The following is a 109,777-nucleotide window of genomic DNA, read 5'->3' as shown; positions in this document are numbered from 1 at the left end:
TTTTTGTACATTTGGAGTGCTGTCAATACAGAGAACAACGACAAAAATCGGTGTTGCCTACATCGTGTTATCCTCTTTTTAAAATTTGCACCCTGTTGACTTCAATGGGGCAATGTTTAAACCTGCTTTTAGCCTCTTAATATCCTTGATGTGTCATTACAAGTGCACAGCCAATGTGAGTGATTCCTTCAGAGTGAACACGAGTGTATCTGACTGCAGTAGATGTGAAAGATAAGAATAAAAATGATGTTATTTAAGCCAGCGCAAATACCTGTATTTACATCCTGTTTTCGGTCGAAGTCCAAAGTAGTCGATTGTCGAGGTCACGCGCGTGATCATAGGTAACTAAAACGAGGATAACACGGTGTAGGCAACACCGATTTTTGTCGTTGTTCTCTGTATTGACAGCACTCCAAATGTACAAAAAAATTAGCTCAATGTTAAAATTGACCGGAGTTCTCCTTTAATGAATGCATTACTTATGATGAACTAGCAATTATTACAACTTTTTTTTTACAAATTTTACAACATTTATTTACAACTTCTAGGTTAATGCATTTATGCATATGCTAATGCATTTTTGACATTTCAAGTTGTATAAATTACTATTAGTTATCATATAACATTATTAGTGATTAGAACATATTGATAATGAACAATAGTATATTAATGCAGCAACATTAACCCAAATCAGTGGTTCTCAAACGTTGTGACTCAAAGGCTTTCTATTGTTGGAATAAATCAATAAACCACAACTCCATATCTTTCAAGAACTGTACGTTCTTCAATAAAAAAAAAGCTTTGGTTTTAATGACTGTTTGTATGTAAGGGCAGCAAATCAGCAAACTTGATTACCAGCCCTCAAAAATTTGTTCTTCGTTAAAACTTTTACATTTACATTTACATTTACATTTACTGCGGGCATAGAGGGTTCAGGCAAACAAACCTGAACCTGTATTATATATATTATATATTATATATATATATATGCATGTGTGTCTTTAAAGTGAGCCTTTGTCTAGACAGTATGATGACAGGAGAGTTAGTGTTAACTGACCCCACACAGAATCACGCACAGGTCATTCATCATGCTTCTGACAGCCGATTAGCGACTGACCCTTGAAGAATGGATGAGTTCTAACATGAATGCTGCACTTTTGCATTCCTTAATGTCTTTGACTCTCATCATTTCTGTGATCGGATCCCCTGAAATAAATGTACCATTTTTTTATCATGTCAAGTCACTTACATCCATTTATGTTAAAGTTATCATTACCATGAAAAGAATAGGTGCAGTGACATGCTGTGCACACACATTGTCTAATGGCTGTGTGCGAGTGTGTGTTTAACACTTTCAGCTACTGATAGAAATACATTTGCACAGGAATGCTCAGCTTTTATCTCTCTTATCCCACTTATCTTGTCAGTCTCTGTTTTCTCTCACAGCTTAAAATTCTTTCTTTCTTAAAGGAATATTTCACCCATGAATGAAAATTCTATTATTATGTAGCGTGTTGCTCCAAAACTCTACAAAAAGCAAAAATCAAGGTTATGGTGAGGCACTTATGATGGAAGTGAAGGGGGCCAATTTATGGAGGATTTTATAAAAGCACCAACACCAACTCTTCTTTTAAAACTTCTTTTTGCTTCAAAGTTGTTTAATTCTCATCATTCAGAGTTATTTAAGGGTTTTAGACATTATTTTGTCATGACAACCAAGCTTTAAAACTTAATGTAAACCAATGGATTAAAAAACATACTAAACATTTTTTTTTTTTTTTTTTGTGGAAATTCAAAAAATGGCATAAGTTTTCTGTGATGGTTAGGGTTAGGAGATAAAATATTTGATTAGATCAGTAAAAAACATTACGCCTATGGAAAATACCCGTAAACCACAAATGCCAGTGTGTGTAGGCTATGTATATTTGTGGTCCTGGTAAACCCTACGTTATGGGGACAAAATGTCCCCACAATAATGGCAATATCTGAAATTCTTATCCTTTTGGGGACATTTTTGGACCCCATGAGGAAAACAGCTTATAAATCATACTAAGTGATGTTTTTTGTTATGGGTAGGTTAGCGATATAATATACAGTTTGTACTGTATACAAATCATTATGTCTATGGAATGTCTCTGTAAAACATGGTGTATGTGTATATGTGTGTGTTATATATGATTTATGATGACACAAATGTGTAATGACATGGGTATTACAACATTATGAGGACACTTCCTGTGTCCTCGCAAACCAAATGGCTTAAAAATCATACAAAATCATGTATTTTTTTTTATTTTTTATTTAAAAAACCCCAAAGGTTTTCTGTGATGGGTAGGTTTAGGGCTATGGTTAGTGTAGGGGATATAATGTACAGTTTGTACAGTATAAAAACCATTATTCCTATGGAAAGTCCCCGTAAAGTGTGTGTGTGTGTGTGTATGTGTGATGGGCTATCAGTGATTGGACTGATGAAGGGAAGGGAAGGGAAGGGGGTGGCTGAGATTGGTTTGCATCTCTGGTCTTTGATGCATGCTTTTCGGCCCCGTTAGATAAGATTAGCCACTTAGAGATAACAACACTCAGCCCTCTTATCGATCTGAATCTCACCAGACACAACATAGTGTGTGAATGTGTGTGTGTTTTCTGAAATCGGTCTCCATAACATAAACATGCAAGCTATCTCTCTTATTATAGTAAGTTCAGTGAGTGTCTCATCTTTAAAGTGCTGCACCTGACCCTGACCACAATCTCTAGTTTGCTGTCTATCTGTCTGATGTCTGTAATCTTAAACATCAGAGAACTCGTTTAAAAATACCTGAGAAAGACAAGTGATCAAGATTTCACACAAGATAAAACAATACAGTCAATTCAGTGCCTTGTCAATTATCCGTTTTTTTTATTTTTTTATTTTTTTATTCAGAAAAGCTATACTGTAAATACCTTTATAAAATATGTAGGCTACACGTGGTGGTATCGCGTACAGTTGTAATATCAGATAGAAATACAATTGACTGATTACCATTATGTACCATGATATAACATAGTTCTTAAAGGAATAGTTCACCCAAAAATGGAGATTCTGTCATAGTATTTTTTTTCCTACTATGGAAGTCAATGGCTACTGTCAGCTGTCTGGTTACCAACATTCTTTAAAATATGTGTTCAACAGAAGAAAGAAATACTTGTTTGGGACTACATAAGGGTGAGTAAATGATGACAGAATTTGCATTATGGGTGAACTATCCTTTTGAGGCACTTTAAATAATATTATATTAAGTCCCAAAACAATCATGGTACATGTACAGAGAACATGATATTACCATGGTGCCATGTCCAAAAACATGGTAACCCCACTGTACTGCACTGTTTGGTGCTGTTGTTTTCGTCAGTAACTTGCTGTAATTTTCTGTGTCGTTAGGGGTCACGCTTCGGCCATAAAATGGCTCGATTTACATTGCGCAAGTTATAAGATTTTGTAGTAAGATTTATAGAAAGAAACTAACTGTTACTATAAAAAAAAATAATTACTTGGATAATTACATTAAGCCTCATTTGATTTATGGCATCCTCTCACACAATATAACAAGCGAAATGAGTTTAGGCAGCATCAGCACTGTCTATTCTTCAAGCGCGCAAAGCGCGACGCAACACAACTAGAACGCTTCTAGGACTAGAACGTTATCCAATACTTGGTCAAACTGTTAACAGTATAATCAATGCAGGACAATAGGGACAGTTATTCTCATAGGAGGCGTTGTACACATGCGTGATGCGCACTGCGTATCTCGCTGGTTTTAGATGTCACTAAAATAGTTTGACTTTTTTTTCCGAGAGTTGCGCGTTCGGTTCCATTATTTGCGACAAAACTAAAACACGAACACGAAACGCAACTGCTGGTCTTATAATGAACGGAGTTTTCTACATGACGTTATAATCTTGCACTGTTGAGTAGAACTGGAGCGTTACGGCCGCGTCGCGTCGCTCGTATGCAGACTATAGACACCTGACATGAGAGCTGATATTGTCATTTATATGCAAAAGAAGACACGTAGACGTGTACGTAAAGACGAGTTTGAGGATGTTAAAACTGTCTTGTAAAGCTCCACCTCTGGACGCGCGCACTGGGGCGGGCTCGAGACGCGTCTACCTGCTTCAGCCCCGTTATTTAAAAGCTTCTGAGACTGACGCGCTGTCCACTCTACAAACATAGGCTACTCTGTGGGGATTAGCCCGTGGTTAAATCAAAGAACTCAACGGAAAATATATAGTAATATATAATAAGAAAAACTGTCTTGGAAGTGACGGATAACTTTTTCTTTATTCCTCGTTTTGAATTATAGCCTACACAAAGTAACTTTGAGGGGGCATACAGAACTTTCCAGCTGTCTTCTGTCCGGAACGAAGTATAACGCCGAAGAATTGATGGAGATTTTGCGAATTGAAAAATTACCTGGACAACTGCATCTGCTTTGCACAGGATAATACAGTTTTACAGAGACAGGTTACAGTTGCGACCTGGTTTACAGCCTGATGCCATTGGAAAACCTATAGTCAATAACTTTTTTATTCTGTAGTTCTTCAGAAAACCATCTATGTACTGGTGATTTAAAGAACCCAGCACACTGATCTGAAGATCCTATAATGTAACATAAATAAACTTTTAATCTCAAGGGGATCATACAGGCAAAATGGTTCTTAATAAGAAAAAGGTTATTTTCTGAACAATTGAAGAACCTAAGATCCTATGGCGTGAAGCAGAGGAGAAGAGGACAGAACATTGTTTTCCAAGTGATTTTATATTTAGTAGTGATTACACCCTTATCATCATCATCATCATCATCATCACAGACTGGATGTAAAGATGACAAGCGTCTGGTTTGCTCTGCTGGGCTTCTTGTGGAGCTCATATTTGGCATGTAGTTCTGTACTGGACGGCTCTGAGCTTCAGCCCAACTTTATACATCGGAGGTTACGGAATCAGGAGAAAAGAGAGATGCAGAAAGAGATTCTGTCCATACTGGGACTGAACCACAGACCCAGGCCTCATCTGAACAGCGGCAAATATAATTCAGCACCCCTCTTCATGCTGGATCTGTACAACAGCATGTCCACTGAAGAGAAGAGCGACGTGGATCAGTACAGATCACTGTTTACCACCACACGACCCGCTTTAGCTTCACATCATGACACCGAGTTCCTGCACGACGCGGACATGGTCATGAGTTTTGTCAATTTGGGTAAGATGAACTTTTACATTTCCTATTTCACGCTTGTAGGCTATCTATTTTGCTAGAGATGATGCGCAAGGATACGGGTCGCACTACAAACCCAATCCGATTCTGTGCAGCTAATGACATATTTACAGATGAATTTCCTCCACAAAGTAATTCAAAAATGTATTTAAATAATAATGTTGTTTCAGTTCGTTCATGTAATATTTTAAGATAGCACAAGCACTTCTCGGGCAATCATTTCTAAAAGAGGTTTGTAAAGTTTCAAATGATAGGCTGAAACTATATATATATATATATATATATATATATATATATATATATATATATATATATATATATATATATATTGATTATTAAATTAGCTACACCTATGGTTATTCTGCTTGGACACCTGTGTAGCCTATTTCAAGTGTAATGGCATTCAGATTTCAGGCATGTGTGGGACTAAGTGAACCAATATCTTTGTCTTTATTTTAAGCAGGGTATCTACTTTTTTAAACATTTAAAGGCGGACAAACTTATTTTTGTGAAACATTTTGCTTGAATGTTCTTCTGCTGTTGTATTTGATACGTTGTTACCTGTGACATTTAGGCTACACATTTTTTAAGTGTGAAGTATGCACTTTTTGTCTCCACTGCATTTGTAAATATTTTGCTGGCAAATACATTTTATAAAATAAACCTTTTAATGAATCGTATCCAAAAATTATAGAATTCCCCCTATTAGCGTACTTAACGCGTCTGTCTGTTTTCTGATAGACTGTATTGCCTAAGATTTAAAACTACTTTAAACTTCAAACTACTTTCTAGTCAGGCTTTCTCAAGTCAATTTCAAAGTTTGTCTTGACAAACATTTTTTTTAATCTAGTTTATTTTATTATGCCGCCTGGAGTGAAAATTTCGATTTTGTTAAGGTTGCTCTGTGGCATTGTTTACTGTAGCTTGCAGGATTAAGGCAGTTGAATTTGTTTATCTATTATAACTACACAGAACATTAATTAAAGTGCACATTGTATTGTCAAGCACTTTGATATTTTGCTTATATACCACGGTAAGTGAAGTACCTTGGAGTATCATCATATGTCCATCTGTACCAGATGAATCATGTTGCAGCCTCAGTAGTTTTTTTGTAAGGTTTTTGAGGGATATCGCCCTTCAACACTTTTTAACTGACATCTATCAAGCTCATAGTGACCCTGAGCACAGTGTCAGACCACAAGTCTGTTTATGCTCAGGGATTCTGTGTGGTTTGCTTCAGTAAACACAGACCTCATTAATGGAGGGAGTATTCGCATCCAAGATTCACTTGTTTATGTGAACTTCCCTCTACAGGGGCCAGGAGTTGCCCAATTAAGTTAATTATAACAATAAAAAAACTCTTCTGGCTGTACTCACTGCAGCTATGGGCCAATTGTTGGGTCAGTTGCCAGAGATGCTTTTGTGTGAGTTGCGCCATTCTAGTTGTTGGTTGGGTTCATTCCAGAGCTCATTTCTGTCTGTTTTATAAGACAATAAATGTGTCCCGCCGTCTTCTGCAGTCAGTTGAACACTTGATGGACACATGTCATTGACTGACATGTTGGCCACATTTTCTGAAATAAGCAGAATACCACATTATCTAACCACAGTGTGTTACCCGAGACAGGCTTGAAGTGGCTTTTCATATTTGCAGTGTGTCAGTGACGCGGTCAGTTATTGGATATTTTGCATTAGTATTTTAATATGGTTTTGTTCTGGACTCTTGCAATGTAAGTCATATTATTTGTTTTGGATGACTTGCCTATGACTCAAGTGTTATTTCTTCTCTGGTCAATTACGGCAGTCATCTGTCTAGAACACCTATGACTAGTCTCCAAATATAGCTGAAAAAGGAAGCATTGGTTTATATTGGAATACAGAAACTGACCAGTATTGCAACTCATCCAGAAATAGCCAGGCTTGTCAAAAACATTTGGAAAGTCAATGCATGCTATGTGAGTCATCTTATGACTCTAGAAACAGTAGTGAAAATTTCCTTTTTATTGTGTGGCTTTATGAGTAGTCAGGACTTCTGCCTCAAAGAGAAACTGTATGTTGTATACCATTATTACATAGCCTATAATATTCAACCCAAAAAATATTACTGTCATTCTGACCCAAACATGTCAGTTCTGTCACAATTTACTCACCTTCATTCACTCACATTATTCTAAACCCAAATGACTGTTTTCTGTGGAGCTCAATGTTAGGCAGGATGTTCACACTCTTTTTTTATATACACTGAAAGCATATGACCTTTTCTAAATAATTTAAGCATCATAAACGTAGTCCATAAGACTCATGCGCTATATTGCTTTATGGTGGTTTTCTGATGCTTTACAATAACTTTGTGTAAGGAACAGACTGAAAATGAAATCGTTATTCACTATATAAGCTATCCCTCCAATGTAGCTTAAATCTCAGACAAAACTCTAAAACTTGATTTATTATAATAAATGCAAGTATGCGATTTGAGAGCAGATGTTCACTGAAGTCAAACTTTGAGTTTGACAGTGATCGTTGTGACAGATTCAGGAGCATCCAATGCTCTTGATGTCAATCCCAATTTTTCCAGACCAGTCTTGCTGTGTTGACAGAAGGGTAGAGGATACCCTAAGCTTTTCTTGGCACAGGGAATTTTGAGGAAACTCCCATCTCTTGTTTGCACTGGTAATATTGTGTGTTTGTCTTTTTTTTTTTTTTTTTTTTTTTTTGGATAAGAGGGATCTTCCAGTAATCCAGGGAAAATCCATGGGGGGAAAAAGCATTTCTGTTTTCTCTCCTTTGGTCCATCATTGCTTTTTTCCACCTGGATCTTTTGTGTTCTCTCACATTTCCTCCTATAACTCTCTCATACGCATTTCAAACTCATTCTTTTCCACGGCACACATCTTAACTATAGAGACAAGCTGTCATTTCCCCACTTAGCAAAGTCAACAGCCACCCAGGAGAGCACAGGAGAGCTTCTCTTTAGGCCTGTAAAGTAATAAAAGTGACCCACACATAGAGTTTTAGGGGGTTTCTTGGGAGCTTAACAAGGTCTAGACAATCCTGGCTTCTTATAACTTTATGAATCCTGTATTTCACAATGCACTTTCATTTCACTCTTCCGCTCTTAATAACGTCTTTCAGTGTGCTGAGCTCCAAATCTGGGCTTAGCTGTTTGTTTTGCACCACAATGTTTCTAAACCCACATTTTATCACATAATTAGTTTGCCGGAATCAATCAATTAATTGTTTGATCTTGGCAGGTTATGCACTACATAGATGACCTTCTGAAAGACCGCCTGTGGCTCACGGACACAGGAGGGCTGTATCACTTCTAGTCTGCATGCGGGCGTTAACATGGAAATTAAGGAAGGAATTTGAGTTATGCTTTAGCTAAAAGAAGGAAAGGGATTTTCTCATGGGTGACTCAGCAGACTGATAAGAACTGTTGAAAACACACAGCAAATGAGACTACTGGCCAGACACAAATCAGCACGCTTGTTTGCACTGACTTTGAAGGAAAATTGGCTACTCTGTGGGATGGATTTAGTGTGGCAAAATGTGTTAAATGGAACTGCACTTTCATTAGCAAATTTACATGTAGTAATTTATCTAAAACTTTCATCCAAAGTGACTCAAATATGGTAGCTGAGAACATTATCAAATTACCAAGTAATCGTGAAATTGACAATGATCTGTTTACTTTTTCAGTGCATGTACCTGGTCTTTATGTGCACAATTCATTGGTGAATGTTATTCTACCCATCAAAATATGATAACTTGTTTTGCCATTGAAAAACATTCTTAGCCTTCTAATATTTCTCTGTCATATAGAGACCACCATCATCCAATCAAATCCCTCTCAATAGTTTTTCTTTTTGAATATTGTGATTCACTGCCATATATCTATATATTATATTATATCATATATATTACAGAAGTAAAATGGGTTGTGAGCAGAGTTTCAGCGTTATATTGTGGACTTTAAAGCTGCAGTATGGAAGATTAAATTATTGTATTTTTTTAAATGAACAAACATCAATTAAGCAATTGCGTAAAAACAATTAGTGTCTCCTTGAATTACCCCGATTGTAAGTTTATGATAATGACTTTATAATAATTTGAGTTGTCAGGTTGGATTTTGAGGGCAGTATTGGAGAAAGTTACTTTTAAAAGTATTGCATTACAATATTGTGTTACTCCCTAAAAAAGTAACTTATTGCGTCACTATAGTTAAATTTTGCATTACGTTACTTGAAATGAATAGGCCTCAGGCTCAGGCTGAAGGAAAGGCAAATTCACACCTGAACAATAGAGGGCGCAGCTAAAAACAAACCTTTCAGCTGTGCTGCCATTTGAATGCAGGAGTAGAAAGTTCAAAACTCTGTCCACTTTTACACTTTCCTAAGCACTTGCCCTCGGGGAATCCCTACTGCCATTTTGAAGTGCTTTCAACTTCGTAATGTGGGCGAGGGAAGTTTATTTGAGCAGACCCTCGACCCCTCGATTTTGACAGAGGGAGCGAGTCTACTCAACATGTAGACTTCAGCCAGATCCATAGACCACAATGCAACACGGTACTCACACTTATCCTACAAGCTCATCATCATCATCATCAACTCAATCATCACTTTCCTTCTGACTGCTCTCCTCACTTTCTACTTTTCTCTCGAACATGGTAGATGATGATGATGTTTTATTTTATTTTATTAACATTAATGACTTAGACAACAGCAGTAATATTAGGCTGCTGTCACTTTGACAGAATGAACGAACCAAATATACTGATACACATCCGGTTTCTTTCTCAACTTATGACATAACCGAGAGAATACTTGCAGAGACGGGTATTTTGACATCATTTTGTGTGTATGTGTCTGTTCAAGCGCAAGTAAACGCAAAAGAGGAATCAATTCGTTTTTTGAGCGCTGTTGGCCTCTCTCTCAGAGAAACAGGGACACGTTTAGTTCCTGGAGTAGGATTTTTCTCCATCTCTGGTAAGATAGCAATCATGATGATAAGTGTGTTCATTAATTATTAGGGGTGCAACGGATCGCAGTTGAACCGTGATCCATAGCCCCGTGGTTCGGCACGCATGTGATTTTCGAATTAAATGCTAAGTTTAACCAGAGAATGTCTAATATGGCGAGAAGTTTCACTCTCACTACACTTCCGGCTTCTGAACTGGTTGCAGTTCCACTCTGATTCCATATGAGGGCGCTCACAGGACGAGTGCAGAATGAATGGAGGTCAATGGCGGTATACCCCTCAAAATCCACTTTTCTCAGGATATAATTTTTTGTCTAGTAATTTGAATGTTGTATTCGAAAGGAGATGCAAAGAAATTACACATTGTTGGGTGTTAGATTTTTTAGAGTCACTTATTTGATTTAAAAAAGTCTTTCAAAATGTCAATGACGTCAGAATGCTGACGTCATTAGCAGAATGCTAGCGTGTTATGGGCAACAACAACTCAACCTGTAAGAAATCAAAACGACATAAGTACTCGTTCATTCAACTTTCGACCTAAAACCCATGTTGAACTTGCAAAATCTACAATCACATCTGAGATTTCTCAACGGCAATCGGGTGAAAGAGACAAATTTAGCCGTCTAGCCCCATTGACTCCCATTCATTTTGCACTCATGGCGAGCGCCCCCAGTGGAACTCTGGTGGTACTACAACCAAAATTCGGTACAATAGGGCTTAATAGGGAGTGGACAGGCTCTCCGTAGACGGGCTCTGGTTTAACCATCATAGAGTCAAAGGTTATCATTTGGATGTGTTTTGTCTTGCCAATTTACACATTCAAACGATTCTAAACACGGAAGAAGAGGCCAGATTCGTCACAAATTATTCCTACTCCAGGAACTAAACGTGTCCCTGTCCCCAAAAATGTTGGTACTATAAAGCGCTTCCGTCCACGTTTTCTGCTGTGCATCGTTTATATTTTTGACCATTTATGCACACCAGTTATGTGCACCTCTGACTATAGGGCAACATTATTAACACAATGGATTGTTAAAAAAAAAAGAAAAGAAAAAAAGGACAAACTCCGTAATACAACTCGTATCAATATCAGACTGCTTTTCAGAGATAGCAACAGCTCCTAGACAAATGGTTTAAAATGTACCCAAAGATGGCCTTTTTTTTCTCGACTGGTAGATATCTAGCAATCGTTATATATAATGTCAGTGTTGTCTAACTTTTTTTAATGTTCTTTAGTTTAAATCATTTTCAATGAATCAAATGAACAGACATGTACCTGCTGTTGTTAGTGACTCTGATAAAATGATACCATCATTGTTCCTCCTTGAGTAACTTGCAGTTTTATGCCTCAGAATTCATATAATTATTTTTTAACATTATTATTTTAACATTATTTTTAAAAGGGCCAAATCTGCCGTACTGCAGCTTTAATAAACAAACATACAAGAGGCGGGATTTTGTATATAACTTGTGAGGCTACTAAAAACGAATACGCCAATTAGTAATAAAAACTTCAAAAATGATTATATAACACGGCCTAATGATTTTCTTGCTCAGTATTTTTTTTCTTGCTTTTCCAGTAAAATATCTAAGCATTCTTAAATCAAGATTGATTATCAGATTTTTTTTGCAGATTGACAAAAATTTTGCAGTCAGAAATACAGAGTAATTATTTTTTTTTTATTTTTTTTTTTGCAGTGTGTATAAAAAGTTGCCCACACCATACAGCATTTTGCAGAGACTATGTCACATGGACCTTTCTTACATCAAAAACACTGGTTTCTTAGTTTTGTTGCATTTAATATATATATATATATATTTTTTTTTTAATGAACAAAATGGCTTTTGCTTTTCTTCACTTAGCCTGGGGCCAGATCCCCTCGTTCTCTGAACTAAACATTTTTGGACCGTGATTATCTGACAAAGAATGTGAGTTTTAATCTCGGTTAAACAGACGCGCTGAAGTTGATGATCGTGAGGTCAGGAGATAAGCTTCTTTCAGGGAACGTCCTCTTTGCTTCAGTCTTAGCTGTGAAGTCCCGATGCTATCTCTGCGTCTCACGCCATAGCCGTCAGACATGCCTTCACGGCCACCGGTTCCTGCGATCAGTCCTGAGGAATGTGCCGTTCTCTGCAGGTAGCTGCTGTCTTTGACTGAAGCATCTCATGTTATCAGGGATCATAGTGAATGAGGAATGAATAAGGATCTCAGAACAATAAAACTTGCCGTGCCGTTGCCTCTGGCTGTGAATCTGTCAGATAACAGGGTGTTTGTTAAACCGATGGATAGGGATGTGAGAAGATACCACAGAACCAACATCTGATTACGTGATAAATCTCTTGATCACATCCATGTAGCCATTTAAAGGTGTCACGCCAACATCTGAGATAACCACAGAAGAAATAAAGGGTCACCCCTTGCTCATTCCTCCTAACCAAATGTGTGGTATTTTTCACTATAGCGTGCCGATGGCCTGACGTCAAACACTTTTAAAGCCGAGGCTTGAACCAAGTCTGTGCTTGAAAGCGAAAATCTTATGTACAAAGTTAGAGATGTGTGGACAGCTGAGTGTGACCTCCCTGCCAATCCTCCTGGGTTAACCTTTGACCCCCAGATGAGGTCACAGCTGAGCCGTCACCACTGGGTTCAGACCTACAGGTATGCAACATTTGTTACCATAATATATGTAATAGAATTATATTAGTATATTAGTAGATGTGATATTTAATTTCAGCAAATGAAAACTAAACTGAAACTAAGACAGATGTTGACGGATGTTTTGTACCTGTGGGTGTCAGTTGGTAAAAAAAAAAGATTGATTGTATTTAAGCCTTGTTTCTTTCAGGGTTTTTTTTTCAATTCTCGTGATATTATGGTTGTTCTGTTCCTGTTTCTGAGTATTTCTGTTCTTATTTCACAGTACATCATATAAAACTAGAAAACATAATTTATGTGTAACTATAGCAAATATTGATATTCAGCATAATTTAATTAATTATATAATTATATTATTCACATAAATGTAATGTTATTTTTTATTTAATTAAATGTTATTTTTTATTCATTAAATATTATTATTTATTATTTAAATGAAGCATTTAAAATGATTTAAGCGAATGAAGAAAAATAAAGAACAATAGTAATTTCTAGAATTTATTATAAACAAATCCATTTGAACTATTTACAAATAACACTTTGTTAATTTAAAATATGTACATATTCACTTGTATGCCTAATATGCTGAAAATGGTTCTGACTGTTAAATAACTAATATGTAAAGAACTTAATGTAAATAAAGTTCCCCAATTATGTTTTTGTTTTTTTCTTCAAATTGTACCTTTCATTCAGTGTGTAATATAGCTGTTTGTGAATGTAAAAGGTCTGCAAAGTTTTAAAGATCAAAGTGCATGACAAATAAAGCTATTGTTTCCTAAAAGAAAGAATCGATTCTGCTGCTGAAATGAGTCGTCAGCAATTCACTTCCTGTTACATGTACCTACATAACAATACAACAAATTTGCATATTGCCAGTTTATGGCTGCCCGCAAACAACGTCTACTTTGACCCGCTCATAACCCTATTCGGATGGGACTAGTTTTCAAAAACGACTTTTGAGTTACAATTCTTATTACTTGACGTCTGTGATTTCATATACCGATTCGGACAGGACTAACATCTCTGTGTTTATAACAGAAGTGAGAGTGTGCGTTTTCTAGACGTGGCCATTACAGAAGGTCATGTGCTGTCCGTGCGTCACGTATATGTCTTTTAATTGATTATTTGTTGATATGATTTTAATTTATTATAAAAAAATAAAGTAAAATTCACGAGTGTATAGCAGTGGCTGTTTATAATAAATAAGTGAGCAGAGAAATCTTGAAAGGTATCTTACTCTTACCTGACACTGATATTAAAATGGGCCGTCTTTGCAGTTTCCGGGATTTGGCTATTTTTTAATTGATTGTATATGTTATTTTTTCGTCGGATACCATCCATATTGAAACTAAATGAAATCATGCCGAAGATTGGTGTGCAAACGGTAGCTCAAGTAGGTCAAAAACACACGAGGAGAAGCGTTAGGATAATACAAAATCATGTAATTTGCATTCGGATGGGATTAGATTGCTCTGAGGACCGTTGAGTTTGTCGAAAAACAGTTGGTAATTTGCCCCTGGAATTTTTGCAGAGGTTGTGTGAGGAAAACACAGACTTGGCAGATTCGGATGGGATTAAAATCGCAAAGTGAGTCTGTGAAACATGAATTTCTATAATGACACCCTGGAAAACTAGTCCTGTCCGAATACGGCTATAACCACTGGTTGTAGCTAAAGCCTGGAAGAGTTTGATTCGTGTTGTCGAGAATACAGTTTTCAGTGCTGCAAATCCACTTTGCATGCACTTTAACAAGGTTAAAGACTTGTGCTGAAACGGAATATTTTGAATTACCGACGGCATCATTACTGTTCCTATCACTGTGTATCAAGCACTGAGGAAGTCTCTGGAGCTGAAATTTAAACATCGTAATGGCTGTTTCGTCTCTGACACGCGCTGTAAGCGGTAGACCAATCATAACAGACTGGGCCGTCTGACCAATCTGTTGGCTCACGGAAAGGAGGGGTTTAGAGAAACTGAATCTTCGAACAAACTGTTTTCAGACTCTGAGAGAAATAAGGTGAACCTTTAAAATAGCATAATAGGGGCCCTTTAAAACAATTTAGTTCCTGTATTTTTGAACAAATTGACCCAATTCTGGAAGAAACCGATCCCTCACTGACAATATAAACACACTCTCTCCACCCGTGGCGGAATGTCACCCAGTGCCCTCCTCAAGTGAATAGGAAATGCGTGAGCGCTCTAGATTTATGGTTCCACTGCTTTCTTCAGGCAGCAATGAATGTGTGTTCATTTAATGGTCAGTAGCACAATGAAGTGTCTCGTGGTGTGCTGAATCAGTCATCTAAAAAGGTTACATTGTCAAAACATGCAAAAAAAGAAACATGAAAAGCATGTTAAAGGATTAGTTTAGATAAGGCCCTTATTCCTTGGCTGGGATCGTGTAGAACCCTTTGAAGCTGCATTGAAACTGCAATTTGGACCTTCAACCCGTTGATTACTGTTGAAGTCCAATATATGGAGAAAAATCCTGGAATGTTTTCCTCAAAAACCTTCATTTATTTTCGACTGAAGAAAGAAAGACAATAATATCCCAATACCTCTTTTGGAATGTCTCTCATACATCTCTCTTTCAAAAGTCTTTCTTCAAATCTCATTCTTGTCTTGCTCACTCTCTCTCCTATCACATCATGAGTGTATTCACCCCGTACTGCTGATTGGCTACAAGCCTGTTGTGGTACTCGGTCCGAATCACTTTCAACAGCGTTTTTTAGAAATTGCTTACTGCACTTTTAATAAGACAGAAATGTGTGCAAACTACAACAACAATGGATGGCTACCCGGATAAGAGATTGTATGAGGAGGTTATTAAGTATCCACATTTGTACAACTAAAAGATTATAAATATGTGTATATGGGTTATAACTAATAGTGAGAGATATATAAATACACTAAAATATATTTGAAATACATTTATTTTATGCTAAGTATACTACAAATACATTTACATATTTATGTACTTAATATAAATACCATACAATTGTGCTTTTGGTATACTAAATTGGTATACTTAAAGTCTGCTAAATTGGAACAACTAATTTTGTACTTAATGCACTAAAATAGTGCATAAAGGAATAAAATAAAGGAATAAGGACAATTAATTCTACCGAACTACACGCAAGTGCTGAATTAGCCTACTACTCAGGTCAGTTTATTAGACGAATTAAACTGGTGAGGTAACGCAGTGCTGTTTCACTTGGTCTAACAATTACACTATCACACTAAACTGCATTTGAGTGTGTTGAATGTTAGTCTATGTGTTAGTTTGTGGCCTGTATGAGACTAGCAGTAAGCTAGATCAACATTAGAATAACATACAGACCATATTCTAACATTTCATCATGTTGAACTATATAACATTGATTAGTTTTATGTACATTTGCTCACCTGTCTAATAAAGTACATGCAACGCCACTTGACTCTGTCAAGTCGAAGTTAGTCGCAGTCATGGAGCTCTCGACATGGAGCTCTCGATATTGATCCTCGTTTTAGTCCACTTTTTGTCTCAAAGTCTGCTTGCCATGGTCCAAAATGTTTGAACAAAATAACAACAGAATGAGCGTGCCGCTAGGCGTAACCCAGTTGTCCACGTCAGTCATCATGGTTACTATGGCAGTACGAGCGGAAACCGAGGGTCACACGGATATGACGCCATTAACTGGCGACTCCCTCACACCTGCTCACACGTTCCTTGGTTAAAATCGCAATTTTCTCACGATTTACAAATAGCTGGAAACATTTGGGATGTTCTAAGTAATCAACTAAACAAAATATATAACACTGGCCTTTTGGATATTTTACTGCAAAATTCTTACATAGTGCACCTTTAATGGATTTGTAGTTTACTTAGTATGAAATATATGTATTTTAAATACATTTTGGCATATGTTTTATATCACTAGGGTATGCAAATATGCAAAAAAACGTCAAATATATTGTTTATATATATATATATACCAATGCGGAACCAATGCTGCTGAAAAAGTGGGCGGGCACTGTTGTTCTCTATTGTGGCCGCTGTGTGTCACATGACAAGTTTGATGCGTTGCCATGGAAAAAATAAATAAGGTGAGACATTCTAAAATAATGGTCACCTTAAAAAACCAAGGGGGTAATCCATCAACCGGAAACCGAAGCTTCCCCGGGGGCCGCCATTGATTAGCAGACTGTTAGCATTCCATTGACTCCCATTCATTTTGGCGTCACTTTGACAGTGAATAACTTTACATCTGAGGCGTTTAAAGACTTTTAATTTTTAGATTATTTATTTCTAAAGAAACACGAAAATGTATAAAAGGCTCCATTACCTTGTATCTTGCGTTATGGCCCCGTAGAAGCAGTTTTTGTAAAAATAGGCTAACGATTGCGTCATAACCATGCGACTTTCTGTCGCACAGTAGAGAAATTACCGTATAGACAGGAGGAGAAGCTTGCAGGCAATCGGGGGGACGTGGAGGCAAAATGACAAAATAATTAATCAGAATACTTAGCAAAAGTTGCTCCTGCTCCTAGCTCATGGACAGCTTCACGTTCTCCGTCTCTGCAAGTTTCGGAAGGGAATGATTCAGATTTCTCTTGGCACAGCTACTAGAAGACAGACAGGTTGTTCACGTCACATATACGTCGTCAAGCTCAGTTTGAGTCTGCGCAGTACGCTCAGCCATCAGGAAGTGAGAGCTTCTAATTGACTTCACTTTTCTCTGTTGAAGTCTATGGGGTCGCTGTGTCCATTTCTTTTACTGTCTATGAAAAAAACCCATGCTGGGGGGCTCAGCATATTTTAAACTTAGTTGTGATGTGTGAAAGAGTTAACTGATAATGAGATCAATTATCGGGTTAGACTTGGAATATGTCAGAGTTTCCAGGAGGAAGAAATCTATGGAGGTGGATGTCAGAGGATACACACAGTGACAAAGAGAGAGAGAGAGAGAAAGAAAGAGAGACTTTGACTGTTGTACTTTCTGCTCTGGAATGCAAGCCACCAATATTTTGACTTCTCCTTTGGAAACAGCTGCGTTTCCTTTTTCAAAGATATTTTTTCCTTATTTATCAGATCCCTTAGGGGAGATCCATCTCTACTGTCTGACACAGACTTCCTCCTCTAAATCTGTGTCTCTGGCCAGCCCTGAGCTCACACACACCTGCTGCAGCACACACAGATGGCTCTAACAGGTCTCCCTGCTTGGCATGCTCACACAGACACAGACACACAGGTAGCCACAGTTGCAGGAGACACCGCACATAATACCTCAATATGCACCATATCTCATCTGTACCAAATATGTACCAAATTAGGCATTCCGACCCCATAACTGACCCCCTAACTGAAAAGAAAATCACCACCTAGGGTGCCAAAATGACTAGAAATGGCCCTGCTGTTCTGGGGTTACTGTAGGTTGCCTAACCCTAACCTCTCGATTTAGGGTGGGCGGTATAATTATGTTAAATTAAAACCGGTACAAAATATTCAATTGGTTGAATTTTCTTAATATACCAATCTTTGTAAGTTAAATTGGCCGTCATAAAATGCGGTCTAATCTTGCTAAACTGCAGGATGTGCTTTATATTCACTCTTTCCCCGCCATTGATGGAAATTTCCATCATATGTGAGACAACACTTTCCGTGTTTTCACTGTTATATGGTAGGGGGTGCTATTACACATCGTCTGAAAGAGTACCGAATCTCCTGATCAAAATGCAAAGAAGATGCAGAAACAAGCGATATGTAATCATATGCATATGTAAAATATCGCTATCAACAACATTAAACAGCATATAAATAAAAACTACCTAATGTTACTGAATGAAATGTCGATCCAGGACGAGGTATAGATCCACTCCATCTTTGTTTTGATCATTGTTTTGAATCTGATCTGGATGTAGGCTTTAACAAAAAAGGGATTTTCTTTTTGCAATTTTTTTTGCTTTTTATGAACTTAGTGAAGAGAAGTGTTGATAAAAAAAAAAAAGAATGCATAAAGCTAGAATAAAATGTTTTATTTTGTATTTATTTATTTTTAAAGCAGAGGGTCTGTTCTTTATTTTGATATATTGCATGTTCAGATATTCATACAAGAAAATATTCTGGGGGCCATGAAATGTTTGTTTTTGAAAAAACGTTGGCGGCGGCTGGCAACTTAAAAAAAAAAAACGCTGGCGGGGAAAGAGTCAAACGAGCTATATGTCGAATTCAGAAACCCTTGTTATGAGTGACACCGATGGCTGTTAAATGTTAAAACTGCTGCCAGCAACTTATTGTTCGTGCTCGCACTCGTGCACACGTAACGTGGAAGAGACTGAACGTGATTCAGTGCCCCAATATACTCTCTGCAAAGTTATTTTTCATTCTTCACATAGAAGTTAACTTGAAATTGGTTCCAAGAATTGTGAAATGTCACTGGAACTCTGAAAAAAATGATTCGTTGAAATTAATAAAAAAAATTATCGTAAGTGGTTGCATTCAATTGATTTTATCTACATTTAAACAAATGCATTAAGTTGAACTTAATCAATTTTAGTTCAACTTAATGTATTTGTTTAAATGTAGATACAATCTATTGAATGCAACCACTTGCGATAATTAAAAAATAATAATATTTTCAGCAAATCATTTTTTTTTCAGTGTATCTAAAATGTTGGTATTCTAACAACCGTATATTTTATCAAAGAATAGTTTTAATTACTCATATCGTCATATAATATTTTGGTCATATTGACCACACCTGCTCTCAGTAAATAAATGAAATGTCAGATCATGTTGATTGTTAAGAAAAGGTGTGCTATTACTTGTACAACTAATTAGACTTATTAATTTATTCCTGCCAGAATGATAAAACCAGTGCTGCAGTTAAAAAAATATTTTGATATTCAATAAATCCGTCAAATATTATAGTTACATCTTTAAAAAAAAAAGATGATTACTTGTATTACATTTATTTCCCCATTTTCTGCAACTGGATATCTAAAACTAAAATAAAATGGACAGATTTGTGTTTATGTTTTGATAACATTATTTATCTCCAAGAAAATAAGTCCAAGCATCTTTGTTGTGTCATTCTTAGACTGCATGTGAGAGTGTTGAGGCCTGCGCTCTAGTAACGCACAGAGTACCATTAGTCTATCCAAAATGTTTTGTCAGCTGTTCTCATGGATTATGCCTTTATTAATGTTTCTATATGCCGAAAAGAAGGAAAGAATGGGACTGTTTATTTTCCAGACCATTTCCTCCATTTTATGGAATTTCCTCCTTATACAAAAAAGACATTATAATATTTGTTGACAGGTCGTTGGCTTGTGTCGGCACTCAAGTGAAAATGGATTTGTTTTTCGCCTGTTAAAGACAGAACAGCTGACTCTTGTAATGTCTGTTAGCCTGTTGCCTAGGGTATTCCCTACGCCACATATTGCAGAACATAAAGTAAACAATTCTCCTTAAAGCAAGTTAACCTGACTGTGCCTGAACTGTTGAACGAACACACACACATTCTTGTTCATCTATCTTTATGAGGACATTCATTGACACAATGCAATCTCTAGCCGCTTACCCTAACCTTACCCATCACAACTAAGTGCCTACCTTAACCTAATTATAACCTTATCCCTAAAACCAAGTCTTGACCCTCAAACAGGCCTTTAAATGGGTCTCAGAAAGTGAGGACCGGCCAAAATGTCCTCACTTTACTCTCTTTGTCCTCACTCCAATGGTCTAAAACTCAAACTGGTCCTCACAAAGATAGTTGTACAAGTACACACACACACACACACACACACACACACACACACACACACACACACACAATTCCTCTCTATTCTGTATAATTCTCCTACTGACATGCAGGTATGGCCATCTGACTGCTGCCATTCACTGTGGAGACGATCCGCTTGTCTGATGTCCTACAATGTCTTCAGACATCTTTTAACAGTCATAATTATCACAAATTACTGCTGTTCTCTAAATACCCTGCAACTACAGAGCCATGCTGACAGATTTCATTTCTTCCTGCATGAAACTTCGGAGCAGTCAAATGAAGATTTGGTCCAGCACACTATAAAAATATATTTTCCTAAAGGTCGCTACCACAAAATAAAACTGACAGGGTGATTTAATGCAAAATAAACCTGACAGTCCCTGACGCGAAGCAGAGAAAATATTATAAGGCAACTTGCCAAATAAATTAAATGAAACATTGATTTAAGTGTAAATTATTTTATTATGTGAGAATAAAGAGAGTGTGAAGTGATTCGAGAGACATGAAACTAGTGCAGTTATACAGGAAATGACTTGTTTGGGACAGCAGTCATTGACCAATCAAGTATTCCTGAGAGACGTTTTATGATCTTAATTAACTATGATCAGTTAGTGGAGGCCAATTTGCAATACATGTAATATCATTTTACATTCCTTTATGTTCTTCATATCTAAAGTAAGACCGAAATACACGTTGCTGTAATTCATCATGAGGTTTTTCGGTCTTACTTTAGATTAGGGTTCAATTCTAACTTTTAACTAACTATTAACTATGACTTTTGTCTCAATAAACTCCTAATTACTGCTTATTAATAGTTGGTAAGGTAGTTGTTACATTTATGTATTGGGTAAGATTAAGGGATGTAGAATATGGTCATGCAGAATAAGGCATTAAATGTGCTTTATAAGTACTAATAAACAGCCAAAATCCTAGTAATATGCCTGCTAATAAGCAACTAGTTAATCATGAGAATTGGACCCCAAACTAAAGTGTTACCGGTTTTTCTTAATGAAAGAACATAATTACTTAAGTTTTAACATAAAATACTGTACATTTTTAACATTGTACTGTATACAGTGTAATTCAATATATACAAACTACAATGTGTGAGTGAGTGTGATAATTTTCCTAAAGATCTTTATGACCTTCTCATCTGTGGTTTGCCATAAACTACTGCACCTCTTGCTGACCTTTGCTCAGAGCTCTGACTCCTGTAGTGGCGCCTTTGATGCTTTGTGTGGGTCAGAGACCTAGATCAGAGTTGTAGGAAATGCCCAGGGAATGCTGTGTCAAACCCCTGCCATCTCCCAGCTGCCCGAATAAAACCCCATGACCAGCAAGACTATTGGGAGGCCGTAAGTTACCTACATGCAGTTACTGTATTTCAAAACTACACACTATTGGAACTTTATTAACCAAGCATTAGTCCCTGGGTTAGTAAATAATCTCGGGGTACGTTTCTCTAAAGCATAATTTGCAAACTATGGTTGCAAATGCCATCATTAGCATAGTAGTTCAACGCTTTGTGTCTCTCAAAACCATAGTTTCAGTTGTTACTAGCAAGTAAATTTTTCCAACAATGCATTTTACTATGGGGAGAAATTTAACATTTGAGATTTAACACTGTAAACCCAGGGTTAACATTTGGACAAGACATTGAACAAGTAGTTTTAATTGTTTAATTAGCCACTTTCACACATTAAACCCAGTAAATTGCTGTACAATTGCTGGATTGCCTTTTCTGGTAAATGTGCACATCTGCTGTTCACACAAGAAGGGACTTTCAATCTTTTATCGTTAAGATACGACTCAAATGAGGAGAAACACTTTAGTTGCATCTAAATTATTAACTAAAATGCACTATTTTTTTAGCTTTCTGAGTGACTGATATATCTGTAAGCAGTGCTGAGTAACATCAAGGTTATTAATGTAACCCCCAATCTCTGAAGGAGGGAACTGAGAGATTACGTCAGAATGACTGATGAATTGGGATCTCGCCTGATCCCTGAAGAGGTTGGTCTCAGGATTAAGGAGTTGGCTGGCCCAAATTCCAGGCACACTTCATTGACTGAAAATGTGCGTCGGTAAAGTTAGATCAATAATATTGTTAAAATGTTAGTGTCCCCAACTAAGCAAGCCAAAGGTGACAGTGGCAAGGAACCAAAACTCCACCAGTAAAAAAAAAAAAACAGTACAAAAAACCTTTGGAGAACCCAGGCTCAGTCGGGGGGCCATGTTCTCATCTGGCCAATGAAAGATAAATGGTTCATTAAGATTTAGCGCTGAAAAGAAAACACGACTCACGGCATTTACGGAGGTCTTCTTGGTGAGAAGCACACCAATCAACGAATAGGCTCCACTTTAAAGCATAAGCGCACCTCTAGAGGGGGCTCTAGCTGAAGTGATCGTGTCTACCACTCCCAGGGGTAGATGACTTCAGGATGGTTCCATCAAAGACCACATGTGGAGGTTACAGAGGTCTGAACGCGGGTGCCATATGGTGCCCCGTTCCAGACAAAACAGGTACTTCCCCATCGTGAGGTCGCTTAATGTCGTGAGGGTTAAGCGACCTTAGATGCTTCTGACTCCAGAGGAGGAGATGCCGGGCAAGTTGCAACATGCAACGGGAGCATAGACCACCCTAGCGGTTGATGTACACAATGATCGATGTTTTGTCCGTCCGGACCAGTACATGTTTGTCCTGCAGTAACGGTCGGAATCGGCGCAGGGCAAGGAATATTGCTAGCAACTTGAGGTGATTGATATGCCACTGCAGTCAAGGTCCTGTCCAGGAACCCAAGGCTGCATGCCCGTTGCACACAAGCACCCCAGCCAGTGGTGGAGGTATCTGTTGAGACAACAACATGCCTTGACACTTGTTCTAGGGGAACTCTTGCCCATAGAAAAGCGAGGTCTGACCACGACTGAAAGTTTGGCAACAGGCCGGTGTGATTACCTCCCGGTATGTGCCACGGTGCCATGCCCATCTCAGGATCCGGCCGTGTAACCAGTGCTGAAGCGGTGTGAAGCATGGCTGCAGTTGCCATATGCCCTAGGAGCCTCTGAAACAGTTTGCTCTTTTCCCGGTTGACCCAGAGCCCCAGATGGCTGAGGTGCTTGAGCACCAAGTCCCTGTGTCCGCACAACTGCTGGTCCACTGAGTGGTCCAGGATGAGCCAGTCATTAAGGTAGTTGAGAATGCGAACACCGTGCTTCCTCAGGGGTGCAAGGGCCACCTCCGCAACCTTCATGAAGATGCGAGGTGACAGGGACAGACCAAAGAGTAGGACCTTGTACTGATATGCCCGTCCCTGGAACGCAAAGCGTAGGAACAATCTGTGTCGAGGGAGGATCGAGACATGAAAGTATGCATCCTACAGGTCAATGAACCTAGGGGGATGCTGGGTAGCGCTAACGAATCGTATAGTCGACTCTGATAGTCCAAATGAGCCAGTGAGACGGGCTGGGAAGCTCTAGCCAGGATTCCAGATGCCATACAAGTTTGGTCAGAGGGACTACTTATGTACCCTCAGTGGGGCAGCGTGGTGGAGCACAGGGGCCCAACCCAGAAGGCAGAGCATCCCGGAATGGGGACAGAGTGTGCAGTGCAACACTTACCTGGCTCCACGATTTGGCAGGGGGATGAGAGTGGCAAGGCATAGCGTCGCACACTGCACACGCACACCCTTTGAGGACCTAGAGATTGAGGAAACTGCTCTCTGAAATTTTGGGTACCACTGACTGTGAGGCCAGCGGCAGAACAGAAATTTGACAAATGACAGAATGACAAAATTCTCTGCCCAGCCCTCATCTGAGGGAAGAGCAGCTCTGTCCATCTCCAGGTCACCTGTCTCGATCGCTTGGAGGATTTAGCCCCGGCTGAGACGGGCATTGTCGTCTTCCTGCGAGAACATGAACCACCCACGAACGCCGTCTCAGCATGCTTGTGCCCAGGCATGTGAGACCGCGATCGAGGCAGTCAGATGAGGAGAGGAAACGACCGCATCCAGAAAAGCATGGACAGAGAGACGTCTTTAAAAAGATACTCGCCTTCCACTTGCTCGTTTAGGGAAAAGCTTTTTAAGTGCTGAAGCACACAGGGACGGTCGCTGCACAGCGTGCGAGACCCACTTCGGGCAGTCTGCACTGCAGTGTGTGAAATACTCTTTTAGGAGAACTGCAATGAAAGCAGGGAAAGCGATCACCCCTGACGTGCCGTCACACCAACACTCTCTGAGGAGCTTCTTCCTGGTTCATTCTACACACTCGAACGATGATTGCAGAGCAGAATCGTGAGAAACGCTTGGCTCCGAAGTGAAAGCTTGAATGAGTGAGTTCAGCACACTTCCTTACCTGCTCCGTGTGGTGTGGTCCGCCCTGCAAATCTCACTCGCCAATGTCCATTGGCTTGTTTTGTGTACACTCAAAGGTGATTGGGCTCTCAGGGGAGATTCCAATTCGTCAGTCATTCTGACGTAACGTTGAACGTGACTGACTGATAGGGAACTGTGTTGTCACTGTCAGAACTTTAATTAGGCCAAATATGTCAGCGTGTCCTGACTTTATACATGCTAATAAAATGTTCAATCCAGGATCCACATTTTTCAGAATTTTCAAAGTGGCATGTCCAGTAAATGGTGCTAAAAGCACTTTCGGTTTTTCCTGAAACAGATTAATTTAATTCTGGCAACATTTTATTTGCTGAACGGCATTTCGGAAATAAAATGTCCGGTGAGTGGCGCTAAAAGGGTAATGCTAAAAGTGTTTATTAATCAATAATCAATAAAAGACAAACCCAGAAAAATGAAAGAAAAACAAAAAAAGAACATTTAACATCACTGAGATTTTTTAACTTAATTTCAATTCCCTTCAGAAGATCTTATGAATATTTAATTCATGAGACAAGCAATGAGCCAATTTGTGATTGGTTTTCTGTTGCTAAACAACTCAAATTGCAGCACAGCATTTCATACTGTATTCCTGTGACACCACAATGCAGTGTTAACTCTGTTATGGAGTAGGCTTTATATGCAGGGTTATATGCAGTTTGGTTAAAAGAGTTTTGGTTGGTTTGGTTGAGTGTTATAAAGTGTCATGCACTTTTTTAAGAGTGTCAAAAACAAGTACAGTCGTACAGATGACAAGCAAGTCACGGTAGTTTTTCATTACAGAAGTTGAAACAATTAGATTGTGGGGGAAGAGAATGAGAACGGGGATTCTGAAGATAATTACATAAACACAGATGGATTCTTCACATGCCTGGCTTCACAGCACATTTTATTGGTTAAACTGAAGGAGACAGCTTTCAAATCATCTGCATCTGAATGTTTCATGTGCTGCAAAGACGCAGGAAATAATTGCAGGCCTTGTGTACACTCAACTTTTTTTCATTTTTTTTTCACAAATTTGTGGTGACTGATTTTGGATTGGACAGAGTAATTAAAAAGCTTTAGATATAAATTATGCCTTTAATCCTTAACAGAAATGTGTTGGTAGTGACTTGTTTTGCACCAAAGTACTGCATGTATGAAGTGGATGTTGTTTATATACATTGAAAGTGTACATTATACAGTTTATTGTATACACTGAAAACCATCACATTTGTTAAGATCAGCATGATTAGTTTAAGCGATCATGTTTATAGTCATAAATAGACTTTAATGGGTCATTTTACAACAATTACAACTCATTTCCATTTTCCCCTCTCCACATTCACTCAAGTTGTATAGACTATTAGCTTTATATAATTTAAAAACATGGAACTGCCAAATATACCGTCACTGTCCTGTAATGTTTGTAACATTGTTACATCTGGCCATCTGAGATACCGGTTTGAGAAATGTATTCAAATCGTTCAACCAGCTTACAGTCAAACTTACACAGTTTCTATAGCATCTCCTGGATACTTCATAGAGCAAAGATTCTGGAATATAGGTCAGTATGATGTGTAGAATTGACATCAGTAGCGCCCCCTTTGGTCTTGGAGGAAGTGATTTTTTGTTGTTTATCTTAGTGGTTGTGGGCAGGGATGAAAAAGTCAAGATGTGGTGAGTAAATCAAATGCAAATGACCACCGGACTACTTCAGAGGATGAGATGGAAAACATTTAAAGTGTGACTCGCATGTGACCACGGACCACACTGAAGCCTCATTGCCCAGTCTATATAGCCGTATGCCATATGCCACTGTGATTGCCAATTTTTTTTTTGTGTCTGTCTCTCTCTCCTCAGGTATCTGTTTCTCTGTCTCACTTCTGCATGTTTTGAAGTTTTTCCATATCTTCTCTGTAGGTCACAGCCCACTCCTTGTTGTCCTGTGTGGGCTAATGACAATAGCACAGAAGGAAAGAAACAGATGTTATACAGGTGGAAATGGAGAATCAGCCCTAATTAAAATGACACAGAGCTTTATCCCAGACCCCTTTACCAACTTAACCATTTTACACTGTAACAAATGTCAGTACTTTTAACAAAATACAGTAAAAAAAAACAAAAAAAAACTGTTGTTAATGACTCCATGCGCAGGTGGAGGAGTAATAACTTTAGCTTATTATTCATTTTGAGACTGAAATAAATTTCAGATTATTCAACCCGATCTCATGAAATGCGTCTCTATAGTACGCATTATGTTTATCGTGCAATTTAATTTTATCGCGAAAATTACCTTGGGTAGGGTTAGTGGTGTGGGGTACGTGTGTATTGTACGTTTGGGTAGGATTAGTGGTGTGGGGTCATGTGAAAACTGTGTATCATATGCACATTCATTTTCGCATATAATTTGCACATTAAATAATATGCATGCTATAGAGACGCATTTCATGAGATCAGGCTGGATTATTATAGGTAATTTACTCAAACAACAGAAAGCCGTTCATTTTTTTAAATCAGGTTAACATGCAGTATGTAAATGGAGTAACTTTACTCCCTTATATGTGGTTCATTCAGTCAGCAGCTTTCTCCACAATGTAATTTCTCTGAGATGTTGCAGTATCGAACATAGCATCTGAGGACAACTTCCCTGTTTTTGTTTCCTATGCTGGTAATGACAGTCTTAGTTGGCTAACAATGCTTGTGGAAAATGCACCCCTGGTTAGTTAAGGGTTATTGTATTATTTTAGCATGTTGTGTTACCCTGATAGTGTTTTGTGTTGGTGTGGGTTTCCAACTTCAAGCCCTTCTATTTTACCATGTGTATTGTGGTCTGTTATTAGGATACAATGGTGTGAGCAAGTTTGTGCTTTTTTTTTTTTTGCATTCTATCTGGTCAGATATTATTGTAGATTAGTATACATTCATTCCTTTGGTTTTTCGAGGTTTCAGTTATTTAATATTCAGGTGTCTTACTTTTGCCCGTTTTGAATTTGACAGCACAGCAATTTTAAAGTCAGGTGCATTATGCCACAAAGGAATGAGATTTCTAAAGACCTTTCGGAAAAAAAAAAGCTGTTGAAGCTTATCAGGGTGGACAAGGTTACAAAGCAATTCCTAAGCCTTTATGGCTCCAATGAACTGGCCATCCTACCAGAATTACTCCAAGATTAAGGTATATTATCCAGAAGATGACAAAGAACTGCAGAGCAACATTCAGAGATTTTTGGGCCTCTCTCACCTTGACTAATGTCAAAATAGGATCAATGGCAGACTAGCAAGGCAGAAACCAATATTGACCAAGAAAACATAAGCGTGCCTCACATTTACTAAGAAGCACCTCAATGATTCTCAAGAACTCTGGCTCAATGCCCTACGGATGAATTAATCAAAAGTAAAACTTCTTCTATGTTCCACCATTATGTTTGGTGGAAATCAGACATTGCATTTCATGAGAAGAACCTTGTAGCAATAGTCAGTCATGGTGGTGTGGTGGTAGTGTGATGGTTTGTGGACGTTTTGCTGCATCAGGACTTGGACATTTTGGCTATAAAATATTTAGGCATAACATTTCAGGCATTATGGGGTGGCAATGCCTGAAATTGCATGCCTATATATTTTTTTTGTGAGATTCTATTTCCTTTTTTTACATTAAACTTAACAGAATTCACACAGCATTCATATAATTTTGCTTTGCATTTTGTATAAACCATTTCTCAGTGTATGTCCCTCTCCCTGGATCTTTCATCACCTCCTTGTCCTCTTTTCCTGTTAATGTGTGGGAGAAGAGTATCTGTGAAGATGATGAAAAACGCCAACACAATGATAGTCACACAAGACTTTCCACTTTGTTGCTCTTAAATGTTTCTTGCTCAAACAACCTTTTGCACTTTCACATTTTTGTTTAGTATGTGGCCACACAGTTATTGTTGTGGGTCCTTACTGGGTCTGTCCTCTGAAAAACCACATCAGTTATATCAAACCATATGGGCTCTGTGGTTTTGGTTGTGTTTCTTACTGTCAATGCCAAGTCCTTGATATAAGTATAATCTATCATTTTGTGAGCCTCATTTTTTCCATTATCCTTTTAAAAAGGCAACGGCGTTTGCAGAGGACACATTTAGAACTCCTGAACAGTTGCAAATATCTACTTTCATAATTGTAATACAGGCAATGAAAACTTATAAAAAGAATGCCATTGACAGAATATATATTCTGCCAAATCTCATGGGTAGTCTTCAGCCACCCTATCGTTTTTAGGCAAAAGTAACAGTGTAATTTCCAGATCAGTGGCCCTCGATACTGCATGTGCGGTTGACCTATAATATATCTGTCATCTCGGATGTTTTTGTTGCAGAGAGACTGGCTTCTGTTGTTGGATCCACCTGTGAAAATTGTTAATGAAGAAGTCTCAGCAGCATGTGAAATGGCCACATTCAAACCTTGATGCGCTGATGTTAAAAACATCACAAATGCGATCTCTGGAAATTGCTTTCAGTATGAATTACTCAGTCATATTGTGAGTGAGAAAACGCCTGATGTTAAGCAATCACCATGTGAACCTGAAGCTGGAACTGCACTAAAGAAAATTCTCTCTCTACTCTGCTCTCTCTCTTCTTTTTTTTCTTCTTCTTTTTTTGTAGTAGACCCTCACTAGAGGTCAAAAGATTCTACCAGTACTCTATTTCATACTTTGCAGGTGGGTTTTCCAAGGTTAGTCAGTCAATTAGAGCATAGTATGTAGCACAAGGACAGGGTATCCCTCAGGGATCTGTCTTAAGCCCTTTGAGGTTTTCTCAAGAGGTTCAGTTTTAATTTGTAACACATGTGTAAGGACAGCAGAAGAGTATAACTCCCTGTTGGAAGACGACAGATCAGAGAAGTTGCTCCCATGTGATGTTGGAGAACTTTAAACAGCTTCTGTAATTCACCAAACAGAGAAAAAGGGGTAGTCTTCACAAAACCCAAAACCCTTGGTGATCTCTAATTCATTCCTCTGCTCCACGATTTAGTCAACTCCATGACTTTCTCTTCCTCTTCACAAGGAGGGAGGGCTTAGATGGAAGTGTGTGTTCCTCACCTAGGGAAGCATGGAAATACAATCAGAGCAGGACACCTCACCCTGGGCCCACAAGCGGGGCATCCGGCTGGACTTGTACTTATGGCTAGAAATACAGCCCATGGGTCATCCATAGGAACAAGAGGAAGGGTTGTCTGTGACGTGAGGGGAAGAGTATCACGGCAGAATGACAAAGCTGTCATCTGATGAGAAAACACACTCTGGTCGCAATTTCCCCTTTTTCCTTTTTCTGCATGAGTGAACTCATGCAGAAAAACTTAAATCTGCGGATAAATGAATTTCTGTGATGTCCTTTGCTGTGGGAACAGCTTGAATAAATAAAGAATTAGTATTCTACCAGAAATAGTGAATCATTATTACAGCACATGCCCTGCACATCTGGACGCTCTGTGAAGTGGTGCTGTAATATAAATGCGTATGTATAGACCATATGGGTGAATTAGGTCAGTCAATTATAGGCTATTATTGAGCATACATAGCTTACCACATCTTTATAATGTTTAGGTATGTGAAAAGAAAAACCCTGGTGAAAAAGTTAATGTTAAGGGTTACATGTTGGTCTTTCTCTGATATTGTGCATGAATATTATATTGAATAGTATATTATTATATCATGTCATTGTATTGTAAAGAAACAATCTATTTTTTGCTCTCTCTGAAACAGTGAATCTTGGCTTGATTTTTTTTGTTCCAAATCCAAGTTTGTTTACACAGACATGCCCCTGGAGGTCTCTTTTCACATTGTAAATTTGCTGTTTAGCTGTTTTCCACTGTAGCTAGGCATCGACTCAAGATGTGAAGACAGTTTTATTGAAATATTTGTCCTTCTAGATTTACCTCCAAATCTTCACACACATAGAACAAGACTTGAGTTTGTCTGCGATGGATGCACTGCAAGAGATGTGAATAATGAAAGTTGCTTTCCGAAAGCAAGTTATTCCGAGACAAGGAGCTATAATAAATGCAATGCACTACAATAGCAAGACTATGTTTTTGAATTTCTGCATTAATTACTCATAATATGTGGTCTGATCTTACAATTATAAACAAACACAATCTAACATTAACAATTGTACTTTTTTACATTCACATTGCATGGTGGAGAAAGTAAGTAAACCATTGAACCCTCCACCAAACATTTACATTTTCTGTAGATGCTAATAAGACTTTTAGTCACTGTTTTAGTCAGACTTTTAATGCTGTTTTCCCTCTAAACAAAGCTTTGTGCATTTTTGCCAAAAAGTTTAACTTTTGTCTCAACTGTCCAAATAACATTTTCCCAGAACCATTGTGGAACATCCAGGTGATTCAGGTATAACATGAGACATGTCTCAATGTCATAAATATCATGTCGTTTAGTTTATTCCTGATAGTGAACACATGAATAGACTTCTGCAGAGGTTAAATAATTTTCTGCTGTTTTTGCTGTTATCTTTGGGTTCTTTCTGACCTCTTTCAGGATTGCCTGTTGTGTTATTAAAGTGATATTGATAGGATATCCGCCCTGAGTAAAAAAACAATCCAGAATTTTCTACATTTGAAGAAAAGGTATCTAACAAGGTCAAGTCAAGTCAATTCAAGTCAGCTTTATTTATACTTTACAGTGATAACAGGAAAATAATGCAACAAAGCTGTTTCGGCTGTACAGCAGATTTAGAAGAAAATAGTGTCATAGTCCAACTATGAATTTTCCATTTTCCACTAAGTAGCCTAAGTTAAGTGATGGTTCATTTCTGTTGTAAAAAAAGTTATTGTGGACTGACAAATACTCATGTCTTTAGCAATGCTTTTGTAGCCTTTCCCAGCTTTGTGCATCTCTACAATGTGTTTTTAAAGTAATTTGAAAGCTTTTGGGATCTAGGCATTGGTTAACATTAACCAGTTATTCTTGATAAGAACATATTTGTCAAGTGTGTGCCTTTATTTAAAGGTGGACACTTCCACACTTCCAATCTCATGTCCTTGATTGACACCAATTTTGGAGAAGTCATAACATAGAGATTCAGCCTACCTTGTCAATGAAGAAAATTCTGAATTTGAAGATCAGACCACATTTGTTGGGTCATCAGTGCAGAAATCCAGAGACTACAAACTTATTCTTGCCCCTGTATAGTAAATGTGTGACCCAGAGTATGCAAACATGCAAATTATATATGTCAATTGCAGTTCGTCAAGCACACCAAAATATCTCATTGTACTTCTATGTGTCTTAACAGTGGAAAATGACAGGGAGCTGTCTCCACAGAGACGACACCATAAAGAGTTCAAATTCAACCTGTCCCAGATCCCAGAGGGAGAGGCCATCACAGCTGCAGAATTCAGGATCTACAAGGAATGTGTCACCAGGGCCTTTCGCAATGAGACATTCCTACTCAGTGTGTTTCAGGTGGTTGGGGAACACCCAGACAGGTAAAGAAGTTACATTTCAAAATGCTATTCTATAAAATTCCATATTCTTCATTTGTTGTCGAGTCTATCCAGTTGGGTATAGTCAAAGAACTTAAAAAATCATGACCTCATAGCAATTATGATCTCTTTCAAAAGCACACATAGAAAACTAAGTTCACTTAGTTGGCTCTTCTAATGCCATTAAAACTCAGCAATGACTCTTAAATAGTAAAAAATGGTGCACCAGTATATAGTTGTGATACGTATTGCATTGTGGAACCTTGATTTAGAACTAAATGTAAATATGATTAAATTTAAGTATTAAACTGCTATTTTGAAAATATTTATTTGTTGCACGGTTTTCAAGCTGAGTAATTGACTGTATTTTAAATCAAGCCCTGGCATCCCTCACTGAACACAGCAGAGGTTGTCTACCATGTACTTTATGTAGACTACGGCCATGACCACAACGCACTACTGAAATAGCTTTAGTTTGGCGTCTAAAAAAGAACCCACCAACACACGTCAAACATTGACTTTGTGGGTGGTGGGAGGGATATCTCCTTGAGAAAGGCAGATGGCGTGACCGGTAAAGTGTCCAAAACACACCAATAAGGTGTGACTATGAGACTACCCATCCTTTTTATTTATTTTTTAACCAAAAAAGGCACCAAACAAGAAACAAAGGCTAAAATCTCTGGCTAAATGAACCACATGTTTCTCTCCCAAATAGTTTTCTAATGTTTATCACGAAGTGTTCATTTGGTGTACATCCTGAGTTGAACAATGGGCACACTGTTTTTCCACAAACCTGCAGTGGGATTCTTTTATTTTTAGTCATATCTTGAGATTATGTATTGCCAGTCATTGTATCACTGTACAACAGGGTTTACCTTGATGCAAATTATAACGTGCTTTGTGGTATTTCCCTACATGCCACTTTCTGCCTGTAAATCCCAAATACTGTGTGGCTTGCAAAATGTATTTGCTTACAAACAGATTAATTTGCAAACTTGTCAAGTTCTAACAGCATAATTACTGTGTTTATGGTTTGTGATCTTTAAAAAACACATTGGTTGGGGAAATGCGGTATAGCTGAGCTAAGCAGATGCACAATATGGCTGAGAGAAACTTCTGAAGTGTGTAAGCCTTTAATCCAATGTGCAAAAAATAACTTGGTTATGGAGGTGGTGCAGAGGGGATGTATATCTGGCTGAATTTAGCCCATGTGGCAAGACGATTTGACCTAAAACAGAAGTATAGTTAACCTCGAGTCAACAAGCTTCACAAGGTCTTAAATGTAAAGAAACAATGGCTTGTAAGAGCATATTTCAATTGATTCCCAACAATGCACACATTAGTTGTTTATCTAGATTCTAGACCATATTTAATATGTTAAAGGGGTTTCGTTTTTTCACCACTAGAAAGAAGGACTATTTTCAAACACTCCCCCATCTTGCATTATTTGGATATGTCTGAAATGGATTGCTTGCATACTGTTGTAGTCTATCTACAATTATTTTAATTGTAAGAAACAGTATACTTCAGTACATGGCATGTTTAATGTAGTAATTGGGTCTAGATTGGAAACAAAAACAATTATTTCATTGTTTGTGTCAAAAAGTGTCTTCTAGCAGTCAGGTAATAAAAAGTCATTCTCAGGCTTTACTTACTGCATTGTTGGAAACTGTATTCTTTATAATGTTCTCTGTTTTACACTGCATTCTTTGGCAAATGTAGTAGGTCATCATAGGTATACTTTGCATAGCCTACATAAATCAGCCTGATATGTTATTTTAATATGTTGTAATTTGACCCTTCGCTGAGCCTGGCTTAAAAATGTCAGTTACTAACCAATCCTATTTTTCTAATAAAGTCTATGGAGTATAATTGTAAACACAATGTTATGGAATTTATCCAGAAATTCAATAAATCATGTGACTAGATAGCCAAAGATGATGCAAACAGTATATATATATATTATTTAATTTTTTTCAAAACTTTAAATAAATATTAAGAGATTAATGCTGTAGATTAAGGGGCCGTTTACACAATACCATTTTCAACATAAAAACGGAAAACTTTTTATGCGTTTTGGCCGTTCATTTACATCACAACAGTGTTTTGGGGGCCTGAAAAAACAAACTTTTGAAAATAGGTTTCAAAGTGCACGTTTTTGAAACCGATACCATTATTTTCTTCGTGTAAACTACAAAAACACGAATTTGTGAAAACGGTGACGTCGTGCGCATTACATGTTCAGTCTATAGGGTCGTAGTGTTCTTTAGAAAGTGACTGGCAACTGGCAACTACTGGCCTGGGATGCATAATACAATCCGTGTGAATGGGGAACTTTTTGACAACGTTAACTAAAAATGTTTCTGTTTTTAGTACATCATTGATGGGTAAACATACCCTCAACTATTTGTCGTCCCTCATTTCAAAATAGACAAAATAGACAAAAAATTACAATTGAATGTAACTAAATGCTGTTTAATTACAAAAAATTGTTCAGGTCGTGTTGGCTGTAAATAAAGAGTTCACAGTACCATAGTGAATGTGTTGTAGAAAAGTTTAGTTCACTTTACACTACTCTTTTCACTTTTCTAATTTCAGTTGACTGTGAGATTCACAGTAATCACATTACTGCATTTCTGTAGAGACAAGGGGCAGATTAAAATGTCTTCTAGCCAATTTCTTCCAGCCAATGTCAGTAATGACTGAAAAAATATTTGTTGTATTACAAAAAAACTTGGATGTTGTATTAGAGCTTAGACATTTACATTTATGCATTTGGCTGGCACTTTTATCCAAAGCGACTTACAGTGAATATACATTTTATCAGTGAATGCATTCCTATGTCATTATATTGGGATAGAACTGTTTTGGAGAAATCTGAGATGCATTTTAAAACACTGCCGGTTGTATTTATTTTGAAATCAGGTTCTGTTTTCATGACGATCCATCAATACCTCATGAAAAATTCAGCTTGCCATGACTGTGGAGTTATTACTTTTCTGTTTGTATATATTCTAATCCCTGGTTGTTTTCATGTACATCTGGCCTCCTTGGTAAACCCTCCCAAACCATATGTGAAGACAGTCCTATTTGCATGCAATGGCAGCGTGAAGCTATTAAACTATAGGCCTATTTTAACGGCAGCCAATGACAGAGGCAATAAATGCGATTTATGAAAGCAAAAAAAAAAAAAAAAACTAACACTTCTGACTTTATTATTCCAGTTAATTTAATGTGTCTATAAGAGGCTTTACAGTGGTTTTTTTTAGAGTCGGCAGCTCCCCTATGGTCCCGTTCGGACCCCATCCCAGGTGAAGCTGTGTGACTGGTGGCACTAAACAGAATGAGTCAGCATAAGCACGATGTGTTCATGTCGAATGTGACGTGTGAACCACCAGAGGGAAGAACCTCATATGGAGCTCCTTAGAGTGCGGCTCTAATTAATGAGCAATAAAGAGGGGCTACAGGGACATTCCCAGAACACCTGTGTGACCGACAGCTTTGAAGTGACCCCGCCAATGCTTATTACCATGCATAGTGTGTAATTATTATAATGGGACAGGCCTCCCTGTAAGGCTACTATACCTCTGTTCTCAACTCTGTGACTTGAAGCTCCACTGAGTTTGACAAACTGTTATTTTTTAATGCCTTAAATTGATTGTAAAAAAATGGGATGAGGTTTGGAACAGTGAGATAGTATAGTTTTTATTCATATTTTTAATATTTTTACTTTTATGGTTTCCATTTTCATTTTTCGTTTAGTTAAAGTTTTAGTAATTTTGTAAGGTCTATATAGTTTTATACATTTTAATTTCAGTTTTAGTTTTAGTTATTTTAGTACATCAAGTTGAACTAAATTAAAATTAGAAATGTTACCTTGGCAACTAGCTGAAGTTTTTATATATATATATTTCATTTTATTTTATTTCAGTTAACGTTTATTTTATATCAAGCAACATAAATGTTTTTTTTATGGTCTTATTTTTAAATTTCGGTTAACATAATAACCCTGATGGAAACAACCTAATGTTATTTAAAATGGAAATATTATTAAAGTTATAAATTATACTACAACATTTCTCTTTAAAACCAATGTGTTTGCAAAATACAGTTGTAATTTCATTACATATCTAAAGAATGCTGTATTTGCTTTGAAAGTTACCATTTCATTCTTTCTACCATTTACTTACATATTATCATTACCATTTATTCCATATACTTTTACAGTATTATTTGTAATAAAGAATATAAAACACTATTAGACAGGGTCATTGATTCATGTATATAGTGTTTATAACATTTAATGATCTCCAAACTTTCTCATTTGCAGGGATGCCGATCTGTTTCTGTTGGAATCTCGCAGGTTGTGGGCGACTGAAGAAGGTTGGCTGGAGTTTGACTTTACAGCAACTAGCAATCTCTGGGTGATGAGTCCACAACATAACCTGGGTCTACAGATCAGTGTGGAGACCAGCAGTGGTAAGATAAGTTTAAGATGAGTTCAACCAATATATATATATATATATATATGTGTGTGTGTGTGTGTGTGTGTGTGTGTGGGTGATTGGCAGTAAACTGGGCGCCTATGAGCCACCATGAGCAATGATGGCGTTCCAAATAGATTATTTCTAGGGAGTCCATTGCCAGTGAGGTGACTGGGAATGTTAACAGATGTTTTTTGGTTGGGTATTATATAGTCCTCATTGGCTAGTTCAACCTATTAATTTTAATTTCCTTTGGTAACTTTGAGTTCAGTTCTGTTCAGTTTGATTCAGTTTGATTTGCGAGTCAACCAGTTCAAATAAGTCTTTCAAAAGAAACCATCTTTGGAACTATGAGTCCTGATGTGACCGCAAACAAACAGCACTTATCAAAGAGATGCCCTACTTATTGATATCTTTGCATCTAAAACAGATACCTATAGTACTTTCTTTTTCTTTCTTTTTTTTAAAGGATGGAGCATCAGTCCCATGGAAGCAGGGTTAGTGGGTCGTGATGGCGCTCTGGAGAGGCAGCCTTTCATGGTGGCCTTTTTCAAAGTAAGCGAAGTCCGTATTCGCACTGCCCGGTCAACGGGCAGACGTCGTCAACAGAACCGCAATCGCTCCAACAGTCCACAGGAGGCGACAAAGGGAACCGCTCATACAGGTTAGCCATTTGTATTTCCCATATTGTGAAATAAGCCCCTTCCTATATTTTTTGTTTCTAAACAACACAAGTTTAATATGCACTTTAAGGCAGAAATCAGCCGTCCAGTCTGTTATAATATTTCAGAAGATGTTGACCTGAATAGTCTGAATCTGATAAGTTTTATTGAGTCCAGATATACCCCTTCAAAATGAAAATCTGGACTCAATAAATGTCTTTAAGATCCTTTTGAGAATTCATTTAGGAAGCAGCACATATGTAGGCCTGACATCATTTGTACTGATTTGAAGTCCTTTGCCAGGTCCTCATCAATGTAAACCTGTAAGCGATAAGTAGACAAAAAATATTTTTTAATATAGGACCTAAGCTTTTAGGCATAAATTATACCGTACGTGAACATAAACTCTTCTAGCTGTTCAATTCATTCATTGTTGCATCACAAAATGCATTTAAAAACACAATACAAGTACACAATGCATTATCAATAGGGGCACTATAGTGAGCATTAGCCTAAACTGTCTTCTTTTATGGTTATTTTTTTTATGACAACTAACCTAAGTTAGCTAAACTGTTGCTGGCATGTCTATAGCTGATTATTCTTAGCATTTTGCATTCTTAGTATGTAATCATTTTAACAGACCTAATGACATTATAACTGAACATATTCCCAAATAATTCCATACTGAATCAAACTCAAAATCCCATCCCATATTCAATTGAGGATAATTAGCTGAATACCTTAAAGTACCACAATTATGCTATTTTAAAGGTTCATAATATTGTTTTGGAGGTCTCCTACAAGAGGTAAAAAAAAAAAAAAAAAACACCTTTTCAAAAAACACTTTAATTTTCTCATAATATACATTGCACATCACATCATTCCTCAAGGAGTTGGAAACCGGATCTTTTGGTCTCTCTAAACCCCTCCTTGCTGTCAGCCTACTCTTCTCTGATTGGTCAGACGCCCCAGTCTGTTGTGATTGGTCTGCCGCTTACAGCGCATGTCGGAAACAAAACTCCTATTAACATATCTGAATTTCAGCTCTGGAGGTTTTCCTTAGCGTTTGACTGACAGTGATATGAATGTTGGCTTTGTTTTTTCTGTATCAATGCCAGTATAAGTCTTTATCCTTTTGAAGTGCAAAAAAAGTGGATTTGCAGCTCCAAAAACAGCTTTTTCTTGACACGTGGACAACACGAACCAAACTCTTCCATGCCTCTGAAGCAACTACAGTTTTTGAGGGCGGGTCAAAGTAAACGTTGTTCTCAGGCAGCCATTTTTTACATTGTTACATAGGTATGTAACAGAAAGTAAGATTGGAATTGCTGATGACTCGTGTCAGCAGTTCAGAATACATTTTTAGAGACAATAACTTTTTTTTTTTTTTCGTGCACTTTGCACAACAACTTTGCAGACATTTTACATTCACAAACAGCTATATTACACACTACATGAAAGGTAATATTCGAAAAAGCATAATAGGGACACTTTAAATGTGTACCTTTCTAGTTTAAATAAGAACAGTAGAGGACAGCAGGGTCTTAATCCAGTTTCTGCTTCTCATTATTGCCCTGGTTTTGGGGTGGTCTGAAAGCCTAGTGCTAACACCCCACATAATCCAGAGCTAATTGTGAATGTGAGGCCTCCAAACATAAAGGACCTTAGGGCTAAAAACTGTATATTTATCATCATTTATCAAAGTTTATGAGTTTAATTCACATAGCTGGATACATTTGAATTGGAACTGTTTTTTGATGTGCTTTAACATGCTTATATTTTCATTTCTTTTGTCGGGAACAGTGATTTCTATCTACTTTTATTTAATCATTATTTGTGTTTGGCAAAACATTCAGTGTATGTTCACGACTACAATACATTTAATTGACGTAAACGCATGCAATGCATCCTGAAAAATTTACACCAGTGCCATATGAAAGTCAGACACCACACTGTTTCACCCATTTATACAGTAGTGATTAAACTCAAAGCTTCTAAACCTCACAAACTATGTGTCTTGTCTAATGAGGAAAATCTGCTTAATTTGTCCTGAAGGATTGGACTTTATGTAACCCAAAACATCAACCCCTCTCCTCGGCTCGACTTGGGATGTCTGGAGTGTAAATATTTATATTTGGAGCAGGAAGTTTCGAGGCCGTTGTGACAGCCGTCCCCTCGTGGCAGTGTTGAGAAGGCATATGGTTCCAATATGAAATCACTCTTATCCAGAGCCGATCAGCCCTATACGCACACTACGCAAGTTGTGTAGGGCCCCGAAAATTACTCAGGGCCCCTCCTCCCCCTCGTGTCAAAGCGCGTCAGTCAAAGTTTAAAGGGGTGGTTGATTATGATTTCACTTTTCTAACTTTAGTTAGTGTGTAATGTTGCTGTTTGAGCATAAACAACATCTGCAAAGTTACAACACTCAAAGTTCAAAGCAAAAGAAGATATTTGCTTTTAAAGAAATCGTTTTTTAAGGACTACAACAGACGGCTGGTGAGGACTACACGACATTCATCCCGGGTTAGTGACATCACAAACCCTAGAATTTACATAAACCCCGCCCCCAGGAACGCGATTTATAGATTATCATGACAGAATATGCTAATCAATGACTAGAAGATAACTCCACATCAGCAATATAAATTCATCAACTAAGCATTCAGAAATGTCCTGTTGCATTCTACATGTTGTCACTTCTTCTTGAGTCTCTCCATCATTGTCTGACTCTGGTTTGAACATAAAAGGCTAAAAGTTTTAGAAATTTTCCGTGTGTGTCTGTGTGAGGTAATCGGAGCTGCTAACACACAAACACACATGCTCTTGCTCTTGAAGCTCCGCCCGGAGCAGCAGCTCATTTGCATTTAAAGGGGCAGACACAAAAACGGTGCGTTTTGCTCACCCTCAAAAAGTGAGAATTTTAACATGCTATATAAAAATATCTGTGGGGTATTTTGAGCTAAAACTTCACATACACACTCTAGGGACATCAGAAACTTATTTTACATCTTGTGAAAAGGGCATTATACCACCCCTTTAAAACATTAATGAGAAAATTAAGTGGAACTATCCTTCTGGTCATGAAAAGAGAGAAAAACAACAACATGAGAGTGAATTGCGGGAACAGTTATCAGGTATACTTGTGTTCCAGTTTTGATGTCAGCAAAGACCAGTAAAGTTAAAGGGATATTTCACCGCTGGAAAGATGAATATGTATTTAAATTGGGTCATTTATGTAGTAGAAATGTGAAATTATTTTAGAAGTTGGTGCCTTCTAGACTGAGAAAAGCCAGAAAATGTATTTTTGGCTCATGTGGATGAAAGACAACAACTCCCAGAATGCACTTGCTTCGCTGCCCTACGAGGCCACTCCCAAGCCACGCCTACCGTTACAGAATGCATGTATCGGAAGAAATGATACAACTAGGCTACCAGTTGACTCGAAACTGAAAAGACGCCATTTTTCATGAGATCCCACCCCCTATGGGCGGGTTGAAAACATGCAGAACTAGCTCCTACTACTGGCTGTAGTCTCTCGCCTCTGGCCAAAAAAAGCCTCCGATGATGCAAAATGACGATTTTTGCATCATCAGAGTTTTTTTTCCAGACACACAATACAGAAATCTCTCATCTCAGGGGGACATGAGGGAGGGAAGCATGTCTTGCCTGCTAATGCCGGCCACTTCCAGGGCTGTGTTCTGTGACTGTGTGCCTGACAAAAAAAGTGAGAGTGAAATACAACTATTTATTACGTTTGATAAATGACAAAGGGCAACAGCGTTTGTTTATAAATTCCAGCTCGGAAAAAATAATCGCGCCGCGCGTTAAGATGTGTTCATATGCGCGTGCACAAAATGAAATGTGCACTTTCCAGCAAAACATCTGTGGGGACCAGTACAATATGTTCGTGATGGCACTCCTCATTACAGGCACACATACTTTTAAAACAAGACAATGATTATCTAGTCTCCGAGTCAGTTTAGTTACAACACTGCAGTAAAGCAAGATGGAAAGCAATGTATTGACACTGACTATTGATTTATAGGCTATATTGCATTTAAAATGTTGATTGGCTGGACATACTGGTCAATATGGATGCACATCCCTCAGTAAATAATAACCATCAAGTATCAAGTATTGCTTTTATCATTTAAAACACAGCTATGGCAAGCCATTTTAGCTTTTATTCATTCACAGGATGCATTTTTTATATCAATAATTAAACTTGTACTATTTAAAATGTGAATTATTGATATTAAGAATGTACTTTTTCTAGTAACAATGTCTATTTCTGATATCAGGAATTACATTTTTATTAGTAGTTAAAGGAGGGAGGGTTGTAGTGGGAGCACTGGGGTGTCAGGTGTATGTGGCAATGGCAAATGGTTTACATGGCTTACATGGGTCAGGTAGGAGGGCCCCTTAACAGAATTTTGCTTAGGGCCCCAGGGAGGTCAGGATCGGCTCTGCTCTTATCAAAGCATTCATAGACTGCCTGTGAGCGCTGCATCTTGACCCATATTGAGAGATACAAGTGCACTATAGTTATAGTCTCTCTAATTGCTAAATCCAATGTTAGGAAATAACTTTTGGGGTGGAAATGTGTTTCAGAGTCAAGATAAAAGAAAACAACAAATAATATTTAATATATAAAATATAACAACCTTTTTTAATATAACAACTTATGATGATGATAATTCCGATAACAGTTATGATAAATTATTTAAAAACTAAACATTTAATAAATATTATGTAATATAGTTGTATTTGAGGAAAAAAAGTGTGCACTGATGCAGTCACTTGATTGTGTAATAAATGAACCATCCCTGTTGACATTACAACTGATTTCTTTGTTTAATATAAATCAGTGCTGAATAGAAATCTGTTTGAAGATTGCGAATCAGAATAAAATCACATCCGGAATATGATGCAGTGTTGTTATTATTAAGTAGAACTAAAACTGTCAAAAATCTGAAATAAAATAAAATATAAGGTAATACTTTGATTGTCCACTTTAGACATTGAAAGTAATTTTGCACCTAGCCTACATGTCAACTACCAGTAGTGATGTAGTACTCGAGTCCGGTCTCGAGACCGATTTCTGCTTTCTCGGACTCGACTCAGACTTGTTCCTTCAAAGACTCGGTCTTGACTCGGACTCGACCCTTCAAAGACTCGGTCTTGACTCGGACTCGGCATAGGCGGTCTCGTCCCCATCACTAGTCCACTAGAATACATACCACTAGAAAATTTTTATTTGCTCTGCATGTCCTAACTATGATTAAAAAAGTCAGGGTGGGCTTAACATGTTGATGACAGAGCAGCACTGTTGAAGTTTAGAAAAATAGGCAGAAGATGATGCATGTGGTAGGGATTTTTTTAATGATAGTAAAAGCATAGTCCATATTAAGACGTTAAGACTGCTCCTCTAAACAATTCCCAATCTAGCTTAGTCTGTAGGCCTAACTGTTGATTATAAACTGGGGTGATATTTATTTATTTATTTATTTTACCTTTATTTAACCAGGTGAGCACGTAGAGAACACGTTCTCAATTGAAACGGCGACCTGGCCAAGATAAAGCGAAGGTGCAAGATAACATAAAGTTACACAAAGTACACAAGGGGATAAAAATTATGAATAAAATACAAGTTTTCTAGGCAGTAATAAAAAGGAGCCTTGGTATGTAAACAATTAGTGCATCATAATCTACAATAAAGAATCGAAATGATAAAAAATATCAAGGCAACTACATAAGTAGTAATAATACTGGGCATAATTGTGCAAGGAGAAATTGTGCAAATAACATACAACACACAAACAGAGTGCATGAGACTCTCAGCAGGGCACCAACGGACAAAAAGGCACCAGAGCAGAGGTAAATTGAGTGCGATATTATAATAAGGGAAATCAACATGTGCAACGAAGAGGAAAAAGCTCTGATAGTCGTGCTTTAAAAGACGTGAGAGAGATGGTGTTCTCAAGTTTCATAGTCTTTTGTAACTCATTCCAGTCGTGTGCAGCTGCAAATTGGAAGGAGCTACGGCCGAAGGAAGTATTTGCTTTATGGGTTACTAGGGAAATGTACCTACTAGAGCGCAGTTTACGGACCGGTAAGGCAATGGTGAGTAAAGAGTTCAAATACAGAGGGGTTTTGCGTAGAATTGACTTATATATCAGATGGTACCAGTGGGTCAAGCGCCGAGTATGTAAAGAGGGCCAACCTACTAATGCATATAGATCGCAATGATGAGTATTAAAAGGTGCATTGGTGACAAAACGGATGGCACTGTTGTAGACCACATCTAACCTTTTCAGAAGAGAGGTAGAGGCAGTCCTATAAATGACATCACCAAAATCTAATATCGGAAGAACAGTCATTTTTACCAGCGTATGTTTGGCAGAATAAGTGAAAGAGGTTTTGTTTCTGAATAAAAAGCCAATTCTAGATTTAATTTTGGATTGAAGCTCGTTAATGTGGAACTGAAAAGAAAGTGTATTATCTAACCAGATACCTAGATATTTGTAGGTGCTAACATAATCTAGACTTGATCCATCCAGAGTCAAGATGCTAGTCAGGTTGGCAGGTACGGGCAGTGTGCGATTGAACAGCATGCATTTAGTTTTGCTGGAGTTTAGGAGCAGTTTAAGTCCGCAGAATGCATGCTGAATGGCCTCGAAGCTCTTTTGAAGATTAGTTAGCACAGTATCCAATGCAGGGCCAGATGTATATAAAATGGTGTCATCTGCATAGAGGTGGATCTGCGAGATACCAGCGGCAAGAGCAACATCATTGATATAAACAGAAAAAAGAGTTGGTCCAAGAATCGAACCTTGTGGCACCCCAGTTGAGACAGCAATAGGTTCAGACAGACCCTCAGATTTAACATGTTGAACCCTGTCCGAGAAGTAGTTGGTGAACCAGTCAAGACAGTTTTTCGAAAAACCAAGGCTACCAAGTCTGCCAATGAGGATCTGATGATCGACCGAGTCAAAAGCCTTGGCCAGGTCAATAAATACGGCTGCACAGTAATGTCTTTTATCAATGGCAGTTGTAATATCATTTAAGACCTTGAGTGTAGCAGAGGTGCAGCCATGACCAGCTCGGAAACCTGATTGCATCGCAGAAAGCGTATTGTTTGATTCAAAATGTTTGATCATCTGTTTGTTGATTTGGCTTTCGAAAACTTTACTGAGACAGGGCAGGATAGATATGGGTCTGTAACAATTGGGGTCCAGCGTGTCACCCCCTTTAAAGAGGGGAATGACTGCTGCTGTTTTCCAGTCTTTAGGTATCTCTGAGGATACGATGGAAAGGTTGAACAGACTGGTAATAGGGGTTGCAATGATTGCTGCTGAGAGTTTCAGGAAGGACGGATCCAGATGATCTAATCCAGCTGATTTATAAGGGTCAAGCATTTGCAAATCTTTCATGACATCTGCTGATTGAATTTGCATGAATGAGAAATTAGGGGGACTAAGGCAAGGTGATGCGGGGGGTGAAGAGCTTATGGCTGCATGGGTAGCCAAGTTGAACACTTGGCCAGCCCTAGCAAAATGCTTATTGAAATGTTCAACTATAGCAGTTTTAACAGTAGTGATAGTGTTATCTAGCCGCAGCGCAGTAGGCAGTTGGGAGGAGGTGTTCTTATTCTCCATGGTCTTCACAGTGTCCCAGAACTTTTTTGAGTTGGTACTACAGGCCACAAATTTCTGTTTAAAGAAACTACTCTTGGCATTCCTGACTGCCTGTGTGTACCGGTTCCTTACTTCTCTGAAGAGTTGCATGTCGTGTGGATTTTTTGAGACTATAGCAGTACGCCACAAGGTGTTTTTGTGCTGGGCTAGAGCGGTCAGATCTTGAGTGAACCAAGGGCTGTATCTATTTTTGGTTCTAAACTTTTTGAGAGGAGCGTGTTTATTTAAGACAGACAGGAAAGCATTTTTAAAAAATGACCATGCATCCTCCACTGTCGGTATAAGGTCAACGTTCTTCCAAGGTACCCGGGCTAAGTCGATTAGGAAGGCTTGTTCACTAAAGTGCTTCATTGAACGTTTCACTCTGATGAGTGGAGGTGGTTTGATTACTGACCCATTACGGATACATGCAATAAGGCAATGGTCACTGAGATCCTGACTGAAAACAGCCGAGGTATATTTTGAGGGCATATTTGTTAAGATAATGTCAATAAGGGTTCCCTTGGTCACATTTTTCAGATTGTACCGGGTTGGTTCATTAACGATTTGTGTAAGATTTAGGTCGTCTAATTTCGATTGTACATTTGCAGGAATGTTGAACATGTCCCAGTTTAGATCACCTAATAATATGAACTCAGAGGATAGGTGGGGAGCTAACAGTTCACATATGGTGTCAAGGGCACAACTAGGGGCTGAGGGTGGTCTATAACAAACAGCAACAATAATAGACTTATTTCTGGAAAGATTGATTTTCAAGACAAGTAACTCAAATTGTTTAGCCACGGACTTGGATAGAACAATAGAACTCTGAAAACTATCCCTACAAAATACAGCGACCCCCCCTCCTTTAGTAGCTCTATCTTGACGAAAGATGTTATAGTTGGGAATGATTATATCAGAGTTTTTTGTTGTTTTTCTGAGCCAAGTTTCCGAAACTGCTAAAATGCCAGGGTTAGCAGAATGTACTAGAGTAGTGAGTAGATCAAGTTTGGGCAGTAAGCTTCTAATATTCACGTGCATAAAACCCAAACTAGTATGGTCGCAAAAGTCTTTAAATGATAATACCTGAGGGGTTGAGGTATTAGTATGGGCTATTGGGCCAGGATTTGTCTCTATATCTCCAGAGGATATGAGAAGGGCTAAAATGAGTGATCGAGTAATGGCTTTAAGAACTGGTCGTTTAATACCTTTATGAAAGTAAAAGAGGGGGAATGATTTCGGGACAAATTGAGTTAGATTTATAGCATTAAAAGCAGAGAGTGATGATACATACGTATTGACCTGAGATGGTAAACCAAGGTATTTAGTGATGAAGAAAGAGGCAGCCTCTCTGGAAAAACCAAATGAGCCCGAAGAAGTCACCAAGAAGTTTGGAGGGGGGATCATAAATTTAACTCGTGTTTGATGAAAAGGACATCTATAATAAGAATAAGCTAAAAAAGTTAACAGAAGCAACCAAAAACGGGCCATAATGTCCGGATGTAAAAATTGTCCAAAACTATCACAAAAAAAAAAAAAAAAAAAAAAAAAAAGGTTCTCCCTTTCTCCTCCCCAGAGAGTATACTGCGCATGCACTCTCAGAGCGGGGAAATCAAAACAATGCTTCCGCGGAAAGTTAGATCGCAACAGTTAGTATTGTCTTTAGCCTACGAAATCCAGGCAATGGTCAGACCAACAGAGCATAGGCATCACCCCGACGAAGAGGGACCGCGGTAATCGGCTGCACCAGAAATCCTTCCATCCCGTGGAGCCGACCGAAGAATGAAGACAGAGAGCCGCCGAATCGGGCCCAGGCAGGGGCGGCCAACCGAAAAAAACGGCGCCGCCACAGCAGTCAGCAATCGAGCGGGCAACGGATGAACTAGCCGCAGCACCGAAGATCACAGCACCGGAACGTCAGCAGGGGAAATCTCCCGGGACAAATCGCCTCGTTGGTCAGGTGGAAGGTACGTTGAGCTTAATGCCGTGTTGTTAGCCAGTGATGTTATTGTCAGCTCTGTTGACAACGGGGCTAGTCAATAATAGTAGCTGGTTAGCCGTGAATATTTCTGATGATGAAAAGTATGAGTCCAAAGGCACTAGAAGTAATGATACATCACGCAGGCTGGCTGGAAGTTGTATGAGATCGTATGTCGGCTAGGCATAAATAGCAAGTATATTTTGAATAGGTTCCCGATCTGGTAAATTGAATCCAGGGGAGATCCGTTGTGATTTAGGAAGGATCGTATAAAGAAATAAGTGCAGAAAATAAATAAAAATGACAGACAGGGACTATACACTGGACAGAAAATAGCGTGACTTGCACCTTACGCCATCTTGGGCCATTGTCATATTAAATCATGAATATGAAAACTGACACGTTTTTATGGTCTTGGTCTCGACTCCTAAAGACTCGGTGTCGACTCGGACTTGCTTCCTCAAAGACTCGGTCTTGACTCGGACTCGACTGAATTTGAAAACTAACGGACTCGGTCTCGACTCGGACTCGACCCTTCAAAGACTCGGTCTTGACTCGGACTCGGCATAGGCGGTCTCGTCCCCATCACTAGCTACCAGTCATGATAGTATTAGTAGACTGTCTGCTTAATATCTGCTAAAACTTTTTTTTTATGCTCCCCCAACAGACATTCTACTGACTATAAGTAACTTTGTCATGTCAAGTACATCAACTTATTCTACTAACCCTAACCTAACCTAACCTAACCTAACAGTCTACTAATACTCTAATAAGAGTTAGTTGACATATTTGCAAACTTACTTAGTAGAATGTCAAAGTAAAGTATATAAAAAGAAAAATAGATAAAAAAATGTAGTAATAAAAACTGTAATAAAATAAATTAAAGCCGAATAGAAATATAAAAAATGACAAAAGCACATAATAAAATTACAAACCTATAAAATTAAAATGAAAAAAGAAACTATAAAAGTAAAAGCTAATTCAAAACCTTAGCAAAATAGTAATACTAAAATAACACTGACATGGTTGATAGAAAATTATTAATTAAAAAGATTACTTTTTACAGTACACTGCAAAAACTTAATAATTAAAATGGCATGTCATTATTTTCAGATTACAGTAATGACAAGCATATTTTTGCGCTATAGTAATGTGCTTGATTGTCATGAAAATAATGTCACAATGCAAAAAAAATTGTAATGATCCTAAAAACAGGCTTCATTTATCTTTTTGGGCAGAAAAATGACCCTAACAATCTTCTTGACAGGTTTCACCCTTTGAAAATTCTTTCTGTCTCTATGAGCTTCCAATTCAGACGAAGCACTTAACGCGTGATTAGAGCTTTGACACTGTTTCTAAAGCTTTGACTATTTGTGAAAACAAAAAAAGCACATTAAGCGCTAATGCTTGGCTAGAGGTGTGCGGGGGAGCTCGCCGGCCTTTGGCCCGAGGGAAGTTAACAAGCGTCTAGCTCAGCTCAGTATGTGCCGCCCCAGCGCTAGACCTGTAATTACCTCTGTGCTGTTATTAGGTGCTGGGCTAAAATGCCTGACCACGTTAACAGTATCGCTTAAAGAATTATAATAACACGGCACTGTCCAGCTGCGGTTTTTCATCTCCCCCTCCCTCAGCCCTCCTTTTGTTTACCGTTGGTGTAATTAGACATCGGCAAGCTCTGGGGATGGAGGTTTAATAACCACAGTGATGAAAGACAGGAAGAGAGATAAACTTCACATGGACGCAGACAGCACTCACATTCTCTTTCAAGTCATCAAGGGAGCGGGGTGAGACAGCCTCCCTGCCTCAGCTCTTTCCAGGATGGATGTTATTCCATGCGGAACGCCGTGTCCATTACTCCAGAATGCCGTCACCACCAGGAATGTCATTGTGTAATTGCTCCAAAGAGAAGCTTTTCGTGAGAGGCATCTGTGAGATTTCATTGCAGTCACCCATGTTTTTGTCTTTTGGTCAAGAATCCACGTGTGTATCTTGGCATGTGCTTTTGACAGCTTTTGGCTGTAAATGTCAAACCAAAAAGGCCATATAAAAGCTAATATAACTTTTCTATTAACAGTTCTTGAACATCTGCGTTCTTCCACCAATACTCTGAAAGTGATTCATGTGCTGCAACAGAGCTGCACTCATGACTGTATCACAGTCATAAGAAATTAATTTATCATCTTCTTCATTTGTTAATTAATAAATCTTATTCAGTATGTAGTTAGGTCGAATTATGATTTTATTTATTGTTTAGTAGAAATACTAAAAAAGAATTATTCCTAATACTAAAAGAAAAAATTATTGATCTGTTAAAGTGCCCCAATTATTCTATTTTATTCATAATATGCATTGCAGCCTCACCGCTTTTCTCAGTGTCTGAAACGGTTCAATAAAGGATTATCTCTTAACCCATCCTTCCCGATAGCCTACTCTGCTCTGATTGGTCATATGGCCAAGTCTGTTGTGATTGGTCAGCCGCTTACGGAAACAAAACGCCCATTACCATATCTGAATTTCAGCTCAGGAAGCTTCCTCTGCACTTGATACACAGTCAAACAAACGGTAACAACAGTTTTTACCATATCAATTCAAGTCCGAGTCCTCAGCCTTTTAATGTCGACAACATAACCCAAACTCAGCTACAACGACAGTGTTTTAGGACGGGTCTAAGTAGACGTTGTTTGTGGGCAGCCAGTGAAGACCATAGGCTGGCATCATGCAAATTTGTTACAAACCTACGTAGGTTCATGCAGGAAGTTAGACTGGAATTACCAACGCTATCTCACAACCAATTGTACGAATTTGTACAAGTGAGCAAAAGGTGGCTAATTCGTAATTTGTCTAAACCCCAGTGATTACAAATGGTTTATGGACGGTTGTCAGGGGTAGGTCATTCGTACAAATTCATATAAATTGGGCAACTCGTAAAATATATACGATTTAGCAAAAATCGTACGAATTCGTACAAGTGAGGTCGTATGAATTCGTACGAATTCGCCACCTCGTAAAATTCGTACGAATTGCTGTGAGATCGGGTTGGAATTAATGACGACTCTTTTCAGGCAGTTCAGAATCGGTTCTTTCTTTTGGGAGACAATAACTTCATTTATCTGCACTTTGCAGACCACATTCACAAACAGATAGATTACATACTACATGAAATGTGATATCTGAAAAAACATAGTGGGGGCACTAGAATCAGAACTGTTTAGTAGAATCAAATCAGAAGCAGAATCATTAAATTCCTTGTGATAGTCATCCCTACATATGATAAGCAGGCAGCGGTCTTCATTCGAGGGCCAGCAGAGGCCCACAGGACCCATACACAGCAGTAACAGTGTGGCATTAAATTTTACAGGCAGGAAGAGAAGCGCTTTATGGGGTACTACAAATCTGGCCTTTACACTCAATGAAACTCCACACTAAATATCTGCTTTACTCCTAAAGAGCCCTTGACAGTAAATACTGGCAGTAAATAAAGGAAATGTAGAGGTAAACAAAACTGGAGTGTGTGAATACAGTCTGAATTCATTGTGTTAAGGCTGGTCCACACTTAAAAGATTTTTGAAATCTTATCAGATTTTCAAAATGTGAGAGACAACAAACATGACGATAAAAAAAGTGACTTCAGAGCGGACGACGAGCAAGAAGAAATGGTGATAATATGTTTGGACTGAAAAATCGCTTTCACATGACAATCTACAGTGTGTGCATGTTTGTCTTCGGCGTTCCCTACACACAACAACATTTCTGATCGTAACTATTTAACATTTAACATTTGCGATCGGTGCTGTCCTGACGTTCTTCTGACCAGATTCAATCACTCTTACACACATCACACCACAGGAAAATCTGATAAGATAATCTTAGAACCATCAAGATAATCTGGACTTTACCTAGAATTGTCGTAAGGATTTGGCCCAAAATCGGCCCAATTATCTTGTAACTTATGGGGGCCTTTAGTGGTGCCTGTTTTGGTTCATGGTTCATGGTTCATGTTCATGTTGAATACATGTAGATGCATCATATTTTGGTGACTAACAAATACAGTTCCAGGTTAAGAAATTATATTCTGCATGAAGATGGTTTTAGGACCATTACGACTTCTGTTTTCTTGACATTTCTCATGACTGTAATATGAAAAACACTATCATTAGCATTATACAGCCAGAGTTTCCCTTTTGTGTTTGGTTATAATTTTCATAATTCTCAATGATGAATACAGCCCAGACAAGATATAAACAATGACATATTAACATTACTGGTAGTAAGTATTGGTCATAAAAATGCCTTTGTTTTTAATGCATATTAAAATACCTTTAGATTCTTTGGGGGAAATATGACCCTTCAGGAAATGTACCCATTTAAAAATACTTTAAAAGTGGACCAAAAGAAGAAAATGGCCAATATTCAGCTTAAGCAATAGCAAAATGCTGTTTAAAATAGTATAAAAGGGAGAATAGCATGTCACACCACAGGACATGTCAACTTACCATATGTATGAGTTGTGTGTAACTAGTGTGTCAAAATCTGCCATTCTTTGGTTGTAGTTTGGCCTTATTCTCAGGCCTGTGGTTAGGTGTAGAACATTCTTGACTATAAATGTCACAGTTGGGGATCTGTGTAAGACAGGTTCACTGCTCGGGATCAGAGAGGAAGGGGACCCCTGGGGGACCGACTAAAAGGCCACTCGGGAGAGCTCGGGGGCCACTCCTGCTGGCGGATTTATCTCAGTAAATATTTACCCTAGTCCTGCCAGACAGAGTGAGAGAAATAAAAGAAGGGGTCTTACTTTGGGGGCTAAAGAAGGCCAGAGATTTCACACTGCAACTCAAGCTGTAAACCCAGTACCTATAGTTTAAACAGAAATTATTTTGAAATAATCAATTTCAGTTAGTCATTACTGAATATATTAATGTTCTCTTTTAACTGAAAATGACAGCAAACTACAACAATGATTTGTCAATACTACAGGGTATACAGTGGGAATTGGATTGGGCAAATCAGCATTTGATTTTATTCTCCTCTAAACCACTAGATGACACTTATCGCAGTACTTTCCTAAATATCCGCGTGTTACTATTCACATGGAAATTTGTCCGATTCATGACTCAATTGGGGGCAGCAATGCAAAGTTGATTCTGATTCTGTTGATTTTAATGTTAGAGATTTTTGTAGCAATTGACAATCTATAAAATTACCAAATATATTTTGAAACAAAAGTCTTGATAATGATTTTCAGGTTTGATCAAGGTAATTAAATAATTACCTAGTTCTGGCATGAAACTCTAGATGGAGCAGGCTGATAGGTCTAACTCATTTGGGAGCATTCATGTCATTATCTACATAGCACAGCTGACTGGTTGTTGTTTCAGCGGCCAATGAGCTGCCATGAGAATCCTCCACCTTCCCCAGCTCCACCTGTATAGATCTGCTACGGGGGTTAATTTATGTATGTTACATACTGTAAGCAGCAGTAGCATGCAGCCCACAGCAATGTCTGTGTATTAGCAAGTCTCGGTACTTTGGCCAAGACCAAATACATTAACATTGTCATTGCCATATCCATTACCATGCCAGTCTCTGTTACCATGCCAGTCTCCTGAGATCTGTCATTACAGAACTGAAGAATATGTAAAAGTACGGTATTTGGGATAAAAATCGCCCCTGCTGTTGGGGCTAAAGGCACAATAATCGACATGATAATAAATAGCTGGTTGACTTTTTACATTTATTGACATGACATTGGTAGATTCAGATGGTTAATAAAATGTATTAGTTGGGTGCCCAATGAACATTTTAATGACAGTATTTTATTAAATACAATCACAGCTTTAAGACCAAGAAGCTTTTGCCAACCAGTTGCATCAACAGTGGATTTTCAACGAACTTTCTCTTAAAGGAGAAAGTGGGAAACACCTTAGCCCTGGATGATTGTTGATTTCTTAGGATGACCTCAGATTTGTCTACACACTCCACATGTGGTTTCAGTTACAGCCTTAATTTCTTCTCTACATTACTCAGAGACAATCATGTTGTTAATAAAGGTAGTTTTTTTAGATGAATAATGTGAACTGTCCAAAACATTCTTAATTTGAAAGATTTTTGCTATTATCTTAAGAAAAGCACACTTGTTATTTCAGAGATAATCACAATTTATTTAAACAGGAAATATGCAATGCAAATTTGGTCAGTTCTATCTAAATGTTGAGAGCTGTGCTTTAGTTGAATAATTTATTTGTAAGTCAATCTACATTATCAAGTATCATTTGACAAAAAATTAAAAAAAATCAGTTTGTAAATGTTTTCATTTATTTGTGTTTTTGTAGAATGTCTAGTTTAATTCTGAGCAAACATTAGAGAGAAACACCTTTTCTATCTTCATGGCTAAGCACTTTATCTGCATGTCTAGGCATAGCGATGTTATAGGGTGAAGTTAAAGAGGACATATTATGCCCTTATTTAGTTTTAGGTTTTCATGCTTGAATGTTCAAAAACACATAATTTTCCACATATTTTACATTATTGTAGCACCTCTCTTCCCAGTCTGTCAGTAATGCTCTGTTTAGTTTCTGTTTCTATAAATCCCTATCCTTCCAAAAAGCGCAATGTGCTCTGATTAGTCTGCTGGAACAGTGTGTTGCGATTGTTCAACTGCTTTGCGTGTTTTTTCGGAAATATCACTCTTCTTATCATAACCGTGAGTTTCAACAAACTACTAACTCAGCTCAGCTCAACTTGACCTCGCCCCTTTTTAGGATATGCCCTGGGCGGGAATTATTTAAATGAGGAATTTTGGGACGTAAGTTCCTGGAAAGAAACCCAAGACTACAAATGAGGCATTTCAGGGAGTTCAAAAACTGTGCTTACTGATAGAGAAAAACTCCCTTTGTAGTCGACTTTGTGCTTTGTAAATTTAAAGACCTATTTCATAATAGGTCCTCTTTAAGCTCATCATTAAACCAACATAGGAAAACTCATTGGAAAACTGTGCCTCTTCCTACATTTTTGCAGAACTCCAAACACGTACCAAAACATTTAAAGCACTGCACTTTCCAGCCGAAATAAACACTTGAGGCAGTAAAACACCAACAACTTTTGTTCTTTTTCATACAAAATTTTGATTACAGGACAGATTATAAATTAATAATGACTTATTTTTGTGTGGTTCCTTTCACCATAGTCCATAGTAAACTAATAAATTGTAATGTAAATTGCATCACATTAACAGCTCCATATGTGTGGCTTTTCTGAAGTCGCAGACTTGCTGAGTAGCTCAACTGGTACAACATTGCACTTGTGATGCGGATCGCTCGAGTAAATGGCATGTTTGCTTCAGCAAATGTGTTTTTATCTCACCTTTGCTTGTTAACACTAGCGGGTATGTTTAGAGTTTAGTCTAGGTGGTACGTTATTTTTAAATGCGATCGAGCATAAAGCATCACTTACTGGACTTATAATTTCTAAACTGTCATGATACCTGCAACAACCAACATAACAAAACAGTGCCAGATTCAAGTTCAGCTGTTTCGGATAAAAATGAACACTTACTGGACAGTTCACTTTGAAAGTGGAATGAAACATGCAATAGGCAATGTAACATCATTTTGCAGAAATGTGGCCACAGGCATGTTTTTCCAATGAGCCTGGGTTGCATTATACATTACCACCAGGTTCATGACTGACTTGGATGTTGTTAGTGTTGTTGAGCCCAGCTGGACTGTGATGTTGTGTGGAATTGCCAGGCTGGCTGAGTAGTAAATATTGTGTATATTGACAAGAAAAGGGGCCCAAGCATCGAACCCTGAGGTACCCCAGTCATTAGCTAGTGTGTTTTAGACACCTCCCCAGGGTGGTTTCCATCTAATGTCCTACAAAGTGTTTCCTGCAAATGTGAAACCAGTGTACAAACTTAGGAGAACACATTTTGTGTGCTGTAAGCGAAATAAAGATTTGTTGTGTTGATCATATGTACATTATTATTATTATCAAACCATTAAACATTTATTTCGACAGTTGTATGTATTAGTTGTTTTTCTCAGCTGTATAATGGGTTTTCATTGTCAAGTTGAATCAACATATAATGTTTTGTCTTACGAGAGCAGTAAATTAAATTTACTTACATCATAATGTCATTACAGTAATGAATTACAGTATGGTATAATAAGGGAGGCTTCAGCAGCCAGTTTGAAAAGAAAACAAACAGTATAACAGCCAGTATGCTCTCAGACATGGCAAAACTGTGGTGTATGGGATTGTGGGGGGTTAGTTTGATCAAATGTGGTGGTACTTATTCTAACTACCAGTCTTGCATGGCATGTCTTGACACTGTTTTGGTTAGCAAGATCTCTGGATGGCCAAAGTTTTGCTCTTTGGGGGCAAAAAAAAAAAGAAAAAACAGGAAGGGATTGCAGCTGGACTGAACTGATATCATAGTTTTCTCTCTCCTCTCCCACTCCACTGCACTTAGCAAAAATTACCAAAAAAAAAAAAAAAAAATGTGTATGAGAACACCAGTGGAAAGATTGTGTCAGAGTTTGAATTCAGAGCTGGAGTCAGTGCCAGAGATGACCTTCCCCTTCAGAAAACCCAAACCTACCTGCTGCTGACATGTGGCTAGTTCACGGGGTGGAGCCGTACAGATAATTGAAATAAACTGTAAATGTTGCTGACAGCTGGTAAAGTGAAGGACACATTGTTGCAAAGCAAATGTTTTGTGATGTTGACAGGATTAGCAGTCTCACTTTAAATATGGTCTTTATTCTTGTTTTGAGACTAATTTTAAATTGAGGAATTTTAAAGGCACCGTACTGGTTAGAAGTGCACCAAATATATTTCATGTGATTGACAAGAAATGCCTTAGACGCCCTCCTGGTCCAAAACTGTATGACGTTCTTCCTTACATGGAGCATGAAAGGAAATGTAAGGCTAAAATTAAAGCCTCAGTCACCATTTATTTTCACTGTATGGAATAAAGATGGAAAAAAGGTTTAAAAATGACTCCCATTCACCAATTTGGATTCCAAATTCAGTTATACTCAACTCTGAGTAAAGGATGACAGAATTTCATGTGCATTTTGTGTTAGTAAGCACAAAATTAGTGTCTTTAAAGCACAACAAAATATTTTTAAAACATGATTTAAAATGTACTTTTAATTTGACTATTACAAAGTTCTGTACTTAATTTTAAGAAACAGGAAAGTGTACTCTCTTTAAGTACACTGAAAATATACATTTGAAAATGTAACATCTGAGGTAGGCTACACTATAACTGCACATTCAATACAATTGAGCACTTTTTCAAAAGGGATCCATTTAAGAAAAAATCACCATTAGCATAAAGCTAAATGTGTAGTATGTTATACTGTAACCTAGCACGTGTTAATGTCTCTCTTCTCTGTGAATGGCAGATTACAACAGCAGTGATCAGAAGACCGCCTGCAAAAAGCATGAACTGTATGTCAGCTTCAGAGAGCTGGGATGGCAGGTAAAGATGAAGGACATGCATATTCATCATTACAGATATCAGACTGGTGCAGGCTTCAGTAGCCATTTGCATATAATATAACTGATGATTATAAATGTGTGTTGATTCTATTTTAAGATTATTTTAGTGTGGGCAGCCATTTTAATTTTAAATGTCTTTTATCAGGACTGGATTATTGCACCTGAGGGCTACGCAGCAAACTACTGTGATGGAGAATGCTCTTTTCCCCTAAACGCCCATATGAATGCTACTAATCATGCTATAGTACAGACACTGGTGAGTTCTTCTTCATAAAATAAACACCAGCCCTAACAGAACACATTCTAAGTTAAAAAAATTAAATAATTCTTGCTCCACTTTTCAGGTCCATCTGATGAATCCAGAGAACGTCCCAAAGCCATGTTGCGCTCCCACCAAACTGCACGCGATCTCCGTGCTCTACTATGACGACAACTCCAACGTCATTCTGAAAAAATACAAGAACATGGTGGTGCGCTCATGTGGCTGCCACTGACACGGGACACGTACCCTCCTGCCCGACCGCTGCATCGCAGACACTGACAAATGTGTGTAAGGACTGACAAAACGAAATGACAAGCGTTATGAACAAATGTGCGAGAATGTCTCGACAGTGGATCCAGGTTTGCTGCTTCTCCTTATCTTCACACACATGACCATTTCTCATGCGACATTTCAGATCCTACAAACTGCCAAGAGGATGTACATCTGAATCTACAGAACAGAAAATGAACCCAAAGAAAATGTAAATTATGAGCAAAAATGCAATACGTTTTTACTTACCAAACTCTTTAAAGGGGTCACGTCATACATAATTTAATTTCTGAGTTCCACTTATACTGTTATTCGGAAAGAGCCAAAATAGTTTTTATAATACTATTTTAAACTCTTTCTCTGACCCTTGGAATTACACAGGATGTTTTTTTGATTTTTGTTTTTGCTGCTGCTGCTATGCCTTTAGACATCTTGTTCTACAGTCTTTATCTGTCTGATAGTTCCAGAACAAGTTGTTTTTGCAACTTTCAGGAACTTCCTCCCCAATATAAATAGACAATTTAAGTTACAGTAGCTCTTTTATTTCAAAAGAAACTTTGGTTCCTCATGATATGACCCCTTTAACATCTAAAACGGTCCTGAAGCACAGAAATCAGAACAGGAAAGTTTCTACTGTTTTGTCTATTTTTGATGAAGTCACTTGAACCCACAGGACTCTATTTTAGGTCTAAAAAAAATCTAATTATTTTAAGTTTCTCAATATTTGCTCTGCACTACCTGTGGTTTGCATCAGTGAGTCAGAGCGAGTGGTTACACACTTCAACAGAACTCGGAGAACGGAACCATTATGTTGCTGTTCCAAGGATGGAACTCTTTCTTTTTTTGATGCCGTCAAACACCGCAGATCTATAATTTTCCTGCAACACCTGCGCCTCGGATGGCTTACATCCAAAACCTCCCACAAAACACAAGGACCTACGGATAATTTAAGTTTTTCAGCAACAAAACAATATTCTATGCCAACATCCTCATATGGGCTGTAGATTTTCCACCATCTCATGTCAATATTTATTGTCAAACCTTTACTACGCAGCTATCCCTCTTTTTTTTTTTCACTGTGAGCCGTTGAATGGTACAAAGCGCCTTCTGGACAGGCTACATGTGTGTATTTTCATCATTGTAGCAATATCAATAACAATTTTCCAAATATTGTCATTTTTATGATCCTAATTATATCACATACCTCCCATAAACTGCTGTTTACATGTCTTAACCATATTTGGATGTTTGTGTGTAAATACTTGTACATTTTACAGTTTATTTATTGCTCCTTTTATGAATCATACACCACAGAGATCATATAACAGGAGTAAAGGAAAAAATTAAAACAGCTATTTTTGGAAAAAGACATTTTATTATGAAATTTGTCAATGTGCCTTTTTTGTACAAAAACCCCCAGGCAGTGTGTGTACCTCTCTCACACAGGACAAAAATACTGCGTTTTTCACCGAGGTCGGCCTTGACCATGTGCCTCCCATAAAGACTGAATATATGTGGTTTCTCTGATTGCTTTTCCCTTCCTTCTCTTTCAGATCCAGTAAAAGAGAAAAATAAACATCTCAGTGTGGGAACATTTAAAAGGAAAAATGTAAATTACATTTGTATAAATCAATGAAACCACTTGAGAGCATCAGAGAACACATACAACTACAAGTACTATCAGCATTCTTCAAGCAATGATACCAGGCAACGCTAGTGCCTTAATGAAGTGGTTGACTGCATGTGAAAGCCATCAAGACTGCATTCCAGAGACAAAAATGAGAAAAGAATGAGACTCAAACGGTCTAAAAAAGACAAATCTAATCAAAAAGGATGAGCAAAAAGAGTCACATCTGCAGAACAAACTTTAAAGAATAAAAATATTACTGTACCGTAACTGCTTTTACCGTTCACAACCTGTACTGTAATACAAAATAAACCATTTTTCCATAAACTGTCACTATACAACAAATATGAACTATTCTGCATGGTTTCAATTTTCTGATCATTGAGAAAATGACCAAAAATGCTTAATATAAATGGCAGTATGTGTCTGCCCCACTCATGTGCCTCTAAGAGCACTAAGAAGCTTTAGAAGACAAAACTAACCATTCAAAGTAGTTAAGCAAATGTCCACCTGTTGCTTAAACAAGTCTAATGTGGGTTGCTGGCCATTAAGCTGGTTAGACTGGCCAGGTTTGATGATTATGGCCAACCATCCAAACCAGCTTGATCTTGGCCGATTTTCGTCTCCCAACCTGGCTAACAAACTACATTAGTCTGGTTTATTTCATTTAATTTTAACCTCTGAACAGTAAAACCAATTCAAAACCTAATATCACAACAGAAACGCATTTAAATTCTAACTGAAAGCGCTTTTTATAGTATTCTACACTGAATTGAGAAAAAGGGAAAAGACAATCTTTAGATGGTCTCCCTGAGGTCATTTATAGTCTTAGTTGATATAATGAACTAAGCTGAATGAATTTCCTCATAATTGACATGTACAAACTATGCACCTTAAACGATGTAATGATCTGAAGAGGTGTCTTTTTCATACCCACAACTGATTCTTTTCAAGGAGGAAGGGCAAAATCAAACGTGTATGGTTGTATTTGCTAGTAATCTCATCGACTGCTCGAGATTTAATCATGTACATTCACATTTTACCATGTGGAAGAGATTGTCCTCACTTCAGCAGGTGTGGGACAGAAATGAAGAAAAGGCAGTCCTTCTAACAGTATAATAAATGAAGATAGTGTTGTTTTGTAGAGGAAGCGTGGGAGATGGAAAATGAGGGAGGAGTTACAGCTCATCTCTTGCTTGCTTCATGACAAAACTGTGCAAGCTCTCTAAGTCCCGCCCTCCATTATGCTCCTCCCCCTGTTCCCCGGCCCGGAACATCAGGAGTGTTGGGTATCCACGCACCTACAGAGAACAATGATCAAATTTACATACATTTAGATATCCATTTAAAAAAAATCTAAATGGAGCAAAGACAACTGCTCTTCACAAAAATGTGGTGAGCGGCCCACCAAGACAGCATTTGAAGGAACAAAATATTATAGACTGTTTTTAACAAGATTCTACGAGCCTTCAAGCTTAGGGTTGCCAGATGTCAAGAGTTTAAACCCTCCAATCAGAGCTCTTCTCTTAAATGGATACATTCCCTGCCCTTGAAAATGTAACCCTGGATTTACTTAATCTTCACAATCTGGCAACCATGCACAAGCGCTCTGTACATTGCAGAAAAAGCTCAGGTTATCTGATTTTAGTTATCTCCACTGAGATATTCTGAACATGTGTTCCTTCACGTTTGCAGCAACTTTTAGTAGAAATAGATGAACAATTTAGGAATTTTACAGTTTTAGCTTGTAAGAGAAGACTGAGTTACTCTCCACATAATGTAGAGTGTGTTAATTTATATGATATTATAATAAATCAGGAAACTAGATGAGTAGATGAGTAAAATAAACCATGGCAGACATGCAAAGTTGCAAATAAGTTGACATTCTTCTAAATTATAGGTGAAACTGCAATAATTCTAATGAAATGAAGAAAGAAATTGTGATATCAGATTAACCATTACACACCGTGGCTAAAAATATAACTTTTCATTAACTAAAACTAGACTTAAATTCTCTGCCTTTTAGTCAACTAACAAAAAAAACAAAACAAATTTTTTTTTTAAATAAATGGCTGACAAAATCAACACTAAATGGTATGGAACTGAAACCTGTATCATTTGTTAAAATCTCCATTCCTGGTAGACAACACACTAGCTTCTGAAACTGGCTAAAGAATGTCCTCGTTCAAAAAATGACTTTCTGCCACTAATATGAAGTTATGTCGACCCCATCCCTCAAACATCCACAATCCCTCCCCCGGCAGGCCAGAATTTGTGCTCCAGACTATATGAGCGGCACTCACAGAGAATCTGTTGCAGAGTGTTCTCTCCACTGTGCAGTCCACTTTAGCAATCTTCACATCAGTCAGACCAGGAAACTCCTTTTTAGATAGATCCTCCCAGGTAGGGGCCAGGTTCTTGCAGTGACCGCACCTTAAACACACGGACACATTGCGTGAGTCGCTGAACGACAGAGGAAAAGCCAATCAGGGACAGGCGGATCTTTTGATCAGTTACTAAGGAAGTGTCAAGATGATCAGAGGAACAGATAGGGGAGGGAAGCACACTGTGTTCATATGTGCGTGCAAGGAAATATATACACACACACACACACACACACGTGTCTGTCTGCGTAGGGCTTGGCAATAGGGCTTAAAAATAATCTCAATGTTTAGTCTTTTGATAACATTTGATCCATCTCTAAAAAAATAAAATTAATAAATCAGAGGAACCTCCATTTGAAACAAACAGCAATTGTGAAGTTTTAAAATATAAAATGTTTAACCTAAAAAAAAAAAAAGGGTTGTTTAATTAAGTAAAAAATTGGTTAAACAACATTTAATTCAAATGTTCACTTTAATATTTGACAACCTGATAGAAACGCTACAGCCACTGGAATTTCTTGAACAAGCATGTGTGGACATCAAAACATGCAAACTCATTTTAGAAAGATATTGATGTATTCTCCTGTGTTGGCATAGGTTTATGAATGATTTACCTTACAAATCTGATGAAATGGTGCACATTGCGCTTCCAGATGAACGTTATAAGCAACCCAAATTCACAGCATATGCAAAGATGGAGTTTGAGACATGCTTCACGCATGGAAATAATAACAGTTCATGTGCAGCAGCATCCGCTCTGAGTTACCTACACGCATTAAATAATTAAAGTGCATATATTAAACCCGCAGGGCATACATTGATTTAATTGAATCACAGTCTTTGTGAATTCACAACATAATATATCGAGCAGCCTTAGAAAACGGTCTAATAATGCGGTTCATGGATTCTTATCTGTGGAATGTGCCACTGCGACGGGTAAAGTGCAATACATTTTTATTTTATTTTTAAATAGAATACTCGAATTTAATCGAGGAATCATGACAGCCCTAAATATTATTTAGATATTTTGACTGTAAGAGAAACACTTACTAAGAATCCATTTATGACAATGTACCCATTCATCCATACATAGAACAGTTCTGGTCCTCTAATCTAATTTGACAAATGGCATTCCATAAAAGCTGTTATTTCTATTACAGTACCAAATGTTTTGCTGTTAGCATCAACCCACTTGATACTGCTTTGGCCTTTTTCAGAACTATTTTCATTGGCCAAAAAAAAAAAGCTTTTTCTTTATAAAAAAAACAAGGAATTTATTCACTTCTAGAGCTGTGCGATTCAGGATAAATTAGGAATCACTTTTTTTTTTTTTTTTTTAAAATAGGAATCACGATTCTGAATAAACAATTAAACAATACAATTTAACTGAATAAATGTTCTAACAAAATTGGTTTGAATGAATGATTCAGCAGCTGGGATTCTATCCAAACGTGAAGCAAATCTTTTCGCAAATTTGCAAAAAAACTAAAACAAATGCAAATTAGGTGCGTTTCCATCAAGTTGTTTGAGCGGATGGCGGTGGTGTTGGTAACCTACACCAACAGTAAATACAACACCATCAGGGGAAACAGCCGATTAACATCTCCCATTATTCGCATTAACTCTTTTTCATCAGTCAAATTCCATCTCAAGCGAGCGTAAAAATCTTTTTGCGAATTAAAATACTTATTAGATGAAAAACATATTTTAGTTAGTTGCCAAGGCAACATTTCTAATTTATGTTTAGCTTAAGCACTTTGAAATTACTATTTGGGTATAATTTATTTTATTTGAGTTTTTGTATTTAAAAAAAAAAAAAAAAAAAAATCAAAATCTTTCATAAATGATTACATTTTAATAAAAACTATAATAGAATATTAATACTGATGCTGCTTAGGTTTTATATCACAAACAACAGTATGAATGAACTATGAATTAAGTATTTTTCATATCAGCCAGCCCCACCTGCCACTAAACCAGACCACTGATAAATGACCAGTCGAAATGTCAAACCCTACTAACACTCACCATGGGGCATAGAACTTGATGAAGGAGAGTCCTTTGGCAACCGTCTCATCAAAGTTGCTCTCAGTCAAGACCAGAACATTAGACTGAGAGAAACAAAATGAAAATGTTTCAGTGGCAGCATATTTTGTACGCATTTAACACTAATATTGTATTCCTTGTTAACTAATTTGTTAATTACATAATAGCACAGAATTTGTGTCACGGGGCAGAACAGCTCATAGCATAAACCCTAGAGAATCTCCACAGGTTATCATATCCTGCTGAAGTTTAAATACCTCTCTGGGAAACTCTCTGGCTAGTTTCCTTAATTACAACACCAGTTCTGAACACTGTTTAAGAGCAAGGTCTCATCTCAAAGGCATCAGCAAGTCTAACGTTTTACAATCTTTAAAAATTATCCTCAATCTGAAAAGAATCCAGATCTATGATACAGCTCTTGAGGGACGTTCTTTAGCCATCCAACAATTCCAGCCAGCCGGAATCCCTTTATAAAAGACAAGCTTAGACAGGAAAGCCAATTAACAAAACCAAATAACAGCTCTTTTAAAGTTCCCCGCCCACCCCTTCCAGTCCAGCCCACCAACCCAAGCGCACGCACACATGCACATTTGCATCAGCAAGAGGAAATAGCTGCTCTGCCCATAATTACTACCTCGGTTTCAAGATGCAGATTTGTGTCTACGGGCCAAAGTCTGCAGCTTGCTGTTCAAACATCTGCCCGCACACAAACGGATGAAATCTCTATGGTGCCAAGCAGGAAATTTGCAAACAAAACCTGTATTGTGTGAAAACTAAAACAGACACCCACCTCTTGTTCTTCAGGTTCAGCGCTGGGTGGGATTTCGTGAGCCTGCTCCTCCTCAATCACAGGTTCATCTTTAGATTCAGCAGCTTTCACTTGATTATCCACAAACTCTTTAAACGAGTCCAGATCGCGCTTCCCTCTGTACTGATCGATCTGAAAACATACATGTGCACAGCTTACCATTATTGTTTGGTCTAAACAGTACATTGCATTTTTGATCATGATTTTTGCGGGCATTGCTAAGTGATACGTGACATTCTGGTCTCTAAATATGGATTAGGTGACCCCAACACAATTGTTTAATTGTCACCAGGTGAAAACCATAGAAATCGTAGAAAGATAAATGAATATTTGAAAAACAAAAAAAAGGAACTGTTTGAGATCAGTACGATTTTTTATGGGGTTTTTTATATGCATTAAATTGATCAAAAGAGAATAATACTTTAAAAGTGATGCAAGTTAAAATACATTCCCTTAACCCATTTTGTTGTACATTATTAGAATGCCAACAATCAAAACATTAAGAGCGCTCTGCATAGATCTGTCAATCTCTTTACAGTTCAACCTATAGGCTAAGGGAAAGTGAAAAAGTGAAAGTGACATATGAAGGGCAAGTATGGTAACCCATACTCAGAATTTGTCCTCTGCATTTAATCCATCCAAGTTAGTGCACACACATTAGGAGTAGTGAGTAGTGAACACACACATCCTGCAAGCCGTGGACAAACACACCGGAGCAGTGGGCAGCCATTTTGCTGTAGCTCCCGGGGAGTGTTTGGGGATTAGGTGCCTTGCTCAAGGGCACCCCAGTCATTTCCTGCAGGTTTTTATAATCGAACCCGCAACCTTTGGGTTACCAGTCTGACTCTCGACCCATTAGGCCTATAGAGCGAGTTTGGGAAATGGCTACACTAGCAAGCAGAGCCACATGATGTTTAGCCGCTGTGGGACCATGACTGACGACGTATTACCTGGGGAGATATTCAGCTTCGGGTACAGGAGACGAAGCCAAGTTCCTTCAAAGATTAAACAGGTCATGAATACATCAAGGCGAACGGGGCTTTGCGACACTACATGCTACAATGGACGCTTCAATACAACATCATAATGCACCAGTTCAGAAAGAAAAAATTACCTATTAAAGTTACTGTGATGTGTCCAGTGTAGACCGCCTCAAACCATTGGTAAAACCATTTAAAAAAATACGCTCGTGGTCAAGACAGTGTTAGCCTGCTCAATTCCTTATGACAGATGGCAAAACAGCTAAAAGTACTCCTAATATGTTGGTCCTTTTATTGAAAGTAGCCAACTTTTACCTGTACGAGGATATGCTTTTACAAGCACCCGTAAGAGCTGTGATTGTGATGTTTGAGTTGGGGGCACGATGCGCACAAGTGGTTTTTATTTTTGTAATTCCTCTAGGCGCCACTAGCAGAAACGCAGAATACTTCATACTACATACTTCACCTTTAAATACATGCTGTTCTTTTGAACTTTCTATTCAAAGAATCCTGGAGTCATCAGTTTCCACAAAAATACTAGGCAGCACCACTGTTTTCAACATTAATAATAAGAAATGTTTTTTGAGCATCATATCAGCATATTAGAATGATTACTAAAGGATAATGTGGCTGAAGACTGGAGTAATGGCTGTCGAAAACTGAGCTTTGTTTTAAGTTTTACCATTTTACTGTTTTCATGTATTCTTGAACAAATAAATGCAGCCTTGGTAAGCATAATATGATTATTTCAAAAACATAAAAAACGTATCAACCCCAATCTTTTGAACAGTAATATTCATAAACCTTAATATCCATCTTAAAAAAAATGAAGCTACGCTAGAGGTCCTTACCTTCTCTCCATCACTGAAGAAGAGCAGCGTGGGATAACCACGAACCTGATTTTCTGAACACACTTCATAATGCTGTGTGCAATCCACCTTTAGCAAGCAAAAAAAAAAAAAAAAAAGTTTAATAAATAATCAGAACATTTACGATGTAGAAAATGAAAAGAGAAACCATGATGGCCTCTCACCTTGCTGATCTTGACGCTGTCTGAATGCTCAAAGCTGGTGGCGAGCTGTTCCCATGTTGGAGCCATGGCTTTGCAGTGCCCACACCATGGTGCATAAAACTTCACAAAGTGAGAACCTGAGGAGGACAACGGCAGGGTTACAAACTCAAAATGATCCATGTCTCAAGTAGGATAGCAACAAAATGTTTTGCAAAAAGACTAATGATGGATTTTTTTTTTTTTTACCTAATTGGATTCTAAACTGGGCTCGATAAGCAGAATCAGAATCACTAAAATTCCAATGATACCCACCCTATTCAACAGTCATTCCCACCCAGCACCATATGATGTTACAGAGCTATTTTTCAACTGAAATGCATAACGTGCTTTCAGCGTTTTTCTGTTAAAAAACAGTACAGTTCTGAATCTGGAAGTATACTGATTTAAGCATTACATGACTTCACAATAAATAAAGATGTAAAGGAAAAACTTGGTGAGCACCACATTAGGTTTATGCAACATCTTTTACATGTGCTTCCAACATCTGAAAGTGGGAAACATAAACAGCTCTGTCAAAGCTACAGCATCATTTCCTGCCTCTCCTCAAAACAGGAATCAGTTATTTGGCTAACGGACGGAACATGTAGCATAAAAGGGGTGAGAAAAGGGCTGAAACTGTACCAAAGCCAAGAACACAATTCACCTTTACTGCCAAAGTAATTGTCATAAAGAGAAAATTATGGGAACAACAGAAGGGCTATTGAAATCCTGATCATTTTTCAATTAAACTATGGAAAACCATGTGCTGTTTCCTGCTAAACCCATACATAATGTTTGAAAATATATTAAGTTAATTAGTTAACTTAATATAACTTAACATAGGCTATATTTTAAATGCTAAAAAAGAGAGTGCTTTCGCCAGTTGTTTGGAATTACTGGATAACCAATTTTTTTTATACATATACAGTAGTCAACATTTGAAGTAGATAAAAAAAAAAAGTTATTCAAATTTGTCCTAAGACAAGAACGGGTTTTGTTCAAAAGTCATGTATAACTTTGATGAAAGGTTGAGATCCACTTCAAATGCTGACTACTGTATATACATACATACACACACATATAGTCATTATGTTGGTTATCTAGAGAATATTGACAGGGAAGTAGAGACGAAATGCAAAAATCCCTTCTACATAATTTTAATATTATGACAATTCAACCAAAAATGAAAATTATATAATAATTTTCTCACCCTCATGTCATTCCAAACCCATAAAACGTAATTTTAGTTCATCTTTGAAACACACATTAAGATGATATTTAATGCAACCTAAGAGGTTTCTGCCCCTCAGTGGAAAGTCCAGGCTACCAAAACTTCAAAAAGGTTATAAAAGCATGGTAAACCGAATACATATGAATCAAGCAGTTTATTCCTAGTCTTGTGAAGAGATACACATTGCTTTCTAATGGATTTAAATTTAACTTAAATTCACATATAAACATTAATCAAATTACACACATAGCAACATCAAATATGGCCAAATGAAGCTCAAACATGCATGCGTGTTGTTACGTTCCACGTGTGTTTTTGCATTTTGTATTGTTTTTCTCTTTTGTGTTTTTGCTTTTATTTGGTTTCCACAAATTATTCTTAGGTTATGATCATTGGAAAATACGGCTGTGTGTGCATCATCATATACATGACGTCACGACGTTCGACCAATCCCCTGTCCGGCAGGTTAAAAGGCCCCACTGACGAGGAGTGAGGAGACCAGCGCCAGATCTCATTCAACATTAAACATCAAAATGTCAATTGAGCCATGATCACGTTAATGTTTGTTTATGCGGTGGTTTCGAAATCAACACACCTTCGGGTTTGTTTATTGTTGTTGCTGATGTAATATTGCACTGTTCTGAGAGAATGCACTAGATCACTCAAAACTAGTATTAAAGGGATACTCCACTTTAAAATGAAAATTCTGTCATCATATACTCACCCTCATGGTGTTTCAATCCTTTATTAATTTCTTTCTTCTGCTGAACAGAAAGGAAGATATTTAGAAGAATGTCAGTAACCAGACAGTTTCTGGTCTATTTTTTTTCCTACTATGGAAGTCAATGAGACCAGAAACTGTCTGGTTACTGACATTCTTCTAAATATCTTCCTTTCTGTTCAGCAGAAGAAAGAAATTCATTAAGGATTGAAACACCATGAGGGTGAGTATATGATGACAGAATTTTCATTTTAAAGTGGAGTATCCCTTTAAAGTGCAGGTGTGTGCGTGTGACTGATCCCTGTGTTATACGTTGATAATCTGATTCAAACGCGGTGTGTTCTAGGTAGTAGCTAACCACTTTGCATTTAGACTTGATTTTCGTTTGTTTCTTGATTTCGTATTCTACTGATTGTTGGCTTTTAGAAATCCATCTTCAAAAACAACGGTAGATAGTATTGTTTTTTGTTAGTTAGATTAAAGAGTTATTTTCTGTTTTAGTCAGCGTAGTTAATTTAAAGCGTTGTATACGTTGAAGATTTCGGGTTTTCTTTTGGTACTGTAAGTAGTTTTAGAGGTTTGGGTTTAATAGGTATGGGAATTATGTTTTGATTATTTCATTGATTTGGCGACACTTGTTTTCTTGGTTCTCTGATTATTTGTCTTTCATTTACATTTATAATGTGTTTTGTAATGTCATTTGCACCTCTTCAATTAAAACTTATTTAACACTGCTTCTTGGTTGTTTCTGCTACCTGCACTCATGGCAACAGTTGTATCTCACTTAAATGTTGTGCAATCATCCCGTTAACATCTTTCAAGCACGTAACACTGTCACGTGCAAAAACAAACCTTTTTTTTTTTTTTTTTTTACATCAAGAACACACATTTGAGCTTCCGAAACAGCCTGAATTTTTTTCAGCCTGAGTTATTTTTATGTCTGTCAATTAATTAATTAATTGGAATATTAAAAATATCTTTATTTGTGCTATGAACAAAATTATAACTTAATTTTTTTGGGTGAACTATCCAATGTTAATGTAATACTGTAAAATATATCACTTTGTAATTCAACTGCAAGGATATATTCTTAATATATAATCTTTTCTTAAAGGGTGTATATAAAGACTGATAGTGGGCTACTACCTTTAGCGATGTGTGATTTGAAGTTATTGGCTGTGAGTTCATACAGGCCCTGTTTGGGTTCAGGGACTTTGGGTGGCTCGGGTTCACTCTGGGGCTCCTGGGGTGAAATGGGTGAAAGACAAAATAAGAACAAGTGTTGTAATATTGAGACATTTTAGAATTAAAGCCCGTTCACAACAAAAACAATAACTATAAAGATAACTACAACAATAACTATTAGCGTCCACACCAGCAGACGATATTGTTCTGTTTATTCTAAGCGCGTGTAACCCCTCTGATTCTACTCGCACCTCTCTGAGCGGGATTCAAACCAGCGTTTCCAGCATGTGAGATGGGCACGCTAACAAGGTGTGTAAACAGCCTCTAGAGTCAGTCACTAGTGCGCCTCTTTAGGCCAGGGGAGTGAGGTTTACTCGAACAGCTCTTACTAGTTGGCCTCTGTTACACTCGTTCTGCAGTTATGTCATCTGCGGCTTTAAATGCTCAAGCTCCTTAAAGCAGGATGGATTCTTATTGGCTGTCAATTGTTCTTATCGAAAAAAAATCATTATGAAAGGGATCCCAAAAATATTGTTTCTCTGTGCCATTGTCATTATAGCTGTGGTGTGGACTCTGCTATTCTTTTATATTTAGAAAGATTTTAGCCCTTAAGGTCTTATATAATGCATGATACAGTCTTGTGTAGGTGTTCATGAAGATCTGTTTGTCTCTCTCGTGTCTATCTACTTGCAGTAATCCGAGTTATGGTCATGTTCAACATAGATGTCTGTCTGTCATATGTATACAGATCAATTTGCAGATCTGTTCATTTAAATCCTGTGTGTTGTATTCTACAGTCGCTCTGTAATAAAAAATATATATATTAAGATTTCTAGAAATATATCTTTATATAGTTATCATCCTTGGTGTGAACAGGCCTTTTCACCTTGACCAAGAACTACACAAAGTGCTTTTGAAGTCGGCATTAAACTGAAGTGGCAATAGTTATTTCCTATTGTGATGAATATCCAAGTGAAACGGCTTCTTCAAACAAGAAAAAAAAAGAAGGGCGGGACTTGATTTCATCCATTGGGAATTAATTGGATTGTCATAATTTGCTATTGCAGCGATCTTGTGAGTGACAGGTTGCTGTAGGGGAGAGGTTATTGTCTCAAAAATCTGTTACAAATTGAATCAGTTTTGTAATCTTACTTCAGGTTCCTCCTGCAGGGTTTTCAGCATCCAGCTCTCCAGGGCCTGCAGGTCTCTTGCACCCTGATACTTCACAGCCTCCTGCTCAGGTTTAAACAGCTTCAGGCTGTAACAACAAAGTTAGTCAGTCAATGATTAATCAAACCATATTTAACTTTTACCTGAAGCACATGACAGTCAAGTCAGGTGATTATAAATCATGCATATAAACTTCTTACACACACACTAGTCAAGTCATGTCACCTTTATTTATATAGCGCTTTTTTCAATGTAGATCGTTTTTTAAAGCTATAGATGACAAACATTGATCAGTGAACATGAACAGAAGCTCAATCGTACTTGCTTGACACGTGAGAACAAACGTCATTGGTTCTTGAGGAAGCTCAAACATGCCGTGTAACACACATGAACCTCATTGGTTCTCGCAGGTCAAGCGAACATGCTTGAGCTTACGTTTACCATAACCGATGTATGAGTTGATGAATGTTTATATGTGATTAAAGCCTAAATTCAATCTGTTCATCATGTAAAGCGATTGTGTCTCTTCAGAAAATGTGGACTCAACCACTCGATTCATATGGATTCGTTTTCCAATCTCTTTATGAACTTTTGAAGCGTCACTCCATTTAATCGCTGTTAATGTAGGGACAGAAAGCTCTCAGATTTTATCAAAAAGATATTGATGACAACTTTTTTTGGGGCTGAACTTAACCCTTTAACAGTGATAAACAGGGAATGATGATCAATGCAAACAGAATTCAATTCTGCTGTAAAGCAGCTCTAAAAAAGTCAATAGTGTCATAATTCGGCTGTTCAGTGTAAAGTCCAAAGGACACTACACAACATCTGAGTAATTTTTACTCTCATTCTGTGCATGTAACATCTCAAAGTGTGTCTTTTTTTGTTTGAGGACCATGATGTGTAATAACATACAGTACTAAAAGGAGCAATAATGCTTACGTTGGGTATCCACGGATTCCATGTTCACTGGAGCAAAACTTAGTGTCTTTTGTGCAGTCGACTTTCACAACATACACTGGAGGATCCTCCATACTGTTATACTTCTCTGCCAACTCATTCCACGTTCCCTGCAGTCTCTGACAGTGACCACACCTGCACACCACAAACACATTAAACACTTATAGCATGCTACATTACATATTATTCCGTCACATATTACAAAAGTTGCACAGCATAAGAGAGCAATGGGCCATAACTAACTAAAGTAACTTTTTAAATTTGCTAAAGTTAAGTTCATTGGTCAGGTAAAAGGAAATTGCCTTGGGTGTGAATCATTCTCAAGTTAAAAAAACAAATATATTTATAATTTAAAAGTACAGAACACAGACAGAACACCAAGAGAAAATAATGTTAGTAAAATCAAGGAATATTGTTTAGAAGTACCTTCCAATAGGAGCCCTAATAATAAATTTAGTTCATGAAAGCATTTTAAAGTTATGCAACATCCAAGCTTGTGGGTAATACGTAAACATTAATGCATTTTGTATTACTGTATGGTATTAACATGATTAATGCTGTGGTGGTACCATGGTAAGTGTATAATATGGTAAAACAATGATACTATACATTTACAATGGTATCAAAAATAAAATTTACATAGTACTCCCAAGTACTTCAAATAATTCAATTGGACTACCATACATGATCCAAAAAAATGCAAAAATAAATGTTTTGGTGTTTTTGTTAGTGAAACTTAAATCATGGTAAAGTCCCAAAAATACCTAAAAACAACAACATGATATCATAATAGTACAATACAAAATTGAACCCTAGTATTACCAATGCACATTTTTAAAACACCATGGTACTTTTTTTTTGTTCTTGTTCTTTTTTTCTTTTTTTTTGTAAGAGGATGGGGAGGAAGTGATGTACTGTATGTCACGGCTGTTCTTGATCTGCCACGTAGGCCTAACGTTACACTAAAACTTTATGACTGCAGGAATTTCAACTTTTCACCAAAGTCCATTATCATCAACATCACTCTAATATAAAAAGATGTGCTTTGAGTATTTATATGAACGTGCATTCGAAACTTTACATCCACTTCATTCAATTTTATTTAAAGGAGACCAGATTAAAGTGGCTAATGAATTTAGCCACTTCAAACATCGCAGCAATTCAACCCATAACTAACACAATGACACTGCTATCAATATATTTATCACTTTATGTATATCTGAATATAATGAAAATGTTTGATGAAGCTGTACAGTTTTACCAGGGCGCGTAGAACATGACGAAGTGTGGAGCAGTAGAGACGGCATCATTGAACATCTCCACCGTGTATGTGTGTTTAGCGTGCTCGTCCTCTTCTGTGTCATTATCACAGCTTATCCAACTGCATAACAACGCCAAATAAATAAAACTCGTTAAAAACGGAGTCATGTTCATAACTGAGCAGGCCTGTGAAGGAAGCGAAGCCGGGAGTTTAAATGAGTGAGTCTGTGAGTGAGTGTACTGCTAGCAGACAGAGCTAATCTGTATAACATCTTAGGAGAACTCAGCAGCTGTGTGTTGACGAGCCGTATGATGTGTAGATTTGAGGAATTCGCAGGCGCTCTCATCGACGCTGCTCATCCGGGGCATGGACGGAGGCTCATAAGAGCCATGCATTTCTTTTTACTGTTATTTCGAGATCAAGAAACTTTTTTTTTTTTACATAAGAAAACGTTTTTTTTTTAAATGCATATATCTATACTATTATGTTTCTATTAGCATACTATTTATTCAAATTAAACTGCATTAAATTAGCTTTTCTCCATTCTGTCAACTGATAGAGTTTAGGTTCCTTGCCACTGTTGCCTCTGGCTTGCTTAGTTGGGGACACATAATATTCAATAATATTTTGGATTTTACTGCATTAGCACTAACAAAACACGAACCAAATTTAGCTGAATAATGAGAAGTCATCGGCAGAGCTGATTTATAACCTATTTAAATCTGTTTCATAATGATGAACTTTGCAACACTGACAGTTATTGAACTGAACTGAATCAACACTGAACTAAATTGACCTGCAATAATGACCCTATTGACTTCGGTAGACATGCTTTATAGCTGAAATTAAGAGTGTTTTATAATCGTTGGACTACTAGAACTGAACTGAATCAACACTGAACTGACCTGACTGAGCTGAATAATGATTATCCTCTATAGAGCTGCTTTATAGTTGAATTAAGATTGTTTCACTGATGAACTTTTGCAAGTCACATTATTGAACTAAACTGAATCAACGAAATTAAGCTGAATAATGACAATATTGTCTTTCTAGCTGCTTTAGTGTTGAAATTGTATTAATTTAATAATTGAAGGACTTTTTGTCCAAAGAATTGTGCACCTTTAAAGGTACACTGTGTAGAAATTTCTCCCATCTAGCGGTGAAATTGTATTTTGCATTCAAACGAATAGTGCTCTCTAGCGCCTCGCTTTTTCAAATGTGTGTTGCAGCTACGGTAGCCGTAATGTACCAAGAAACTATGACAACATGTCTTCCAATAGCATTCATCGAGTTTTCTCTCGGGTGATGAGGTTCGTTATTTCGCTTTTTTGGCGTCGAGGATTCCTTCTCCTGTGGCTCGGCTTAAGTATGATCCTGCATTATGAAGTACCGTGCAGAGCAGCCTTTCAAATTTGCCGGGGCAGTGACAAGCGCCTCTTACTGACCTACTTGTCCGTTTCAGCTGGTTTCAGTCACGTGACGCTGACTCTGAACAAAAAAGTGTTGTGGAAACGCATTGAGGTAGGCTAGTGCTTTTTGTCCCTCTCTGCTATTATATTTTTTTTCAAAATGGCGGAACGACATGGAAGCCTCCTTGGACTTACCTGTCCAATGTAAAAAAAGATAAGAAATTCTTCGCTTACGAGGATAAGTCAGATCATTGGCAGAGGCAATTTTACACCAATTAGGACATATTTATGAATAAAGATATTGATTTTAGCTAATAAAATATTTAAAAAATTACACAGTGTACCTTTAAATTAACTGAACTGCTTCAAGTGAACCCAACCCAAGTACGTTTACACGGCAACTATGTACTAAAAACAGAAACGTTTTTCATTCGCATTTTTCACGCACAGATGACAACGTTGCTACAACGTTGCTGTCAAAGCATTAGGTTACTGACGTAACCCCGGTTCTCTGATAACATGAAGTGAGGTATCTCACCTATGGGAACGCCTCTGGCGTGACCAATCGCGGAAGCACTAATGACACCATGTCTGCCAAACGTGGCAGACCAATCGCTGCAGCAATCAGGGAGTCCCGCCTCCCTGGATATAAACCGCAGCCACCTGCCGTTTCGTCATTCTTCGTGCGGGACAGGCAAGGAGGGCAATATTGTGAGATACCTCACTTTATGTTATCAGAGAACCGGGTTACGTCAGTAACCTAACGTTCTCTTTCTAACATTTGTTCGGTATCTCGCCTATGGGATATAGACAACTCCCGTATTGCCGATATGCTGACGAAGCAGACAAATGAAAGAGTGGGTAATATTATCTGAATCACCACTCCAGACAGAGGTGAAAACAGAATAATATGAGGAATACGCCCCTAACAAAAACTGCATTATACCACCTGACTTCACACTCCTAGGATGAGTGGGCCAGAGAGGGTTCTGTCACATCCAGTCTATAGAAACAAATAAATGTGTGCGGAGAAAACCAGCTGGCTGCCGCACAAATTTCTTGAATGGAAATGCCTTTAAACAGAGCCCAGGAAGTAGCCATACCTCTAGTAGAATGTGCTCGTAGTCTTACTGGGGGCCCTATATTCGTGTTATTGTAACATAAAACAATAGCCTCCACTAACCAATGGGAAAGGTGTTGACGGGAGATAGATTTTCCCTTGTAAGAGTCATCCCACGAGGCAAATAGCTGGTTGCTCTTACGAAGTGTGCGTGTTCTCAGTACATACGTATACAGAGTACGAACCGGACATAAACAGTGTAATCCCTCCTCCTCTGGAGATGAAAAGGGTGGTGGGTGAAAAGCTAGCAGGTCCACAGATTTAACTGCACCCGCGTGATCACACACTTTAGACACAAACGGCGGGTTAGTTCTAAAAGTCACTTTCTGACCACCTGGAGCGAACGTCATACATGACGGGTGAACTGATAAAGAATGTGGCTCACTCACCCTTTTTGCTGAAGTGAGAGCACGTAACAAAGCCGTCTTTAAAGCAAGCAGCTTCAAGGCAATGTTATCAATGGGCTCGAAAGGGGCTTTAGAAAGCGCGTTCAGAACCACGGACAAGTCCCAGGGCTTGACCAGCGGCTTCAACACTGGGTATAGCCTTCGTGCTCCTCTTATAAATCTACAGACGAGAGGGTGTTGGCCAATAGTACCCGAGTCAAGACCAATATGACATGCCGAGATAGTGGACAGGTAAACCTTAACCATAGAAAAGGCTCTGCCCTTATCTAGAAGGTCCTGTAGGAAGCACAGCAAGTCCGAAACTGAACACAAGAAAGGAACGATCCTCCTTTCTGCGCACTATCCTTCAAACACCATTTGAGATTATATAAAGAATGTGTTGAAGGAGCCCTCGCGTTCTGAATTGCCTCAATCCCTTTTGGAGGTAACCCGACTGCATTCAGATTCAGCCTCTCACGGGCCAGACCCAAAGAGCTATCTTCTGAGGGGAGGGGTGGAAAATTTTCCCACGTGCTTGTGAAAGGAGGTCCCTGCGCACTGGTAATGGCCACGGCTAGTCGTAAAGCAGTTGTGCAATCTCCGCCACCCATAGTCTCCCCGGCCAGTATGGCGTGATCAGAATGACATGTCTGAATTGGCGAACCCTCAGTCAAGTCAAGTCAGGTCACCTTTATTTATATAGCGCTTTTTACAATACAGATTGTATCAAAGCAGCTTCACATTGATAACATAAAAATAATACAACAAAGTTTGTTTCTAGAAGAAAATTGCATCATCGTCCACCCATAATAAGGCAGATCAATAATGTTGTTGAATATTAAATGTCCCCAACTAAGCAAGCCAAAAGCCAAGGCAACAGTGGCAAGGAACCAAAACTCCATCAGGTGACAGAATGGAGAAAAAAACCTTGGGAGAACCCAGGCTCAGTCGGGGGCCAGTTCTCCGCTGGCCAACCAGCGAACAGTGTATGATTATGATCCAGGCAGCATTACAGGTCAGAAGTCAGATTGGTCGTGTCGATGAGGCCTTCACAGGGCTGATGAGGCTGGCACTTCAGGATGCGTCATGGTTAGGTCCAGGTGCAGATCCACCATGTGATCTGGATACGGCCGGGGTCCACCTCACTTCAGGAAGCGGAGAGACTGGTTGACACTTCAGTACTGCGTTGTTGTCGCGTCCAGGCACAGGTCCTTCATCGGATCTGGATACAGCCTGGATCCGGCGGAAGAGGAGAGACTAGTTGACACTTTAGGACTGTGTTGTCGTCGCGTCCAGGCGCTGGTCCTTCATCAGGGGTCTCATTTATAAAACTGTGCGTAGTAGGGATGCCACAATTCTCAATATAATATTGAACCGTTCGGTACCACATCCACGGTTCAATACGTGCTTGTGAATTGCGGTTTTACGTTTAAATAATTTATGTGCGTTTTATTTCTCTCTGAATTGACTGTTTGTGTGTGCCTGTAAGTCTACGAGCTGATAAGGAAATTCCCCGCGAGTAAATATTCAATCACTATGCTCTAAATTTAGGGGGCGCTTAACCATCATTCCACACTTTAACATGGCGAGCGGCGGTGAAGTGAGGCTACAGTACGAGGAAGCGCCGGCGTCTTTCAAATCCGTGGTGTGGGGACATTTCGGTTTTGCCGTTGAGTATAGTGCCGAGGAAGAAAAAACGGTAAACAATAAAAATAACTATGTGCAAGCATTGTTTTACACGTGTAGCCTACTCAAACGGAAACACTTCCAACATGACTGCACATCTGCGGCGCCATCACCCAGCAATATCACTGTCTGAAGGCACAAATATGTTTATTTGAAATGGTCAATTTAAAGGGGTTGCACACCGGACGCGCAGCGCCACGTATTTTAAATTCGAACACATTATTCTCTATGAGTGTACGTAGCGCTACACACACCATCGGCGCCCTTCGGCGTCTGTCCGCGGCGCCCAGCAACGGCTCGGGACCGTGTTCAAAATCCTGCCGCGCCACAGAGCGCCATCTACATAGTTTTACATTAAATGTAAATGTATTTGTCTCAAATCGTCGTTAATGTATATACTGACTTCACCCTGTGCTGCAATATACATTTAGTTTTACATTCACTCACAGGAATCAGCTGCTAGAATGAAAATGGCTGATGTTATCGGATTTTCAGGTGATATTGTCAATTCATTATGCTCTGAGGTAAAGTGCTGAGACTGCAGACTTAGCAACGATTGTATTTAAATTGTACAGTACAATCATAACATAGTACAGGCATCTTAATTTCATAATGTCCTTAAACATAACAATATTGCTGGCCATAAACTGAGAAAGTGCGCGTCCGGTGTGATACCTCGAGTTGTCCTAGACTGACCCCCTTTATGTTTACTAACATGTAGGCTAGGCCTATGTTTATTTTCAAAATGGGCTACCAGCAGCTGTGAGATGTCAGTGTTAATTGTATATTATACAATACACTATAGGAACTAGTGGACTTTGCTTAGCTTTTAAGTAAAATAAAGGAGTATTGCAATAAATCGTTTTTATTTTTTTCTCCTTAACCTCTTACTGTTCCTATTGCCTAAGCACAGAATAACAAAAAAACACTCTTATGTGTCAAGCCATCAGAACCGAACCGAACCAAAAACCGTGGTTAAAAAACCGAGGTGTGTATTGAACCGTGGGCTAACTGTATTGTTGCATCCCTAGTGCGTAGGAACCTTACTAAAAGTGTACGTGCACCCGAAAGCCAAAAATGGCGTACGCAAAAAAATATTCAGACTTATAAAACCGTTCGTACGCCAGAACCTGCGCAGAATTCACTTTATAAATCCCAGTCAGCGGAAGATTGTGCGCACATGCGTCTCCACCCCAAAATAACCATATGGAGTTTACAACGCCTAGTTTTACTATGCAGATCCTCATCTGCATATCATTTGCATATGATTATTCATCCACGTGATAACGTTTAACGGTACAAGACACATTACATTAATAAAAATCATGTAGTTGCCTATCCTTGCCTTGTTTTTGAATACATAAATCAAATAGTGTAAAATACATTTCAGAAAAAGTTTTTCTCAATCTTTTCCACTGGCCGAATTGTATTTTTAATTGATTTATATTTTTAATAGAAACAGATAGGCCTTGTGCATTATTTGCACGAAACAATTTTCTCAGACAATCTGGTATTATCATGATAAGCAATTATCTCTATGGTTAAAACATTAAAACACAGCACGCCACAGGAAAAGTGTTCAAAAACATCGCATCCACAACAAATATTTCTATTGACTAAATAGGCTATAAAAAAATGTTGTAACTTCTCAGTAATGATTTCATGTTTAAGTGTTTAACTCCATTCATTTGAATGGTATATTTAATCTAAATGTTTATATCATAAGTAAAACATAGTTTAAATCATTATTTTATTTATTTAAACTGTTATTTGCGTCAGTTTCACTAAACGGCCCAACGCTCTCGCTGGCACGGATATTTAAGAAAGGATGGATCTAAAAGTGACCAAAAAGACATTTAACTCCAGCTCACCATCGGTGTCGCCAAACTGCTCCATCTCCAAAACGTTCGTACGCATGGGTCAGAGTTTGGCGCAAATTTTCCCGTCAAGTTTGTTTTTATAAATCACAACTTGTGCGTCGGAAGTGGCGTACGCCTCTTTCAGGGTCTGTTTTGTGCGTATGCAACAGTTATAAATGAGGCCCCTGATCTGGATACGGCCTGGATCCGACGGACTGCGGTAAACCTCGGTATAAACAGAGAGACTAATATTAGCGTAGATGCCATTCTTCTTATGATGTAACGAGTACATCAGGATTTATGGGAAGTGTTCCCGGTTCCGGCTGACCTAATCTATGCAGCCTAATATGGAATTATAGAAGTCTATAATGTGTTATGTGTATGCTAGGTCAAAGAGATGTGTTTTTAGTCTAGCTTTGAACTGACAGAGTGTGTCTGCTTCCCGGACAATGTTAGGAAGACTGTTCCAAAGTTTTGGTGCTAAATAGGAGAAGGATCTACCGCCAGCAGTCGATTTTGATATTCTAGGTATTATCAACATGGCCGGAATTTTGAGATCGCAATAGACGTGAAGGACTATAATGCGTTAAGAGCTTGCTCAAGTACTGCGGAGCTAAACCATTTAGTGCTTTGTAAGTAATCAGCAATATTTTAAAATTTATATGATGTTTAATAGGGAGCCAATGCAGTTTTGACAGAACCTGGCTAATAAGGTCATACTTCCTGGTTCTGGTAAGAACTCAAGCTGCTAATAAAACAGCTAATAAAAAACTGCTAATAAAAAAGCTGTAAATCCAACAGCTTTGGACCAGCTGTAATTTGTTTATTAAGCGTGCAGGGCAACCACCCAGTAGAGCATTACAATAATCTAGCCTGGATGTCCTGAACGCATGAACTAACCATTCCGCATTTGTCAATGAGAGCATATGACGTAATTTAGATATATTTTTAAGATGGAAAAATGCGGTTTTACAGATACTAGACACGTGACTTTCAAATGAAAGATTGGTATCAAAGAGCACACCCAGGTTCCTAACCGACGACGAAGACTTAACAGAGCAGCCATCAAGTGTTAGACAGTATTCTAGGTTATTACGTGAGGACATTTTTTGTCCAATAATTAGAATCCCTGTTTTTTCAGAATTAAGTTGTAGGAAATTACTAGTCATCCAATTTTTTATATCAGCTATGCATTTCGTTAATTTTGTGAATTGGTAAGTTTCGTCCGGGCGTGAAGAAATATAGAGCTGAGTATCATCAGCATAACAGTGAAAATTAATGCCATGCTTCCTAATGATATCTCCCAAGGGTAGCATGTACAGAGTGAACAGCAACTGTCCTAGTACTGAGCCTTGTGGTACGCCATACTGACCTTGTGATCGATAGGACATCTCTTCATTTACTGCTACAAACTGATAACGGTCAGATAAGTATGATTTAAACCATGCTAATGCAATTCCACTAATGCCAACATAATTTCTGAGTCTATTTAAAAGAATGTTGTGGTCAGTGGTGTCAAATGTAGCACTAAGGTCGAGTAACACTAATAGCGAGATACAACCACGATCGGATGATAAGAGCAAGTCATTTGTGACTCTAATGAGAGCAGTCTCAGTACTATGGTACGGTCTAAATCCTGACTGGAAATCCTTGCAGATATCATTTCTTTCTAAAAAGGAACACAGTTGTGAGGATACCGCCTTTTCTAGTATCTTTGACAGAAAAGATAGATTCGAGATCGGCCTGTAATTGACTAATTCTGTAGGATCAAGTTGCGGTTTTTTAACAAGCGGTTTAATCATAGCCAGCTTAAAAGTTTTCGGTACATATCCTAATAACAAAGATGAATTAATGATATTAAGAAGAGGATCTGTGACCTCTGGAAGCAACTCTTTCAGTAGCTTAGTCGGTATAGGGTCTAACATACATGTTGTCGATTTAGATGATTTAACGAGTTTAGTAAATTCTTCCTCTCCTATAGCAACGAATGAATCAAATTTTTCTTCAAGGAGACTACAATGCACTGCCTGATGCGATACTGTAGTAGACGGTTGCATAGTTATAATTTTCTCCCTGATATTATCAATCTTGTTAGTAAAGAAGTTCATGAAGTCATTACTGCTGTGCTGCTTGGAAACGTCTGGGGTTGAAGATTTATTTTTCGTTAGTTTAGCCACTATTTCAAATAAACACCTAGGATTTTGTTTATTTTCTTCTAATAGGTTTGAAAAATAAGCAGATCTAGCAGCTTTTAAGACCTCTCTGTATGCAATCGAGCTCTCTTTCCATGAAATGCGAAATACCTCTAGTTTTGTTTTATTCCAGTTGCGCTCCATTTTTCTGGCTGCTCTCTTAAGGGCCTGAGTGTGCTCGTTGTACCACGGCGTTGGACTATTTTCTTTAACCTTCTTTAAGCGCAAAGGAGCAACTGTGTCTAAAGTGCTGGAAAAGAGAGAGTTAAAAGTTTCTGTCGCAATATCTAGTTCTTCTAAGCTATCTGGGATGCTGAGATGATGAAACTGATCAGGAAGATCATTAATAAAGCAATCTTTAGTGGCAGAAGTGATAGGTCTAACATATTTGTAGCACGGAGTCGACTTTGCAGCCTTGGCTAAATGAAGTTTACACGAGACTAGATAATGATCTGAGATGTCATCGCTCTGCTGAGAATTTCAACGGCATCAACATTGATTCCATGTGATAATATTAGATCTAGAGTGTGATTACGACAATGAGTAGGTCCTGACACGTGTTGTCTAACTCCAATAGAGAATATCTTTAAATGCCAATCCCTATGCATCTTTTTCGTTATCTACATGTTATCTACATCAACAATTAGTACTTTATCTGCAGCCAATGCTAACTCTGATAGAAAATCAGCAAATTCTTTGATAAAGTCTTTATGGTGCCCTGGTGGCCTGTATACGGTAGCCAGCACAAATGTTAAGTGTGATTTATCATTTACACTAGATAGTGTTACATTTAGCAACAACACTTCAAAAGAATTATATTTAAGACAAGACTTCTCAGTAATTCTGAAGATATTACTATAAATTACAGCAACACCTCCCCCTTTGCCTTTCAGACGAGGTTCATGTTTATAACAGTAATCTTGCGGGGTGGACTCATTTAAAGTAATATAATTGTCTGGTTTTAGCCAGGTTTCTGTCAAACACAGCACATCTAGGTTATTATCTGAAATCATATCATTAACAATGAGTGCTTTTGAAGTAAGGGATCGAATATTCAGCAACCCAAGCTTTATCATTTGTTCATCTGTATTATATCTGTTTTTTATTTGTTGAACATCAATAAAAATGTTACCCTTGAATGGGTTTAGTTTTTTGTATGTCCTAATTCGGGGAACAGACACAGTCTCTATATGATGATAGCTAGGTGAAAGAGGCTCTATGTGAGGGGATTTATCTGACCTTGGTGATGTGAGACAGCTAGCAGACGGTCGGTTTAGCCAGTCTGTCTGCTTCCTGACCTGAGGCCCAGATTGTCATGTTTGAGCTCTAAGACTATGTGCCATATTACTAGAGAGAAGAGCAGCACCATCCCAGGAGGGATGAATACCATCTCTTTTCAACAGGTCAGGTCTGCCCCAAAAACTTTTCCAATTGTCTATGAATTCTATATTATTTTGCGGACACCACCTCAACAGCCAGCCATTGAGTGAGGACAATCTACTAACTATCTCATCACTCCGGCGAACAGGAAGGGGGCCAGAGCAAATTACAATGCCTGACATCGTACTTGCAAGTTCACACACCTCTTTAATGTTAATTTTGGTGATCTCCGACTGGCGGAGTCTAACATCATTAGTGCCGACGTGAATAATAATTTTAGAGAATTTATGATTAGCATTAGCCAGCACTTTTAAATTTGCTTTGATGTGAGGCGCTCTGGTAATGTCCTCAGTAATGTCGGCTCGATCAGGCTCAACGGAGGTAACACGTAAAGTAATACGTAATACGCATCCACACCCAACGGTGCATCGTCGCAGGCCAGAGAGAAGACCCAAGTAGACTATTTCCTGTGAAGTAGTTAGACAACTCTTCGTCTGGTTTATTTTTAAACCTAATCCTTCCAAAGTTCTGAGCAAAAGCATTTTGAATTTGTATTTTCTGAGGTGTTTGTTGAGGAACCGTAAATCCAAAATGGGACGGAGACCTCCTCCTCTTTTGGGAATCACAAAATAACGGGAGTAATAGCCCTTGTGGCTCTCTTCCATTGGGATAACTCTTATCACTACTTTTCTCAATAAAGAGGCTATTTCTTCCTCTAAGACCTGAGCTGATTCCCCTTTGGTCACTGAAATTACCACTCCATTGAACACAGGAGGTTTTATTGCGAATTGAAGTCTGTAACCTCTCTCTATCGTGGTTAAAACCCAGGGATGAACTGCGCATGTGCGCCAGTTCACTGCCTGAGCAGCGAGTGGGCCTTTTCCGACTTCACTCACTAGCAGTGCTGAAGCACACTCTAGTGGTGAAGGGGGAGAATACCGCTCCAGTGAAGGAGTCATATTCGTCTTTCTTTGTGATTGTTTTAATCTTTTTTTTTTTTTTTTTTTTTTTTATCCCACTCTGCGCCCTCAGAACAAACCTCATAGGTGGAGGGAGGGACACATCTCTGGGGGGCACCTGAATAACATGGGCCGTACACACGCACACATTGGACTTTGAACTGTCCACATGAACCTGTTTCACACTTAAATTCCTTCTCCTTTTCCCCACGGTAGGGAGAGAGGAATCCTTCTGAAGGGATGGGACAGAGAAACTCTGAGTGCTGTCTTCAAACCCTTCCTGGTGACAAACCAGCATCTCAGGTCGACCGCCTCTCATTCAGGTCGACCGCATCTCAGGTCGACAGCCGAACAGTGTTTCGCTTCCGCTCTGTTTTCCCTGGCAGTGAGGCTCTTGTTGAACAGAGAGCTGCCCTACTGCCTGGGTGCAGATGATTCGGCACAGATGCTTCTACAGGGGGAGGATCTGCCATCCCCAAATCCTACATTCCCTGGACGTCCAACCTCGAGAAGCCTTTAACGGGTACTCTGTGGGAAAAAGGTTTGTCCCAAAACCTCTTCATTTCAACCACTCAGGCCGGGACGGCTGGAATAAACTGCCTCGCTAGAGGGAGACATGACGGAAGTCTCTTTCCATCATACAGGTCTCTTTCAGCCCCTTGTCCTGCCGGTTGGGATGGCCAATCGATCGACAATCTAGTCGCGGCCCTGCGACAGACCTCAAGTAGATCAGTGTCCGTCTGCACCGGGGAAGGTGAACTCGCATCCTGTGCACTTGGGTGGACGGGACTGATTCGGGGGAAGAATAGGATCTTCATCCTTGTCATCCTCGTCCTCGAGGATGGTTGACAACACCTTGTCATCGTCATATTCCTCTCCCGCTATGGGATCATCAAATAGCGGGGGAAGGACGGGTGACACCCTCTCCATCATCTCTCCCCACGAGCTAGCTGCCTGCAGACAATCCATGGGTTCCTCTCTGAGTTGAGCAGAGAGGCATGGGTCCGACTTTCCAGTCACTGCCTCCTTTCTCTGGATTTAGTCGAGAACGTTGTGAAGTGCGGACAGCCCTCGGGTTGGATAGTGCTGCCTGAGCGTGTTTAGCGGCCAAACAGGAGATGCAGAGACCGTGTGAATCCTTTGCTGAAATCCACATTCCACAAGCGCAAGGACCACATCCCGACCTTTTCCTCCGGGGCTCTCCAGTTCCTTCACAGTGGCCATGATGGAGCCTGCACCCTATTTCGTACTGTAAGTCCACCACAACGTGAAAACTAGTACGGAGCTATGCTGTGATAGAGAGCTCTCCTTTTCCTTCTTTTTTGGTGCGTGGTGAGCGCCCCAAAAACTTGGAAAACTGCAAACTTAGAGCAGAAAACTCGCCTTGACGCATTAGTTATCTCACTCTAATTGACAAAGTCACTCAACAATTTAAGTAACTATTGCTTTAGGGACGTTACCTTGCGGTCCTATAAGTAATCTGTTAAGCAAATAATTCCCAAAATCTGCTGAGGACAGCTTCTGAAAATCTTCCACGGGGAAGAGAGCGAGAATGACGAAACGGCAGGTGGCTGCGGTTTATATTCAGGGAGGTGGAACACCCTGATCACTGCAGCGATTGGTCTGCCACGTTTGGCAGACGTGGTGTCATTGGTACTTCCGCGATCGGTCACGCCAGAGGCGTTCCCATAGATGAGATACCGAACGAATGTTAGAAAGAGAACAATCCCCGTTCTTGCGGATTCGCGAAAATGAATAAAAGCGCCTTGTTATGCATACCAGGCCAGTAGTTGGCGATGTCACTTTGTAAAGAAACACTACGCACCTACCCATAGGAAAGAAAAATCAAAAGTGATATCTCAAAAGTTTCTCCTAGATAGAAATGAGGTTACTTTAAGTCAAGTCAAGTCAAGTCAAGTATATTTGTATAGCGCTTTTTCACAATACAGATTGTATCAAAGCAGCTTCACAGTATTAAATTAAAATAATACAACATGGTTTGTTTCTAGTGGAATTTATTGATTGATAAAATCAAATTAAATATCCCCAAAATATCCCCAACTGAGCAAGCCAAAGGCAACAGTGGCAAGGAACCGAAAAACTCCATCAAGTGACCTAATGGTGTCCTAAAACTCCATCAGGTGACCCAATGGAGAAAAAAAAACCTTGGGAGAACCCAGGCTCAGTCGGGGGCCAGTTCTCCTCTGGCATTTATGAACTAGAGGCCGGATTGTAGTTTGAACTGTAAGATTAAAAATATTATATGAATGCCTGGCTGAAGAGATGCGACTTTAATCTAGTTTTAAACTGGGAGAGCGAGTCTGAGCAACGAACAGTATCAGGAAGACTATTCCAGAGTTTTGGGGCTAAATGTGAAAATGCTCTCCCTCCTTTGGTGGTTCTGGATATCCTAGGTATGACCAAAAGCCTTGAATTTAGTGATCTTAAAGAGCGCGATGGATTATAGGGCGATAGAAGATCCGTTAAATAGACTGGAGCTAAGCCGTTTAGGGCTTTATAAGTCAGTAGCAATACCTTGTAATTAATACGGAACTTTATAGGTAACCAATGCAGTGATGATAAAATCGGTGTTATATGATCATATTTTCTTGATCTAGTAAGAACTCTAGCGGCGGCATTTTGGACTAACTGTAGCTTGTTTATTGAGGATGCAGGACAACCAGCTAATAAAGCATTACAGTAATCTAGTCTCGAGGTCATGAATGCATGAACTAACTTTTCTGCATCAGAAACTGATAGCATATTACGTAGCTTAGCAATGTTTCTAAGGTGGAAAAAGGCTGTTTTTGTAACATATGAAATATGATTTTCGAAAGACAGGTTGCAATCGAGTATAACACCCAAGTCTTTTACTGTAGAGGATAAAGGTACAGGACATCCTACGATGTTAAAGTTGTATTGTGAAAGGTTTTGTGGGCGGTTTTTTGAACCGATAAGTAATACCTCTGTCTTGTCTGGATTTAATAAAAGAAAATTACGCGTCATCCAATCTTTTATATCTTTAACACACTCTGTCAATTTGGATAAATTAGCGTTTTCATCTGGCCGTGATGAAATATATATTTGAGTGTCATCAGCATAACAATGGAAACTAATTCCATGTTTTCTTATAATATTTCCAAGTGGCATCATATATACTGAGAATAACAGAGGGCCATACTGAGAATAACAGAGGGCCATATAATACTTCAAATGGAGTCTCCTGCTTCTCACACTTGTCTCCTGAGACAAAAACTCTAACACTCTCACATTTGTCTCCTTAAAAGTTTCAGAAGAGATCTCAATAACATTACACTCTGTGCTCAGACTTTTCTCCTAAACTAAAGACTCCAATTGTCTCACACTTGTCTCCTCTAAAGTTTAGAAGAGATCTCAGTAAAATCACAAACTCCGCTCAGACTTTTCTCCTCAGCTCTCTGGATCTCTCACACTTGTCTCGATCCTCTAAAGTTTATAAGAGATCTCAATATCATCACACACTGTGCTCAGACTTTTCTCCTAGACTAAATGCACCAATGGTCTCACACTTGTCTCCTCTTAAGTTTAAAAGAGATCTCAATAACATCACACACTGTGCTCAGACTTTTCTCCCAAACTAAAGACTCTAACGGTCTCACATGTCTCCTCTAACGTTTAAAAGAGTCAAGTCAAGTCATCTTTATTTATATATCGCTTTTTACAATACAGATCGTTTCAAAGCAGCTTTACAGGGATAACAGGAAAATAATGCAACAAAGTTTGTTTCTAGAAGAAAATAGAGTCATAGTCCAGCTTAAAGGAACCGTATGTAAGATTGTGGCCAAAACTGGTACTGCAATCACTTACTGTAGAATGGTGTATCCCCTCCCCCTCCCCCCTGACTTGAGGTTGCCAGCTAGGCTGCAGGATCCAGTAGGAACGTAGGCTGCTACAAGGAGCTTCCAATGGCAAGTGACGAGTCCTACACAGTACGTTTTTTTTTCTGTTAATTATGTTTATGCTTCATGAGAGATGTTTTGCGAAGTAATTATGTATCGTAAAAATGTACTAATGGCGATTAGCCAAATATAATCGTAAAGATGTACGCTCGTATGTGACAGTACATTGTTAGAACAGTAGCTGTTAGTCTAACTTGTAACGGTAGGTATCTGTCATTAACTTAAGTACAAGCACAAGCCTAAGTCACTATGTGTAACAGATATCAAAGATACAGCTATTCATTTAGCTGACGCTATAAGTGAAAGCGACCAGCTGTATTTTTTAACTTACCCTGCAGTACACGTCCATAACGCTAAAATATGTGATGTGAAAGATTACATGACATTCTACTATTTTTGGCTGTAGAACTTGCATGAAAAACAAGTAGGCTACAAAAAGTTCTCCGTTTTCAGCCGTCTCCATCTTTCAAAGGCATCTCCTATACAAATCCTTGTTTTATTTCGGACTTTGTCACGACGTATTTCGGATTCATAACGAGGTCTTTTAGGTTTCGTAACGTTAGACATTTTTTATCCGACACGTTTGTAGCTGCATCTGTGGTAACTAGAGCAGAGCTGGCAACCCGGATGCCGAAACACTACTGACTTCGTGATTGGTAGATAGGTGGAGGGTGGTGCATCGGGCCAAAACACAACATGACAACATCAACATCAGTTGAGGGCTGCAACTTCACTTTTAAATGACAATATCCTGGCCGGACTACTGTTGTCAGTGATATAAGTATTTGAAATGAACATGATTTCTTAATGTCTAGTGACATATCAGGGCCATTTTATGATTAATTGAAATACATTTCTTACATATGGTTCCTTTAAGTAAGTTCAGTGATGGTTAATTTTTGTTGAAAAAAAGTTATTAATTTAGTTTATTTATATAGCCACTCAGGAGAAAACCATGATGTTATCGTCCAGCTCAGTTCAGTTCTCATATAATGGTGTCAATGCATGCAGATCAATAATACTGATCACACACTGTGCTCAGACTTTTCTCCTAAACTAAAGACTCCAATGGTCTCACACTTGTCTCCTCTAAAGTTTTAGAAGAGATCTCAATAACATCACACACAGTGCTCAGATTTTTCTCCATATATTGTCAAAGTGTACATATAGGCTGAAGTTTTAGTAATGGCTTTTCATATGTCCAAAATATAATATCATGGCAAAAGTCTTTGCAACGTAAGACAAATGTTTGCCTTTGAGATGTGTTTGTGATATTTTGAATGCAGTGCTTCATTTTGCAAGAGATGTGAGGCATTTTGCATTTTGTGTGTGCAATTCTTGGATTTGTGTGTAAAGTTTTGAAAAAAAGAGGCAACGTTTTGAAAATGTGTGAGCAGTTGAAAAAAAACTGCAATATGTTTACTTCATAAAAGCCTTTTATGGAACATCCGCTTGTGGGTAATTAAGTAAAGATTAATTAATTTTGATGAGAGCACAGCAATGGTAGTAGTACTTGCCAAACACCATTAGTTAGAATGAAGGACAAGCTGTTTATTTACTTAATAGCTAAAATGAACAGAAATGATGGATGGAGATATTAGTCATGACATATGTAAGTGAGAGAGAGTGAGAGTGCAAAGAATGAGACCAGCAGACCGTCATGCTAAAAGAATGAAATAATACCACAAATGTCAGCAGAATTTCAGCAGTCAGTTACCATAACCATAGATACAGCACATTATTTTAATGTTTTTAATATTCAGTAATAAGTATTTCCTGACAATTCATCTGAGAGAAGCAAATAGTATTTTATGTATATGAAAAAATCTGCTTTTGTGGACCTACACATGGTTCATCATCTAAATTAAGCTAGACTGCCTTGTACTACAGGATTTCCTTAAAACATTTATCAACATATGAAAAAATGGTAGTTCATCATTGTTTCCCCCATGGAAAAACAATATCTAAACTTATACAATAATTAAGCATGCCATAAATATTTTTGTAGAAAAAAGGAAGTCGTAGCACCTTCTCGTTGTGGTTAGTACAGGGCAGAAGGAAGCGACCGTTTGCTAGGAACGGATGCTGACAAACAGCTATAAAAGCCACCATGGGAAAATCCAGTACAGCGGCTCAGGCCAAGCAGTCGTTATGGAAACAATCTCAAGTCAAGTCAAGTCAAGTCATCTTCATTTATATAGCGCTTTTAACAATGTAGATTGTCTCAAAGCAGCTTTACAGAGATAAATGTATAATTTAACGTAAGATTGTTTTGGCTTTATAGCGGTTCTTTAATAAAGTTATTTTCCAGCTAAAGTTAGTTTTGATTGATTCGCTTCCGTCGCAACGATCATTTGTTTTTAAATTAGGGCCGCCAAGACGACACCATTCTCTCTACACAGACTTTAGCGAACCTGTGAGAAACGCTGATGGCGTTCAGATGCGCATTAAGAACGGGTTCTATAATTATGTGCGTTTGAATATATGTGTGCAGGTTTGGAATTCCCTACAAACCAAGCCTAAACAAATTACTGGTGTTTCCTTATAGTTTTGATTCAGAATTTTATTTTATTTTATCAATTCGGGGTAGATACGCAAATTGAGTTTTCCCGACGACGCGTTATCTGTAGAGTGGGAAAGGGATCCTCCATAGGGAGAGACTAGTTGGCCCTTCAGCACTGCATTGACATCGGGTCCAGGCGAAGGTCCTTCATCAGATCTGGAAACGGCCTGGATCCGGCAGGCTGCGGGAAAACCTTGGGATAAACAAAGACACTAAAATTAGCGTAGATGCCATTCTTCTCATGATGTAACAAGTACATCAGGATTTATGGGAAGTGTTCCCGGTTCCAGCTGACCTAATCTATGCAGCCTAATATTGAATTATAGAAGTCTATAATGTATTATGTGAACGCTATGTCAAAGAGATGTGTCTTTAATCTAGATTTGAACTGACAGAGTGTGTCTGCTTCCCGGACAATGGTAGGAAGGCTGTTCCAAAGTTTTGGTGCTAAATAGGAAAAGGATCTACCGCCAGCAGTCGATTTAGATATTCTAGGTATTATCAACTGGCCGGAATTTTGAGATCGCAATAGACGTGAAGGAGTATAATGCGTTAAGAGCTCGCTCAAGTACCGCGGAGCTAAACCATTTAGTGCTTTGTAAGTAATCAGCAATATTTTAAAATTGATGCGATGTTTAATAGGGAGCCAGTGCAGTTTTGACAGAACCGGGCTAATATGGTCATACTTCCTGGTTCTGGTAAGAACTCGAGCTGCTGCGTTTTGAACCAGCTGTAGTTTGTTTATTAAGCGTGCAGGGCAACCACCCAGTAGAGCATTACAATAATCTAGCCTTGAGGTCATGAACGCATGGACTAATTGTTCCGCATTTGTCAATGAGAGCATATGACGTAATTTAGATATATTTTTAAGATGGAAGAATGCGGTTTTACAGATACTAGACACGTGACTTTCAAATGAAAGATTGGTATCAAAGAGCACACCCAGGTTCCTAACCGACGACGAAGACTTAACAGAGCAGCCATCAAGTGTTAGACAGTATTCTAGGTTATTACGTGAGGAAGTTTTTTGTCCAATAATTAGAATCTCTGTTTTTTCAGAATTTAGAAGTAGGAAATTACGAGTCATCCAGTTTTTTATATCAGCTATGCATTCTGTTAATTTAGTGAATTGGTAAGTTTCGTTAGGTTTTGAAGAAATATAGAGCTGAGTATCGTCGGCATAACAGTGGAAGCTAATTCCATGTTTCCTAATGATATCTCCTAATGGCAGCATGTACAGAGTGAACAGCAGCGGTCCTAGTACTGAGCCCTGTGGTACGCCATACTGAACTTGTGATTGATAAGACATCTCTTCATTTACTGCTACAAACTGATAACGGTCAGATAAGTATGATTTAAACCATGCTAGTGCAATTCCACTAATGCCAACATAGTTTTCTAGTCTATTTAAAAGAATGTCGTGGTCAATGGTGTCAAACGCAGCACTAAGATCGAGTAACACTAATAGAGAGACACAACCATGATCGGATGATAAGAGCAAATCATTTGTTACTCTAACGAGAGCAGTCTCAGTACTATGGTATGGTCTAAATCCGGACTGAAAATCCTCGCAGATATCATTTCTTTCTAGAAAGGAACATAGTTGTGAAGATACTGCCTTTTCTAGTATCTTTGACAGAAAGGGTAGATTCGAGATCGGCCTGTAATTGACTAATTCTGAAGGATCAAGTTGCATTTTTTTAACAAGCGGTTTAATCATAGCCAGCTTAAAGTTTTTTGGTACGTATCCTAGAGACAAAGAGGAATTAATGATATTAAGAAGAGGATCTATGACCTCTGGAAGCATCTCTTTCAGTAGCTTAGTCGGTATAGGGTCTAACATACATGTTGTAGATTTAGATGATTTAACGAGTTTAGTAAATTCTTCCTCTCCTATAGCAATGAATGAATCAAATTTTTCCTCAGGGAGACTACAATGCACTGCCTGATGCGATACTGTAGTAGACGGTTGCATAGTTATAATTTTATCCCTGATATTATCAATCTTATAAGTGAAGAAGTTCATAAAGTCATTACTGCTGTGCTGCTTGGAACCTTCTGTGTTTGAAGCTTTCTTTTTCGTTAGTTTAGCCACTGTTTCAAATAAATACCTAGGATTATGTTTATTTTCTTCTAATAGGTTTGAAAAATAAGCAGATCTAGCAGCTTTTAAAGCCTCTCTGTAAGCAATCGAGCTCTCTTTCCATGAAATGCGAAATACCTCTAATTTTGTTTTCTTCCAGTTGCGCTCCATTTTTCTGGCTGCTCTCTTAAGGGCCTGAGTGTGCTCGTTGTACCACGGCGTTGGATTATTTTCTTTAATCTTCTTTAAGCGCAAAGGAGCAACTGTGTCTAAAGTGCTGGAAAAGAGAGAGTTAAAAGTTTCTGTTGCAATATCAAGTTTTTCTAAGCTATCCGGGATGCTAAAATGATGAAACTGATCAGGAAGATTATTAATAAAGCAATCTTTAGTAGCAGAAGTGATAGGTCTAACATATTTGTAACACGGAGTCGGCTTTGCAGCCTTGGCTAAATGTAATTTACACGAGACTAGATAATGATCTGAGATGTCATCGCTCTGCTGCAGAATTTCAACGGCATCAACATCTATTCCATGTGATAATATTAGATCTAGAGTATGATTACGACGATGAGTAGGTCCTGACACGTGTTGTCTAACTCCAATTGAGTTTACAATGTCTTTAAATGCCAATCCCAATGCATCTTTTTCATTATCGATGTGTATATTAAAATCACCAACAATTAGTACTTTATCTGCAGCCAATACTAACTCTGATAGAAAGTCCGCAAATTCTTTGATAAAGTCTGTATGGTGCCCTGGTGGCCTGTATACAGTAGCCAGCACAAATCTCAAACGTGATTTATCATTTTTACTATATATTTTTACATTAAGCACTAACACTTCAAAAGAATTATATTCGAAACTTGATTTCTTAGTGGTTTTGAAAATATTACTATAAATTACAGCAACACCACCCCCTTTGCGTTTCAGACGGGGTTCATGTTTATAACAGTAATCTTGCGGGGTGGACTCATTTAAAGTAATGTAATCGCTTGGTTTTAGCCAGGTTTCTGTCAAACACAGCACATCTAGGTTATTATCTGAAATCATATCATTAACAATGAGTGCTTTTGAAGTAAGCGATCGAATATTCAGCAACCCAAGCTTTATCATTTGCTCATCTGTATTATAGCTGTTTTTTATTTGTTGAACATCAATTAAATTTTTAACCTTAGATAGGTTTAAACATTTTTTGGATTTCCAAAATCGGGGAACAGACACAGTCTCTATATGATGATAGCTAGGTGAAAGAGGCTCTATGTGATGGGATTTATCTGACCTGGGTGACGCGAGGCCGCTAGCAGACGGTTGGTTTAGCCAGTCTGTCTGCTTCCTGACCTGGTGCCCAATTTGTCATGTTTGAGCTCTAAGACTATGAGCCATATTACTAGATAGAAGAGCAGCACCATCCCAGGAGGGATGAATACCATCTCTTTTCAACAGGTCAGGTTTGCCCCAAAAACTTTTCCAATTGTCTATGAATTCTATATTATTACACGGACACCACTCAGACAGCCAGCGATTCAGTGAACACAATCTACTAACTATCTCATCACTCCTGCGAACAGGAAGGGGGCCAGAGCAAATTACAGTGCCTGACATCGTACTTGCAAGTTCACACACCTCTTTAATATTAATTTTGGTGATCTCCGACTGGCGGAGTCGAACATCATTAGTGCCGACATGAATAATGATCTTAGAGAATTTACGATTAGCATTAGCCAGCACTTTTAAATTTGCTTTGATGTCAGGCGCTCTGGCTCCCGGCAAACATGTGACTATGTTCGCTGGTGTCTCTATTTTCACGTTCCGTGTGATCGAATCACCAATTACTAGGGCACAATCAACAGAATTCTCAGTGGGTGTTTCACTGAGCGGGGCAAATCGATTTGTTGTGGTAATCGGAACGGAAGAGTGGTTTTTTGATCCGCGACTAGAGCGATCCCTCACTGTCACCCATTTGCCCGGCTGCACAGGCTCTACTTCAGCTGGAACCGAATCATGTAAAGAGTTCACTATGCTAGGCGCATCCAAAATAGTATCTAAAGCTCTAGCACTCTTACTATCCTCAATTAAAGTTTGGATGCGTGTCTCTAATTCTGAAATCTTCTCTGTCAGCCTAACTGTCTCCTTACATTTATCACATATAAATCCTACATTGCCAACAGAGAAGTCTATGCTAAACATGTGGCATGAAGTGCAGGTGACAATTACAGGACAAGACATTACTCACCGTGTTTGTTGACTGATTATTACTTACCTGAGCTTTTATGAACTCAAAGGCGCGAGCGCGCGAGAGAAAAAATAAATAAATAAAACAGCTGAGCGCACGGGTGGCGCGTTAACAGGCTAGCAGTAGCGAATTAGCGTGTTGTGTTAGTAGTAACGGATGCTAGCGATGTCAATCTGAGATGTTGGGTAAGCTGTATTTAGTATAAACAACTACAAATTGTAGTAAATGATGGTTCAAAACAAAGAAATACGAGGCTAAGACGGAGCTTACAGCACCGAGGCAAACACACTCACAGCAGGCAGCGAGGCAGACAGGAGCAATCGATCCAGTAAGATCAATACGTTTTCCAGGGCGTTGCTAGGCAGTTGCTACGGTGTTCTGGGTCCTCAGACAGGCTTTCATCTGGAATGGATGGTCACGGCACTGAGAGGTTACCATGGCTATCAGTATTGTATTAGGGGTTTATGGGATCTCTTCTGCTGAGAATGTAATCTCTAGCCAGAATTCTGCAGGAAATCTGCTGGAATTATCAGTTTCCCTCTCCCGTCTGGGATATATGCTGCAGGAATTCTTGAAAGATCAACACCTGTGTCTAGACAACCACACACACAGTTCAGGGAGGGCATGTGTGGAGTTTGGTACAGTGTATCTTGTGCTCTCCACTTGCTGTTGATTCTTGGTGAGCTGTGTTTATTGGTAACACTGCACCAGACTAAAGCCCTGCTCCAAAACCAAGAGCTACCTAGACTGCATTGCTGACTTCTAACATTGCCTACCTTCCTTTAGATTCTAAAGGATTAGAATTGCATGGCAGTTCTGGCAGCATTGCATGTTTCCTGGAGGGCCACTTTCCTGCTTCAAAATAGCTGCCTGGAAGTTTCTACACTCCTGAAGACCTTGATTAGCTGGTTCAGGTGTGTTTAATAGGACTAGGGCTATACTCTATTGGAAGGTGGCCCTCCAGGAGCAAGATTGGACACCCCTGCTCTAAAACAGTGCAGATAGTATACAAGAACATATCGTGAGTGATCCCATAGGAAGTAGCTGATAATGCAGACAGTGGACAGCAAGCCAGCTCACTCGATTTTGGAACACAGAAACGCAGCTCCAATGACAACACAATCCGGTGAGCGGAACTCTGCTGTTCTGGGCCTCTTTATGAAACTGGCTCGGGACACCTCAGTTAGTTTATCTTCTGAGAGGAACATTATTTTGGCTAACTACACAATCATTACTACTGCAGTGATCAAATTATGCAACAATTTTACAAAACTACCATCTGATTATTAGAAACTAAACATTTTAAAGGTTAGAATAAACTAATAAAAAGTATAAACTTTACAAAACTAGACAATTTTCCACCACACTGACCAGCAGAACTTTGCAGCCTAACTTTGCAGGGGCTGCGTTTGATTCAGTTGTGAAAGCTGTGAATCTAATTAGGAACACACCTCTGAAATCAAGATTTGCCAGAGACTTAGAAGCAGAAATTTAGCATCTGCTTATTTCTATGAATACCAAAAAAAAAAAAAAAAAAAGATACCATTATTGTCTTCATGTAAACAACAAAAATGCATATTTGTGAAAACGGTGACATCTTGCGCATGCATACGTATTCAGGGCCCTATTTTAAAGATCTAAGCACATGGTCTAAAGCACACAGCGCAAGTTCACTTAGGGCGTGTCCGAATCCACTTTTGCTAGTTTAATGACGGGAAAAATGGTCACCGTGCCAGGCACATGGTCTAAAAGGGTTGTTCCTATTCTCATAATGAGTAATGGGTGTGTTTTGGGATTTACGTGCGTTAAACCAATCAGAGTCTCATCTTCCAATCCCCTTTAAATGCCAGTTGCGCTTGCGCCATGGCAGATTCGCTATTTACATGAATTTGATAGTGGAATGACCGAACGCGTCTCCAGAGCGCAAACGGAACTGCTTGTGTGCGAGGTAAAAGTGCGCAAGCAGACCATCTACGGGACAAGCCGGATTCCACCATATGTACACAATAATAATCTTTTACATTGTAATCCTTTTATTTTAAATATTTGGTATGTTTGTGTGCTGCTGTGCGTCCCTGTGTGTTTAATAAGCAGAGTGTACGCACGTCGTGGACCCGCCTATAGGCACATATTACTAACTCGCTCAAAATAAGTAAAAAAAATAACAAAATAAAATATTGCGCCATTGACTTTATGCAGTCTATTTCTGTTACCTCAAAATAACAACGCGCCAACAATGCGCCAAAACACACCTCATTTTCAGACCAGCACGCCCATGGGCGCACAAATGGGTGCAAATGCATTTGCTATTTAAACAACGTGGCGCAGGACGTGAAAATGATAACTGCGTCGGACTGAAACTAGCAAAAAACACTTGCGTCGCGCTTGGTGCTGCATTGCGCCGGGTGTAAGATAGGGCCCTCAGTCTATAGACGTGTACTGTTACTTTACAACAGAGGTCTTCAATCCTGCTCCTGGAGAGCCACTGTCCTGCAGAGTTTAGTTCCAACCTGCTTCAGCACACCTGCCTTTGAATATTCAAGCGATTCTGAAGAGCTTGATGAGCTGATTCAGGTGTGTTTGATTAGGGTTGGAACTAAACTTTGCAGGACAGTGGCTCTCCAGGAGCAGGATTGAAGACCGCTGCTTTACAAGTGATGTCGTGAACTACTGGCCTGGCATGCATAATAGTGGAATGGAATGCACTTTAGTCGTTTTCGTGGATCCGTGTGAACGGGGATCATTTTGACAACATTGACCTCTATATGTGAAAAAAGCAAAGGAAAAACTTTTCTGTTTTTAGTACATCATTTTTTTTTACATGTCTCCTTAATCCAGTGGTTCCCAATTCCAGTCCTCGTGACCCACTGCTCTGCACATTTTGTATGTCTCCATTATTTGACACACCTGAATCAGATCATCAGCTCATTAGGTGAGACTCCATGAACTGAACTGAGTGTGTCAGATAAGAGAGACATACAAAATGTGCAGAGCAGTGGGTCACGAGGACTGGAATTGGGAACCACTGCCTTAATCCAACACACCTGATTCAGGTTGTCAGCTCATTAGGGAAAAATCCAAGATCTGACATGAGTGTGTCAGACAAAGCAGAAACTCAAAATATACAGTGTTGGGGAGGCTCCAGCAACAGGGTTATGAACCATTGACATGAACGATCAACCAGATTGAGATCTTGCAATATTGTATAAATTATTTTCTCTAGCAGATATATCAGTGCCACGTTTAGTGAGCAAGAATGCATGAAATTATTAACATTGGAAAGTGACAGAATCTCTATAGCATGCATTGTATTTATTGTGCAATTTATATGCGAAAATGAGTTTTTACATGCATTTGATACGCAGTTCCCCTTTCAAGGGAACTCGCACTGCATCGATGACGCTTTGGGAACGCCCCTGCATGACTGCGTCTGAAGCACGTGTCAACTAGTCCAATGGCGAGAGTAAACGTCACGGGCAGGTGACGTCACGACCAGGAAAGGATAAAAGCACATCCGGTCTGACTGGAGTTAGCTTCTGTGCCTCAGCAAGCGCTCTGTGCTCATACTGTCTGTCATATTTATTGTTGTCTGTCCTGATTTAGTACAACTATATATATATATATACTGTATATATATATAAAATTATATATATATATATATTTGTGTGATGTGTCTGGGAGCAGAGCATGCTCTGTCAGCCTTTGAGGGGCATTGAGCATTGTGAGAGGCTGCTGCTGAGAGGCTGAGGAGAGTGTTCAGGTGAGCATTCCTTGCGGTTCTGGCCCTGCTGCTGCCGAGGCAGCACGGAAGCTCAGATTGTGGGGTTCGCAAATGGATCTCACGGATGGGTTTGAGATGGGCCCCGCCCTCTCTCAACCTTTACCCATGGGATCCAGCGCTCTCTCTCCGGCATCGGAAGCCTGCGCTGCGGTTCCTTCTGCCCTTCAGCTGTCCAGTTCTGTGGAAGTGGATGTGCTGAGAATTGAAACGGGGGAAGAGGATTTGCCATCTCTTTCCCCGGCATACGAGGAGTTGGTGGAGGTAGTTTCTTGTGCTGTGTCCAAATTAAATATTGAATGGCCAGCCGTGAAATAAGGCGCTCGTCCCAAAAGTCTATTAGACGAGCGCTTTCTGACATCTAATACAGTGCCTCCACCAAGGGGACTTCCATTTTTTCCCAACCTCCATAAAGAGCTTTCGAGGTCATGAAATAAACCTTATTCGTCATGAGTGTTTAGCCCACAAGTCCATGTACTGTATATTCAGAAATAAGGGGGCTAAAAGAATATGGTTATGGGGCGATCCCAAAAGTAGAACAAACGTTCACGAGCTATCTGTCCCTGAGTTTGTCACAATAGATCTAAAAGATGCATACTTCCATGTCTCCATCCTTCCACAACACAGGAAGTTCCTAAGGTTCGCTTTCGGGGGCAAATCCTACCAGTATCGGGTTTTTCCATTCGGTCTAGCTCTATCACCCCGCACGTTCACGAAATGCATAGATGCAGTTCTTGCCCCGCTCAGGCTGCTGGGTATACGCATTCTGAACTATATAGATGACTGGCTTATCCTAGCAGAGTCGGAACAGTTGGCGGTTCAGCAGAGAGATTCTCGCTTATATGAAAAATTTGGGATTGAGATTGAATGCCAAGAAAAGCGTGCTCTCTCCAGCACAAAGGACCACCTTTCTTGGTGTGATATGGGATTCAGTGACAATGAGGGCCATGCTCTCGCCTACTCGTGTCACCACAATCCTCTCAGTTGTAAAAGAAATAAAGCTAGGCCAGTCACTCACTGTAAAACAGTTTCAGAGGCTGTTGGGCCTGATGGCAGCCACGTCCAACATAATACCGTTTGGCCTGCTGTACATGAGGCCCCTGCAGTGGTGGCTCAAGACCACTGGGTTTTCCCCGAGGGGAAACCCACTTTGTATGATCAAGATCACGTGGCGGTGTCTCCGCGCCTTGGATAAATGGAGGAAACCTTGGTTCCTGTCCCAGAGTCCAGTGTTAGGAGCTCTTTGCCATCGAGTTACGCTCTCGACAGATGCTTCTCTCACTGACTGGGGAGCGGTAATGGAATGCCGCTCAGCTCAGGGGCTGTGGAGGGGTACATAATGCCACATAAACTGCCTGGAGATGATGGTGGTCTTCATGGCATTGAAACATTTCCTTCCAGACCTAAGGGCAGGGGCGTAGCTACGTGGTGGCCAGGGGGGGCCACGGCCACCATTGGTCAAGGCTCGGCCCCCCTGCCGGCCCCCCCAACCTCACGGCCCCACCCCCAGTCTGAGGAGGGGGAAAAATAAATTTAATAAAAAAAAAACCCTCCTGAACAGAAACGGTCTAAAGGAAGCTGAAATGTATGCATTATTATTTTTTTATCAAGTCATTTGTCACTTACGCTACAAGCCCCATATTAGCAACATGTTGGGTCACGCCCCCATCAACAGTGCAAGACATTACTGCATAACGTGCCTGCATTCTGACAGCGCTTAATGGAGACTAGCAGCTAGACTAGCACTGGATACCACTGTAACTAACACGTGAGTAAGTTGGTGATACTTAAAATACTTGAAAGCATAACTGAAATGATAAGATCATATAGTTATCTTCTCACTCAGTTTAATGTGTAAGAATGTGTCGACATAGAGGAAGGGTGGCCGTGGCAGAGTGATTTGAGTTGGGCTGCTGCGTGCTGCTGTTATTTTTGCAAACTTGTATGATTATCTCTGGCTAGCGCTAGCTAGTTAGCTTAACTCAATTCCAATGTGTCACTTAGGGCCGTCACATAGTCAACGCGAGCGACGCGCTCCCTTTCATAGTCAAAACAGTGGACGCAAGCAGACGCAAGCGTCACGGGCGATGCGTGAAATGATATACACCGCTCATGCAACGGGGTAGTAGAGTCATAGTAGAGTCATAGCACTGAACGCCCGTCTATTTTGCTTCAAAAGCTAGCTTTCGCTTTGGATGCGCGAATGGATTAAAAATGTTCAAGTGTCGAACTAGACGCGAATTTGACGCTCTATTCGCGTTTGGTGTAAACGCAGCATAATAACAGGTTGCTATGTCAAGATTGCAATGCTGGAATGTGTGTCAGAGAGAGAGAGGCGCGGGCGCGATTGAACAGTGGAAACAAAAAAAAACATACTCCAATCCTTTTGTTTATACAGGACATCGTTAAAACTGCAAAGTGTTTAGCCTACTTGTATTTATGTAAAACACAACATTGTGCTTTTGTCAAACTGTAACCTACAACTGTCACCCAACCGAAATCACACACACATTGTAGAGGAGATGCGCTCGCATAATTTTTCCTCTTCGCCCGCCATTGTATTCAAACCTTCTTCTGTAAACATAATATACTTTAATTAATGTACAATACTTGCAATGTCGCCCCCACCGACAACGCATAATAATAAATTGAATATTGCACTTTAAATGCTATGGTTTACCTAAATAAATGATCGCCTAAAATGACTAATTATATTGTGTCTTTCTGTCATTTGCACTAAAAACATCCCCGTCTCATGTTAAGGTCCCTAACCCCTCACATAATCATGACACATCGCACTCGCACATTATCTAAGCACCCATCCCAATAACATGGATTATCAATAAGACATTATTAGTGTCCATAAGGAAGTTTAATCCATTGTTTATGGCCTGACGAGCCGCGGGAAAACCGCTACTTTGAGTGACGCCGTGCGTGAGTTTTAAAATAGTAGTTTTTGACAATCAAGTGCCACCCCAAATAAAAGACTGGCCCAAGCTGGCCCCCCCAGAAATAATGTCCTGGCTATGCCCCTGCCTAAGGGGCCATCATGTGCTTGTCCGCACAGAAAATACATCAGTGGTTTCTTACATAAATCATCAAGGGGGTCTGCGTTCACATCCACTATGCAAACTGGCATACCAAATGCTCTCCTATATTCCAGGACATCAGAATGTAGGAGCAGACATCCTGTTGAGGCAGGGGCTGAGGCCCGGGGAATGGAGGAGGTTTATGGCCAAGCAGAGATGGATCTGTTTGCGTTTCAGGATATGACGCACTGTCAACTGTCCACTGTCCACCAACCTGTGGGTCGGGCCTCTGAGGGGGCCCAACTCATAGATTCTGGTCTCTCAACCGAGGTTGTAGAGACCATACTCCACTCCAGAGCTCCATCCACAAGGAAACTATACGCCCTGAAGTGGAAAGTGTTTACTTCTTGGTGAAATTTACGACAATGGGATCCAGTTAATGGCCCCGTGGGTTCAATACTAGAGTTCCTTCAAGATCGTTTTACGGCAGGGTTATCTCCTTCCACACTGAAGGTGTATGTTGCGGCCACAGAAGCTTACCATGTCCCCTTGGGTGGATTATCTGTGGGGAGAGATCCCTTGATAACACGTTTCCTTCACGGTACTTTGAGGCTGAGGCCCACAGGTCGTACCAGAGTTCCAGCATGGGACTTGGCAATGGTTTTAGAAGGTTTATCTGTGGCTCCATTTTAGCCTCTTGACTCTGTCTCAGAAAAGTTTCTGACCCTCAAAACTGTGCTCCTTCTAGCCATTTCTTCACTTAATGATGTTTCATTAAACAAAGTTCAGGAGGAGCACGTTCAAATAATCAATCCTATAAACTAGTCATCAACAATTACCATGTCTATCCTATCAGCATGAGAGGAAGCATATACAGTATATTCACTCAGTCGACTCACCTACATTCCTCAACAGTTTTTCAGCATCCCTCCACCACCCCGACTACTCACTCTTGGCTTATTCCTTCCACACCCAGGAATATGAAGGGAGTTTAGGCCGGGTTCAGGCCGAATATCGAGCCCGGAGCCCTTTCGTCGGACAGCACACCAAATACGCATTCCATTTATCCTATCTGACTTATTTGTAAGTGTGAACTCGTGAAAGAGAGTAGGAGATCTTCAGGCCCTATCGGTATCCCCTCGTGCCTTGAATTCGCACCTGGAATGGTCAAGGCTTTCCTCTATCCTAAGCCGGGATAGCCAAGTTCCAACCAATGTACTGCGGCCTATCGTTCTGCAGGCATTCTGTCCTCCTCCTTTCAAGGATCAAGACCAGGAAAAGCTGAACCTTATCTGTCCAGTTAGAGCATTGGACACCTATGTCCACAGAGCTGCCCTGTGGAGGAAGTCTGATCAGCGGTTAGTCTGTTTTGGGTCCCCTAAGAAAGGGCCTCCTGCATCCAAACAGACTGTTAGCAAGTGGATAGTTGAGGCTATTTCTCTTGCCTATGAGGCCTCTGGCCAGCCATCACCCTTGGCCATCAGAGCCCATTCTACAAAGAGTATGGCGGCCTCCAAGGCCTTAATCTCAGGGGTTTCCCTTCATGAAGTTTGCGACGTGGCAGGCTGGTCCTCGCCGCTCACATTTGTCAGGTTTTATAACTTGGACATGGGTGCCCCTGGCTCTTGAGTTCTTATGCTGTAACTGCAGTATTCAAACGACAGGGTCTTGTTCATATGGTGTTCGGGCATTCTCGTTCTCGATGACGTTCCCATCGATGCAGTTCCCTCGAAAGGACTGTAACCCTAGTTCCCTGAGAAGGGAACAAGATGCTGTGACACTTTGCCATACTTCCTACATCCCTGTGATCGAATTGCTTCAGCTAAATCGAAGCTAACACTAGTCAGACTGGATGTGCTTTTATCCTTTCCTGGATGTGACATCACCCACCTGTGACGTTCACTCTCGCAATTGGACACATGTGCTTCAGACGCAATCAGGCAGGGGCGTTTCAAAGCATCATCGACGCAACTTCTCGTTCCCTTCTCAGGGAACTAGGGTTACTGTTGTACAGCACATACTGTAAATTGCACGATAAATACAATGTGTGTTATAGTGATGAATTTCATGAGATTGGATTGTACAACACATTGATGTTGAGCATTACTAGTACAATAAGCTGCGTGATTTCTATGAGCGCGTGATATGAGATAAATATTTGCAATGTCTCGGTGTAACGGAGCAGGCTCCCGTACCGCCTCCTCTCCACCACCGGAGGGATCCGTCTCCGGAATATTAAACACCCTCATAAACTCAATATCCCATCATGCCTCTCACCTGGGACTGATTGCGCAATACACCTGCACTGCACTGATTGCGCACACACCTCATTCACACACACATAAAGGCCACTTCCACACTCCACTTCTCTGTGAAGTATTGCATCGCCCCGGCTTTCAATTCCAAGCGTTTGTCTCTGTGTTTGCTGATCTGATTACTGACCTTGGACTGTGTATCCCGACCTCTGATCGTTCTCTGCCTGCCTTGACCCGGATTGCTTATTGGACTTAGTCTTTTGCTGCCTGCCCCAACTTCTGCCTGTGACCCCGATCTGCTCTGTGTTCTCTCCGTTGTTCTGTCTGCTGTTGATTTACCCTGCCTGTTGACCATTCTAATAAAAATCTGCAAATGGATCCCTCAGCGTCTGCGACATCATTACACTCGGACACGTCTAAGTGTTTGAATGTACTTAATATGAATGAACTATTTAATTTATATTCTCTCTGTTCTTTTCAGCCCCTTGTCTGTTCGTGTCTATGATATATAGTGATATACTTAATAATTTAACAACACATTCGCATATTCATGGCCTCTGCTGATTAATGGTCTCATAACAAGTGGATAAAGATATAAAATATTAAATCTCTTTTAGTATGTGTTGATTTTTTTATTTATAATTTTAACATTTTTAAGATTAGTATCTTTTCATGAACTTCCTAACACCCTGCAGTTCCTTCACAAACCACAGTTTGGGAAACCCTGATGTAATGTAAAGTTTAATGCCCTTCATAGTCTCCAATTCACATGTCCTGCATGTCTTTGTATTGTGGGGGAACATGCAAACTCCACACAGAAAGGCCTCCTGAAAGCATTTCACAATGCTTTAACCCCCAGTAAGCATGCCAGAAGCAACTGTGGCAAGTAAGATTTTTTTTTTTTTGTTGAGGTTGACACTAGGTAAGTGTCCTTAAGGCTATTCCTAAAGCAGATAAACAGCTGTGATGAACGGATAATGTATGTGATATAAAGATTATGTACAGCACAACCTGATGTATCACACAGAGATTGTACAGGATGCTGATGTAATTAATGACGAGAAGCTATTTAGAAGCTATATCTCACTGCCTGATGTGACTAATAAAAACAGCCCTCTTCTGCTCTAAATGCAATAGCATGTTGACTTACGTTTTTGCATTTCTTCAATCAATGATCAATGCAGTCCCTTTATGCCTTTCTTTTGCTGGCGGTACATGGGTGGCAAACCTCTTTTACAGTACCACAAAACGAAGGTCGATTTTAGGTCTTGGCTAAACATTTTCATGTCTCATCTTCAAACCAGAGAAGAGATGACATTGTTCAGAAAGGTCACCATGCTTATTGACTTTAACTCTACAGCTGAGGAAACTCTGAGGTCGTCACTTTAGTTCTGTTTATACATATTGCAAGACACTTAAGTGAGCCTACATGCATCAAGGTTTGTTTTTATTTTCCCCTTAAAAAGAAATTGCAGATGTTGTCACTTACTACTCTCATGGAAAATGGCCCTGCCTTGCTGAAGTCAAGTGTGACTGTGCCAGAGAGAGGACGCCAAGTCTCCAAACAGATGTATTCTGTTTTCCTTAGCAATGATTTGTTCACTGCTTAGTACTGATACCTGTCCAACCAAAATGGCTCTCCCTGCTCAGTGGAGAGCATAGGCTACCTAACAGTGTGACGATGAAGATGGGGGACGCTGTACAGTGTGTGTTATTATTTATTATGTTGTAGTGACTTATTTTAAATTTGAGAATGTCACGGTCTGGAAAGTTGTGCATAAACCTACACAGAGTGTATTAAACATTCCAAAGTTTAAACATTAATTTATTCTTTTTCCATCAATCAACTTTAGTTTTGCATGATGTACCAGAGTGTGTAAGCGTGGAGCACTTCCTGTCACAGGACAGGGGGGGCGATCTTACCGTAGCTGTTTGTTTCCAGCTCCCCACAGAAGCCATTAAGTTGCTCTGCAGGCGGAATAATGTATTTGAGTTGGCCAGGAGTGAGCAGCAGGTGCAGGGAATCGCAACCCCTGGCCAGCTCACTCTCAAACTTTGATGTGCAAGCCAGAGAGGCCCAGGGTGTGCTCTTCCAGAGGATACAGAGGAACATCATCTCCAATTCACTGTTTTCGGACAAGCAATATTCCCAGAAAGCAGCAGAGTACAACAGGAGGATCCTTATCCATACATAGTAGTAGGCTGTAAAAATACTGCCAGTGATAAATAATGAAGCATTTCATGAAAAGTGCCAAAAGAAGCGGAGGGATTTACTGATGCTTTACATTCCACAATAGTGTATTAAAAAGAGATTGAAACTCTTAAAAGAAGGTATTTTTCTTAAAGTATCAGGTGCTTAACATTGAGAAAATGGAATAACAGTATTTACTTGTCTTGCCCAGCAGGGTCCAATAAATGTCACTTCCAAAAATGGTTACAGGGTTAAATTAAATTTTTTTTATTTAAATTTAATTTGAATTTAATAGATTGTCAAAATTAAATGATTAATTCTTACCTTTAAAAAAGTGCATTCATCATGATCATAATTGTTTGATCCAGCTAACTCGCTGCTTAACTACTATACGATGCATTGTTAAAGGAATCAGCTAGTCACGACTTTTAGTTCCCGAAACCGCATTGTCGCAAATTTGTCATTAAACCTTGTTGGTTAATGATGCCATATAGGTGGTGGATCAATAACTTCTTTTAATTAATCAATTTGATATCGAATTAATGCTAGATTTTTTGTTATAAATTACAGACATGGCATATGAGGACTAATTCTAATTTTTTCTCAGTTATTTTGCTTTATTTCCATCTTCCATCAAAGACTCGGTCGTACATAGGCCTACTAGCTCACGTAGGCTACACACATGCACACTCTTCAAAAACGATGCTTTAAATCTTTTGAAAAACCTAAACTGGTAAATGACCTTTGTATATATTCAAAATAAAAGATATAGATTGTACTGATTGTCAGCTTGCTTCTTTTGCTCAATATAAGGATTTATTAAGTCTACGTCATGCAAACAAGAAACTATGCTTCTAACCGGTCAAGAGCTGATGTCATTCCAACCACATAACTTTGCGAATGTTCGTTGGAACTATAGTTTCCGGAAACACTGACTCGTTGAACTATAACTACGGAACTTGCCACAGTAGTTGGCTAAAGATGCTTTTGGGAAATCCTGAAGGGCCACTGTCCTGCTAAGTTTAGCTCCAACCCCAAACACACCCAATCAAACTAATCAAAGTATTACCACGTATAGCCTACTAGAAACTTCCATGCAAACTTCCATCCATTCCATCCTGTAAAAAATGAAAAATGTAGGCTACTGGTAATTTTCTGCCAGGACTTTATCCTATAATTTGAAAGAAATTTCCATTAACCCTTAAAACACAATGCAATGCACAATTCAAAATAAAGGTAAAACATGTAAAAAAAAAAAAAAAAAAAAAAAATCAATATCTTCATATTTATACAGTACATTGTGCCCATTTTGACTTATTTTTACAGTGTGAGGCAAGTTGGAGCCAAACTTATTTTTTAAATGGGCCTTTATTTGTGCCTTTAAATGCGTCATATTATAATTGTAAATATATATTTTTAATAAGGATATTAAAAGTGTTTATTTTTTATTTTTTTATTATTATATTTTTTTTAAAGCACCTTTTCTATTCTGTGCCATTTCTAACATTATGATTTTTTAGAAGATATTTAGATCTGTAGTTGCTCCACACATCCAGAAACAGTACAAGGTTTGGTAAACATTTTACTTTTTCTTGTGTTTATAGGAATTATTTTATCTAACCTGTGTCCTCCTTATTACCTCATTGTGACTGTATGGCCGCAGTTTCTGATCACCCAATCTGTCATTGGCTTGTGGGTGGTCGTGTTCATGTGTTCACTTTTATCACAAAGTAAGGTCTTATTCCACATCCAGTGTGTCAAACAAAGATTGTATAAAGATCACTGATGGTGTGTCACCAATGACTGTGTTCTGATGACAGGTGTTATACTCAACTCAGACATTACCTCATCTACATGCTAAATAGCATCTGATGAAATTCAGCTGTCCTAAAAAGAGGCTTTTTGTCCTCAAACATGTGGGCAGCAAGGCATCCAGTTAAATGAGACATGATTAACTGAATTTGGTTTCAGCACACTGGTCTTCTGTAGTGTTCATCTGATGATTCTAAAACCCCAGTAGAGCTGTTTTTACACTTGTTCAATGTGTCAGGATCAAAGGCTTTATGAAGGATACCATAATTTCCAGAGAGGATGAATCTGATGTTGTCATGAGGTTGAAAGTAAAGTCGGCTCCAGGTAAAGACATTAGAGCAGAGTTTCTTTTGAAAAGAGAGTTCAAGCAAGGACAGACGTGTGTGTAATAAAGCTAGAGGAGACCACTGGAAAAGCTTGCACACACAAAGCATCTGCCAGGACTCTTGGGCCTTCTGGGTCTGGGGACTGAGTCAGCCAAGGTCTGCACTAGGGGACATGCTTTTACAAACACACAAAGAACATTTATCACTCTCAACTTTAAAAAGACCTGCTTAGAAAATAAAAAAGTGAGACTATGGGGATGGTGAAATAAGTTATATCAGTGAAAAGCAGTAATCACTTTATACCAGTAATCTCACAATGGAATATTTATAATGAATACAAAACATCTTCTTGTCCTCAGAGGCATCTCTATAATTTTGTTGCTGGAGTAATCCTGTGTATGAGTCTCTCTTATATTTACGAATACGACATGAGCGAAACAGTAGGCGGGGTTAAAGAGGCAATGATGTAGAAGTAGGCGTTGATCTTCTGCAGAGGCGGTCTTTCGTCACACTTTGACGTCACACTGAGAGCAAATCAGAAACGATTCGTATGGGGTCATGGTTTCAATAAAAACTGTTTTTGAACTAATGAGGAAGTTTTGAGTTCTAAACCGTACAGGATATTTTTATGGTAAAATGATGTATTATACTATATTTCTCAATTAAAATTCTTTAACATATTTGGGTCCATTTAGAAATGTCATGAGAAAGGAAATTGAATGTAACTCGTCCTACTCAACCTGCTCAGAGCGGGATTCGAACCAGGGTCTCTGGCGTGGGAATTGTTGGAAACTTGTATTCCTTCATCGAAGCAGAAAACCAGGAGACTTGAGATGGATCTTATAAGCAGAAGAGATTTATTCTTCCGAGTCTGTAGTTCATCAACAAGGCATGATGGATCCATGTTCTCATTCTGTTTACGCCAAATTCTGACTCTACCATCTGAATGTCTCAACAGAAATCGAGACTCATCAGACCAGGCAACATTTTTCCAGTCTTCAACTGTCCAATTTTGGTGAGCTCGTGCAAATTGTAGCCTCTTTTTCCTATTTGTAGTGGAGATGAGTGGTACCCGGTGGGGTCTTCTGCTGTTCTAGCCCATCCGCCTCAAGGTTGTGCGTGTTGTGGCTTCACAAATACTTTGCTGCATACCTCGGTTGTAACGAGTGGTTATTTCAGTCAAAGTTGCTCTTCTATCAGCTTGAATCAGTCGGCCCATTCTCCTCTGACCTCTAGCATCAACAAGGCATTTTCGCCCACAGGACTGCCGCATACTGGATGTTTTTCCCTTTTCACACCATTCTTTGTAAACCCTAGAAATGGTTGTGCGTGAAAATCCCAGTAACTGAGCAGATTGTGAAATACTCAGACCGGCCTGTCTGGCACCAACAACCATGCCACGCTCAAAATTGCTTAAATCACCTTTCTTTCCCATTCTGACATTCAGTTTGGAATTCAGGAGATTGTCTTGACCAGGACCACACCCCTAAATGCATTGAAGCAACTGCCATGTGATTGGTTGATTAGATAATTGCATTAATGAGAAATTGAACAGGTGTTCCTAATAATCATTTAGGTGAGTGTATATATATAAATATAGTTCTATGTGTTTGCGTATGTGATATCAGGAAGCATCGTACGTAATACGCACATGACGACAGGAGGGTGACGGCGGTGCTCAAATCGAGTTACCCCTCCCACTTCTGCTAGTTTTACTGAGATATCTTATCTTGTGCGAATTGACCATTATTATTACAGACATTCTGTGGTAAAATTACATTACTCCATCTACCCTTGTAAAGTTAATCCAAT

The 109,777-nt window shown here is 39.0% G+C and overlaps 2 protein-coding genes across 2 annotated transcripts; one reads left to right on the top strand and one right to left on the bottom strand.

Annotated features, from left to right (window-relative positions):
• The first annotated feature begins 4,191 nt into the window (after positions 1–4,191).
• Positions 4,192–59,296, top strand: bmp6 (bone morphogenetic protein 6). The gene is made up of 7 exons (XM_084398858.1): positions 4,192–5,237; positions 32,314–32,506; positions 36,834–36,982; positions 37,457–37,651; positions 56,714–56,790; positions 56,956–57,066; positions 57,155–59,296. Exons 1-7 carry the CDS (start codon positions 4,862–4,864, stop codon positions 57,302–57,304), a joined length of 1,251 nt encoding a protein of 416 aa, XP_084254984.1. The 5' UTR covers positions 4,192–4,861; the 3' UTR covers positions 57,305–59,296.
• txndc5 (thioredoxin domain containing 5) lies at positions 58,609–73,123 on the bottom strand. Its single transcript, XM_084398859.1, has 10 exons — positions 72,767–73,123; positions 71,488–71,640; positions 70,528–70,633; positions 69,337–69,433; positions 66,221–66,336; positions 66,039–66,125; positions 64,190–64,339; positions 63,382–63,464; positions 61,273–61,402; positions 58,609–60,270 (listed from the first exon to the last, which is right to left on the bottom strand). The coding sequence occupies exons 1-10, from the start codon at positions 72,937–72,939 to the stop codon at positions 60,148–60,150; spliced, it is 1,218 nt and encodes a 405-aa protein (XP_084254985.1). The 5' UTR covers positions 72,940–73,123; the 3' UTR covers positions 58,609–60,147.
• Between the last annotated feature and the right edge of the window lie 36,654 nt (positions 73,124–109,777).

This window comes from Rutilus rutilus (genome assembly GCF_951802725.1).
Source record: "Rutilus rutilus genome assembly, chromosome: 24".
NCBI lineage: Eukaryota > Metazoa > Chordata > Actinopteri > Cypriniformes > Leuciscidae > Rutilus > Rutilus rutilus.
The sequence above is the reverse complement of the archived record's forward strand: the minus strand, read 5'-3'. Positions and strand labels throughout refer to the sequence as shown.

What these genes read in the sequence shown, in the direction of transcription:
- bmp6 (XM_084398858.1), top strand. Translation starts at nt 4,862, where the DNA reads ATGACAAGCGTCTGGTTTGCTCTGCTGGGCTTCTTGTGGAGCTCATAT. An exon ending in GTTGGGGAACACCCAGACAG is followed by an intron (nt 32,507 to 36,833) that starts GTAAAGAAGTTA and finishes TCTCATTTGCAG; the next exon opens with GGATGCCGATCTGTTTCTGT. An exon ending in TCAGAGAGCTGGGATGGCAG is followed by an intron (nt 56,791 to 56,955) that starts GTAAAGATGAAG and finishes GTCTTTTATCAG; the next exon opens with GACTGGATTATTGCACCTGA.
- txndc5 (XM_084398859.1), bottom strand. Translation starts at nt 72,939, where the DNA reads ATGAACATGACTCCGTTTTTAACGAGTTTTATTTATTTGGCGTTGTTA. An exon ending in CAAATCACACATCGCTAAAG is followed by an intron (nt 66,337 to 69,336) that starts GTAGTAGCCCAC and finishes TGTCCTCCTCAG; the next exon opens with GTTCTCACTTTGTGAAGTTT. An exon ending in CTGAACCTGAAGAACAAGAG is followed by an intron (nt 63,465 to 64,189) that starts GTGGGTGTCTGT and finishes TGTTTCTCTCAG; the next exon opens with TCTAATGTTCTGGTCTTGAC.